Source organism: Macrosteles quadrilineatus, unplaced genomic scaffold (genome assembly GCF_028750875.1).
Source record: "Macrosteles quadrilineatus isolate MER2022 unplaced genomic scaffold, UCM_ALF_1.0 Scaffold_8__2_contigs__length_117827958, whole genome shotgun sequence".
Lineage (NCBI taxonomy): Eukaryota > Metazoa > Arthropoda > Insecta > Hemiptera > Cicadellidae > Macrosteles > Macrosteles quadrilineatus.
Window position 1 is genome coordinate 72,389,122 of NW_026542601.1, and position 111,278 is coordinate 72,500,399.

Consider the following 111,278-nt stretch of genomic DNA (forward strand, 5'->3'; position numbering starts at 1 on the left):
TGAGAGTGGATGTAGTTCACTGAAACACCCAAAGGTAGCAGCACTGCACGGATCCGTATCCAGTGTCTTTGTAATGTGGGTTGAAGAGAAAAAATCCCCGAAACCGGGACAAAAGCATTGCCAGACAGGATTTTACGGGAAATTTTAGTACCAACCTACACCAAAGTAAAGCTCGCATTCTAAGCTGGCAGGCTGGCAACGATTATAACGTCTCCGTCTGAGGCTAAGCTCACACTGACTCAATATATTTCTGTTGGTCTGGTGCCGACTTTTGTCGGCGCGCGCCACCTGGGAACGCTGGCGACGCCGACTGACGCCGACTAAAGTCGGCGCGCGCAGTCAACGTGTTAAAATACCTACTTTGTATGGTCGCCATTTCATTTAAAAGTATTAAAGTATTAAACATTATTGTACTCTATTAATTGGGAATCTAACTGAAAATTTAAAACACTCCAAGATCCAAACTTGATACAAGTTACGAAATGTGGATAAGCAATTTTAAGGTATTCAATGGCTAAAACCCAAACTTGGTAGTAGGTAATATAATTTTTTTTACAAAAAAGTTCAAATGATACTATACGTAACTAATAAAAAGTGTGTGTTATTTTTTAAGAAAGCTGTTTTAGTCAAGTTCAGCAAAGATTTTTTCTGTAATGAAATTCGTTACATTTTCCTCTCGTTTTTAAGATATCCAAATTTTTTTTGTTTTTTACTTTTGTTGATCATAATAAACTAAATATATATGATTAACTAAAATAGATAAACCGGAAAACAGAAAATATAAGTAGAATAAATTTAATAACAATAAAGTGCATAAAAAAATATCATTGACAAAAAATAAAGTAAAAGTAAGCAATGCTTTAAAACACTTTTTAAATAAAAACATCACAAGGGATTAAAACATGGTACTAAAATTAGGTAAAATATTTTTAAAAAAGCACAAAGCTATAAACAATCTAAAAATACACACTATTTAAAAAATCTAAGACAATCTTACCTATTTTCTAAACACCTTTGAGACTAGCTTGAAAAACTTTCAGTGTCTTTGGACGAATCTTTAAAGCTAATTTATTAACAGATGGACGGATGGAATCCTGTGAAGATGGCCTGAAACATTGGATACAAGCTAAGCTATAGTCTGATATTGTAAATTGAAAGAAAACCATACAAATCATTAGAACATTGAATTTTGATACCTCTTTCCCTCTTTGTTAAAAAAGACAAAGAAAAAAATGGTCTTCTCTAGTTAATTGTTGCAGTGATGAAAAATTACATTATCCTACTAATATTATAAATGAGAAAGTTTGGATGTATGGATGTATGGATGTATGTATGGATGTATGTTTGTGACAAGTGAACGCATTAACTCTTTCAATGCGGCCGTCATGTTTACTCTTGAAAATTCCACTTATCTCAATGATAAGGAATCAGTCGCCGGCGACTGACCCGCACGCAATGTGTTAACCACTGGACGGATTTTGCTGAAATTTGGCATGATGATAGCTCACATTCCCGATTAACATATAGGCATATTCTTATCTCAAAAATCCTTTCGGGCTCCGCCCCAGTGGCTCTATAGTTCCACATGTTAACCTTATGAGTATTCATATTAAAAGGGAATTAAATAATTTAGTCAGCTGTTTCAACTAAAAAGTTGATTCTATGATATGCAAAAGCATTAAAAACTTACAAGGATTACCAACAGGGTGCAGCACTATTATTTTTTTTTAAATCTATGACAACAGCTAATTTGGAACCAAAAGGTGAGTGAGCGTAGCGAACAAACTTCATCCTGGAGGCGAGTTAGCGTAGCGAACGAGCTCCATTCTAAAGGTGAGTGAGCGTAGCGAACAAACTTCAACCAGGACGTGATTGAGCCATGCGAACGAGCTCACTTATGAAGTAAAACGGGGCAAAGCCCGCGGGTACAGCTAGTATTGAATAAGTAATGTACTAATAGTTAGTTGATACATAGAAATATCTATCTATATATTAATAGGCAAGCATGTTTCTTTAAAACCTTTTTTCTCAGCTTGTCTGCATCGCAGGGAAAATCTACGCATTCTGTTGGAAAGATATTTTCCTCTAGATGTGCAGAATCCCTTTATAAATTAAAATAGGCACAAAAATAAGCACAAAAAATGAGTTTGAAAATTTTGAAAAAATTAACATGGATCTTATGGGTTGCCATGCTGGTGACGAAATAACAACGAAATATTAACAGAAAATCAAAACAAATGGAAGAAACTTCATTCACATGTTTTATTTACAGTGTGGGGTGAAAATCAAGAAGTCTGTACATTACATATTTTTGGTCGAGTTTCGACCACTGGATGACCTCTAGTTATTATTATTATAAATGCAAAATCTTGTAATCTAAAACAAGCGCATGTACGGGCAAACTTATTTTTCTGTCTGAGGATTTTAGATTTTTTTCTTAGATAAAGGGTATTTGGCCACGAGAAATCGATTGGAGTTGGTCACAACGCTGGGAAAAATCCAGTTTCCGCCCTACAGCCCTTGAAAGTTCCTATGTCAACACAACACAAAGTTATTATGTCAACACCTTTTTGTAGTTTAAGTTAACAAAAATATTTGATACAGATTGTTTTTACTGTCATCATTTTGATTTACATGTAAATAAAAATAACTGTATTGGTTAGTTTGGACTAAAAGTTTTAAAGAATAGTTATACAGTAGACCCCTCTTAACCGACCTCGTATTAACCGATAGTCGGATTATCCGCCTTTGATCGTAAAAAATTACAGTTTGTTTTAACCGACCTTGCTTTGAGAGCAGCTCGGTTTAACCGCCGCTTTCTAGGAATCTCGGCATTTCCGCTCCCCCCGCTGGGCGATGAGAACTGAACCATACGCTTATCTCCACAGGATATGACTAACAATAAGTTATTTTGTGATGATCACAAAAAATATAGCATAGCCTATTGTCAGTTTGTCATCATCGTTCGTAGCTCGAGCACATCTGATCTGATTTGTTATCTGTGCGGCAAATTTATAACATCATAAAGTGCATTACGATTTTGAGAACTGATTATCTTATCGCTGGAGTAAACAAACAACGCAACTTGTAGGGAGGGCAAAGTAAAGTTATTAAAATAGGAATTTTATTGACTCTTGCCTAGTATTATAATATATTCACTGAAAGTAGGCCTATTTGACTTAACCGTGCTTTGTGTTCATTTGTGACATTTCTATCAATATGAAAAAGGAGATAAGAGAAGTTTATTTTATAAATAATGCAAGTATGACTTCAAAATAATAATTATATAATTCCAAATGAATAGCACTTTATTATGTTATTATTTTAGGGATTGCCCGTTTTATCCGACCTTTTGAATCATCCGACCTAGGTCCGGTCCCATTAGGGTCGGTTAAGAGGGGGTCTACTGTATTCAGTTTGGTTTACATAGGTCATAGATATTATTGTTAAATGTTTTCAAGGCTAATTAAGGTAAGATTAAGAATGAAACGTGGAAGACCTCCAAAGCGAATATACATAATCCGAAAGGGAGAGAAGCTACAATTGATCGTCAGGAAACGAATTTCACCACTTCGTCTACAACCGAGCCAGTTCCAACCAGCCCATACATCTCACCAAATGTCTCAAACCTCGGTCAAGTCACGCATTGAAGAATAAAAGGAGAGAAATAATTTAAGATCTTATGGCCGTGTAAAATAATGAACAATCATCTGGATCATCTTGAGCAGGAGTGTCAACGAATCAATCGCTGCTCGACGTTCAGAAGAACGCACTGCAATTCCTCAAACCTAGTCACCATGTTAGCGGAATTTGGATGTTCATGATTGGAACCGTTTGACAAGGAATGAATGCACACAACGTGAGGCCGAACAGATGCGCGGTAAGAGGGTAGTTCTTCAACATCTAGTTTGATCCGCTATGCGAGGGGAATGGCCTCTCTCTACTCCCCTTAGCTAACAGGTAGCCTTAAACACACTATTCCGTAGCATTTCATTTCATTATTGCTGCCCATTATAAATTCAAAACGTCAACAAATTATGAGCTTTTAGTTTATATAAGTGTACAGTTATGTCCAGTGTTTAATTAATATTAAAACAAAATGTTATTATTCAAGTCACGGTACCGGTACTGCAAATAATCTAAATGCTATGATCTATGAAACGGGTGTGATTAGACACACATTACACAGTTTATATTATTTCAGTGATTAAATGTTTTTGGTTTGAATTAAAACTATTTTTGTAAATGATAAAATGTGTCTGATCAAACTGAACAAGGCTCGGTCCCCCGGTACTATTGCCTTATTTATTGGATCAGTAATCTTAAACAAACAGCAATTTTGTTGCTTTTAAATTTGTTGACTAAAATGTGTTATTTATTTCAAAATATTGAAATGAACACTAACAAAAGATTGACAGTGGAAAATTTAACAAAAATTAAATTAATTGAATGAAATTTAAAATAAAAACTCTTGTGTCACCTCCTGGTGCACCACCATTGTCACTCACCTGCTACAGCCAGCTATCCTGTATCCCTCCGGGAGTGCTAAGGGCTCGTCTCCTCTCCTCGATGGCGTGCAGTATCTTGCGCCTTGGCCCCATAGGTATACCCAGCGTGATCAGGTCTTGGTCAGAGAGCATCAACATGGCCTCCAGGTCGATCCGTTGATCCACAAACTGGTCCGTGTAGTCCGCTACGCCAGCTGACAGCAGGAACCGCTGGAGTGATGCGATAGATCCAACAATGCCTGAATTTTCCTCTGAAATATTAAGAATAGTTATTCAAAGTGTTGATGCATTTCTGTATTATTTCTATAAATCAGGTTCATTTGTTAAAGGAGGTGGGTTTAGGTGATACACTGCAGTCAAATATTCAATTTACCTAATTTTAAAACTTATTTCAATTTCTACGATATACCATCAGATTTTGAGCACTTTGCGAATACTATGCCAGAGTGCACATGCTGATGAAGTGCTGATGCGAGTGCATGAGATGATGTAAGATTTGGATAGCAAGACTCTTTGATCACACTTCTACTTATTATTTATTCTTTTTAAAGTTTTTCTTGCATTTCAACTTTTAACGTCAGACTAATCCTCATCTCACATTTATTATACTGCAAAATTTCCTTTCTTTATTTTATTTCTAATAGGCTCTATAACTATGAGTAGGAATAATAGAGCTTTTAATACTTTCTTATGAAATGGCGACCATACAAAGTAGGCATTTTAAGCAAAGTATGAATGGAGATGAGTGTAGGATGAGTGGCACGATCTTTTAGTCTTGTTAGTGACTAAGGCCGACATAGGGTATTCCTTAGAAACAGCTGTTAATTAGTAGCCCATACAGCTAACGGCAACTAAGGGACCTACAGTTTATAGTGGAATCCAAACCACATTTTTTCCTTGGTATTAACGAATTGGTCTAATTATCAGAATAGTACTGTGGATAGTCGTAGTACTCACTAGTGCGGACGTTAATCCACATCAGGAAGTATCACATCCACAGTGCATGCCTATAAATATCCACAATTCGTGACCTCCTTCTTGTAGCTGGATTACAGGACAACACCACCATCCCAGTCAATTTATTTACGACTGAGTGTTCATGAATACATTTTCTAACAAATAAAGGGGTTTTTTCAGATAGTAAACCAGATCCATTCGGTAACAACGAAAGACATTCAACAAGCTAAATTTGTCTCTAATGATAAATTGTAGTGAAGAAGAATGATAAATCCAAGTTCAACAATATTTCTCAAGTTCCAATTCCTAAAGTGCCCTTTGCTATTCACCAACTGACCGTCACTCTCCCAGCACAGTTCCCCCTGGTTCCGTTTGGCCAGGCTGCCGGCACTGCCGATGCTGCTGTTCTCCCCTCCCTCCTTCTCTCCCCCTCCACCACTCATGGTACCAGCCAGATGGTTCCTGAGGACCAGGTCATGTGTAAGTATGAGTTGAAACAACGCTCAATATCAATTTCACACAGAACTTTTCAGTTCTTATGAGTCTTTTGTTGGCATTTTAAAATTATCTTAACCCCAACATTTTTTGACTAGATATGATGGTTGACTTGGTAAAGAGAACTGAATTTGCTAATAAAAGAATACAATTTGTACAAAAATATCTAACTAGTAACATTAAGACTCCCCATCCTCCTACCCCTATCATCTGACATCTCCTCACATACAACAATTTTTGATAGTGCAATAGAGTGTCGATTATCCAAAATCTTATCATCCGAAAATTTGTTTAACGAGTAAGAAGACAGACACATAAATGGGTCAACCATAAGCTCAACAAGCGATTGCTGCTTAAGTGTTGAAATTTTTGTCTGCTATGGCAGTATTCACAATTTTTATACAGTTGCCTGTGGGTATTCATCAGTGACAGTCTATGCATTATTGTGTTGTGTTGTTTCTAATTCATGTTGGGGTCTAACCTGGATAGATATTGGTTCAGTTAAAAAATGTGCAAGTGGATGCAGTTTAGATCTGGAATATGGATTCGGAAATATGATAGTATCTATTAAAAAGAAAAGTGAGCTTTTACAAAACTTGCCTGTGTGTACTCGATAGTAAAGATGGGAGTTTATTGTGATCTGGTAAGCGAATACGGACCTCTTGTCAGGTCATTTTGAGAAAAACTATTTTGAAAATTTCAAATGCGTATAAAAACAGTTATTTTTTTTATTTAAGAAACGGTTTTGGTATCAAAAGAAAGCTTATATGTCCTCTTTGAAGGCTTGTCTTAACTCACGGTAGTTTTCATTTAAATAATTGTTTTATCGAAGCATGTTGTAAAAATCACATTTCAGAAAAGGGACCTCTTGTCGGCCCTATGTTATTTCTCCATAACATAAAAAAAGGCACCTCTTGTCGGGACCGCAAAATTTGTGAGATATTTTGTTCTCCATAAACTGAACTTGGTTGTAGTTCTCTAAATTTCCACTAGAATGCAGGACAATTCATTTTTTGGACTAGTCTTTTTATAAAGTGAATATTAGAAATGGGACCTGTTGTCGTTATGGTGAAATAACATTGAGCGACAAGAGGTACCTTTTCTCAGACCGTGCAGAGGTTAACAAAATGATTTATTTCGACCTTTTACATCTTCAATTTAATATTTTAACCAATAGTGTCCTATTTTATGTTAAATAAGGCCAATACAATTGATAAAAAACCAAATTTTTATATTTTCGCCTTAAATTACTTATATCGGCTGTACTGAAAATTTTACATAGCCGACAAGAGGTCCCTTTTCGCTTTCTACATCACAGATGGAGAAACTGTTTGGATGGCAAAACCAGTAAAATATACATGTAAAAAGTAATTTAGATGTTATTTAAGTTTGTTTAGGATAATTAACTCTCTAATGTAATTTTTTTTTATTTTAATGAGAGTTTTGTAGGCCTATTGTTGCAAACAAATAAGAAGTAACCAACCTTGGCCTAAACGCCACACTGCCGAAGCCTGGTCTGTCAAAGATGCTGGCCTGTTCATGCGTGATTACTGTGTTTAGATACTCAGGTTGTGACAGGGATCGAACCAGTTCTCCTCTGGTGTCAAACACATCAGCAATGCGACCTCGCTTTCCTGCCAAGTACAAATAATAGGTTATTATACTAGAAGAATGTGAACAAAGTTAATCTGAATGTAAAGCTTTTTTTTTAAAGAAAATTCAAGTTGTCTAAATCACACATACTTGCATATAAGTATAACCTACTGAGTCTGGTAATAACGTAAATCGGCATTCGCGATCACGTCAACATCCGTAAGTAAATATTGTGGTCCCATTAACAACACTCACGAGTATTTCGGTCTCGGCGATACCGCGATTGTCTCCCGCAATCGCGACTGCACTATGAACATCTCTTGCCGTGTCAGTAAAATTTCTGTGATGCTATCCAGTGATCGTGATTTATTTATGACAAAGTATATGAGAAACAACGTTTATAAACCCATAAATAATTATGTCAGGTAGGTCAATTATTTTGTTTTGGTCACAGTATTGTTCGCAAAAGCGTACAGAATTTTAGCTAGTCAAAAGGTTAAAGCAACAAAAAATCAGCAAGAAATGTAAAAACGTCATCAATGAGCTCTTAATTAGAAAACTTCCTCTTTGTGGGTTATTTTGAGGGGGGCTCCCCTTCTACACCGAAATGTGGCCCGCCTTTCCTCCAAAAATTGTCAATGTGGCCCTTGAGTAAAAAAGGTTGGAGACCCTTGATCTACTCAATTAAACTAAATTAAAAAGAATTATATTTATAATGTACTAGTTATCTCTCTGTAAAATATGGCTACCCCAACATTCAGACAATTCAAAAATGTATCTTGAAATTTTATTTAAATGACACTGAATAGTATTTATAAAACATGTAATGTTTTAATAATTCATCTTAAAGTCATTTACAATCCCAAAAAATAAAAGTTGCAAAAAATTACTTACCACCATTTTGAGTGTCATAGGAGTTAACGTAGATGATTTGTGAGTCGGGACGAGCCCTAACAGATCTTCCAGAGTCACTGTCACCCTGAAAAGAAATTAACAATAATCAGTTGCACAAGTCATAAAATATTGATGTGTGGCTCAAATACCCGAGGTTTTGTCTTTTAAATCTACAAAACAAATTCAAACTGAGTGACTAGAGCTAAGTTATTGCTTAAATTGAGAGATTACTGAATAAGCATTTACTGTTGGTAAAATACCTGTGTAATTTAATTAATATTGAGTGTCCGGTCGGTTAAATTAATATTCATCAATACAAAATTTACTATGGGTAGATGTCTTTTCCATGCCTTGACCTGGTCAAGACTAACAATTATATGCAGATGTGTAATTATCTTGAAAGCCTGAGGTCCTTCACGGTCACTAGTTCTTGCATCACTGAAGAGATTCTTCAGCATAAAATCCAATATATACTACTGTCCTTCTTTCATCTGTGCACTTATACTCCTATCGATAACTAATAGAGCTAGACATGTTACTGCTTTAACTTATATAAGAGTAATTAATTAACTAATTATACTATTGTATATTAACTTCACAACACATCTAACCCAGAAATTCCCAGTCACTTGACATAATTTTCAGAGAGTTAGTGTAAAAAGAAATCTGTAAAGAAAAAACTTAACCTTACCTTTATTTCTGTCTGGAAAGGACGATGATTATGGGTACCATTTTTCAGTTTCCTATCGAGGATTTTCTTTACCCCCACAGCTCCGGTTGGTTTTTTGTTTATGGTTCCTCCTACGATCTGTGTAAATGTAGGTCCTCCTACTTCTGCATTTACTGGCTTGCGAACTCTGAAATCATATATTCTTAACTCCAAAATGCTCGTCTTCAAAGAACTTGTATACGAAATATCAAACTAGGTGTGGAAAATGAAATCTTAGAGAAATCGGGGTTAAGTAAATAAAACTGTATGATTGTTTGAGATACAATTCTGTTCATACATATTAATAAGGGGTACAAAACATTATTAAATTAACATTATGTATAAATATATCATGGTTTGAAAACGACGAGAGCTGGTGTTGGAATCTTTTTATTTATTTATTTATTTATTTATTTAACATCATCACATTACATCAATTCTCTTGATAGGCGATTTGTCATAAAGTCTAATAGGTACTACAGTACATTGATAAATCTAAATAATAAAATACAAAGGAAACAAAGCAATCAATACAAACTTATTATAAGAGAAGTAATATCCAGGCAGTTAAGTAAGGCTTCTGCAATACAGTTAATGAGTTCTGGGCATAAACCAAACTGTGAATGATTTATTAGATTATAACTTTCTTAAAAAAAAATCTTTGAAAAAAAAGAAAAAAGATCAATGGGACAGTAGTTAGAGGGATCGCGGGCATCGACCTTTTTGAACAGAGGTTTAATCTAAGCAAACTTAAGCTTATCAGGAAAAACTGCCTTCTCAAGGGACTGATTTACCATCTGGCATAATGGATGTTTGATAAATTTAAAAACTCTTTTAATGACAAAAAGAGGAATTTCATCCCAACCTGAGGAGATAGTGTAACTGAGAGATACAATAAAGTTTCTTAACTCATCAATTGAAACCTTTCTAAATTTATTTAGTTTTTTAAGAGGTTGGCGGCCTCTTTTAACCTTGCATTTGCCCGTCCACATAGACTAACTGCCCATGCAAGGATTGGATCCAGCAAAGCAAGGAGTGAGCCAGTACAGTACAAAGGTGAACTGTACTGATAAAATGTTTGCGGCAGAGACCAGGATCCAAACCCACGACATCGCTTTGTTGGGCCCGAAGTCCGTGACGTTACCGACTGAGCCACCTACTCACAAATGAAATTTTTTTTACATGGATGATTTTTTATTAATAACTTAATGGCTTTCAATTTATCTGTCAATTGGTTAGCATAATAAAAACATTTATAAACAAATTATTGAATTTATTTGCTACAAATACTGCACAATTTTGATTATCTCTTTCATGTTTTAATTTAATTTCAACTGGTATATCAGATATTTGCTTATTAAGACCTGTTTCATTTACTATTACTTGTATTCCAGCCCCGAGAAGAGAAAATAACAACCAACACTTACATCACTGTAGGGATGGGCATGTCCATCTCAACTTTTGCCCCACCAAGAATTTCTTTCTCGACTTTCTTCAATCTCTTTTCTTCCTTGTCCTGCTCCTTTTTCATCCGTTCGTTGAACTTCTTCCTATTTTTCTCCACATCTTTCATTGCTTTTTCCTTTTTCACTTTCACTTCTTTCCTGAACAACAAAAAGTCATTATTTATAAGTTTCTAAACAAGATTCATTCAATAATTTTAAAAAGTATTACTACAACCAATACAAAATTCAATTTGTGTCTTTATTTTACAGTTCTATTAAAAGTGCTTAGAGATAGGCTCTTAACATTAAACCAAATAAGCTGAGACAATGATTTAAAAAAGTTGCAGAAAACTGTGTAGATCAAAGTAAGCAAGTATTAGATAGAAACAGAGTGTACAGAACAAGGTCTTGGAAGCAAATAGCCAACACACACGAACAAAAGTACAGAAAACTAACTCAACTAATACACTCATCAACTCATCAAACAAAATAAGTTAGTTATATTCAATTTTCTATTTAAGATTTTATATATTAACTAGCTGACCCGGCGAACTTCGTATCGCCTAAGTTATAGGTTTCCCCTAAGACAGACCGATGGAAAGAAAGTACCATTACGTTTAATTTTCAAGATGATCTCGTTCGCATCGCTCAATCACGTCCTGGTTGAAGTTCGTTCGCTACGCTCACTCACCTTTGGGTTGGAGCTCGTTCGCTACGCTCACTCACCTTTGGGTTGGAGCTCATTCGCTGCGCTCACTTGCCTTCAGGTTAGCTCGTTCGCTACGCTCACTCGCCTCCAGGTTGAAGTTCGTTCGCTACGATCACTCACCTTTTGGTTGCAAATTAGCTGTTGTCATAAATGTAAAAGAAATAATAGTGCTGCACCCTGTTGGTAATCCTTGTAACTTTAATGCTATTGAACATCATAGAACAGAACCAACTTGTTTAATTGAAACAGCTGTTAAGATTCATTAATTCCATTTCTCATAAGGTTAACATGGGGAACTCCAGAGCCACTGGGGCGGAGCCCTTTTAAGAATTTCGAAACGGGTAATAGTTTACGTCCGATTCGCATACCTACAGAATTTACACACCAAATTTCATAACGATCGGTGAAGTCGTTCCGGAGGAGTTTGCAGACAAACACTGTGACACGAGAATTTTATATATTAGATATTATTTTTGTTTTGGGAGTATCCAGTGAATGTTTTGTCAACACTGGTTTCTATAATAATTGCTATATCAACTTACTTGTTATGCAGTTCTTGCTTCGCCATTGTTTTGTCCAGAAATTCAACAACATCTCTCCGTCCATTGAGTCCAGCAACCTAGAAACACAAAAAAAATTTACAAAAATCCTTCTCAATTTATATCCTCCTCAAGATAATTTGGGTAAAATAATAAACTGATACAGCACATTTAAAATTAAATGTTGGACCCCATATGAATCAGAATCAGAATCAGAATACTTTATTCTTGAACATAGAGTACAGAATAGGCGTCAAACATTACAGAGATTTAATTATAAAATAGCATAAAGTTGTTGGGCTTTGAGGCGCTGTCGGTAGTGATGGTTATTACTATGAGGTATGTTTGACAGTCATAATCAAGTACCGTAGTGTCTAACAGCAATTTCTAAAACAATTGTGTCTGATATTTTTTATGTGTCATCTTCATACCAGGATCTTCTCATGACAATATTAATGTTAATCAACATTTTTTTGAAATTTCTTGATAGTTCATCAGGAATATTAGAAAGTAGTTAATTGAATGGCTAAAGAGGTAATCTACAACCAAGTTGTCTTTTTGATTCTGAGAAAAGTTTGCTAACTTAATAACAGTTCAAAACAGGACAGCTGTCATTAATTACAGGGTGTTTAATGATCTTGTTGGAAAATCATGGTCTAAGCCAGTAACAAAGGTACAAATGGAATTTAAAAAATAAGCTGTACATTTCTTTCAATCAAAACTAATCCTTTAATGAGATTTGTGTCAGGCACTTGTGTTTTCTGTTGTCTGTAAAGGAAACAGTGTGCCCGTGTTAGTAATATCCCGGTACCTGTCTCTTAGTTTTGTATAAAACAATATAATTTCATTTGAGTTTGGAATTTGATTTGGGTCTAAGACGTAATTGTGTGATGCAATGAGGAGGGCCAGGTGATTGGGGATGTTTTACCTGCAAAGCTGTGTGCAGATCCAAGTCCAGAGCCCACAGGTTGACATCAAAGCCCACAAGGAACGTGACACAGGCGAGGTGTCCCTTACTGGCTGACAGATGGAGTGCGTTCTGTCCAAAGTGGTAGTTGCACTTCTCTGGATCCCCTCTGCAAACAGAAGCAGAGCCGAGAAAACTATATTAGTTAACATAATCTAATGTTATCTGCTCAAATGCATTTGAAATGTACTTATACTGAGTTTGCCGAACTGAACTCCAAATGGTAGACTATGAAAATTGTAGCATGATCAACCAAATTAACAGAATAGTACAAAACAATATAGCAATCCCTTTAAACTTTAGATTTACTAAAACCTCTCTTAACCCTTCCTGAGCGTTGGCCGTATATATAAGTCAACGACGCTATTCAATTGCGAGCTTTGGTCGTAAATGTACGTAACTCAATCTGAAGGTCACAAGCATACGATGCATACATACGTCAAAACATGTTAATGTTATTTAGGTACTTGAAAGTTGTTTCTTGGCCGTTAACAGTTACTTAGGCCATTAATCAATATTATTGTTGCAATATTTTTTTAAATTTTTGATGGTAAATTTCTGATTGGTGGGTTCGCATTACTGATCTCGTAACATCTGTTATTCACAAAACCGGTCGGCTGAGTCATCCTCATGTTATTGTTTTGTGCAAACAGTCTTTTTAACCTGTTCTTGAGTGAAGTAAATCTAGTAAGATAAGATTAATGGAATATATTCAATGCATTATAATGTGTTGTAGCCTATTGTTTATTGAAAATTACGTTTATTGAATGATCCAAATCAATATTGTTTATTGTATTATGATTAGATAAATAAGTTTTGTCTTTTAGAAATAATAAAAAAGAAGTCATATTGTTTTTATCGTGATTCTTTTTATTTCATTAACCTTTTTAACAGTTTATTAAAAAAAGTTTTTCTTAAACAAAATTTACAAGCATTAGACGTATATATACGGCATTCAATGCATTCCTTAGCGAGCGTTAGATGTCGCAACATGGTCATAAAACTTCTAAAAAATAGTTTTGGTAAAAATGTGTCCATAATCAACTTTAACCAACAGACAGAAGTAGAAAAAAACAAAATTAAGTTTTTACCCCAAACAAAAGCCGCCGCTCGGGAAGGGTTGAGGTGGAACGTTAAATTGGTTAATAAGCTATTTTAAATTGTAGTAATTATAACCGTAAGTTAACTGATATGTTGTATCGAACAGAATATTGTGTATAGTATCCCCATAGAAAATCTAAAAAAAATCTAAATCCCATGTTGTTTTGGTGTTATCTTGACACTTGTTTTGTAATATCCAGGATAAAAAATTACAATTGCCAATAAAAAAATTACATGAAATCAATGTCATAGAACAGACTGTCGGAAATAATTAATAATCTTATATTTATTTTCTGGGACTATTTTTTTAGGACCATCTACTTTTTCTCTCATAAGTTCAATGTTTACATTTATTTGGAACTTATACTGTATTGTAAAATTCTCTTACATAAAAATATGAACATCAAACTCTACGCAGATAAATTCTCAGTTCTAATTAATTCACAACCTCGGGATCAATTATTTAAATGATAGTTCTGTAGACTACATCATGCATAGTTCTGGCCTTGTCCTGTATAGAGAAGGAAGTCATGAGTGTGATTATGGAATATCCTGTGTATCAATGTTACCGACGCCTATATTATTAGCCTATTGTTTTGAAATTACACAAAAAGGCACGGAGAAAAACATAATTAAATAGTATAATTCCTTATTGAATCTTTTTACTTCTCTTGCAATATGTACATAATTCACATAAATGGCTGTAGCAAATAAATCTCATTCATTTTAGCAAATTTCTCATATACGGAATTTAGCATTTTTCTCATATCGGGAATTTCCCATTTTATAGATAATTTAGGGAATTTCTCCTATTGGAAATAAGTTGTTGTCATAGGTCCCGTGGTAAGACCTAGCTCCTGGACCAATTCTATATTTTGTTTTGAGGCCCCCAGAGGCCAACTAACACCATCTGTTCTAGTTCATATAAATATATTTATTTATATAATTATTTGTCCGTTCAACTCGAGTAAAAACCGTCCAATTTTGATGTAATTTTAGTACAAACGTTTAAGCCTACGTTTATTCAAACAAGTTCATGGACCAACGAACTATTGTAATGGAGTTTTGTGGGGTGAAAATAGGGTTTTCCCATTTTTATAAAAAAAAATAATTTGGTATTTTGAAGTGTTGCAGTACCCTAAATGATTACAGAGAAAAGCTCAAAAACTGTACATTTAAAATTCCCATCCTATTTTTATAGAGAATAAATAAATGGTTGTAGTTTGCTTTTTTGTAGATATATTTTATTAAATTAATAATATATGAATTAATAATATATGAATTAATAATATATGTCCCGTTTTTAAGAGTATTTAAGTAACCTATGCAGTTAGTTTAAAATAGACATTAACTAAAGCCTACTTTTGCTTAGTTCTTATACTGTTCTGGGGCTAAAATATGGACTTAAATCCCATTTTTTATATTCCTAAATAGGTCTATTCATTTTTTTGTAATAACAAATTTGAATAGCCTTTGTGTCATTAAGTATGTTTTATTTACCTACTCTACAAAAGCTGCAAGTACAGTATAAATTACTTTACTTGGTAAATTATTGTTGAAATTTTAAAGGAGACTGAAAAAGCTCAAATATAAATATAACCGGGATTGCACGACCTAAAATAGAATCCCATTAACTCATTTATATCTCTCTACCAATCAATATTAATATTGGTCCTCTTCCATCGACAACTTCAGTATTAACAATGTTTACAAAATGTAAAACATAATTTTGTTTAAGGGGAGATGTACGTCCCTATCCCTGTAATGTTAAAATGATGCATACAATTGACCCATTATCTCAGAAAGTAAATGAGATACAACATTAAAATTTCTTCACATAATTATGTATACTACAATAAAGACACCCAAGTAATTTTATTAAATTTAATCCATGGTATGGCATTATTTTAATCAATTATATAATTTAAAAATATTTCCGCTTTAATTTCTGAATTTTTTTTTTTAATTATTTTTGGTTTTGAGCTAGATGACTAATTCTGCTAGGGGTTGTGTATATACAGATGTTAAATACACAGTAAAAATTTGAACCATTTTGGCCTACTATTTGCTGAGATAATGGGATCTTTATGTTTAAAAAGTAAACTTTCGGTAAATCGCAAAAACACACTCCAAACGCAGGAAAAATTGCGGACTTATACATTCCATATTCATAATCCTGTTTTTTTTTCCTTTTCAGTGTCCAGGAGATTTTTCTTATCATCCTGCTTCTTTTCCTTATTAGACTACCTAATTTAACATGTTTGTTCCCTCTAAAGCCTTTTTTTCATCCACATTTTAGTAATTGAGTATGTATGACAATACGTAGTTGTTGGTTGCTAGGTGACCATGAAAACATTTTTTCAAAAAATTATTTCTGTATTATTTTTTATTCGAGTATGCATGTATTATATATCATTTTAATCACAAAATCCTAACCAATAAAAGCAATCAGAAAACAAAATTTTTCAAAATTTTAGGTTTTTGGGCGTGCTTCTCCCCTTAAACCTTTCTACAAAAATATCCCTGAGTAACACTGAAGAACGGCCTCTGTATGAATGTCAATGGCAGCTGGGGAGGGCAGCGGACCGTGAGTCAACGCATGTTACGCGCCATGGCCACCACCACACCGCGACGTGCTGTACCGGTAGCAGGGAGCTGATGGGAGAATCGCACCACCTGGTTGGGAGACACTGCTATTGTTTCTACTTCGATCATTAGAGGTTTAAAAAAAACCTTGAACCTAGGATGTACAAGATCTATAACGTTACTTAGAACATCATTAATGGCCATTAAAAATACCAAATTGTTAAAGGTTACTTTAGTTTTATTGGTAATATTTTGACAATAAATAAAACTAGAAATTCTATTTATATGTGAAAGTTGTTACTCCCTTAATTAGTTTTCAAAGACTGCACAACATGTTATTTCTTGCTAGAGAAAAATCACTATTGACGTCCGAATTATCGATGTTCTAATGTACACTTATAAGTGTAACTCAAAGGAACTGAATATCAATAGGGAAGAATATAGTAGTAGTGAGGGGTGTTGGATGCTAACCGGCAGCACAGAATAACGAGAGAGGTCTAATTAATTACTTTGGATGACTCTCTTTATTCTGAACTACTAAGTGGTTATTTTGTTTGAACGACAAGTTGACAAAACTTTTTTAAGTTTTTGAAATAAAAAAGAATGATTTTTGTGTGTATTTTAAAATAACAGTGTTTTTTTTACATATTTTTGTACTTTCAGGTAATTTAATAACACGATGCCGATCAAGAAGTTATCTCTAATATAACTTGTCATCCTTTACATGTGTCTTGCATTTACCTTATTTAAAAAAATGTGTTGCAATCTTATCACTTTGATAAACACTGTGTTTATTTACCTACTCATTCAGTTACTATTTGTTAATTGTTACACTCTACCCTAATGCAACAAATTATTTGTGTATGGCTAATTAAAAAAAACAATATTAATCTAACGTAACATTGTGCTATTGTTGAAATGTGTGACATTTCCCCAGCAATAGATAAATTAATGGTATTTCACCCCCCTCCCCTCCTGCCGCCTCTATTGTCATTCACTCACCACCTGGACAGGAAGGTCTACCTACATGTGTGAGGTCAGCAGACCGTGAACATCTGAGGTCAATGGCAGATGTGTTATCTTTGTGGCTCCACTCCACACATCATATCACATTGGTTTTGTTTCCTCAACTCATCCCAGCCCTCTACAGTCTCTTTATTTTCAATTTAGTGATTTAAATAGACGCGTTTCCCTTAGATCAACCTAATCTTTAAGTTAAGAATTGTTTAGCTCTTTATTATTTGACTGACTAATTCATAAATTGTGTTTCTTACTAAAAAACTAAATGATAAAACAGCCCTGCTGCAGCAATCTAATTTAATTTTAAAACTGGTGACAACTTTAACATGGGGATGGAATGTCTAGTTGTAAGACAATGGTACAGGCTTCTCCATTTTCACCCCAAGCTGTAAATAAAACATGTGATTGGAATTGCTTCCATTTGTTTTGATTTTATGTTTACATTCCATTGTTATTTCGTCACCAGCATGGCAACCCCATAAGACCCATGTTAATTTTTTTTAATTTCGGATTCAATTTTTGTGCTTATTTTTTAGCCTATTTTAATTTATAAAGGGATTCTGCACACCTACCGAAAAATATATCTCTAACAGTGTGCGTAGATTTTCCCTACGATGCACACGAGCTGAGAAAAAAGGTTTTAAAGAAACATGTTTGCCTATTAATATATAGATTAGTTTACGAGTATTTAGGTTTGCTGCAACAGGGAGGGTAAAAAAGTGTTTTTGTTATAAAATGTTAATACTTTAGTTTAGTAAGAAATGAATGTATTTTCCAAATTTGATCAAAATATGTTCATAAACAAGCAAACTACAACAGTTTACTTATTCTCCATAAGAATAACATGGGAATTTTACATTTATAATTTTTTGGAATTTTCTCCGTAACCATTAGGCGCATGATAACGGTTCAATATACTAAATTTTTTTTTTTAAGCTCTACAAAAAGGTTTGGAAAGAAATTGTGAAATTTTGTGTTTTTAGGGTCAAAAATGGGAAAACCCTATTTTTAAGTTACCCCATAAGCCCCCGTTCCCATAGTCCGATCATGCTGGTTTGCGAACTCATTCGAATTCGAGCAATAGGTGCAATAGGTGAAGATAATAATTGTAAATCAGCTAATAACTAGTAGTACGCTTATTATGCGCGTAACGGGATGAGTGAACATGAGCGCAATAATGAAAGAGTCCACCCACACCTAGCCTACTTACCGGTGTCACTAGTGAACACAATGTTATTTGTATGGGCAAATCAACCAAATCTCAGTCAACAACAATCCTAACTTCTTGTCTATTAATTAACCAAAGTCATTGGTAATATACGTAATGGATTTCCAACAGTTATCGATAGGAGGTAAATCCATCGTTCCTGTACAAAACGTCTTTTGATTAAATGAAGCTTATTTCCTTATTTGTTATGAGGCCTATCATAAACAAAACTAAGCCAAACTGAACTAATCTAACTTAACTTAATTGCCAAAGCACGGTGTAAGGAGTCTCCTTAAAAATATCGTATGGCTTACAATGATGATTTATAACAACGAAAGCGCTATTATATCACCTAAAAATTATTAAATATCCAATATATGTTCATCTAACTAATTTCGTTTTAAATCTTACACCTATTTATTCTCTCCACATATTTATAAATTATTTTCTGCTTTTTAGTTCATTTAAAATCGTGGTATTTTGAAAAGCTTTTTTTATTTATTAATTATTTTATTAAAAGAACTGAGCCTATGCTGGGTTGAATTTAAATTGTTCTTGTATGTCTAGTATTATGGGAATGAATACTATCTATTGAAGTACTTAGGTATGCTGCTACAGGGAAGGTATGTTTTTAGGTTATAAAGTATGTTTTTACTAAAATACTAAAATGGTAATAGTAAGTAAGTATAAAATAAATAAATTTGCTAAATTGTTTCTAAATATATCTACAAACAAACAAACTACAACAGTTTACCTTTTCTCCATTAGTATAACAAGGGAATTTAAAATGTGCAGTTTTTGGAAGTATATCAGAAACCATTAGGCATACAAAAATGCTTTAACATACTAAATCATTTGGATTTTTAAAGCTGTGAAAAATTCACTTTTTACGCTCCTTTCACACTATACGATTTCTCTCGTACAAGTGTTAATCGAACGGGCAGATAATCGTGAGTCTGTTGCTTTCACACTATACGATTTGTAATATTACGATTAAATCTTAACCCCTACTCCAGCAGAACAGAGTTCATTGACACTTCAGTTGAAAGTGTTAAGTAGTATGGATCATGAGCAAATTATTGCTGCTTTGATAATTTACCGGCGGAGAAAAATAAAGAAACGCGACCGTGTCCACTGGGTGCATCCAATAAATTTGAGACGTGAGGAAGTGGGAATGTTTAAAACATTATTTCAAGACCTGAGAAATGACGAAGGAAAGCTTTAGGGTCAATCAAATCCATAATTTTAACTACCTATATAAACAAAACTGTAATTGATAACAAAAACTGAATAATATAATACAGTATGCACAGGTAATTCAATAATTAAACAACTATACTGTAAAAACAAAATATCTGAAAACTATACGCAAGAAACTGCACTTGGGGAGGGCTCCCGTACGACTAAAAGTCGTGTAGTGTAAAAGGGGCCAAAAGCTCCATTGGTCGACAACAAATACAATTAATAACCGCACGAGCAAAATCATATAGTGTGAAAGGAGCGTTACACTTCTCAGTCCTTAAGCACACCACTAGAAAGTTTGGTCGCTAAAAACTTATCTTTAACAAAATATACAGTATATAAAATAACCTATATGTATTCATTCATAAGTTAATATTGCAATGCTAAGACATTTTAAAAAGATGATTTAAACCCAATTGAGTCATTCATACGGAAAAATTAATTTTAAAGACACTTAAGTCAATCATTGTTATTCTCTCCCAGATAATTTTCACTATACCAAACAGTAACCTAATTTTATACTGCAAAAAACACCGAGGAAAATCATACAGGATACCCAAGTGAATTACAGTATACCATAACGGAACAGGAAGCCCCAGTCTGCAGGGGTGCCAACTACGCCATTAGTCACAGATACGCGACATCCATCCATCCATCAGCTGATGTCATATAATCAGTTGTTGCCACTTTCACTACCATAACTCCAGCCCCTTACTGGACTATAATGGACTACCGTACAAGCCTTGGTCACAACAAGTTTTAATCAGCTGATTGAAACTCAGGCTTTCTCATTTTCTATTACAGACTGGGATAATGGCAGAGCAGATTGTTTACTATGAGAACACGTTGCACAATGACAGAGAAAATGAACATAGACTTGTGATAAATCTAACTTGTACAGGTATAATGTGGCAGTTGATGTTTTAAATTATTACGTTAAAGAGTTTTGATATCTGTCAATTAAAATTTACAGAATAATAAGCAAAGCAATGTAAATTAATGTTTGCACTGGGCATTTCATCTTATGTATGTGACATATCCCAATTAATTTGGGGTAGAAAAAATTGAAGCAAAACACTTTTTAGTGCTATGTACCAACTAAAATTTTTCTTAAAGACAATAAAAAGATTCCCTTCACAAAGCTTAATAAACCACAGTGCAACTCAGGACAACTAATATAACAATGTTTATGTGTGAGAGTTTAACTAGTGTGTAGTTTAGAGTTGGTGTGGCACCTTCAGCATATAGGCCTACTATGACAATACCTCCCACTATTAACGGCTGTTTGGTTGACTTTTGACTATCCTTAATAAATTTAAATTTTTTTTATTAACTGCAGATGAGCCATCTTTCGTATTAATCCACATTTTCTAGTCTACTTAACTAGCTTATTCTACGGGTGGCTGATTTAAATATGATCTCTTAGAACCGACTAGGTACACTTTAAAATTTTTTTAAGTTAGAAGTAAATATTGTTATAAACATAAGGAAGCTAAGTCACTCACCCACGCCCCACTAGCAGCCGCAGGACGTCCAGATGACCGTGAAAAGCTGCCCAGAGTGTCGGGGTCATTCCGTCCTCATCCTTCAAGTTGCAGTCTCGCTTGGTGGCCTCCCTCAGGATGTCCAGCATCCCATCCTGGGCGGCTCTGGAGCAACAAAGAGAATATGTTAATTAATTAAACAGAATAAGTACAACGCTTATTATTCACAACACACTTAACATACCCATTAGTTTGACATATGTGAATAGCCTCTATCATTAACTAAAAATATTTTATGTTAAGACATTAATAGGATGGCCACGATTAGACGTATTGCCATATATCATTAATTTATATAATATTTATATATGTAATAATTAATTTGACCCTTCAGTCCCAAAGATTGATCTATCAGATGACATGAATAACATAAACAAATATTCACTTTTATAACTAATTAGCCTATTATGTGAGCGTTAACTTTACATAAACAGCTTAAAACTGTAGTTTAGAATTGTACAAGCTTAGAACTACCAATAAATAGAAACCCTTTAAGAAGCAAAATGCCATTGTAAAACATTCAGTCTGGAAATATTTGAATTTTCGATAGTTCCTGCAGCGGCCGCTTGGTAGACTATCACCAGACTATCACGAGCGTGCGGCCAAGTCAGCTGAGTGAGTGAGAGAGAATGAGACAGAGAATTTGCATAGAGAGAGAGAGAGATAGAGTAGTGCGGCTGCCGCACCAGCGATCGTAGCGGCGGCCACGCAAAGCTCATTTCGGTGGAAAAATTCCAGTCTGACATTTCTCAATAAGCATTTCAATTTTAAAGGGTTTGTAGTCATTGGAACTGCCTACAGTACTTTGCAAAGGCTCTGGGTTAACCAGTACTATAAATTATTTTGATTTTTAGCAAATTTCCCATATAGAGAATAAGTTCGTTTTGAGGTCCCTAGAAGCCAAAACACAATCCGTTCAAATTTGTATATATATCTAATATATAAAATTCTCGTGTCACAGTGTTTGTCTGCAAACTCCTCCGGAACGACTTCACCGATCGTTATGAAATTTGGTGTGTAAATTCTGTAGGTATGCGAATCGGACGTAAACTATTTCCCGTTTCGAAATTCTTAAAAGGGCTCCGCCCCAGTGGCTCTGGAGTTTCCCATGTTAACCTTATGAGAAATGGAATTAATGAATCTTAACAGCTGTTTCAATTAAAGAAGTTGGTTCTGATCTATGATGTTCAATAGCATTAAAGTTACAAGGATTACCAACAGGGTGCAGCACTATTATTTCTTTTACATTTATGACAACAGCTAATTTGCAACCAAAAGGTGAGTGAGCGTAGCGAACGAACTTCAACCTGGAGGCGAGTGAGCGTAGCGAACGAGCTAACCTGAAGGCAAGTGAGCGCAGCGAACGAGCTCCAACCTAAAGGTGAGTGAGCGTAGCGAACGAGCTCCAACCCAAAGGTGAGTGAGCGTAGCGAACGAACTTCAACCAGGACGTGATTGAGCGATGCGAACGAGATCATCTTGAAAATTAAACGTAACGGTACTTTCTTTCCATCGGTCTGTCTTAGGGGAAACCTATAACTTAGGCGATACGAAGTTCGCCGGATCAGCTAGTATATATATATATATGTCCTTTAGCACAATAACTCGAGCAAAAATTATTCGATTTTGATGAAATTCGGTATAAACATGTAAACCTACATTTATTCGAACGAGTTTGCGAACCACCATGATCGGACCATGGGAACGGAGGTTTATGGTGGTTTTATGGGGTAAAAATGGGTTTTTTTTTCCCATTTTTGACTCTATAAACCAAAGATTTTGCAATTTCTTAACCATTTTGTAGCTAGCTTAAAAAAAGAAATAATTTAGTAAATTGAAGCGCTCTTGTATGCCTAACAGTTACGGAGAATATAAAAAGTGTTATTTAAATTACAGTTTTTTTTAGCTAGAAGCAGTTAAGGTGTGGTGGAATATCTTTGAAGATGAACCTATTTTGCTGTAGTGCGATCATGTGTTCATATGTGTCAAATTTTGAGGTTAAATCAAAACAAACAAACTGGCATGTTGTCAATTAGGCATAGGGGCCGTGTTGTATTACTTTTGAAATAAATGTCCAATTAATATAAAATGAATTAATTTAGTATGTTTCATTGTCTAATTTATTAGAAAACTTTCAGTATTTAGGCTACTGCATTTTATAAACAAAACTCGAATCTTGCTTCCTTGGCCTATCGTATAATGTTACCTATCCTGTTTAAGTACGTGGTGAACTTTTCTGTCTCCATTAATGCATTATCATCAATACTACAATTAGCTGTTAATTAAAATTTAAATGTGTCAAAACGTTAGTCTTTAAAGGTTTATCTCTTCATCTCAAGAATTTTCAAAGCAACCATCACTTATTTTTTTGGAGACAAAAATTAAATAACAACTTATTCATTAATTGATTTGGAATTAGGAATCACGTCTCTATTTCACAGTATATATTCTCTAAATTGCCAAATACTTTTATACAAGTAGGCTGGAGTAAGTTTAAAGTATATTTAACTATCGTCAACTCCAATATGCTAGTTTGTTTGTTTTGATTTAACCTCAAAATTTGACACAAATGAACACATGATCGCACTACAGCAAAATAGGTTCATCTTCAAAGATATTCAACCACACCTTAACTGTTTCTAGCTAAAAAAATCCAACTGTACAATGTTATTCTTATGGAGATAATGAAAACTGTTGCAGTTTACTTGTTTATGGATTTATGTTGATAAAATTTGGCAAATTTATTTATTTCATCCTATACTATTGACACATGCTCAAAAACAATTTTTACCTTCCCCGTAGCAGAAAACCTAAGCACTCGTTAAATCTAATGATGTTATTTAAATTGGGAATAATATTTTATTTATGGAAACATTTTAGTAAAAATGTAATAAGACAGGTTGAAATTCGATTAGTCTACAGGTTTGCTCCGGCGGGGGTTAGAAAAATTGATTTTTAAAAATTTTCTCTTTACATTCTAAAATATTATAATCAAAGTCTACATTTGTAATAGTGGAAGTATTAAACAGGTGTTTTTACAAAAAAACTGTTTCACAAGAGTAAACACTTCCATTTTTGTTGCCATCGTTTTACAGATTCAATAGTTAAGTGTGTAACTAGTAGGCGAAGTGGCACTTTGCTGCACACAAGATAAATGTTAAGGCACGAGCTGTAGGCGAGTGTGGAAAGTTTCTCGAGTGCAGCAAAGGCAGTTTGCACTCGTGTTACACATTATATTTTTCCTACAATTAATGTAAATCATATACCGTAAATAATTAGTCTTTCAAACACTGTACAACACATTTTTAGGTTAGGTTAAATCAAAACATTGAACGAAATGAGAAACGCTGCACCAGCTGATCGTAGTCGTAGTATCTTTAAGTGTTGCCAACTTATTTTTATGTGAACACAAATTAGGACGTGCATAATAAAAGCACGCTGTTTTGGGTTGTTTGGTTTGAATACTAGTGTGCGCCAAAGTAAAAACTGTGCGCCAAAGTAAAAACCGTGTGCCAAAGTAAGGCTTTCTCCTATAATCTGTGCAAGGAAGTCCACTTTGTCGGGTGACTGTAGGAAAAACTAATTTTCAGTTCCAAGTTCATGAATTGAAAGATGTAAGTTAATCAAAAAATGTAACCCCAAAATGTTATGAAAATGTTTAATCAAACCTTTACACACAATACCACTACCTAAATGAATTGCATAGAATACATATTATCTTACTAATATTATAAATGTGAAAGTTTGTGTGTTTGTTTGTTTGTTTGAAGTTCAATCACGCTTTAACTATTTGACGGGTTGGACTGAAATTTTGCATGTTGATAGTTCACATTCCCGATTAACATATAGGCATATTCTTATTCCAAAAATCCTTTTGGGCTCCGCCCCAGTGGCTCTGTAGTTCCCCATGTTAACCTTATGAGTATTCATATTTAAAGGGAATTAAAGAATTTAGTCAGCTGTTTCAACCAAAAAAGTTGGTTCTATGATATGAAAAGCATTAAAAAGTTATAAGATTTACCAACAGGGTACAGCACTATTATTCTTTTGCATTTATGAAAACAGCTAATTTGAACTAAACGCAGCAACAAAAAACTGTGATACGCAATGAGAACTGTCAAAGTAGGATTGTTTACAGTTATGTTTATGTTTTTGGTTTCCTAAAAATTAGTGATATTTTGCGAATTTTTGATAATTTATTTTTCTCTATTGTTTAGGTGAATTTCTAGAACAATATGGCTATGGTAGATATGTGTAATACGAATAGTATACTGTAAATTTACAGAAGCAAATTTGATCAAACTGTGTTCTCCCCTATTGCAAACGCAAAGCTTGAGTATAACTGCAATAAGCATTTTATACTTATATGCCAGCCCCGTACGAATAACGGGTACTCTGCTAGTATTCAAATATTTGTAAAGAAAACACATCTTAAGTCTTGTATTTATGTCTTGTATTTAAGTCTAGATATAATTTTGGGAGGGGATATAAACATTGATGTTTTAAAAAATAACCCTAATCATAAATTACTAAAAAGAACACTAAAAGTTCATCAAATGAGGTATCTGGTCAATTTCCCAACCAGAGTTACTGAGGAATCTGAATCAGCAATTGATAACTTTATAATTAAAAATTGTCATGATTGCAAGGTGACTGTTGAGGGAATTGTAACTTGTCTATCAGATCATGATGGGCAATTGCTCCTTATAAAAAATAAAAACCTAAATAATACAAAAGAGGTTCAATCAACTATAAAACGTACAACTCGTAACTTCAATATTCAAAATTTGAATTTATTTAAAAACCTCTTGGAAACTGAGATTTGGGAGAGTGTTTACATGGCTCCTGTTGAAAGAAAATATGATGAATTTTATAGTACATTTAAGCACTTTTTTGACATTTCGTTTCCCAAAATTACTGTAACTGAAAAGAAACGCAAAAAAATTGGATCTCAGAAGACCTGAAAAATGAAAAAAAGAACTACTACAATTGGCCTTAAAACTTAGTAGGAACAAAAATCCTGCCTTGAAATACGAGTTAAAACAAAACAAACTGAAATATAGGGCAAAATTAGTCAGAGCTAAAACAAATTATTTTGAAAATAAAATAAAAAAATCAGCCAATATACAAAAAACAGTATGGCAGATTATAAATTCTGAAGTTGGGAAAGGAAATGGAACAAAAAATAAAAATATTACTTTGAAAGAGGGAAATTGTAGCTTAAGTGATCCTAGAACTATTGCCAACATGTTCAACAATTATTTTACTAATGTTGATCAGGATGTCAGTGGCAACCAATGTGAGAGCAAGATTGAAAATCAAAGTCTTATTGAAAATGAGCAATGTATTAAAAGAGGTTTTGATTTTAAATTTATTGATGCGGGGGAGGTGGAAAAAGTAATTAACTCTTTAAAAAACAAACATTCTGTTGGACACGATGATGTCCCTATTAAAGTTATAAAGCATGCCAAAAAATGCCTGAGCCATATTTTAAGTCATTTAATAAATTCATCTTTTGTATCAGGAATTTTTCCAAATCAATTAAAAAAATCTAAAATAATACCAATTTATAAGAAAGACGACCTAGAAACTGTGTCAAATTACCGTCCTGTTTCTCTCCTACCAGTAATATCAAAAATTTATGAAAAAATTGTTAACTGTCAGTTATTAAATTATTTAGAAGAATTTAAACTATTAAACAATACTCAGCATGGATTTAGGCCTGGAAAATCTGTAATTACAGCAGCAGTGTCATTCATAGAATCTATAATTGAATCGGTTGATAAAGGGGAGTTCACAATTGGAATTTTCATGGACCTAACTAAGGCATTTGATAGTGTCAACCACACCCAACTGATAGATAAATTACTCATTTTAGGGGTTACAAAAAAATCAATAAAATGGTTTCAGTCATACCTAAATAATCGTTGTCAGTTTGTAGAAATCACACATAATCATGATAACAGAATTACAGCATTTTCTTCTGAAACTGAAAGGGTTAAATGTGGTGTACCCCAGGGGTCAATCCTTGGCCCCCTGTTGTTTTTATGTTATATAAATGATGCTGGTGGTGCACTCTCATGTTTACCTCAGAACAATCTTTGTTTTTATGCAGACGATACAAATCTCAAAGTATCGGCTGAGTCAGTGCACCAAGTTGAAATTTTAAGTTTTGTTGAATTGGCAAACATTGGAAACTTTCTAGAGCAAAATCAATTGAAGCTTAATCCTAAAAAAACTAATTTTTTAACTTTTAAAACAAATCAAAATAAAAAGTTAATTAAACCAAATATCATGTATAATGTAGAAGAAATTGAACATAAACACAGTACACAGTTTCTAGGTCTAACTGTGGACCAAAATTTAAACTGGGATGAACATGTTGATAAACTCCTTTCAAAATTATGTTCAGGACTATATTCACTCTCTAGAATGTCTTATTTTTGTAACCATAAAACATTAAAAAACATATATTATGCTAATGTCCATTCGCATTTATCCTATGGTTTGTGCCTTTATGCTTCAACTACAATAGCAAATTTGGATAGGATACTTAAACTTCAAAAAATAGCAATAAGAATAATTTTGAAATTAGAACACAATGAAACAACCAAAAACAAATTCAAAGAACTGAAAATTTTAACGGTATATGGCCAATATATTTACGACACAATTATTCTAGTAAAAAACTGCTTGAGCACCTCTGAGACAAATTATCACCCATACAACACTCGGCATAAAAAATTCCTTATTTCAAGTAAACATAAATTAAAATTCTATGAAAAAAAACCATCCTATATAGGATTAAAATTTTTTAAGCATCTTCCTAATGAAATCAGAAATGAACAAAACAGGAAGAATTTCATGAGAAAGCTAAAACTATATTTAGTAGAGAAAGCATTCTATTCCCTGGAAGAGTATTTTTCCACCTCCCCTCTTAGCGTTAGTACATAATTGATTCAGTTTTGATTATTTCCATTTCCTGATTCTTGGTTTTTTATTTCCAAGATATGCAAATCTGTAAATTATTAATTTAAGATAGATTTAGTTGACACCATTCAATGTACAACACTGTACTTTATGAATAAAGCATATTTGATTTGATTTGATGTAAGTAACAATTGATTGACAGATCTTATAAAAATCTTAGAATGAGGATGAAATAAAATAAAAGAATTGAAAAACGGTTTTATAACTTTTATCACCCTCGGGATCCATCATAATTTTGTCACGGGTTTGTGTTTATCAGATAATTAACCACACCACCGCTCTGCCACACCCATATCAAGGTCACAGCACCATTGTCTGCAGGCAGGTAATTGCCCCCTTTCTTTTCCCACATTAGCCCTCCGATCTTCCCACTTTCCCCAGATCGCAGTTAAATAATAAAATTGTATCGTTCTTCACACTTTCCCGCTGCCTATTGTCACCGAGACACTAGAATTTGTGGTGCCCAACAGTTGGGACTTATAACTCCTATCTTTCCAAAACCAGTGCTAAATAATATTCACGGAAAGTAAATGAGAACACAACTAATAATAGCACTTGAAACACATATTTACACTTCATACTCTTTACTCAAAATATGGTAAATACTGCACGTATAAAAGAAGGTGAATGGTGATAAATATTGATTGGAGTTTCTATTTATAAGATATCATCTTGTGACATTTTTTACCCAGTTGTTTTTTATAGCTCAAATTTGCAGCATTGTATTTTACTAGTAGGCTAAAGAACTTTGATGTGATGTGCATATCAACCTATGCTTAAGATTTTCTTGTGACTCCAAGCGGTCTGTCCTTTTGAGGAGGTAGCGTATCACTGAATACGGTAATGAGTTTTAAATTATTTTAATGCCAAGTAACCTTGTACCAAGATTTGTAGCTCTATCTTTATTATTATTTCAACTAACTCAATTAACCCAAATGAGGGATGGCTTGCGTGGTTTGACGGAAGGCAAAAGTTAAAAGAATCTAAATGACACAGCCTTAAAGTCAATTTGTTGTTAGTCCTTAAACGTTTTGTAAGGTTAGGGTATTTAAGTTTTGACATTCCAATTTACTCTGTTACTGTATAAAATTCTAAGTTCAAGACACTAAGTTCAAGTTGGTTCTTTTCCTCTGAAAATTAGCTGTCTAACATTTTATGTAGTCTATAAATAATTTGTGACTATCAAATGTCTTATGAAAAAGTCAATGAATATTAGGGCATAGCATTTCTAAACAAAGTTTGATTAAGAATAACCTTAATACATTGCAAACTCGCCAAATAGAAGATGCAATTAACAAACATGAACTGTTTGGTTTTAAACTGATATAATTTTTTGTACGTACCACATAACACATTTTTGTATATACTCACACACTACAAACAGTTTTAGGGATTGTTTTGGGTTTAACTTCTCGTATGAGCTAAATCTACAACGTTCAGCGGACCACACAAACCGTGACTAACAGGCAATCTTGTGACTATCGTTAACAATTTAACCGCAATTACCCGAGTATACAGAGTGTGGCTAATGAAAACCCGAGGGAGAAAACACAGACAACTTGTCATAGTCATGTAGGAGAAAATTATATAAACAACAACAATGGACCGAGGTGGCTTATGGGGACATTTCATAGCATCTAGGGAAGTACTCATGTTGCCCTATATTTCATATTTACCTTATTTAAATAACATAAGGTATTACTAAGAACTAAACTAAACTAAGAAACAAATTGCTGGATTATTTGAACAATTCAGAAATGAAGTTAACCCTAAAACCTAAGGGAGTTATGTTTTATCTACCGGTATCATAGACTAAGCAACACAAGTAGACTCCTCATCCCATTGTAAATTTTGAAGCTTGTTTTTTGTGTCTAGTTCATGTACGTCCACACTAATCGCTAGTGTAGACAACATTTTTTTTCTATTATTTTAGGGTTATTTTCATGATTTGTGCTTTACTATTTGGTTATATAACTAGGATACCAGTTATTGCTTATGATTATATCGTTTTAAAAGGTTAAACGAGGTTTTAAATGACTGCAATAACAAGAAACAAATTGTAAACAAAACATAACCTCTATAGTTGGACGTACAGAACTAACAATAAAATTGGCTTCAGCTGTTCCATTAGGATGACTAATCTACTAAGGGAGTTATGTTTTATCTACCGGTATGCTAAAACTCACCAGTGTCACAGAAAAGATTAAGACATATTTTACTGATCAGTAGGCCTATATTCAATTTAAATGTTATAATTTTATTACTGACTTAAATTAACTAAAAAAATCACAATATGCAGAACTCTATTTTGCTGAGTACCTATATATACAGTAGAGTCCCGCAAACTCGGCACTCGATAACCCGGCAGTCTGGATAACTCGGCCATCACCTGGCTCAGAAAATTAGTGATTTTTTGAGTCTGAGTTAAACATGGACTCAAGTCAGCTCAAGTCAAATCATTCTCAGCTTGTACAAATGGTTTTTTGTACTATATCTGATGACTTGATACTAACTTGCAATAAAAATATAAATAAAAGAGGTAGTTAATAAGCTTAAAAATGGTATTGTTCTTGTTTTTAACCCTAGTTCCCCATAACCCGGCATTTCACAAACTCGACACCCTTCCAGTCCACATTACGCCGAGTTTGCGGGACTCTACTGTATTACAGAAAAAGCCAATTTGGAGAGAAAAAACCCTTTTAAAAAAGGTCAAACTCATGAGGAAATTTGACATTTGTCAGTGAGACAGCCCAGTCACTTTTGATTGGTCACACTCTAGTTGGTTGTCATCGTTGTCAAACAATGCCGACACCTCCATCCAGCAATTTTGTACTGTTCCATTAGGGTTTTGATTTTACTCATACTGACATTCTATTAGGCCTAGTCATTTTGTTTAAGATTTGTTTTTGGTCTTTTTCCTATTCCAGTTCATTTTCAGAGGCAAAATAAGTACAGTACCTATGTCACAAATACAATGGGATATTGACAGTGTAACCTACTATCTGTCGCAAGTGTGGGGTTTTTAAATAGCAGATACAGAAATTACGAAACTATAAGTTTGTGACCCACATATTTTTACCAGGGAAAAATATACCTAAAGTCAAAGTCATCTTTATTGTCACATAACGTTTCTTTAAATGCTCTGGCACAGCCAGACAAAACAGTTGACATTGTCAAACCATACTAAAATAAACTAGCTTATAGGTAAAATAAATACATAGTAACAAAATAAACAATTCACATTGATTTGTCTTCGAGAAACTGATCTATACTATAATAATTCTTTTCCAACAAAAATTCAACAATTTTTTCTTTAAAAGATACTAATCCTTATTGATTTGTAATTAACGTCCGCACTAGTGAGTACTACGACTATCCGCAGTACTATCCTGATAATTAGACCAATTCGTAATTACCAAGGCAAAAATGTGGTTCGGATTCCACTATAAACTGTAGGTCCCTTAGTTGCCATTAGCTGTATGGGCTATTAATTAACAGCTGTGTCTAAGAAATGCCGACCTTAGTCACTAACAAGACTACAAGATCGCGCCACTCATCCTTCTTTTACCCATATAAGAAGGTGTCCTTTCCAAAAGATTTAATCTGTGTTTAGGATATTGAAAACCTGTATGAAATCTAGTGTTATAATTGTGCCCTGGGCCTATGTTAAATGAATTATAGGGTGTAAGTTATGCAAACTCCTCAAAAGATTTTAACTTAATTGTACCATATTTACCATAGGTCTATAGGGAATAAGCTATTACTACCATAAACTAATATATCAACTTTTAAAATGCAATGATTTTTGTAGCAAATTTCCCTATAGACCTAGGGAAGTAGGAGGTGGCACGGTAAGACCTAGGCCCGAGACCGATTTACTTTTTCATTTTGATGTCCCCAGAGGCCAAAAACACCATTCGTTCAAATTGTTATATATATTTATATAGATATATATATATATATATATCCTATGTTCCTACACCCTGTAAGTCAATAATTTTTGCTGAGGACTCAACTTTTTTTGTAATAATGTCAATATTGAAACTATTAAGGGTCAGATGGAAAATTGCATTTCTGAATGTAATATATGGTTTAAAAGTAATGGTTTGTTGTTAAATAGTAGCAAAACCCAGTCTATTTTGTTTAGCTTAAGAAACAGGAATCTTAGCTTATCTTATGTGAATGAGAATGTAAAACTGTTAGGAATACATTTAGACTCAAAACTCAATTGGAATTCCCACATAAATAATGTTACAAGTAAACTATCAAGAGTAGTTCATCTTCTTCGAAAACTAAAAACTTGTATACCAAAATCCTACTTGAGAATGGCTTACTTTGCTTTTTTCAATAGCATTATAAGCTATGGTATACTACTTTGGGGCTGTGGCCATGGCATTAAAAGAGTCTTGTCAAAGCAAAAGGAAGCTATTAGAATAATTACAAGTTCTAGTTACCATGCACATTGTAAACCACTTTTTGTCCGTGAAAAAATTTTAACTGTTTATAGCTTGTTTATTTTTAAGTGTTTGTTACATGTAAAAGCAAATCTAGGTTCCATAGCTTTAAGAGGTGAAACTCATGTCCATTTAACCAGGAGGAGACATTACTTAGATTTACCTCAGGCAAGGCTTGCAAAAACACAAGAATCCTTTTCTTATCTTGGTATTAAATTGTTTAACAGGCTACCTCTTGAGTCACACCATGTTAGCATGAAGTCCTTTAAATCTAGTCTAATGGCCTGGCTGCTTGAAAACCCGTTTTATAGCTTGGAAGAATATTTTAAATGTTCCAGAATTAATTTAAGTTTTAGTAATTAATTATTGACATTGACTAGTCTTGCTCTGTTATGTTTACATTTTGTTACCTTGTTTATAGTTATATAGATGGCATTGTTGATCTTTAGATATATATATATATATATATATATATTCACTCTTGTTAATTTATTAGTCTTAGTATCTTTACGTCACCTGTACAAGTGTGCAATCTTGTTTCTTGTTGAAATAAATCTTTGAATCATTGAATCTTTATAACATTGAACTTGTAAACAAAGCAAAAAATCATTAAATACCTACACATTCAAAATTTATCTTTTGACATCAAGGACATGTATACCAACATTCCCCCAAAAGAAACTTTGAAGATATTAAAACATGATTTAGAAAAGCGCAACATCCTTTCCGAACAAGAAATTAAAGAAATCACAAAACTGACAGAAACACACAGCTAAACCAAAATTATTTTACATTTAATCGAAAATTCTTCAAACAAAGTGAAAGTTTGGCAATGGGGTCACCTTTATCTGGTTTGATAGCTGATATATACATAATTTAGAAGAAAACAAAATTAACAATGATTAAAATCCATTTCATTCAAAAAAATAAATATTTGTAGGCCTACAGATATGTTGATGATGTAATGCCTTTTTGAAGGAAATAAAGAGGAAAGTAATGATTTTTTTAAATATTTGAACACATTGTCCAAGAAAATAAAAATTACCCAAGAAATTAACGATTATGAAATAAACTATCTCGAACTAACTATTTCAAAAACATAAACAAACATGATTTCAAAATTTACATAATACAAACTCAATCAGACCTAATGATACCATCAAATTCTAACCATCCTTGGAAATACAAACTAACTGCTCTCAGAGGGTCGCCGGAATTTTATCCCCCTGGAATTTTACCCCCTGGGCAAAGCTGACGTCACTATGACGTAGTAACCTGAGTGGCCAAAAGTTTGTTCGCGGCCGGAATTTTACCCCCGCGGATTTGGAAGTCTAATGAAAATAGTCAGAGCGTGATTAATTAGATTAGCGATAAAAGCCGGAATTTTACCCCCTGTCCATATAACTAGCGTTTAGGCAACTGAAGATGTACGGGCCGGATTTTTACCCCCGGAATTTTACCCCCTGGCTGATTTTATAAATTGAATGATTGATTTTATTATTTCTGTTTTTAATTAATTGTAAACATTTCATTATTTAGTAGCCTATCTTTATTTATTTATTTTGTAATCTCAACTAAGTAAACAGAATTCGCTGTTTTATTTTGATCATATTAAGGGCGCGCTTTACCCCTGACGCGCAACCGAATGCAAGGGTTTGCAAGATTTCTCTTTTCACCTGCTACATTGAAGATAGAATCAAATTTAAGGTCTCATATTAAAGAGGATGAAATTTTCTATAGTTCTGCGTTTCTATATTTCAATTATCTTTATTACACACCTTATAAACTTGAGTTTTATTACAAGAAAAAAGGGCCTTTTCGACTAGCCGTAACTTATTTAAAAAACGTTATTTGAAAATTTTAAAAACGCAGAACTATAGATTGGTCTTTTTACTACTATAATCCGTTTAGAGTGCGTAGCTATCATTATTGGTTAATTCGAAAAGAGTAATCTTGGAAACCTCTGCAAATTAAAAATTACCACTGTGCGGTGCCGGCGTCTAGCGGCAGCTCGGGGAAGCTCGCCGGAAATCCCCCTCTCAGCACCGCTTCTCACCCCTCCAATGCTTGATCCACGTGTTTCCATCTGTCAAACCCGGCGCTACTCTACCTCTGTGTTTAATGCCTGCAGTACACTATCGCCGAATGTAGGCGAACTAGGCGGACGCATTACATAAACGCGGACTGCGTCATTGAAATTCTTGGGGGGGGGGGCTAAAAAAATTCAAATGGGGGGGGGCTAAAGCTAATCGCAACAGTGTTCAACGTGACAACAATCCAAAATATATTACGAAGTCGCCGTAATAGTTATATTATTTAATTAAATTAGTTAAAATAGGATTTTAGGATAGTTTAGGATTCGTGTAGAAAGTTATTATTTAAGATTAGCAAGTCGTGAGATCTAAGAGAAAGGGCACGGAATGGCTCAACTGCTGCGATAGATAATAGATAACACGTGGTACAGACACGTCCAGCTACACCGCGAGTTAGCACAAACCGCTTTGTTGACATAAAGCTCGTTAAAATACAATCAAGTAGCAAGTAGCATAGGTTACAATACTTTGAACTTATCTGTAGATACTCGATTACCTGAGTTAATAGGGAGAGAGGGGGGTAATGAAAAATACGGTTAATCCAATATAGTATAAAAACAGATGACAAACTCATTAAAACGCTGTAAACAGCCATTAACGTCACGATTTGCATTTTTATAAACGAAATTCAATGTTGCACAATCATTATTATTGTATATAAAAAATAAAATAGTAATCAAGATACTGTAATAATATAAATTAACAAAATTGAAATACTGTTTGTTTGTAGTTTGGACACCTCATGGTTTGTCAGTGGAGAAGATCATGAGAGACAATGAGTTCTGGAGGAAGAATATGGAAAATCCACTAACTGACTTCTATTTCAAATGCATTCTGCCAGAACTTATTGATCCCAGATACCCAAGAGGGCTACCCATCAGAGATAGGATATAAATTCTATTAGGGTCTATATCCGAGATTTAATTCATCAAATCATCAAAATCTATAATCCATAATCAACTCAATCATCAAATCCTTATTAATAAATATATTTTCAAATAATTTTATAATCCTACCGAGTTTTTAAATAGTTGCCATGTAATCCAGGATGTGGACTAGGGTCATGTTGGAAAATAAAATAATATTAGGTACCCTTTATGTATTTGTTGTGTATACTTTGCATATAGTGAAGGACAAATTATAATGTGTATTTGTACGTCATGTACACAAATTTCCTTTTTTTACTGCCAATGTCCATAATTTTAAGATGTCTAATGGTGTAGAAAAAAAGTAATAATTTTGAATAACAAACATAGCTTACTTCGCTACATTCTACCATAGATGAAACAAACTTGTTGCTTAGTCTATGATTATACTGTACGCGACATCGGAGCGCTTACACCCAGTAGTAGCCTAGTTTGAGTTGTGTGGTTGTGTTGATGCGACGAGGCAAGGCTACCGAAAAGCGCTGGTCTACTGTGGCCGTGGCTGGCAGTGAGTGGTGCGCGGGCGGGCGCGACTGCGCGTGCGAGAGCCATCTCAGTCTCAAGCGCTGTGCAGCCCGGAGTTCGTTGCTTGCCAGTTGCGGCCATCTTGCCATTTCTCCTCTCGCCGCATCGCTCCTAGCGCTCCCAACTCATAACGGCGTAACTGGCGTTAGCAACAACGATTGCAGGATTTCTACTGCGGGTAAAGCGCGCCCTTAACCAACAGTTGGCTTCAAAGATCGAATCCTGACACTCGAATCTCAAAATCTATCTATCCATCTATCTATATATTAATAGGCAAGCATGTTTCTTTAAAACCTTTTTTCTCAGCTTGTGTGCATCATGGGGTAAATCTGCGCATACCGTGAGAAAGCAATTATCCTGTAGGTGTGCAGAATCCCTTTGTAAATTTAAATAGGCTCAAAGATAAGCACAAAAAATGAGTTTAAAAATTTGAAAAAATTAACATGGATCTTATGCGTTGCCATGCTGGTGACGAAATAACAACGAAATATAAACAGAAAATCAAAACAAATGGAAGAAACTCCAATCACATGTTTGATTTACAGTGTGGGGTGAAAATAGAGAAGTGAGTACATTACATAATTTTGGTCGAGTTTCGACCACTGGACGACCTCTCGTACTTATTTAATACGCAAGCAGGTTTTTTGTGACAATTACTCCTCCGAAACTACTGAACCGATTGACATGTTTTTGGTGTCATTGGAAAGAACGTAACGTGAAGTTGTGCAGGAAACTTTCTTTTTAGGGAAATAATTAGAGAGTGAGGCCTGGGTGCCCTTTAAAGTTTCGTATTTCTCCATAAGATTAACATGGGAAACAAACATTGTTATGAAACTCCAGCTGTTGTTGGAAATGCTGTTCTGCTATTTAATTTGATTTGTTTACAAGGAGATTAGTTTCTTGGTGCCATGTGGTCAATGAATTATACTTTTGCATCGGACCTATATTTTAAATGCTATACACTATATACAATGATAGTACTGTAATTCATTGAGCAGATATCTTAATTTAAATAATCAATAAGCAGGATTGATGCTTTGCCTATGTTTCCTGGTAAGTGTATTGTAACTGTTTATCATAGTATATTATAGTATCTTAAAAAGTAAAACCTAAATATTCTTTTCTGCATTCTCTCCCCGTAGCGAAGCACGGGCAGAGCAACTAGTATTTATTTAATACGCAAGCAAGTTTTTTGTGACAATTACTCCTCCGAAACTACTGAACCGATTGGCATGATTTTGGTGTCATTGGAAAGAGCGTAACGTGAAGTTGTGCAGGAAACTTTCTTTTTAGTTAAATAATTAAAGAATGAGGCCCTGGGGCCCTTTAAAGTTTCGTATTTCTCCATAAGATTAACATGGGAAACAAACATTGTTATGAAACTCCAGCTGTTGTCAGAAATGCTGTTCTGCTATTTAATTTAATTTGTTTACAAGGAGAATTGTTTCTTGGTGCCATGTGGTTAATGAATTATACTTTAGCATACACTATATGAAATGATAGTATTGTAATATATTGAGAGATCTTCATTTGAATAATCAATAGCCTAAGCACGATTGAGCCTTTGCCTATATGTTTCCTGGTAAGTGTGTTGTAACTGTTTCTTATAGTATATTATAGTATCTCAAAGTAAAACCGAATTATTCTTTTCTGTATTCTAGAGCAACTAGTACTTATTTAATACGCAAGCACGATTTTTGTGACAATTACTCCTCCGAAACTACTGAACCGATTGACATGTTTTTGGTGTCATTGGAAAGAGCGTAACGTGAAGTTGTGCAGGAAACTTTCTTTTTAGGTAAATAATTAGAGAGAGTAGCCTACACCTTATTGTGTACAAATTGGCTAAATAACTTAGGTACGGTACATTATAAAAGCTGACAGCCTTTTTACGCTGACTTAAATTGTAAGCTTACCTTTTCCCGTACATGTGCAGATTGATTGTTAAAAATTCACCCTTTAAACTGGAATAGGACTGTCATGTAAATTGTGAGCATTTCCTTTTGTTAATAATATTTTAGTTGACTCTTTTAAAATCATCAGAAATTATGACTGTTATTAGTTTTTAAACAAGTTATTTGTTTATAAATAACTCCTGTACTTCTTTGCAAATGCTCGATTTCGAGCAACATGTACCGTAGGCCTACACTAGTTAATATTAAAACCCTGTTCGATTAGTTAGTGTTAAGATATAAATTAAGATAGGCTACTTAATAATAAAATGTTTACCATTAAATTAAAACTGAATGACGATAATTAATCATTCTCACTAATTTAATATCTGGCCAGGGGGTAAAATTCCGGGGGTAAAAATCCGGGCCGTACATTCTAGGTTTTTATAATTTGATGTGTTCTGATTAAACTCACAACCGTGAAACTATATGTTTAATTCCGCGTTTAATCCATCGAGCTGATGTCGCGAAACTCAAAAGTTCCCCCTCTCACCCCCTCTCAGATCCATGCTAAATCGTCTTTGGACATTCTAATGAAAAAGGAAAATTACAAAATAGGATTTAACAACATTAAATTCTTAACTTGAAAAACATCATCTACAATATATAGGCCTATTTGGTAATTAAAAACATCAAAAGAAATAATCTAAATCAAGAACACAACAAATAAAGAAAGAAGAAAGAAAAATTCATTAGTATCCTATTCAATACAACTCTTAACAGGACTACAAGAAAAACTTTTCAAAATTCTGAATACAAAATTGGCTTTAAAACAAGAAATCGCACTTTTAAATATAACATTATTACAAATAAAGAACATCAAGATATCTACGGTTCAACAAATCTGGCATACAGTATACAAAATTAACTGCACTGATTGTGAACACTTCTATATCGGTCAGACAGGACGTTCTTTTAAATCTAGATTCAAAGAACACATTCAAGCTCTGAGTAAAACAGACACCAAGATTCAACCACATAAATTTAGTAGGTATCCGACTCTTTAGAATTTGCCCAAAAAATACGGAAAAAATATTATTATGAACAAAATTCTACCGCTTTAGACAGTAAATTGCCTCCATCCTTATTGAAATTCAAAGGAACATTCTTGGGAACCTGATCAATTACCTCCTGATCATCCAATCGAACAATTTATCAATGTAGTAACATCAAATTTATCAGATCCTTCATTTCCCGACAGTTACCCAAAAACAAAAAACTTACAAATCAAGAGTTCAAAGCGATCAGATCCTTACAGAATAGCAAAAATATTGCAGTACTTCCTGCTGAGAAAGGAAACAGCATAGTTATTTTAAACAAAACTGATTAGGCTATATTAATGAATGTGAACGGCAATTATAAGATTCTTCAACATATAACTTGTCAGTGTTGAATCCATGTTTACAATTTTGAAAAGTCTGCGTATGTTTGAAGGAAATATAAAAAAGTACTTCTCATCCCTTGATATTTCAACATGAATATCAAAATTATATCTTGTATCTATTTTTTTCTGTAAGTATAGGCCTACCGTAGTCTTCACTGTGCCATCTAAATGACCTTTGTATCTATTTGATTTTTTTGTTTATGCCTTATTTGTTAGGCTATGTACTGTAATTTATCTTTGACTTGTGTTTTGCAGCATGTATTCAACTTTATTGACGTATCCAAATGCATGTACATGTCTAATGGAATAAAATATTGATTCTTGATTCTTGAATGAAACAATCGATCAATCGATATATTGATCAATATTTTCATTCGAATGAGTGTAGGACCTAAAGTAAAGTGCAGCCAGGCCTACTGTAAGGCCTACTAGGCTATATATGTAATCAGAGAAAAATTAGCCTAGGCTTACTTACTTATGAAATCTGGTAGTTGTCATGTTCTAAATAGGCTAGGCCTACATAAGTTGTTAATGAAAACTTCACATCCAAAACAAGTTTAAACTGGTCACTTCACATTTGTTAGGCTAAATTAAATTTCATACTAAACACTGAGTTTAACCAACTTACTAGACCTACTAAACACACTGACACAACGTAACCAAACCAAACAAAACAAACAACAATGCAAACTCAAAGCAAGATGCAATGCAAATGCAATACAAGCAGTGAAGCAGAAGGCAAGGGAAGCAAGGAGCAAGAGCAAGTGATGGTGATGGTGATTACTGATCGCCGATTGGTGAAGAAGAGCCTCCCTCTTTCAGGCAAAAGAGAATTGGATTGAATTGAATAGTCACATGGAGGCAACTGGAACTGGAAACTGGAACTGGACTGAACACGAAGTACTGAACCATTGACTATATAACAGTAAGATAGTTTTTGATCCATTTTAAGCTGCGCGCGCGCACTACGGCGGCACGGCACGGACGGGCGGGCGGCACGGCAATTTTTAAAAGTTAATAACATTGAATGTCATATGAGTGCGCCCACTACGGCGGTACGGCCGGCAACGGACGTTCGGCAGCTTCCGCCGTTTGTTAAAAAGTCCGGGAGACAGAACTCCAGGACATTTCCGAGCTGCCGTGACGCCCGTACCGCCCGTACCGACCGGGAGCACTGGACACCGAGCGGGCAGGCGGCACGGGGCATCCGCCATTTCGTATGTTGTAAACATAGATGTTAGTAAGTTGATTTTTCTCGTTGAGAAATAACCAGAACTGTACAACATGCGACATCCGGAATATTTTAATAACGTCCAACGTGACAATATAAGGGCAGAAATATGATATATTATTAAACAATCAGGTAAGTTTTACACATAATCCTTCTACAAGATCAGGAAACAAGGTGTGGAACCCTCCAAAACTTAGTCTTTTCCTGTTTATATGGTGTATCTAAAATCTTTGCTAGCACCTTCTTGTCCCCTCTTCCTCTGCTAAAATTAAACCTACTATCACCACTTTATCTACATCCATATTTACTCACAATTTTTAGCTCGCAGACTGTCAACTGTATGTGCGGATGTCCCGTCCATTTCCATTTCCATTCCATTTCCATTTCGTTTTGTCATGAGAGCCGAAGCCCCCTGACTACATACCCGGTACCTATCCTTTAGGACATACCCGGGCCCCATGATGTAGGCCGAAGCTTACGCATCAACCTTTAGCACAAAAAATACGGATGTCCCGTCCCGTCCGTCCGTGCCGTGCCGCCCTAGTGCGCGCGTAGCTTTAGGGCTTGATTTTGAATTTTGTATTTTTCTAATTTTCGTATAGATACTTTCCAGTCTAAGGAGTCAAATTCTTTTTGGAGGTCGATGAATATGCCAGTGGCCGTTAGCTTCTCTTCCCAGATTTCCGCAGTTTTGTTACAAAGGTCTGCTATGGCGGTTGTGGTACTAAGTTTTTTTCTGAATCCATGTTGGCATGACGTGATTATGTTATATGTTTCTAGGTGTGCAATAATTTGATTGTGTATAGCACTTTCATCATTCATCATTCTTTAATCTTGATCATTTGAGCTTGAGAGAGTGGGTAAGTTTATGGGCCTGTAGTTTCCTGTGTTCATTTTGTCACCTGCTTTAAATTTAGGAATGATCTTGGCTACTTTGAGTTTGGAGGGGATTTCTGCTTGCAAGATTGATGTGTTTATTAAGTGTAAGAGTGGGGTTTTTTTTTATTTCGTCAGTACAATATTTTACTATTTTCCCCGATATGTCGTCAAAGCCTGCAGAGTTTGTTGAGTTGAGCTGGAAAAGAATTTTTTCGAGTTCAGGGGTTGTAATTGTATTGAAACTGTCCAGAAAGGAGTGATGTCAAGATCTGTTGATCTGTTGGGTCTTCAGCTGTGTGATTTAGACTTTGTTGAGATTTCATAGGTCCTAGAAACGTGGTATTAAAATTGTTGCTTATATGATACGGATCAGTGACTATATTTTATTGTTATGAAGTAGTTTGTAGTTCTCTTGTGGTGTATCTTCTATTTTATTCCTCTTTTCATTTATTGTGTTCCATACCATTTTTACTTTGTTGACGGCTTCTTGTATTCTTTGTAATGTTTGTAGTTTCTTTTTGTTCTTTGTATCCGTGTCGTATTCTTTCATTAGTCTTGAGAATAATTTTACCAACATCCAAGAGAGAAAACTTTGTTGTTTAACTGATTATAACATTAATGAATATGTAAACATTTTTACAAGGTAAATAACATTTCAAAATAACAAAGAAATAAGTGTGCATGTTTTTTGCACTTTTTGTTTCAATAAATTTTTTTGTGAAAAAATTTGGTAATCTCACCTTCCTTCTACACCAGTTGAAAAATTATTGCCACTTTAAAATTTACGTTACTTATTATTCAGTTTTTGACCACGGCCGCCTTTTCGCGGCCTTCAAAGTGGAAACGTCGCAAGTGGTGTTGAAACAGCTGTTTTGTTTGGAAGCAGCTAATGGTATTTGTGTATTTTTTTATAACATGAAAGCTTGTTTACTGGGCTATGAAATGAAGTCACTTTCAACAGTGTTTATTCCTAAACAAATTGACATTGAAAGTTGAAAGCACTATTGTAATTTCCTTTATTTTGTTAAAAGAATTTCACTCTAAGAGTGAGAGTGATCATCGACAAAAAGATTATGAAGGGATTCGAGTTACTTATAAAAAAGCAAACATTTTAAAATAACATTCTGCAGTGTTTTCTACAGTGTTTCAATTGTACAAAAACAGTCTGGAGGTAACATGAACTAACAATTAAGTTAATTATGACCTGAACTTTAACCTAACACAAAATAGCCCCAAACTCTTACTAAGCCTGAGCTACCATCCTGAAATGCCTAAATAAGGCAACCTTCTTTAAAAGAGCTTACCAACTTCTGCTCGTCAGAGGAGCATGTGCATGTTTGATTTATTTTTAATTTAACTTTTCGTTAGGATTGTAGTGTTGGGGCCGTCGACTCCCCTTACTTCCGAGCCAGTGAGTGCATGTGGATGATGCATGAATGGGACGGGTGGCGTCGTCCTGTAATCCAACTACTAGGAGATCACGAATAGTGGATATTTATAGGCATGCACTGTGGATGTGATACTCCCTAGTGACAGTGTGGATTAACGTCCGCACGAGTGAGTACTACGGACTATCCGCAGTACTATCCTGATAATTAGACCAATTTGTATATACCAAGGAAAAAATGTGGTTCGGATTCCACTATAAACTGTAGGTCCCTTAAAAGTTCCATTAGCTGTATGGGCTATTAATTAACAGCTGTGTCTAAGGAATGTCGGCCTTATAGTCACTAACAAGACTACAAGATCGCGCTACTCATCCTACTTATACTTATACTTTATACTTTCTTACACTCATCTCCATTCATACTTGGCTTAAAATACCTACTATGTATGTAAGTTTTTTTCACCTGAGGACGGGATCAGATTCCAGATCCCAAAACGTTGTGTATTGTTTTTTTTTTTTTACAATCGTGATGGAAAATGTCCGCAATAAACCTTTGAACAATACTATGTATGGTCGCCATTTCATCGAACAGTAACAGTAGTATTAACAGTATTAACAAACTGTGTCTAAGGAATACGTCGGCCTTAGTCACTAACAAGACTACAAGCTCGCACCACTCATTCTACACTCGTCTCCATTCATGCTTGGATTAAAATACCTACTTTGTATGGTCGCCATTTTAATGAAAAGTATTAAAGTAAAAAATACAACATTAAATAATAAACATAGTTTTAAATACTTTGTTACGTTAGTATATTATTGTCATACAGTATTGTCTTTATTTTTCTCTAGTTAGCTTGGGAAAGGTAAAAAGCAACTTTTTTTATTTGGATGTCTCTGGTCGGATTTGTTTGTAAATTGTGATTTGTAACCATACCATACACAACCTTTCCATAACATAACCACATGAATGTTTGTCCAATCTTGGGTTTCTTCATCCAAGGCCCACCTTTTTCGGGTTAGGACATTGCCTGATCGGCCCAGGCAGGGAAGACTAAACCTTTTCCCTCCCTCCCAGATACCCATCTACATCAATTTTCCTTAAAGAGATCCTTTCTTTATTATTAACAAAAATATCAGAACAAATCATAGCTCATTGTCAACATTTATGTATGTAAATAACAAAATTAAAGTGTCAACACCATTCTCCTGAGTAATATCAAATAAACTAAGAAAAAGACGGATAACCACAAAAAGTGAACATTGGTGCCTCATGAATTTTAATCAAGGCCATCACATTTGTGACATTTAGAAGAAAAAATAAAAAAAAAAACATAACCAATGTTATCGTCTGCTTCTGCAAGGTTTAGGCATTGTTTTAGTCAGTGTTGCCAGGTGTACGATAATTATCGTATTTGTACGATTATTTTGCTCCTTCCCCATAAAAAATAATTTTGAAAAATTGTACGATAATTTTGACGTTGTGTACGATTTTTTGTCATAATGTACGATTATTTTTTGGGGGCTGGAAAATTAACTATTTCATATTGATTATTATACATTTAAACACGTTTCCCACTTTTAATATATGGAAAAACAGTAACATCACTTCGTTGCTGTTCGATCTGGCAACCTTGCAAAGCCATCAGCTGTGTTAGAGAGGGCCCATTGGCTACCAACTTAAGTGTTTATAGGAGAATTTTGAGAGAAGTTGGCCGCCATTTGTACTAGGGGTAGATTACGTTGTACCTTCAATTAATTATTGAACTCAGTCAGTACATTGGCAGTAGGGGAATGAAATAATGCAATGAGCTGGTTGATTTTTCCAGTTGAGAACGGAACGAAAATACCATCATTTTACAGCGTTTCAATTTTTTTCTAGCAGAGATGCAGATTCCGTGTGACGTGTGTGTGTGATAAGTGTGCTGCCTCCGGTAGAATTTATATTTTTCATTTTTCTAGCTCAGTGGTAGACATAGTAGAGCAAAAACGGTGGGTGGCAGAGACAAATAGAGTAAAATTTCGGCCATTCCATCATCGACTTGCTTGTTTTACATTATAATAATATTATTATAAAAGAAAATTGTGTGTACGATAATTTTGCCCCAAAAACGATAATTTTGGCCTGCTTGTACGATAATTTTCGCCGGCAAATCTGGCAACACTGGTTTTAGTTTAGTAATGTTTACTGATTAATAATTTCCGATCATGAAATAATGTTTACAGTTACAGTTATTCGCTTTTGAAATCGCATTTTACATTACAGCTACTATTAGTTGCCTTCTTTACCTAATGGATAAACGTATCTAATTTTACTATCAATATTTAAAACAACTAGGGTACCAGGTTTGTGTGGTTGGTGTGTACCCGTTATAACCTCAAATAAATTATTATCAAAACATTAGGGGTAGGCCTTATGAGTTTTATATTATTTTACTCTTATTTATAATAAAAATGTTAGTTCGTTCGGTCATTAAGTGTTTCTGTAAATGTCATCCAAGCTTTGTAAGGTGTTACACTAATAGAAACATATTGTTCCTTCGTGAAAGAGGAATGTTTGAAGATATTTTTCCAGATAATGGAGCGTAAGTATCAATGTAGTGAGTTATACTTTATTAACCTCTATTTAAAATATACTCCAATGGATTAAATTACCTTGTAAATTTATTGATAAATAATACAACAATTAGATGCTCAAGATGTGCGTAGTAAATTTCTGTAAAGGTATAAGTACCTGAATACCCCCTCTTCATCGTTGACCAGCCTGGGCCGGATAGATAGTGTCAAAATCCTTACAAAACTACTATTTACAAATAAATAAACATATATTTAATATATACTGACTGCGCATTGGTGGTGGATGCTTATTCTAGCGACAGTGTTGTCGAGTTTTAAAAAAATCCATCAATTGAATAAAATGGCTTTGCTAGGAGAAGTTCTTTTAAGTTCTTGGTAAAAACCTTATCTTCCATGTCCACTAAACGTTTCGGCAGGGCATTGAACATCTTAACAGCAACCTGCGGGAAACTATCCCTCGTCATTGCTAGCCTACATCTAGTTGTGTTGAGTTTGTGTGCTCCCCTTATGTTGTGATCATGCTGTTCCCCTCTGTTTTCATGAAGATGCAAGTTGGATTTTATATGAAGAAGGCAACTGAATTATATATTGGTTGTATACTGTCAATATGTTAAGTTGTTTGAAGATGGGTTTACATGGCTGCGATCTTTTACTTCCAGTTACAATTCTTATTGCTTGTTTTTGTAGCTTCAGTATACGGATACACCCTGATGAGTGGCCCCAGAGTAAGATTCCATAATTTATATGACTATGGAATAGTGAGAAGTATATTGTCATGAGGTACTTCTGTGTGATTTGATGTTTGAGTTTTCTAAGAAGAAAAATTACACGCCTAAGCCTAAGGCACACAGCATCAACGCGGGAGTCCCATTGTAACTTGGGATCCAAGACAAACCCTAGTAGTTTTACTGGCTCGTCTTGAGATGGAGAGGTTTTGCTGAGCGTTAGTAGAAGGTTCTGGGTTTTGGCTTCATTTAGCTTAAGGCCATTGTGCCCAAACCAGCTACTTGCATTATTGAACAGTTCATCTGATTTCGCTGTCGCTTCAAGAAGGTGTTGTCCCCTGCCACAGAGAGTTGTGTCATCGGCGTATAGGAGGGTTTCATCATCCTTACCGAGGTCATTCATTAGGATCAAGAACAATGAAGGCCCCAATATCGATCCCTGCGAGACACCATGGTCCATCTTAGCTGGAGCAGAGAGAGCCCCCTGTATAGCCACCATCTGGCTCCTCTCACAAAGATAGGAGTCTAGTGTTTTGAGCACAGTCCCACCTAACCCATATCGAGCCAGCTTCGGAAGAAGAATACTGTGGGAGACAACGTCAAACGCCTTTGACAGATCACATAGGACAATGGACATGGAATGCTTGTCCTCAAAAGCATTTTGTATTCCTTTCACTAGGGAGATGAGAGCAGTAGCGGTTGATTTTCCTTTACGGAAGCCATGTTGTGAATTTGAGAAAAGATGGTTAGTCTCAAAATAGTCTACAATTTGGTTTTGCATTATTTTTTCAAGTATTTTTGCCAAACAGGGAATGATGGATATTGGTCTATAGCTTGATGCAGCGTTTACATCTCCTTTCTTGTAGATAGGAACAGTTCTTGAAATTTTAAGGCAGTCAGGAAAAATACCCGTTGACAGACAGCCATTTATAGCCTTACAGAGGGGTTGAGCAACAGCTTCTATAATATGCTTCAAGATGTGAGGTGTAAGACCATATATATCTGGACTGTAAGAGTTTGAAAAGCTCTTAGTAATTCTAATAATTTTTTGCTGAAGTTGTGGGTCTCCATTTCACAAGATTATGTTGTGCCACAGGCACCGCTAGAGCAGCAACAGAACTGTCAGATTGCATGTCATTAACAATGTCATCTACAGTGCTTACAAAGTAGGAATTAAATTCATCAGAGTTTATTTGACTACTAATGGTTGCTCTTGACTTTCTTGATTCATTTATGACACACCAAGCTGCTTTACACTTGTTATTGGAGCGCTCAATTTTATGTACAGTATGCAGCTTTTTAGCAGCATCTACTTCAGCCTGATAATTACGCTTTGCCTTCAAGTATAATGCATATAACCTATCTCTTCGCTCTACGGACGCTTCAGCCTTATACTTATCAATTAATTAAGTTAGCCTAGTATCAATTTATTCATTTATTGTAGTTGATATTTTTACCCGTGTTTTACATTCTTAGGCAGGGTGCACACTGGAGAAATCCGTTTCAGGAAACCGATTTCATGAAACGAGAAACTTTAGTTGCTCGCAACAGATGGATTAGTTTAACACAGGGCAGTGCACACTGCGTTGCATGAAACTGTAATTTCATTTGTTTCTTGCAACTGGTTTACATGAAATCCAAAAAACAGATTTCGTATAGGCTTCAGTTTCACGTTTCTATTGGCTTTATTGACTTCTCAGTGTATTGTTATTTTCCCTCAGCACTCAGAGCTAACCTCCGGTTGGTGTCCTTCTTTGTTATTAGTGGACTAAGTAATTCCACCAAACATTCAAAAAAGAGGCTTTGGCATTATAAAAATAAAATAAAATTACAAGATCACTGCATAATTAATTAGCTACAATGTACGTACTGTGTTGACCACCCCTAACCAACGGGTGGACGGTGGACCCAATACTTCCTTCTTTTCGTTTTCTTTAGCCACTCACCACCAATATAGTACCATAATCATCATCCGAATTCATATCACGAAACTGATGGAATACCGTTTCTTCTGTGTGCATTTGTTAAAGAAATGGGTTACTTGAAACCAATTTGACGAAACCAGTTTCCTGAAACGGGTTTCTCCAGTGTGCATCCTGCCTTACATAGATCCTCTTCAGTATAATCCATATAGATCCTCTTCAGTACAATCGTAGAGATGGGTGAATTGTCAAGTTCAATGATGAGGGTAGTAGTGTTTGTAAGTGTGTGTGTGTGAAAGTGTAGGCCTATTGTTCATCATAAATTTGGGTAGCCATGTTCTTCGAAAAATTCTTTAAGTTGTAGCAAGGTCTTAATGTTAAGTATTCTTTTAGCGAATTATTAAATTTGTTGTTATTTCATAAGTTATAGGCCTAAATTACAAAACCCAGACATTCAAAAAGTTTAAGTTAATTCAGACTAAAAATAACTTATCTATACTTAATAATCAGTTTTATTTTACTAAGTTAGCACTACAGTATAGTCTATCAAAAGTCATACTTTGCCAGAAGTTAGTTCAGAATTAATTGTATTGTAATTTGTTCCAGAAGTTCAATGACGGATATATTAAATGCTAAGCCCCAGTGTGTTTATGCTGGCTTTGATCCAACAGCCAAGAGTCTCCATGTTGGAAACCTACTTGTTCTCCTTAACCTTCTCCATTGGCAAAGAGGCGGACATCAAGTTATTGCTTTGGTAAAGATGTAGTCTCGTTAGTTGACGATAAAGCCTAATTTGAATTAACCCAGTCATTAGTCTACACATCAGTGATACCATACTATATTTCAATAGTATGATATTAAGTTTATATAAACTTAACTATTATGATATTATAATTACGAGCTGTTGGCCTGTCCTACGTACGGGAATCGAGCAGTCCATTAAAACTTTATATAGTTATATCAATAAGTCTACTCCTAATTAATGCTTAGTTTAAGCAGTTCAAAATTAATTGTAAAGTAAAAGCTGACAAGATTAATTAAAACTTAATTTCTAAAAAACTGAAACCCTAAACTAAAATTGTGGCTTCGACATTCCCTAGTTCTCAAAATTATCTTTCTTTCAACAAAGAAATTATGAAAATCCGTCAAGTGCTTGATTCAGAATCGTGAAATAAAAAAACCGTGTTTAATATATATGATTAGTAGGATATTATATAATCCTATTTTATACAGGGAGCGGCAGAAATATCTGACGGTTTTCAAGCGTGTACAGTCCTGCAGCCGAGTGGAGGGGGGTGGTAGGGAGCGGCTCATTCTCAAGGCCAAGTGACCCCATTTCAGTCGCCATGGAGCAGTGGACCGGTATACATCGCGCGTTTGTCGTTGAGGCGTATTTTAAAAGTGGTGATTCTGTTGTTGATACGCAACGTAAGTTTCGTAGGCATTTTAATGTGGCTCGTGGGGAACACCTATACCATCCCGAAACACCATCAAATTTTGGGTGGACCTTTAGATCCACAGGATCAACTATTCGACCAATACCTAAAATTCTGTTTGTTTACATAGCCATCTAGGTGAAAATGGGCCTCAACACTCATTACAAGAATTTTTTCGTCATCCATCAAATCAATCATTTGTTCTGAAAATGTTTGACGATTAGCGTGGTCGTGAGGCTGAAGTTTTTGGACGATTGCTATTTTATATGGGTGAAAGTGAAGGTCTGAGTGCAAAATTCGTTGAATAGAGCGATCAGACATGCCAAGAGCAGCAGCTTGTCTACGCGCCTGGCGATACGGGCTCGTTAGCACAGCTTGTCGCACTCGCTCCACGTTCTCCGGCGTCCTCACTGACCATGGACGGCCTGTAGGCCTACGTTTTGCTGTGGATCTAAAGGTATCCACCCACAATTTTATTGTGTTTCGGGATGGGATAGGTTCCCCACGAGCCACATTAAAATGCCTACGAAACTTACGTTGTATATCAACAACAGAATCGCCACTTTTAAAATACGCCTCAACGACAAACGCGCGATGAATACCGGTCCACTGCTCCATGGCGACTGAAATGGGGTCACTTGGCCTTGAGAATGAGCCGCTCCCCACCACCCCCCTCCACTCGGCTGCCGGACTGTACTCGCTTGAAAACCGTCAGATATTTCTGCCGCTCCCTTTATATAATATTTAACTTAAGCCAATAGGTTCTAATACTATGAAATTGCTCCAAAATGTGCATAATCCAAAAGTTAATTTAATCTTTTAATTAGGTAGTTAAATAATTGGTCCGATAACACCACAACAAGAAAAGAAGCAAGACCATGCCTTATTTTATATTATATATCTTTAGATCTTTTTTCCTTAAAATCGGAAATAATTCTAATAGGGAATAAATCTGACATTTTGTAGGATGTAGTGAAAATCCTGCATATCCTGCATATAGAAATCCACTTACTCTGTAGGTTTGCGGTGTCAGGGATATTTAGGCCTACCAATTTACTATTCATATTTAAGGTTCAACGAGCTGGTGGCCCGTCCTACGTACGGGAATCGAGTAGTCCATTAAAACTTTATATAGTGTGTCTATTACTAATTCAATCATAGTTTGAGCAGTTCAAAAATTTATTTTAAAGAAAAATCTGCCAAGATGAATCAAAACATTTGATCATTGTTATTTTCCCAACCTTTCCTCAAAAAGTAAAATAATTTGCATAAGCTTTCTTTTGAAGATTCGTGAGCTTCGATTCGTATACAGAAATGGTTATAGAATCTCGCTTATTTCCTATAATCAATGACAAAATCAGAGAGTAAATAAACTAACCTCATAGTTCTATAGAATATTTTTTTATTCAACCAGCTGTTAGTTATAACAAGTTATATTGCACTAAAACAAACTAAATATTTTAAAGACTACTCAATAAAATAAATGAGAACTTCTAGTATTTTCCTATGTATATTTATAATTAATCTCTCATCCTCTTACCGAATAAATGAACGTATAAATGATTATAGCATTGCATATAGTATAAATAAGTCAATTCTACGTATGACATTTCATTTTCATCCAAAATGCTAAATTTGTGTTAAAAACGCTGAATGTTTACAGCTGTTACATTAAGCAAATGGTATTATACCAAAAGCTAGAGTAGAACATTGAGATATAGATTATAACTGGAGTCACTACTCTCTGGTTAAACGTTAGAGAAAAACGTGCCACTGTTTTGGCTGGTTTGTGGTGTTTCTTGTTGTTAGGTTGGCCGTGTGATCGGTTGGTGGGATGCTGTCAAATAATTCCAATTCATTTGAACCTAACCATACTATTTATTTGGGGTTATGTTATCCGTTATTTCATGGACTTGTATCAAAAACTTATTTAAGTTATTGCACGTTAAAACCTCTGTATTTAAAGTTATTTTGAAACATTATAAATTGTTTTTGTTTGATAGTAAATAAATACTAACTTATTTACCTCTTTTCAAGCTATTGTGTGAAAAGAGGCTAGTCAAGTTTCCTGCTTTGGAGATATTGGTTTAGGCCAATAGCCCTATGGCATTTGATTAAATAACGACCATCGGTTTATGATCTTGTTAAAATGGGTTGCTCTTGCTCGTAAAATAAATAAATAAACTTATATTGCAATCATAATGTTGAGTTTGCAGATTTTTGTTTACTATCATCAACAAAACAGGATGACGCCATCTTGATTTTGCCTCTAATTTGACAAGTCCCACCAACCCGATCACCCGGCCAACCTAACGAAACGAAACTCTGAAACAAAACCAGCAAAAACAGTGGTACGTTTTTAAAACACAGAGTGGTTACTCCAGTTATTATTATAGCTCAGTGGAGTAGAAGTTAGAGTTAGCGTCGTCTGCTAAACTTTTTAAAAATTAAAACTTAATTTCTAAAAAACTGAAACCTAAACTAAAATTATGGCTTCGACATTCCCTAGTTTTCAAAATTATCTTTCTTTCAACACAAAAATCATGAAAATCCGTCCAGTGGTTGATTCAGAATCGTGAAATAAAAAAACCCTGTCACGTTTTAATATATATATGATGTTGTGTCCCAGGTAGGTGGAGCCACAGGACGAATTGGTGACCCGAGTGGTCGAAGTAAAGAGAGAGAAGAACAATCTAGTAATGTGATCCAAGATAACCTTGAAGCTATTACTAGAAATATCCAAAGAGTATTTAAGAATCATGAGGACATCTTCTGGAAGAAAAAAGAAGAAGAACCACTGTTGCCTGTTAAGTGAGTAGCAAAGATTATTTGTTCTAGATGGCTATGATATTTAAAAATTGAAAATGTTAGATAGGTTTAAGACCTAAAGGGGAAGGCTAGATGAAGACAACTAAAAAGAGGGAGAGTATAATAGTATGACTAAGATATAACTATTGTTATGCTCTTTGAAAAGAGAGTTGTAGCCTACCATCTGCATTTATAAAATATATTTAATCTAGTAGGTCTTCAAATGTTACTTGGAAGATCATTTATAGAAATTAAAAACATAAGAGGTCTATCGTAAGAGGGTAGGGACCCCTGAGGCACTCCTCAATCCACTATAACCTCGGTAGACATCTTACCGTTAACAGAGACAATCTGTCTTCCATTACTGAGGTAAGATTTTAGAAACTGAAGAGCGGTATCCTTCGAAAGTGGATGAATGAACAATGAGGTGAAGTGGAATGTGGAAAAGAAAAGAGTGAGATGGCAGATGGTGCTTTGATGGGTAGGAAAAAAGCTAGTATCTTAGTCGACGCCTAAAGCCAGACTTAAGTGGAAGGGATATGTGTGTATTTATTTTAAAATATGTATCACAAATTGTTTTTAATGCTAATATTCACAATTATTTAATCAATAGAGTCAATGACCTTTAAGTTTTATTTTCCAGAGTTGTCAATAATGAGACGTGGTACAAGGACCTCAATTCATTAGACTTTATCTGCGGAATAGGCCGTCACTTTAGAATGGGAATAATGCTTAACAGAACTGCCGTCGCGACTAGACTTAAGTCAGATGTCGGCCTGAGCTACACAGAGTTCTCCTATCAGATATTCCAGGCATATGATTGGTACCAGCTCTTCAACAAATATGATTGTAGATTTCAGGTTAGTTGTAACATCTTGATTTAATAATAAATGAACAATGATCATTTCCAGATGTATTTAATTGGTACTATAATAACTTATATTGGAGATATTGGCAATTAATAATGAAATGTATAATTAAACTAGCAAAGTACCGTCCTTCGTACGGGGTTGGAATATAAGTATAAAATGCTTATTGCAGTTATACTCAAGCTTTGCGTTAGCAATAAGGAAGGACACAGTTTGATAAAATTTGCTTTTTTAAATTTACAGTATTTTATAGTATTACACATCTACCATAGCCATAATGTTCTACCACTTAACCCTCCCAGTGTTACTTGACGAAAATTCGACAAGCAGCACACTTTGTGTAGTGTTACTTGTCGATTTTTCGACACGCAGACATCGTTTACGGCGAAGGCTCTATGACTGACTGAATCGTATTGAACTGGATCGAGTTAGGTATCGTTCTTTCCGTAATATTCTAAGCTTTCTCCAGAGGTCTGTCTCTAAGCGCTATTCATTTTAGTTCCGAAAATATTGTAGCAGACAGCTGACGTGCGTGTATTTGTAAACAGCTAGGTTCCCCCGGACCGATGACTGATGTGTTTTATTACGTTTATCATTGTTTTAGTGTTAAAAATCAAAAATAGTGATATACGTGGTGCATTATAAGAAGATTTAAGTGGTTTTGAAGTGCTGGTTGATGATCCTGAAGAAGTAGGTAGTGATATTGATGTAAATTATCAGCCAGATTCCTAGCTATGGTAAGGCTATGCATTCTTAGCTAAACGCTATGTACTGAAATCAGTTTTTTGCCCATAACTTATTTATTTGTAAATATACTTCCTTATATTATTATATATTTGTAATCCTCATAAAATTTAGAACAAAGTGGCTATTTCCAAATATTTATAGGCCTATAATTTATACAATTTCATTGAGCGCGAACTTTTTTTTTTTTTTGAAAATTTTCAAAATTATATTTTTTTTACCTAAAAATTTTTTTTTTGAAAAAATTTTCCTTATGTTTTATATATAATATTGAAGCCCATGATTTTCCAAACAAAATGGTATATAGAACATTAGAATTAACATTGTTTTAAGCTTCTCAGATCCGTTTTAATAAAACCTTGCAAATGCGCCAAAAATAGGTGGACATTAAGGCCTAAACTATGGACACTTGGAGGGTTAACCTAAACAATAGAGTAAATAAATTATCAACAATTCGCAAAATATCACAGATTATTCATGAAATGAAAAACATAAACATAACTGTAAACAATCCTACTTTGACAGTTCTCATTGCGAATCACAGTTTTTTGTTGCTGCTTAGTTCAAATTAGCTGTTTTCATAAATGCAAAAAAATATAGTGCTGCACCCTGTTGGTAAATCTTATGACTTTTTAATGCTTTTCCATATCATAGAACCAACTTTTTTAGTTGAAACAGCTGACTAAATTCTTTAATTCCCTTTAAATATGAATACTCATAAGGTTAACATGGGGAATTACAGAGCCACTGGGGCGGAGCCCGAAAGGATTTTTGAGATAAGAATATGCCTATATGTTAATCGGGAATGTAAGCTATCATCATGCAAAATTTCAGCCCAATCCGTCCAGTGGTTTATGCGTGATTGAACTTTAAACACACAAACAAACAAACACACAAACTTTCACATTTATAATATTAGTAAGATTTACAAGCTCAACATGGCCAATATATAATAATTGAGCGAAGCTCACTTTCCCTCACTTTGTAACTTCTTTGTAAGAGCATCAGAATGTAATGGCTCTGACCAATTGATATGAAATTTGGCCAACAGCGGCAACAGCTAAAGAATACTGAGCACAATGTTTAGGTAAAAAATATTTGACGTCGTAATATTGGTCGTGTGATATGGATCGCAGGTCGAGGTTCGTTAAATGATAAGCATGTTAACGTTGGCATGGGTTTATTCAAAGTGACCGAGCACTCAATCTAGGTCTAACGGTACAGTTCAAACTCAGTACAGTCCAAGTACAACAACAAGAGTACAGTCTGGTCGAATGATATAAAACTAACATGATATATATAAAAGAACATATTATGACATCTCCCTCTTTTAAAAAGAAAAAATTACATTTTTTTTTTACAAATAAAATATTCAATCTTTTTTTTCAAAATTAAAAATTACTTTTACATACCAACAGTTTATTATTATTTTTTTTTTTATTTGATTTTCATAACAAATTAAACTAAGCCTAACACATCTGAACAGCAATATAATCATCAAAGTGAATTTACAATAGTCATAAAATTACCAAATATAAATTTACAATACAAAATCACAATATAAATTTACGATACAATTAATTATCAAAATATGAATTTTATAAGGCATAGTTACTAGCCTAAATGAAATCAATAGAGCGCAAATTTCAAAGTATTAAAACTAAACAAGGTTACTGGAAACAACAATTAATCATTAAAAATATACAGAGTTTGAAAGTTACCATAAGAATTATAGACACGTTAGGCTAAGTACAATAAAAGAAACATAAACATGGATATTACAATAAAAAATTAAAACACTTCAAGTTAGGCCTACCTATACAATAAATCATTTGGGGCCTACAAATTCATTTTGTCGACAGGTTTTATCATACGGCCAGAACGGGTCGTGTAGTGATTGTGGTCAGCGGGAAAGTGTACATGTCTAGGACTGTTAGGCCTTTCAGGAGAGGTTACTTCTTTGGCAGGAGACAAAGTTGGTCTCAAAGGAGATTGGCTATGCCGTAGGCTATGGGAAGGAGACTTGATTGGGGATCTGGTCTTTACAGGCGATTTCGGGTTAACACCAGGTACATCATTACTACTGACAAAATAAGGCTTACATGATACATTGAATGGACGGAGATCCCGTCTGTTTCTAACATAAGTCTTGTCTGAACGTTCACTTTGTACAATATAAGACCTAGGCTCATCTCTCTTTCCAACAATTTGACCTTTTACCCATTTGTTTTTGTATTTCATCAAGGCATGTTCATTTACCTGCAAAGGCCTTAAGGGCTTACCTCTATCATAATACCTTTTTTGAGAGTCCTGTCTTAAAATTAAGTTTTTTCTAACATTTTTCTGTACTCTAGGCCTAAGCATTTTTTCTTGACATGGCAAAATACCATTAAGTTTCCTACTGAAAAGAATTTCAGCTGGAGAAGGCAGATTACAACTGATTGGTGTATTTCTTAATTCTAAGAGAGCCAAATACAAATCAGTTTTTTCAAGGACAGACTTTTTTATCAAATTTTTAACACTTTGAACAGCTCTTTCTACCATCCCATTTGATTGCGAATATTGAGGACTTGTGCGTACATGTTTGAATTCCCAACACTTTGAGAAATTTTCAAACTCACTACTGTTAAAACTAGTATCAAAACCAGAAATCACAACTCTAGGAATACCATGTCTGCTAAATACAGATTTCAAACTATTTACAACATAAACACTGGTCATATTTTGCAAGATCACAACTTCAACATATTTAGGAAGATAATCGACAACTAGTAAAAACTTTTTATCTTCAAAAAAGAAAATATCAATGCCTACCTTGTCCCAAGGTAGCTTTGGTACCTTGTGTGGCATCAGAGGTTCCTTTACATTGCTGTTTGCATTCAAAATACATGTTTCACACTTTGATATAACATCTGAGATTTGGGAGTTCATTTGCGGCCAATACATTACATTTTTTGCCCTTAGCTGAGTTTTGGTTACCCCTAGATGTGGATAATGTAACCTTTTGAGCATTTCATTTCTGATTCCCCTCGGAATCACTATGCACGGTCCCTTAAACAACAAACCATTACAATAGGTTAAGTCATCTTTAACAGACCAATATTGTCGCACAGATTCTGGAAGCTTACTTTTGTGGTTAGGCCACACATTACCTTTAACAAACTTAAGCAATGTAACAAGTTCACTATCATTAGCAGTATACTATTTTAACTTAGACATGTTAATAGGATCAACATTCAGGTTTTGAGTTACATAATTAACATGAGCTTCTATGTCATCAGTGTCCAAGTTGAGTTCACTAGTATTGGAGCCATCAAAAGAACGGGACAAAGTATCCGCTATGAAAAGTTCTTTGCCACGTTTATACACTAAATTAATGTCATACTGCTGCAATTTTATTAACATCCGCTGTAGCCTAGGGGGACACGAATCAAGATTCTTCTTGAAAATTGCTACCAGTGGTTTATGGTCCGTTTCCACAGTGATGGTTGATCCAAATATGTACTGATGAAAACGTTCGCAGCCAAACACCACGGCTAAGAGTTCCTTTTCAATTTGGGAGTAACGTCTCTGCGTTTCATTTAACGCTTTGCTGGCATAGGCTACAGGCAGATTGTCTTGTAGCAGTGCACTACCTAAACCATTTTGAGAGCTATCTACAGTCAGTACAATAGGTTTGTTTACATCAAAGAACTGTAAAACAGGTCTGTTTGTTAACAATGATTTAAGTTTTTCAAAAGCGTTTTGTTGTTCATGTTGCCAACTAAAAATACAATCTTTTTTTAAAATAGAACGTAGAGGTGTTGTGTGCTCGGATAGGTTAGGTATGTACCTATTTACATATGTTACAAGACCTAAAAATCGTTCCAAAGACTTGCGGTCTGTTGGAGGTTCCATACAGGTTATTGCTCTGATTTTACTTTCATCAATGTCAATGCCATTTTGTGTAAATTTATGCCCAAGATACTTAATTTCTGTTGTGCCTATTTTACATTTTTCTTTATTTAGCTTAATATTTTCCACTCTCATTTTGTCTAACACTAACTTTAGTCTCGCATCGTGTTCCGCTTTTGTACGACCCCACAAAATAATATCATCAACGTAAACCTCGACCCCTTCAAATTCATCAAAGATTTGTCTCATTTTTTGCTGGAACACTTCACTAGCAGAGCATATACCGTATGGCAACCTCAGAAATTTGTAGCGACCAAAGGGGGTATTGAATGTGCATAGATCCGAAGACTTGGCGGTTAACTTCACATGCCAAAACCCATTTTTACTGTCAAGGGTACTAAAAAACTTAGCTCCAGCCATTTTGGCGGAAATTTCTTCAAAAGACGGAATTTGGAAATGAGGCCGCATTATTGCAGCGTTAAGATCTTTCGGATCTAGGCACAGTCGCATATCTCCATTGTTCTTAGCAACTATGACTAACGATTGAACCCATTCTGTAGGCTTAACTACTTTCTCAATTATTTCATGTTTGACCAAATTGTCTAGTTTCTTTTTTAATTTAGGTTTTAATGCAAGTGGAACTTTTCTACATGCATGAATAACTGGAAGAGCACCTTCCTTTAGCTGAATTTCATGTTCACCTTTTATACATCCCACACCAGACATCAAGTCTGGGTATTCATCAAGAATACAATGAGAAGACTCAGGACCTTCATTTGAGCCTTTATTACCTTTTACATTGTCAACCCTTTTTATGAGGTTCAGTTTGACACAATCGGACAACCCCAAAATGCAAGGTGATTTACTATTTACAACAAAAAACTCTACACTATGTACTTCATCTTTGTGTTTAACATCAAGGGAGCATTTACCTACAGTGTCTAAGCCTTGACCTGTGTAAGAGGTTAGCCTAGCTTTGGTTGGCTGAAGTTGTACATTTAGGTTAAGATCATCAAAAACTTTCTTACTTAATATGGAAATATCAGCACCTGAATCAAGCTTAAAACTAACATTTTTATCATTGATCAACAAATCTGAATGCCACTGGCACTTACCATATTTATTTTTGTTAGAGACAACATGTATCTCCCCTACAAACAAATTATCATCATCTTCACTGGAATCATTAATAACATTACACATATTTACATTCTTATTTTTGCATTTAGTAGCAAAATGATTCAAAACACCACACTTAGCACATTTTTTACCAAATGCAGGGCATTTACCATATGCATGATTGTAACCACAGCGGGAACACACAAACTGAAACTTCTGCTTGTTGATGAAGCCCTTTTTTAGATGAGTCTGCGTCGTCTGCGAGTGCAGCCGTTCTGCTGAAGTCGGTCTGCTACGATTGCGTATGAAGCTGTTTGATCGGGACGTCACATGTTGCCCTTTCTTGCAATCCTTGCTTGCAATTTTGTGCACGTCTATACTTGCCGATCTAGTGTCTGAGCAAATATCTCCTAATTGTTTGCTAGCAGTTTCTGAAGCCCTACATATTTCCAAAGCTTTATTTAAATCTAGGTCTTTAGTTTGCAAAAGTCGGTCTTTCAATGTTCTATTTCTAATACCCAAAATGAGTTTGTCTTTGATTAAACTGTCTGTTAACTGACCAAATTCACATGAGCTAGACAAATCCCTAAGATCAGTTACAAAAGAGTCTATATTTTCATCAAGGTTTTGCTCACGCAAAAAGAAAATATGACGTTCATAAGTTACATTTTTAGTGGGTATAAAATAATTATCAAACTTAGATATTACAGTCTCTAACTTGTGCTTGTCTTCTCCTGTTGAATACTGAAAATTGTTGTAGATTTTCAGAGCACGATCACCAATGACTGACAGTAAAAGAGCGATTTGATAATCACTAGTCTCTTTTTCACTTTTGCTAGCAACCATGTAGATTTTAAATTTTTGTTTGAAAAACGACCAATTTTCTGACATATTACCTGACCATGTCAATTCTGATGGTGGGCGTATTGAAGGTGTAGTCGAACTTTGCACGACGATGGACATTTTTTCCTCCTCTTCTGCTTTCGGCATGATTATAAAGCTTCAACGTCTTGTCTCAATAATTAAAAATAACTGTATTAAATTCAAACATACTTTTAAGACTCACATAATTAAATTTTACCGACTGCGCCATGTGATATGGATCGCAGGTCGAGGTTCGTTAAATGATAAGCATGTTAACGTTGGCATGGGTTTATTCAAAGTGACCGAGCACTCAATCTAGGTCTAACGGTACAGTTCAAACTCAGTACAGTCCAAGTACAACAACAAGAGTACAGTCTGGTCGAATGATATAAAACTAACATGGGATATATAAAAGAACATATTATGACAGGTCGTCGCACCAATAATGTAAATATTGTAAGAGAGTGGCGTTGTGAACAAGAAGAACCAGATGAAGCAGTGGCGGAAGAAGCTGATAATGATAGGCAGTTAGCTAATCAATTCCAACATGAATTAGATGCACTAAAATTTTACACTTGCACTAACTGTCATCGCCAACAACTAACAGCTTCAAACCAATCACCGTTTTGTTCGCGTTGTCGTTCAAATGCAACTAAATTCACGACGTTAAATAATATGGATGTGTCAAGTGTTCCGAACGAATTAACTGACCTGACGATTGTAGAACAAATGTTGATTGCACGAGTACATCTTGCTATGCCCATTTACAAAGTACAAGCAAATGGCCAGGCTTTTATCAATTCTTATTCTTATTCTTAACTAAATAAATAAACTATTAGATAAATTTGTCATTCTTTAGAACTTAAATAATATCGGGCAAACAAACGGTGAATATGTTGAAAGGGAACATATTGTAGGTTGTTAGCTGCTTTAGCCATTGACAATCTTTAAATAATGCTTCGCTCATTTATGCGTCTAAAGTGTAACGGCAGTTCACCCTAGTTTTATTTTATTCAATAGCGCTTTCAACAAAAAGAATAAGAACAACACTGTAATATCAAAAAATTCAAAAGATTATTTTTCTAATATTAATTTTTACATATTTTTCCAATGTCCTTTACATCTGTTTTACTTTTAACTTTGAATTATTTTATTATTAAGTAAATATTTACTTTTTGTACCAGTGTACTAGTGCCTGAAGATGGAAACCTAGTTTCTGAAAGCGCTAGTGAATAAAATAAAATTATTATATATTGGCCTTGTTGAACTTGTAAATTTAATTGGTACTGTTTGACTTTGAGCAACTTTAGGCATTCCAACTGTAAGTGAGCATTCCATCAAATTATGTTAGCTTTTAGGGAGAACTGAACCAGAGACAGCTTTTCCAGTTTAAAAATGATCAATATTTCGACAGATATGATGGAGTATTATGTGTTTAATGTTCCACTCTTTAGACAAGCATTTTCATTTAACTATTAACTAGCTGTTAGCATTTCCTATGGACGGAGATGTAGTAGTCAGTTGAAACTGTATTTTATAGCAGTTGTGAATTAAATACACAGGATTACAGATTAAAGCTAGTGTGTGCCTAGCTTAAGTTAGATTTTTCAAGATCTGTAAACAAAAACAACCTTCACAAAAGCAAATTCTGGTAGTTAGAATTTTTTAAATCACCTTGTTAACAATTAATTGTCTTGTGGCCATCTATGTTTTCATCTAATTATAAACAATATGCATTTTAAGTCCAATAACTTTATAATTAAACAGCATCTTTCTCTTTGTGAAAAGCCTTGAAGTGAGATTGAGGGCTGATTTCCTCTCTAGTTATTAGTTGCTAAGGTTACATACCTTCCATTGCATACTATTTCCATATATATCCATTTGCTATATCCATTTGCATACTTACCGTACGTACTTTATCTTACCTCTGTAGTCACCGAAACCTCAAGAGGTTTCTGGCCTCGCCGACAACAACAACACGCCTCCACTTTCTTCTATCACCTAAACTCTTCTAATGTACACCAATCTGAAAATTTCTTGATTTTTATCAATGTCATTCTTGGTATTCCAAGTGGTCTTCTATCTTGTTGTTCTCCTCGGAATACACTGTTAACAGTTTTAGTATCTTCTCTCCCGCCACGCAAGGCCAACCCATCTTAGCCTTTTGGATATTGCCACTTTAATACATAAGCGTTTATATGTATTTCTCTTAGCATATTGTTCCTTCCTCTTCTCCAGCTTTGTTATCTTGTATTGGTCCATATATTTTTCTCAGCACTCTATTCTCAAACACAACAAAAGATTTGATTCAGATTCCTTGGTCAGTGCCCAAGTTTCTAAACCATACACTACTACTGGAATAGTTATGGTAGCATATAAATTGATTTGAGTTTCTACTGACAGCCATTTGGACTTCCTACAGTTTTCTAGAGATCAAATGATATTGTACCACCATTTTCATTACATGCCGACAGACAGGACCGACAGTCGACCATAAAGGAAAACAACTACTAACACGTAAACCACTTATAACTTAAACAAATAAACAATAGTTTACTAAATAAATATTTTCCTAACATAAGTTTAAATTTTCATGGCACAAACTTATATTCACACAGATTGTATCAACGAAATAACCTGGTTATTCACAATTTTAGAGATTTATTTACGAACTACACATTTCATGAAAACAAAAGTTCTTTGCCATAGGAAAAAAACTCAATTTAGTGTGATGATAAAAATATGTAATAACGATGATCAATATTTTTGTAAAAAAATTGTAACATTAACATTCCAGTCATTTAACAGCAGATGTTAGATAAACCAAATTATATTGCACTAAAAATAACAACTTAAAAATGATGTTCCTCTTCCTCCCTTCCCTTCCTCTCAAAATTATCTTTCAACAGAAGAATAATGGAAATCTGTCAAGTGGTTGATTTCCCAATCTGCGAATAAAAAAGTCCTCCTACGTTTTAACGTAGGTCTATAAGAAAGATTACGAATCATTCTTTAGTACTAACCAGTAGGTTATTGGTTTGGATGGTGTTATGCTGTGCATAGAGCAGAGTTTTTACAATCCAAAGATGGCTAGTTTCTTGTTTAAAACATTTAAATTGTTTTCAACAGGTTTATAAAAAAAATAACCACTTTTTTAGGTTGTGTTCACAAATAAGTTTAAAATGAAATGTTTAAAACTTTTACTGTAAACTCTGATGTACCTGCCAAAAGTATCCACACAGTAAATCGGTTTTGGATTTTATATTGTTTTTTTTTATACATAAACTCACAGATTCCCATTTTTCAGATTGGAGGCAGCGATCAGATGGGAAACATCCATTCAGGTCATGATTACATTGGCAAGTTTTCAAAGAAGGACGTTTTTGGTAAGGCAATATTATTACATTGTTACATCATATTGTTACATCAATATTGATTTTATTTTCTAACCAAGTTCTTAGTATCTTATCTAACAACTTAACATTTTCCACAATGAGAAATAACAAGTACACAAACAACGTAAAGACATTAATTTGGTATTTCAGTGCTAGTGTCTCAAAGTATTGCTTGTAGTAGTTACTGTCCTAGTGTCAAACTGTCGTTAGAAAGCATCATTTGTTAGCCCAATGACAAATTTCTTCTGGGTTCTCAATCAATTCAGCCACCTACAGAATGGCAAGCTTATAATAAATTGACTGCCCAGTCATCCAATTGTAATGTTAAACTTGAAATTTTCAGGTTTAACCCTTCCTCTCATAACGACAGAAAAAGGTGAAAAGTTTGGAAAGTCAGCTGGAAACGCTATATGGCTGGACCCTGAACTGACGTCACCATTTGAGCTGTATCAGTTCTTCATTCGAACAGCTGACGCAGATGTGGAGAAACTTTTGAAACTGTTTACGTTTAGAAGTGTACCCAGCATTCAAGATCTGTGTAAAAAACATATGGCAAGTTTACTCCAATTTTAAAGTTAGGCCTACAGTATCAAAAGTGTTGTCACAATTTGACTCTTTTTTGCATAAGTAAAAGCTTAGTTTTATTATTATTCTTGGGAAATTTTGTATTGTTATTGCTTGTTTTTAATCCTAACATTGCTGGTTTGATCCTGAGAAGAATTGGTTGGATCCACCATTTGGACTTTTTTGGGCTAAATAAGACTAGGGGCTCTATATAAACTGGAATTACTGGTTAAATAGGTAGTAAAATTATAAGGTTTGGATTGTTCTCTAACAAAATCACAAAACAATTGCACAGGTGTTATCATTTTAAAATTTAAACGTAAACAAATTTTAAAACATTTTTTAGTACCTTCATTTTTTTTATTTATTGGTCATAGCCTCCTCTAATACAAGGCTGCGGCGAGACAAACCTGGCAACACTGCTGTCCCGGCAAACCCAAACAGCTGATGTACAGCTGTTGATAATGGAGCATATAGACATTGCTTAGGTTTACACATTTTGTTATTACCGTGGCAATAAGCATTCCGGTGCAACTTTGCCACACACCAACAGCTTTGTATTAGAGGATGATTGATTGATAAAAAGGGATGGACTCTAGGTCCAGACACGTCAGTCATAGCTAATGTAAATGTGCCACAGGATCCATGGTATTGGCATGGCATTTCATATGAATGAACAATAAACACATGGGGGGGGGGAAGTTTTAAAAATCCTCCAAATGTCTAGGGATTCAACTTTAAATGGTTTGAATGTTTCCAGAACAAACCAGAACTAAGACAAGCCCAGAAAATTCTTGCAGAAGATGTTACTCTGCTTGTACATGGAGGTTTGTACAACTTTATTCCCACCATTCTCATGAAGATACTCGTATTTAGTTTACAGTTTTTTCACATTGGTTGTGTTATGTATCTTACACAGGGTGAGGCAGTGAAAGCAGAACGATATTGAAAAATCACAAATAATTTGTTCATAGAAAAAGGATAGTTGTTCTAACATAAATCTTAAGTACATGAGTGAAAATTAATGTTTTACTTTATAAAAATGTTTACAGTGTCAGTAAGGTGGCGTTTTTTGTTTTGCAAACATTGTTAAAATCTGAAATGAAATCCGGCCATGATGTTACGTAGCATCTGCAAAACGTCTGAAATTGTTTTGTAGCACTTTGTCATGCTAGCAGTGGCGTCAAAGCTATTCACCCAAAGGAGGGTAGCTTTTCTTAATGGAACGGGAAGCTGTGGCGGTAAACTGAACTTACGATGGAAAGCGCGCTGAGCACAAACCAGACTATCTCTCTGTACACTCTTCTGACGCTCCATACTACTGAAATTTCCACTTTTAGACGCTCAAGGTTTCCCCCGTGCTCTCATAACCCAACCCCCGTCATCTGGAGGCAGAATTGTGACATTTCACTGCCTCACCTTGTACCATGAACAATATAACTTGATACCTATAATACTAGGTTGATAATACTAGGTAATAATGCTTGCTAGTAATCAGTTTTTTTCCAGATTTTCCAGATCTTATAATGGTTGTTTGTTTATAGTAATTGTGCTTTGGGTGATATTTCAGGAAATTTTTGCACCCAATTCATTATAGTCCTCCTAATTCACTGCTTAAATTTTGGAAAACTAAAGGTAAAAATAATAGAAAAATTAAACTAAACTTCCTAATTTTCCTTGTCACTTTTTCTTAGCAGCTCAGTCTTGTGGGTGTGCTATCAAATCTCCTACTCTCTTTATGCAAAACAGTAACTACCTCTAAAACTTAATATTGACTTTAATTGAGCTGCCTACGTATGAGCAGTAGCCCTATCAGATAAAGAAACGTTTCAATTATGTTTACAGAGGCAGGTCTAGAGAGCGCCAAGACGACAACAGCTGCATTGTACGACTCCAGTATAGAACAGCTGGGTAAGCTGACTGCGCAAGATATGGTGAAGCTGTTCAAAGGAGCGAGAGTCCTAGACTTGATACTACGAGCAGACCTCACCATACAAGATCTGGCCATGGAGGCAAAGTGTTTTGGGACTACAGGTTTGTGGCTGGGATACAGAATGTTAAGGTTGTTTGTATTGAAATTTGGAAAACTTGTTTAAGCTTTACAACATATTTTTAGGAAACTCTGTGAAATTTAACTTTTTAAGTAAACTAATTTTTGCATACTCATATGAAAAATAGTTGGTATATTTTACATAACTTGACCAAATTTAATATAAATGGAATCATTTTTACTCAAGTTATCACACTTACTAGCTTTTTGGCCTACAACCGTGTTTAGATGATGCTGAGGAACACCACAATTATCTACTAGATGATGTATACTGGTAATTAATCTAGGACTGTGTAAATCAAGGTGGACAAAGCTCTGCCAACGTCACAGGGACTAAATACTATATAAAATTACTTATTTCGTTAAATTACTTTATTAGGGATAACTATGGCATTGCCACCATATGACTATACGAGTCCCATCATATATCATGAAAATATTTTATTTTTAAAGGATTCTAACTCTTTCTCATAATGTGACTTATCAGTTATGCCAATATTGAGCATGGTTTTAGCCGTTAAGCCACCAAGACAGTCATCACCCTGATCTTTGCTACACCAGAATACCTTCTTCCCCTTCTTTAGAGCTTAAAATTATACTTTTTTGATGAAGTTGGCTGTTGTGTAGGTATCGCTCAGACCATCATCTCAGCAGGTGGGTTCTACATCAACCAAAAACGTGTGACAAACCCGAGTGAGATGGTGAGCAAGTCTGTGCACATTCTGCCCAACAACATCTCTCTCCTTAGAGTTGGTGAGTGGAACACTTGACACTTGCTGTCGGTGAGTCTGTCAGACATTGGGTGGTTATCTGTACTTTAATGACAAAGAGATCGTCAGTTGACCATGATCAAGACTACGATGACTAAGACTAATGACTAAGATCAGCTGTTTCATTAGTCATGATATTTTATTTAGATCCCAATGATCAGAAACAGCTGGGTTCAGTTTTGAACCATCAAAAAGCTACTGACTTTTCTTAGGATAGAACCGGTGACCTTTTGATTGTTAGACAAGCACTATAATAACCACTCGGCTACGGTACCCAGTTGTTATCTAACATTCACTCACATACACATTCATGCAACCATACTGTTCTTCATTTAGATGTACAGTAGAACCTCGCTAATCTGACCTAGGATGGTCCGACTCCTCGCTTGGTCCGACCGTGCCGCTGACATAATAGGCTTCCGCTAACATAACCTTACCCTTATTGTCCAAGACAAATACCCAGAAAGTTTTATAAAATGTGTTTCTTTATTCTAATGTGTTGAAATTTGTTGTATATTTAACTATTTCTGCCCATCTATATCTATAAAAGAGGAAGTATGATTGTATGTACCCTATGGACTCCGAAACCGCTCACAGATTGTAATGAAACTTTCAGGCATTATTAAGCATTATTCAAGGATGGTTTGTGTGGAGTTTGGTGCAGATCCGTCAAAAGGGCTCCGCCCCAGAGGGTTTTAAGGGGTCCAATGTCATACTTTTAGAACTACAATGTTTACAAATAAATATAAGTACCTGGGGACCGAGCTTTGCTCGGAGAAAATCATTAGTTTACTCTGAAAGCAGTTTAGTATTGCAGATACATTAATACATTCCCGAACTCCACACTAATTGCCTTTACTACTTCCTTCACCACTCCCTACGTCGTGGACCTGTTTGCCTTCCTTCCCTATACTATTTTAGAATTGCAGATACATAATTGCCACAGACAGTTCCCACACTCTGCACTGCTAGCCTTACTACTTCCTTCACCATTTCATACTTCATGGACCTGATTCCTTCCCTTCTCATAGCATTTTAGGATGGAAGATACATTAATCTAACTGCCACACACGGTTTCCACACTCTGCAGATACCTTAATCTAATTGTTATGAACAGTTCCCACACTCCGGACTACTCGCCTTTACTACTTCCTACGTCGTGGACCTGTTTTCATCTCTTTCCATAGCATTTTAGTATTTTAGATACCGTACATTATTATAATTACCACAAACATTCCCCACACTCCGCACTGCTAGCCGTTTCCTTCTTCTATTAGCATTTCAGTATTGCAGATATATTAATCTAACTGCTTAACCTTTACTACTTCCTTGACCACTCTTCCTACGTCTCGGACCTGTTTCCCTCCCTTCCCACGGCATTTTAAGATCACAGATACCATGATCTAATCGTCATAAACAGTTCCCACACTCCGCACTGCTTGCCTTTACTACTTCCTTCACCACTTCCTACATCGCGGACTTGTTTCCCTCCCTTCCCATAGCATTTTAGGATTGCAGATACCTTAATCTAATCGTCATAAACAGTTCCCACACTCCGGGCTGCTTGCCTTTACTACTTCCTTCACCACTTCGTTCGTCGCAGACCTGTTTCCCTCCCTTCACATAGCACTTTAGGATTGCAGATACCTTAATCTAATCGTTATAAACAGTTCCCACACTCTGGACTGCTCATAAACTGCATAATCTCTCACCTTAAGATGCCTTTACTTCTGTCACCACTTCCTATGTCGCGGACCTGTTTCCCTCCCTTCCCATAGCATTTTAGGATTACAGATACCTTAGTCTAATCGTCATAAACAGTTCCCACACTCCAGACTGCTCGCCTTTACTATTTCCTTCACCACTTACTATGTCACGGGCCTGTTTCCCTCCCTTCCCATAGCATTTTAGGATTGCAGATACCTTAATCTAATCGTCATAAACAGTTCCCACACTCCGGACTGCTGGCCTTTACTACTTCCTTCACCACTTCCTACGTCGCGGACCTGTTTCCCTCCCTTCCCATAGCATTTTAGGATTGCAGATACCTTAATCTAATTGTCATAAACAGTTCCCACACTCCGGACTACTCGTCTTTACTACTTCCCTCACCACTTCCTACGTCGCGGACCTGTTTCCCTCCCTTCCCATAGCATTTTAGGATTTGTAGATACCTTAATCTAATCGTCATAAACAGATCCCACACTCCACACTGCTAGACTTTACTACTATGTATCGATTAATCTTAAATATAATCTTTGCTCAATAGTAACAACTGATGTTTTCCCTTTTGTACTGTATTTTGTAATTTGCTAATATACTGTGGATAGACAACTTACAAGTCTTTGGTTACTTTTTCCTTGTTATTTAATTCTGCTAAGATGGTTACTTAGCAACCCCTAAGACTAATGTTCAAAAAATGTGAGTTTCATTTTTCTACGTAATTAGATTTTTGTTGGCAGTTTTAACTGCAGTAAATGCGTTTTAGGCCAGAAATAAACTATTTACAACATTTGAAGAAAATCGTCTAAGCCGTTTTCAAGATCTTTGTGCAAGCAAGCAAGCAAGCATACATACAAGCAAACATTGTTCATATTAGAGTATAGGATTTAAAAACAGACGTGCACTCAACAACGTTAAAATTCTCCACTATTAGAATAGAATAGAATAGAAATAGAATAGAAACAACTTTTATTTGAAGCGGTTTTCAGTACAAAAATACACTGCTTTTCAAAACAACTCAGTCAGGTAAATAAGTATCTCAGGTTATTAAATATCTAAACATTATAAGTAAAACCTTTATCAAAGTATTATAAACAATAAAAGGGATTGCAATGCCTTAATATTTTTATCTTTTGTTCTATACCCACACAATCTAACATAAATTATTAAGTGAATAATAATCGTGTGTGCTATCTTAGGTATTCAAATGCCTCTCAATTTGTCATAAACCCACCACATTACTGTCATTAAAAGAAGGAACTCCAATAATACTAATGCGAAAGTTAAATACACCCAAGCTGTGCAACGGGACCAGACCGACGGTTTAAAAAAATGACACCGAACTTGATCTAAGCAACAATCATCAGTGGTAAGTTTAAAGGAGGAATAGTCTTAATCCTAAGAATACCGATGATTTCATCCGAATATTCTATTTTTTTTTTTGGTATATACATTTTCATTAATTATCTTAAAGAACAAATTACCATTTAAAAGAATAGTTGTTCCTAACTGCTAGTTATTTATACATATGCAGTAGGCTCCCACAATATTGTTTTTGAAATTATAGTTTTTGTTCATCTGTCAAAAATAAAATGGAAGCAAAACAAAGAAATGCCGAACAAAGCTTCAAGGTCAAGCTATCCCTTCAATGAATGGACAGATAATGAGAAACTCAAGAAAGAATAGAAGAACAAAGAGAAAGAATAAGCAATGTTTTTATGTCATTGTTATTTAATGTTTTTATTTATAATATTCGTCTGTCCTGAAACAGCGTAGCAGTAGCCTATGACTAGCAGTAGTTTACTAGATTTTCTATTGTTCTGTGCTTTATTTTGCTGTACAATGTTTGGCAATTTGTTTGTTTGAGTAAAAATTTGAGAAAGCTGTGATTTTAAACGTTACAGTTTTTATTACTGAACCAAGATCAATGACTTAACAGAATTATCATGAATGTGCAATAGCCTACTAATTGTATTTTGATGATGTAATAATATTTGCGTATTTTGCAATTTATCACATTGAAGTCCATTTATGCAATATAAGGCATCGTTTATGAGTTAGAAATTACTGTTTTATGTCATGTTGGATTAACCGTGGATTTCAGTTATCCGTGGTCTGTTAAAAATACAGTTTTACTATGTGTTTATTTCAATAAAAGTGTTCCTCTAATAATCCAACCTTTTTGCTGTTCCAACGATGCTCCCGGTCCCGTAGGTGACGGATTAGCAAGGTTCTACTGTAATACGCACGCACCGTTCTGCCAAGAGAGAGCCATCCAGTGTGTTTTGTACTGTTCATGTAGACAATTATACATAGATTAATTTGGTCTATAGTTATCATGAAGTTCTTTTATTTTCAACCACTACAGTATTTATTAATTTCAACACATTTTTCAGGTAAGAAAAGTTACTTCATCATCAGGTGGGCGACATAGAATAATCTCTTAGTATTTAGTATATAATTTGTATAAAATAAAGTATTCCACCATCATACTGACAAATATTTAACCCCCTACCAGAGGACTTCTTCCAATTCTCATCTCAGTTTTGTATGATCTCAGATTTAACTTCTTTGCAGACTTGTTCATCCCCAAAAGAGGCTATTGCGGTTGTAGCATGATCGGAAACACCATAAAGATTGCTAACAAATGCAGCAGAGTTAAGGTTAATCCTCATTTGCCTACCAGAGAACTTCTCTTTTGGAAGTTCACGTAAACATTCTTGGTTGCTGTCAATACAATCGTCAATTTTAGTTGGTGAGCACAGAGGTACATTATCATCACCACCTTGTTGTTCAATTTAAGAAACTTTAATTCGGAATCATATGTCGTCGTTTGGGTCACTGACCTGATAGTGCCTTGCTCAAGTGAATTTGTATTGATATGCGCAACCAGAAGGTCAATTTTGATTTTGTCCGTTTTTTTAAGTTACTATCTGAATGTGGACAAGCAGATTTTCAGTATTCTATTTTGATATCGATAATTATTTTTCAGATAATAAGTCTAGTAAAAAAGGAAGTTTTTCTAGGTTTTTGGCAAAATTTACAGCCGATGCGCGACCGGAAGATCTTAATATACCACACTATACTATTATTTAAATTATAAATGGTACAATGTTACCTGGATCTGCCAAAGTAATCGAAAGGTTGTCTGTCGACTACGCGTTTTGAAGCAATATTAGCTTCATCATCAGGTCCTCAAGAACACGTTTGGTTGATTCCCGTAGATGGTACCAACATCTACAAATGTTCCAAATCTGTAAATGTTACTACAGCGTGTAGATTTACTAGCATTTATTTGATTTACTAGAGTTGCCAAACCAGTACCTCCAGTTGTATTTCTAGCTCAGACAGAAAACTTTTTGTCTAAACGTTATTCGGTTATTTGTTGTTTATAGTGAGATGTTTATAGTGTGTTGTCATTGACTAGACTACCCAATTTTGCTATCCCTTTATTTTCTACTCACTAGTGGAGGCCACAAGCAAAAATCTCCTCTTCTTTACACAGTATTGTATGGCAACCCTACCTTCCTGGTTACAATTATTTTTTAGAAAGGCACTTAAACATTTGACTTGCGAATTTGTTATGACTATATCAATGTCCTTTTTTAACAAATTTCAAACTTATATAAATTGGGTTTTTGGTCTCTGGTCATCATTCAAAAGGAAAAAGTTATTTCAGTCTCGTATCTAGGAAATGTCATTCCACTCACGGTAATAGCTTCTTTCCTTTAGAGAAATTCTCCAAAACCATATTTTAGACTTAACATAAGACATGGCTGCTTATCAACCAAGGCCTTTGACACAGTAACCTGTTATCAACAGTCACCAACGACCTTCACTATTCTACAGTTATCAATGCCCTGATTGACTTTGTGATTATGTGCACGAACACCTAGCAAGATTGTAAACTACCTGTGTCAAAGTCAAAACTGAGTTGTATTGATTTCACCCACTGTTGCATTTTGTATGACTAAGCCTGGTTTGATTGATTTTTACCTCTATACAATGAAAATTTAAAGCTTTGTAGCCTGTATCTTAAGCTCTTGTAAAAAGTCCACTGAAAAAATATTTTTAACTGTAGGCAAACTTGTATATTCTATGATTATGCCAATCTATATAAATTTGAGTTAAGTTTTTTATTAGATGGTTTCTTTAGAAAAAAGAATTTTCATAACCAGCAGAAATAGTGTGTGAACTTATTAGTCTTTGGTGTACTTTCAAATTTTTTTTACTTGCCATATTGAAACATGTAGAAAGACAAGTCCCACATAATAAATAACTAGGTTGCACTTGTTTACGTGAGGACTAAACAAACCGTTATTCAAATCCAGGATAGTGCAAAACTAAGCACAAACAATTATGGCAAGGAGATAGTGTATGAGTTACTGTAATTTCTAATTTTTTTTTTTTTTGTCTATTCTAGTAACATTTATTCAATATTATGTAGGTACACCAAAGTAATACTAGAGTAAAAAGTACTTAGTTCATGTCTACATCTGAGAAAAGCAAACACAAGCCGATATGAAAATGGTAATATGGTAAGCTCTAAAACAAAGGTCCTCTCAGCCTTTTCCCTAACAGCACTGTAACCTTGAGTTTTAGGAGATGGTTCTAAAATAAATGTTTACTGAAAGTTTGACAAAATTCTGATCTTGACTCATACCTTTGCTCATACTGACATCTCTGCAATTAACATTCAAGTATTCTGGACAGTTTTACCATTTGGTAAGGAATTTAATATGTTGAAAAGGAATAAAGCTTGACTCGTCACAGCACTAAATAACATGTTGTCACACTGTAAATTTGTCTAGGTGAAAAAACAACTACAAAATAACATTGTAGATAGTACTTTATTGACCCACTAAAATAAAACCGAAACAGCTAGCCTGCAAAGGGGGACAGTTTGAAAAAGTAAATACATTGGATGCAAAACTTTGGGTCATAATCTCACCATTCCTGGAGACAAAAGCTTTAAACCTTTTGTATAATTTGATGCAACACTAGACTGTCTCAAGAAGTAGCGAGATTGAGCTGTCTAAAGGTGAATAGGACTAACACAGAGAATGAACACGTACTTACTATGTACGCAATAAGTTTATTGCTTGACTGCAGCTTGCGTAGTCATTAATAACACCTAAAACTGTCAAAGAACATTGTGGATTGACAAATTCACTTCTGAAAATACCTTCTAAAGGTTGACCAACATCTAAAGAGCTTTTAATAGCAATTTAAAGAGAAAGCAATTAAAATAAACTTAGATGATTGAATTTCACAGGGTTTAGAGTAGGTCTAAGTAATTTTAATCAGAATGTTTGCAATCCAACTCCTTCACATTATTTGTGAAAAGAATTCTCATCTCAGTTTTGTATGATCTCAGATTCCATTTCTTTGCAGACTTGTTCATCACCAAAACTATAAAAACTCTTTATATCAAAACATTCTTTTAACATAAAACAAATGAAAATATTTTTGACTAGGTTTTTATTTTTTGAATTGAATATTACTAAACAAAGAAAATCAGTTCATAAGGGCAAACACTAATTACTTACTCTCTTCAGTTGAATCTAAGAACAATTTATTAATTATTTGGGAAACAAAAACTTATACTTGCAACTTGTTCCTTCTAAGAAAATGGTTATATCATTATCTTCAAAAATGATCTGGTCATGCCACAAACACAAATTGTACAAGTTATTTGGTAACTTTATCCATAGTTAATATGCTAAAAAACGTTTAATATAATACTAACCCAAATTCAAACTACAATAAATTAAATCAATTATAAAGAGCACTTCTGATACACTTTACAACATTTAAGATAGATTGTGATCCAAGAATAATTGAAATCTTAAACTATGCATTAAAAATTCATCTTGTTATAATAAGCTAATTTCAAATACAAAAAAATTCTTATGGACTCTATGTTATGGGATCAAATTAAACTCTTAATTCTACACTAAATTTATGTTGCATTATTTTAAGTACTCAATTTACACAGACGAATGGAAGTCTGTACCGTATTTACTATTGTCATGATCTGAAAAATTCTAGAAAATGGTAAACCAGCTGACTGACCACAGTTCATTGATAAAACAGCTGATTATTGAAATAACTGTTTAATAAGAAGCTAACTCGGCAAAGGAGCAGCTTGGAATGCAGTAAACTAAACTATTTTTAAGCTAGCGGTGAGTTAACGGTAGGAATGTATTTTAGAGAAAAAAAGCATAAATGCGAAAGCTTTCACAAAACACGATCTTTCCTGTACTCTAACAAAAATAATTAACAAATTATAACATTTCAGCGTTTAATGAACAAAATTTCCTAACTGGTTGACCTTTATACATACGTACCAGCCACAGTTAGGATTTTTAGGAAAATTTAATTATTTTATTTAACATTGTACAGTTAGAGCTGTATTAAGATTTGTTAACAATATCTTATTATAGAACAATATACACATATACACGTATACAGGGAAAACATGGAAATGGCAAAAAAATAACTCTCGCAAAATACTCTTCTTAAACTTTACTTAAGCTAACTTTTTACAAACGACCCCATTAAATGATGCCTACTTCTTACCATGAAACAATTTAGAGAGAATTTATTGTGGAAGACAAATAAAACTGAAATAAAATACCTATACATCAATTAACAGTACGATTACGATGTGTAATTGAATATAAATTATATTCAACATTTATGGAGTGTGAGCATACAAAAATTTAAGAGATACTATTGCTATAAAAATATATTAAATTATAAACAAAATACTATAGGTGTGTATATAGATAAGAGGCACAAACCTTAGTTGGCAGAAGAAAATGAGTTTCAAAGGAAACAGAATCTTTAAACAAATAATTAAAACAATAAAAAGAGAGGCAACAAGTTTAGAAATACAGGTAGTATAAAGAGAGAGGTTCAATATAGTGTGCTCTCAGCTTATGATTCATCTGATTATAATTCTGATTCAAAGCGTGTCAATGAGTCAGATAGGTGTGGTAATGAAGTCATTCTGACGTGTAATGTCCATTCTCACTTTCCAGTAGAAAGATGCAGAGCTGCCAATGAAAGAACTTATACAAATGTACAATAAAAGAACTTATACAAATGTATTACTTTGATGGCACCAAACTTTACTAAATTTAAGCCATTTAACCTTTTTAATAGCAACAGCTGATAAAAGGTCACAAATGGATGGATAAAACTATATAGCACTGTCCAAATCAGTAAATCTAGATAATCAGTGATAAATAATCAAATGATGCTGTATCTCTTTAGTGGCGCTTTCTATCAGCTGTTTTTGTTCCACACTTGGCGCACACTGAGGGAGCAAGTTCTATGCATTTCCTAATTTTAGACTGTAGCCAATAAGAATGTACAGTGGTGTAAACTATATGATTGCGTAAAACGCTTTGCTTGCTCAGTTTTTGCACAGTTTTTACAGAAAAAAAGAAGTAAAAAAATAATCTTTTCCACCCTGTCATAAAAATAAAATAACATAACTTTTGGTTGTGGAACAAAATAAAAAAATAAATTTAAAATTGTTACCGTAGTAAGTTTTAAAGTTTCTCAATGTGATAAAGCTTCATAGAAATAATAAAATATATAAAAAAATGAAACCTAAGTTTAACAGAAACTAAACAAATTAAAAATAAATTATTATTTTAGGCCTTTCTGGCAGAATTGTTAATTAATACACTCCTAAAACAGACAGAAAGTAAATTAAAGACCAACACTCGAGACATCCAAATGGGATTGGTGTCCACAAACAAGCTGAGATTGAATTTTAAAAATCAACTTAAAAGAGTTCATTGAATATTCACAGTAAAAACTAGGCCTACACAGTCACTCAAAACATGCGGCTAAACCCTGAATTCACCTAACCTAACCCTTGTTTGATTCACAGTACACAACTATCGTAACACGACTATAATAAATACTTCTAACTCGTAACAGATGCTATGTACACTAATCTGAACTCTACGAAAACATTTAACGTTCGTTAATTACAGATTTACGCACCATTTAGGACCATTAACAATGGCTATGTACATGTTAAAGCTCCATTAATGGACTGTAAACATTTACGAATGTGCCATGTCTGACACAATATTTACAGCTGATAAAGAATTTAAAGGTTTTACGAGAAAATTACATTGAAGAATTACCACATGATTTTAAGTCGTGTGTAACAGTTGAGAGGAAATTATTCCTAAAAGGTAAACAAACAAATATATTTTACTCAAAACAATATTGACTTATAAAATTATAAAACACATTCGCAATAGTATCTAACTAAAAACACCCAACCACTAATTTGAAATAAACATCTTACAAATATAGCAAAAAATATACATTTACAGCATTTCTGTAATACTGAAACACAAGTTTCGAAGACGGTAAAATATGTAAATGTGAAACTTTACAAGTTTTGTTATACCTACATGGGATGCTGAATGCCTTGCACCAGTTTAAATGAATATGACCAAATAAGAGAGGATTATTTGGCAAGGTACATACTTCAAAGAGAATTCTTCAACAAATAGTTTTACATTTATTAACAAAATTTCTAAATGAACTTAAAAGACAACTATATTGTGTACTACAATTCTATTGTAAGTAAACTTGCAGCTTCCATCTAAATTCCATTGCCGTTTCAAAGCGTTTAGCTGCCCCATATCATAAACTAAAAATACTTTTTTAAGTTGCAAATATGTAAGCGGTATGCAAGAAATTAGAAAGAAAATCATAGCAGTTTTAAAAATTAGGGACAAAACAGCAAACAATTAGTTTGTAGTTGTACATAATAAAATTTCATTTTCTCAAACCACAAAAAGTATGTTCCACAGAAGAGGTAGAGAGACCTTTTGCAGTACAGTTTTGGTTGCTTTTAACAGCCAGAATATAAAATATGTACCAAGCATATAACCTAACTTGCAATATTAAAGAGCCAAGTCTCATTGTATTCCCTACAAGAGCATGATAGTTGAACTATTTTTTAAATAAATGTTGAATTTTTACTTTACAGAGAACACAAGACATTCAAAGTACAAGGCTAACCGGTTTTGTGTCACAACTTGACATTTTACGACCCCAAAGCACTGGTCCAAAAGGGAAAAACAACATGTTAGTATTGAGTATCCAAGCATTTTCTGTATGACAAGCAAGGCTTGTAACCCATTCTTTAAATCAATCTCGTTAACCACTTCTCTAAATTGACCTGGCTGAGGCAAAACATATAACATCCCAATTACATAATTTTGCACAGTTTCACATTATGTTACATTACGAAGGAGGGAAGGAGAGTTTAGTCGGTGTCTGCCTTCATCCCCCGGACCTCGCCTTGCTTCCTCTGACGGTCCAACTCCTCCTTCGTCTTCTCCTCGAGTGCTCGGATGTCCTCCATTGTCAGCCCGTGCCAGCGGTCCATCCAGCAGAACAGTTGTCTGGAAACGTTCACATGATTAGTATTAACACACAACAATGGATTAAAAAGTAACCTTTTAACAAATTTAAAGTAAAACCTTAAATCTCTATTTCTGTTAGTATCTGTTATCTTAAAGCAATTATGATTGAATAAAACAAAACTCAAATTCGTAATTTTAAATTACCACTAATTAGTACATCTTTTGAGGGTGGGTTTGCGGCATTGTGTTCTCCTAATAGAGGCCTATAACTTAATGCAGGCCTACTACTCAACAAATGCTGTCATTTAAGATCTCCTTCCAACTCCTTGGGGACCTTCACCGGTATGATGGTAAATTTGATACTTGCTGCAAAAAGTGGTGTTTTAGGTGAAGTTTTAAGTGTAAAGCTGGAATGCATTATCTGCCTTGTTAAAAAAATTAGATGCCGTTTCCAGACATTTTGAGAGCCCAGTATAGACCAAGTTTTCCCATTTCTCTATATTTGTTGCTAAAACCCTGACGAGAGACACAATAACAAACAGACCCTGGATCCATATGAACCAATGTTTGCCAACATTTTCATAAGTATGTAATATTCTAATACATCTAATTTCATTTTTAACGTGAAAGAAAATAAGCAATAAAGCCAGGTTTGATTTTCTAAAACCAAATTTAAGACATTTTACGTTATTACTAAAAAACAGCAACACTCAACTCACCGATGGAAGACGGTGAACAACCTGCGTTCACTCTTCTGTATGAAGTTCTCCACTCTGGTCTGTAAGCCGAACCACTTGAACTCGCAAGTGACCAGCTTGTAGCAGGTCATGACCGGGTCCACAGCGTCCACCCAGCAGCCCGTTAGCGGACCTCGACCCGTCTTCTCTGACTTAAACTTGGTCGGGTCTTCACTCGGTTTGTAGTCCCCGCTCGACACCGGGTCATTGGCGATGTCGATCTTGACAACCTGAAAGTATTGTTTTAACCAATTCACAAAAAGGTTGGATTGAGAATTTACAAACTGAGGAGTTGGAAATCTGAAGCTAGAGATTTATTTTTCAAATAATTTTCATCTTTTGGTTAATTGTTGCAGGAAGTTTAAAAATAAATTAAAATTGAGTTAATTTACTGGCACAATAACTGAAAATGGTTTAAAAAACGTATGTAAACAAAGTTATTATAAGCTAAAGCAAGGTGTCCTAAAAAAATTAGTAGAGTCCCGCGAACTTGGCTCTCGATAACCCGGCATTCTGGTTAGCTCGGCCATCACCTGGCTCAGAAAATTAGTGACTTTTTGAGTCTGAGTTAATCATAGTAATCATGGACTCAAGCCATCTTAAGTCAAATTATTCGCAACTGGTACTAAGGATTGTTTGTACTATATCTCTGATGACTTAATACTGACTTGTAATATAAATAAAAAAACTGTTAAAAAACTTAAAAAATGTATTGTTTATATTTATAACCCTAGTTCCCGATATCCCGGCATTTCATAAACTCAGCACCCTTCCAGTCCACATTACGCCGAGTTTGCGGGACTCTACTGTAGTAGCAACTAGCAAGAAAAAACTGGTTACATAATTTTTAAGTAAATCTTATATTATACTTTTAAAAGAGGAGTTTCTTAAATTAGTAGTAGTATTTCAGCGATTGGCACTCAATAAATTATCCAGTTGACTGTTGAATTAAATGTGACACATCCAAATCTTTACTAACTGATAGGCATAATTAGCCTTCTTTTCAAATTTCATCTTACTGATTCGCTAGAAACAAGTAAATGATGTGTTTAAAAAAATACCCTGTCTGCAGGAAAAAAAATATAAATTAGTGTAATAATTAAAAAAAATTCAAAACATTTACTGAAACACAATATTAGACGCTAGGGCAGTGTTTACACGAGGCCAGTAGGCAGACACTCTAGTGTATTCTAAGTAACTTGAGGCAAGTATCCTGCCCACTAACGGCTTTGTGGAAACACAGCTTTAGTTAGTATATTATTAAGTTTTTGCTTATGCCCAAAGTCTTGGCTATGGATACTAAACATTGTGGAAAACCTGTAGAAGTATAAAGATACTTTTCTTAATCTTATTGCCTAGATGTCACTCAACAAACCTCTCTAATTTTGAGCTTGTCGGCTGGTAGTTCATGGACATTTTCCTTATCACCTCTGTCCCCGATGTGATAGGACTCTATGACGATCATAAAGTTCTCCTTCATGTAGCCAGGGTTGGTAATGACCGTCTTGCAGTAAGGATAAGCGTTCCATGCCTCCTCATGTATCTCCAGCGAGCCCTTGGGAGCGATCAACTTGATGAACCCAGGTACCTGCACAAACAACCAAAATAGCCAATTATTGAGGGGAAAATTCCAAAAATGTGAGTCAGAAATACAAGGTTGCGTGGTACCATACCGTTTACATACATTTTTAATGTTATAGGCTAGCATTAGTCAATTATAGCTTCAGTAGTGGTACTGATCTTGAAATATTTGTTGAGCCTCTCAACATTCACAGTTGTTTTATTTAAAAAAATAATTAATTAAACCTTCAATCAAGCCACTAACCTTACTCTGAAGGTGGTATATCTTGTAGGTGTACTGCCCCTTGTTGTATTTGCCACCCAGGAGAGGGTAGTTGTCAAAGGGTTCATTCTTTAACACCTCTATTCCCTCTCCGCCTCCAGTCTCGTTCTTACTTGCCTCCGCTACAGAATACAACTGAGCGACCTGAGGATAACAGGTTTTTAAGAGATAACAAACAAAACACTTTTAGGTCTTAGAGACATACTGCCAATTACATGTAATACATGTTATTACGATTTTTAACATTTATGAAAGACACATTAATACAAAGTTCATTTTGAATTCAAAGTTACTAATCAGGTTCTTGGCATTCCAAAATCTAAATCGTGAAAAATATAGTTCTTTGAGTAACAAAACAAAGATTAATATCAGGCCTACTAACACTAGTCACAAGCCTACACTTGAGCTAAGGCCAACTCCCACAGCAGGGGCCCTATTTAATAAGAATCAAAAGGTTAACTAAAGCCAGGTTTTCTTGGGCAAGGAAGCGGAGCGCCGACTTCTCTTGTCTTAGGTAATTTAATAGTAGGTACTGTTTTCCTAGAAACGGAGTGAAACGCTATGTTAATCGCTTTTCAGCACCCCCCCCCTTTTCGGTATGTTTACCCCTCAGAAAAAGGGTTTCTCAATAACTAATATTTATCGAGAAAGTTTAACATCAATACTGGAGTTTAAGATTCAATTATGCGGTTGATAGATGTGTGGCTTACAGTTTCTCAAAAGTTTCTGATCCCTATTGGCTTTACATATAGATAATGATGACACAATTTATCTCATCATATAATACAACTTTTTGTAAGAGATCAGTTGAATGACCCGAATACTTTTAAAAGTTTGAGATAGTCTATTCAATGTCTAACTAAACATTTGACATGTGTTTTGTGAGGTTGAGAGGTTATAAATATACGAGTATGTAAATTACCACAGTTCTAAAAGAATCAATTGGAGTTGTACCTGGTATTCCTCAACAGTAAGTGGTAACGTGACTCGAAATTCTTTGATCAACATTGCTACCAACTACGACGGACGACACAAAAGAGACGAACACTAACTGTGACTGGCTTGTCTGATGAATTTAATGCATCAGTTGATGCAAAGTCTTCAGTCAAAACTGTAACAAAAGTTCTCAGTAAGTACTATCCGATGATTATTTTGGTTACAAATAAATTAACTTAATAGGCTATCGATAGGGAAACAAATTGTTTTAGTGATGGGGCATTCCATTGCAACTCAAATGTATTCAAAATATTCGATAAAATAAGATCTCATTAGAGTATAAATTCTAAAATGCTCATTCAAATTTCTCTACTAACCCAGGTTTGAGTGACCTAAGACAACATTGTCCAAAAGCAAACGACTGAATTTTACTGTACATCACATCAATACGTAGTTTTGCAATATTACAAGTTATAAGTTTCCAAAACAATTTGTCCAAAATCTGCCTAGAAGTTAACAGGTCTAGAACAAATGTTGAACCTATTTCCTTGCAATCAATTTTGGTAGAGATTGTGAAACAATTTACTTAAACTTGTTATTTATAACAAAACTTTATAAATGACATAGACCTATCTACAACTATGAAATAACAGAAAATTTCCATAATCCAACTGTTCAATTTCAATATTTTCAATGGCAGATCCATCAACATTTAGACTAGGCCTTTGTTTCTCTCTTAATTTTCAAATCAATTTTTTAACCCATTGCAAAAGTTTATGCATAGTACGCTTTGATTTCCTTAATGACTATTATCGATGCTATTAATAAAAATGTAAAACATGCAAAAGTTATTATTAGCTATAACTTCTGTTATTCTCATATTCAAAAATATTTCCGAATTTTTTGAAACTATATATAGGCCTACTTATTTATTTTAGTTCCAATAATACAATCTTTAGTCCCAGCTACACTTGATCGAGATTATTATTAGTTATTTTTACCTAATCCATTAACTAAAGGTAGGTATTAAAAGAATCACTATATAGTAATTGTATTAACCACAGACAATAAAAGATACAAGAATAAGAATGCAGTACCAACTTCAAACAACATTTGTCACGTGGTAAAATACACCTAATTGGACAGGCTCATCAACACTTTAGAACGGGTCTATTTGCGGCAAAATAAACTGGAAACAATAAACACCACTGATGTAAACAGTGCACTAAATCTGTAACATCTGCACAAAAAGAGCTTTTCAGCCAACACTTGGGTGTTAAAACTTGTGAGAAATTCATTTATACAAAGCCTCGGCTTATGTAGGAGTAATTTGGAATGAAAAAAAAACAACTAATAAAATAGCAAAACAGTAATGAGAAATTACTTAAATATATTTATATAAAATTATCTAACTACAGCATTTTGAATTGACTAGAGTCAAAAAGAATCACGTCCACACTGATTCTACATCCTTGTTATACTCAAAGGTGTTTGAATAAAAGTATTTGAACTCAGGGGAAGCTACAAATTAACTGAATTTGATTCTTTAAAGTATTCAAACCTCCCATCATTAGATTACATCATCAATAATATGATTTTTCCCAGCAAGGATTAGATGTTTTGGATTAATGTATGAAAAAATATCACTATTTTAGAAAATCAGTAAGTAAATAATAGTAGTAGGTATAGTAGGCTTAGGCATTCTTTGGGTCAAAAGTCTTATTCAATTTATAACCTATTATTAAGATAAGAAACATCTTATCTAAGTTGACATAAAACGGAAACTGTCAAAGTAGCTTTATCTTAATCTTTATTGAGTTAGTAGACACATCCAGTTCAAAATAACAAAGGTAAAAATAGAAAATATGATATGTACTGTATAACAAAAATGGCTAATCAACATTACTTTAATATAAACTCAATTACATATAACTATTAGATCTACAACAAACATTATCATGATTGAAATAAAATATGGACTTTTTCGCTCGAAATAACCATAACAATTTTTAGAATGACATTAAAAGTTAATGCTAAGATTTTTATTTATTATAATTTTTAAACTACTTTGAAACCATTTATAAGAGTTGGTAATTTAATTGTGTTTGTAATTTAATAGTCTACTAGCAGAATACCCGTCCTTCGTACGGGGTTGGCATATAAGTATAAAATTCTTATTGCAGTTATACTCATGATTTGTGTTTGCAATGGAAGAGGACACGGTTTGATAAAATTTGGTTCTTTTAAGTTACGGAAGCTATAGTATTACACATCTACCATAGCCATAATGTTCTACCACTATAAATAAATAATAAAAAAGTAAATTATCGAATATTCGCACAATATGAAATCATTATTCATAAATTAAGAACATAAACTTAACTGTAAACAATCCTAAATGACAATTGTAAATGGCATTGCCGTTGAAAATAAAAATAAAATAAAATAATCCTACTTTAACAGTTCTCACTGCGCATCACAGCTTTTTGTTGCGGCTTGGTTCAATTTAGCTATGTTGTCATAAATTACAAAAAAAATTAATAGTGCTGCACCCTGTTGGTGAACCTTAAAACTTTTAATAGTATTGAATATCATAGAACAACTTGTATAATTGAAACAGCTGACTAAATTCTTTAATCCCTTTTAAATATGAATACTCATAAGGTTAACATGGTAAACTCCAGATCCACTGGGGCAGAGCCCGAAAGGATTTTTGAGATAAGAATATGTCTATATGTTAATCGGGAATGTGAGCTATCATCATACCAAATTTCAGCCCAATACGACCAGTAGTTAAAGCGTGATTGAACATCAAACAAACAAACAAATAAACAAACAAACACACACACAAACTTTCACATTTATAATATTAGTAAGATAAGATTGCAGTAGTTTAAAGTTACATCAATATAAAAAAATTGCACTTTTCTAATGTTTTTTTGATTTTAGAACACATATATTAAAATATCTTATTTAACCTTCTCAATGAATGTTTTGTATTGAATTAATATTAATTAGTATGACATTTTATCATTGTGTAAATTTGAAACTTTACAAATACAAATAGTTACAGTAGGACTTTTAATGAATTCTAATTTTCAAGTCATTATGATGAGTTGGTTTATAAAATGTTAAAACCTACTTTTACACTATTCAAAATTATTAGATTACAAGAAGCAGGACCACAGTTTGTATGTGGCATTCTATGGGCCCGAGAGATATTGGTGCTCTTCTCCCCCCTTCCTTCTGGGGAATTTTTTTCTTTACAAACCTCCCCAAAAAACCTAAAACCGCTTCTGCTCTTGGGCCCAGGCCAACCAGGCCCATTTACTAAAGCGGGCCTGACAAGAAGCCTTTACCAGCTAATGTGTGAAGTACTTTAAGATCATAAACTAGTAAAATACAAAAAAAATTGTAAAATATAAACAATTTTATCTAAATTTTTTCCTATAACTTCGATAAAACCTACTACAAAACAACAACTTCTGTGCCCAATATGTAAATAACATAACCACAGAAAGTTAATCATCGACTGTTGATTTCTTAATCAGTGAAGGTCATTTTCATAATTGGTGTAGTTCCGGTTTCATAATTTTAATCTTTCGAGTATATATTCTACTGATATCAAACTTTCCTATAAATGTGAGCAAGTCTTTCGTACCAATTATTAACACACTTTTCATTTGATAAATTGTATACAGTAAGTAACAAATGCTATAATTTAACACTAAGTAAATAAAGCAATGTAGTTATTAGTAATGTAAAATTATAATTGAGCGGAGCGAATCAAAGCTCTTTGGGATCAACTCCCAAAAAAAAAAAAAACTTCAAATGTTAAACTTGATGAAATAGTTGTAGTTGTATTATATCTATAAACATTTTATTTATTTATTGCTTTATTAAAAACCATTAAATGTGATCGCTCCGCTCAACTAGCTTTCATTGCTATGAAAGCAATCCTAGTTTATACTAAAGCTTGAAAGTACCCCTAAAACGGTCTGACACAACATTGTAGGTACTTACTTTTGTGCGAAGAACTATATACAGATTTATTGAACATTTAAATATATCATTAATTTATTTGGTATCATAGAGGATTTAATATTTTCCAATGGAAGAAAACTTATCAATCATTAAGTGGAAATTAACAAGAGGCTGAAAACATAACTTGGCTGTTCTTCAATCTCAGTTTAAAATCGATGAAGACAAAATCAAGCATTGTGAAACAGCTGAATATCCCTTGTCCTTGAATGGGTCTGAATCATAAAAACAGCTGACCTAGGCCATGACAGGTGTTTATTTTTAATCTACAAGGCACTTTCTCTAATGTGAGGGAAATGTTGTAATTTGTTTTCAAGATATTAGATAGAATAAGGAGATTACTTTGTGGAAAACACAAAATGATATGATTTAATAGTGGGTTTTTTTTTTTTTTTTTTTTTTTTTTTTTTAAGGGAGAGGAGGTAAAAATGCTTTTACGCACACAGGTAGCCAGCCTGTAGTGTGAGACTCCTGAATCTATCGCAGACTACTCACTAAAAAACCCCCTCTACTCTGTTGGACACAGACCTGGAATTGTTTGTCACATTACTTCAAGTCAGGCCAACATGTTACCTAAGCCCTCAGGGCTCTCACCGTTTATGGCATTTGGATACTTTAAGACCTACACCGCATCCCGGTCAAGGTCGAGCTTCTTGGCGCGGAGAATACCCTGGATGTAATGTGACACACAGGTCCAATTGTCCTCACCCTCCGTCATCATCGGTATGACCGTGTCCACCGACAGCAGTCCTACTAACTGTTGAGCCTCCAGGCGGGGCCTTTCCCAACGCTGGCAGTGGAAAAATGTATGTTCCACGTCATCGGGAATGCCTGGGCAGTATATGCAATCGGGTGACACGGCTTTGCCCATCCTGAACAGGTACGACCGGAAAAAGCCGTGACCCGTCAGAAATTGGGTGAGGTAGAAGTCCACCTCTCCGCACCGCCGATTAACCCAAGGTTGGACTTGCTTTATCAGTCGCCTGGTCCAGCGTCCCCGAGTCTCCTGTTCCCAGCTCTCTTGCCACAGCTGGTAGGTGCGGGTGCGTTCCTCTGTTCGTGCCTGGTCCTCCCCACGGCGCTGATAAATTGCTTTTCTCTCCGCCGCCAAAAGTTTGACGGGGATGACTCCAGCAACCACCAGGACGGCGGGTTCGGACACTGTTCGGTAGGCGGATGCAACTCTTAGTGCTGCCTGACGCTGCACTCGGGCAAGCCGCATCCTATATACCTCCTTATTTAGAGCGTCTGCCCACACCTCAGCACCGTACAAGAGTACGGACTGGACAGAAGACATTAACAGCCTTCTACGGCTGGACCGAGGCCCTCCGACATTGGCCATCAACCGGCTAAGAGAGGAGACCACCCTAGCGGCCTTGTCCGCCGTACGGAAAATCTGATCCCGCCAGCTAAGCTTGCTGTCCACCATAATCCCAAGGTACTTGGCAGAACGAACGGTCTGGACTTCAACGGCCCCTACCCTCAACGGCACGATGGTGTCAATCCGTTTTTTTGTTAATATCACGATCTCAGTTTTGCTCAAAGCAAGCGAGAGACCGTGGTCTGTCATCCATGCGTTTATAGTACGCATAACTCGGTTCAGCTTTAGCTGAGCCAGCTCAACGCTACGTGCAGCTATCAAAACTGCAACGTCGTCCGCGTACCCAACCAAAACAGTTTCCTCAGGCATTTCAGACCTCAGGAGGCTGTCATACGCGACATTCCAGAGGTCCGGGCCGAGTATGGAACCTTGGGCAGCACCGGAAGTGACACTCATCGTCCGTGGGCCCTCTGTAGTGTCATACAAGAGGAGGCGGAACCGGAGATAATCCTCTATGATACGCATGAGGTATGCCGGGACGTGAAAGGTGTTCTCCAGAGCATCCAGCATATCGCACCACCTCGCCGAATTAAATGCGTTTCGCACATCGAGAGTGACGAGCAGCACAACCCTTCGAGAGTAGTGGTTAAAATCCTCAGCTCTCATCACGGCTTGCTTCACCTCTTCAACAGCGTCAACCGTAGATCGCCCCATCCTAAATCCATACTGCCGAGGGGACAGGTCCCCCGCAGCGACTACGGCTGAATTCAGTCGGGAACGTATCAACTTCTCGAGGACTTTTCCAGCCGTATCCAACATACACAGAGGTCTGTAAGAGGATGGCAGGTCTGGATCTCCCTTCCCCTTCCCAACAAGCACAAGCCTAGCTGTTTTCCAGCACGAAGGGAAAACTCCTTCGACTAGGCAGGCATTGTACATGCGTAAAAGGATCAAGGGGTTAATAGTCAAAACCTTTTTGAGAACTTCGCCGGGTACCCCATCGGGTCCAGGAGCCTTATTGTTCTTCAGGGATAGGACGGCCGCCTCCACCTCTCCAAGACTGAAAAGTGGTACGTCATCCACCCTTCCGAAATCCCGCAGTGGGCGCAACGTGTGAGCCGGGAAAAGGGACTCGACTATCCTCTCCATAGTGGCCCCATCCATGACGGAAGGTGGAGAGCGGGTGCCAAGTTTCTTGGTTACCAGTTTGTAACCCAAGCCCCACGGATTGGAATCGATATCGTCCCTTAATGTCTCCCAGCAACTACGTTTACTCCGGTTGATGGCTCGACGAAGAGACCTCCTAGCCACTCTGTAAGCATCCGACTTACGACGTCTGTCTACAGGTTCTCTGGCCCTGGTAGCAAGTCTTCTGGCTCTCAATGCTGACCGACGCAATTCCGCAATCTCGGCAGTCCACCAGTACACAGGTCGCTTATTGCACCGGGATCTTCCGCGAGGCATAGACTCATCGCAAGCGGAGACGATTAGTCCCATCATGGATGTAACTAACACCTCTGCATGAGCCACACTAGTTGCGGGGGGAACCACCGGGGTTCCTCGTAAGATGGCTTCATTGAATTTTGCCACGTCCAATTTTTTAATATTCCATCGAACGGGCACTTGACGAAACGCGGCTACTTGTCTCTGATGACCATCCAGGACATCAAAAATAATGTACTGGTGGTCACTGCCCGTGTAATCCTCCAGAACTCTCCAGGCTCTGATCCTTGGCAAAAGGGACTCAGATGCAAGGGTTATGTCTGGGATCGTTCCCCGCATCCCGGGGCGCCGGAAAGTTGGCGTGTTTCCCTCGTTGACGACAACGAGTCCGGCTCTGGCAGCAAAGTCCAGAATGTACTTGCCCCGGGAATTGGTGAGGGTCATTCCCCACTCGACAGCCCTAGCATTAAAATCCCCACCCACGACGACGTGTCCTGTGGTATTGCGCACGCTCTCTTCCAGGCGGTCTATCTTCTCACGAAATTCACGGATGGCCTCGTTGGGAGTGAGGTAGACACTAAAGTAAGTGACATCCCGGCACCGAACCCAAACGAAACCTCGGCCCTTCGCGTGACCCCGTACTTGTACTTTCGCTGCATTACGCGCCCAGAATGCAGCAGTACCAAGACTATCAGGGAACCAAAAAGATGGGTCCCTATCACGGTACTGGTACTGTTCGCTGACTAAGAGCGCGTCGACATCGTGTTCTAGGGCAAGCTGACATAGAAGTGCGTCAGCCGACCTAGATCGCTCAAGATTGCACTGAAGGATTCTTATCTTCGTGAAAGGACTTTCGCTTGCTGTAGTGCAGATTTGAATACACTACACTGTCCAGACCCAGCTATATGCTTCAAGTGTTTGTCAGCGAGCCCATTTTCTTTGCAAAGGAAACAGGACTCGACTTGGCAGTCCTTACGGACGTGACCGACCTCCCCGCACCGAAGGCAGTTCTTGCTTCGGTCGGGTCCCTTGCAGTTTCGGGAGGAATGGCCGAAACAGAGGCATTTAAAACACCTCTTCACTTCCACTCTCCGTCTGAGCCTGCAGTTGACCCAGCCGACTCTCAGATGCTGGAGTCCCAGCACTTTCGTGGCATGTGCGTCTGCCATTTCGGCGACCGCCATCCGCTGCTGACTCCTGTTCGGTTTTGTGAGCCACACCTTAAATAAAGCCGTTTGCCCGCCAAGCTCGGGGACAGCTTTCTTCAGGGCCTCAACAACATCAACCTCCGTCGACACACAATCAATGTCTCGAACCTCGACTGATGTCTTTGGTTCAAGAGCACGGACGGTGCCCTGGCCTTCAACAGCTGCCTTCAGTTCGGCAGTAAAGGCTGCTTTGTCTTTCGACTTACCCAGTTCAAGGAGAACGTCCCCGTCCCGGGTTCGTCTAATCGACCGTACAACCGTATCGGTCTGCTCTGGCTTAGCCTTGGCCTTAATTGCACCCAAGACCTCGGCGAAAGATCTCCCCCCTGAGGGCTTATAGTGTACCCCCAAGAGGTGTATACCCTCTTGAATAGTGGGTTTATTGAATTAACTCTTAACAATGACTCTTGATACAACATTATTTTATTTTTTACACCTCATTCCAGTAATATAAGTAATCTAAACTAAATTCTCAAATATTATATTGTATCCTTATTTTTATGGTTTTCAACGATACCTGTTGTAGGTTACAGATTATTATAACTCTATAATACAAAATCAATATAGTTCTAATTTAAGACTAACAACATTATTTTCAGAATTTAAGATATTGAAAATGTCTCTTATAAACTTACGTTAATACAAAATAAGTTGTAGAACAATAGGATGGTTAAAATAATATTACAATGGATTATTCGTAGAATTATTTAAAACTAATTAATACTTTTAAACAGGAGCATCTACTTTATAAACAACAAATTAATATCAAGCTTCAATTAAATGTATATTACTCAATATCAGAGCCAAAAAGTTTTTGAATCTTGAACTCTATTCCTTTTGTTTAATTTCATTTAAAAGTTTCAATGTTTCTTGGAAAGTCCTTTTCAAATTATTTTGTTCCTTTGATCAACTTCATAATTTCAAATAACGATTCACTGCCATCTTGAATGATTTCAATGAAAGTGTTCACATCATATCATAAAAATGTTAAAAACTTATTTAATATTTTTTCTGTTGCAGATTTATTATTATTTGATACAAAATCTTAATTACATGTGAATTAAAGGTTATTTTACATACTTATTTAGTTGTATTTATTATTTTGCTAGTTTATTTAAATGGTTACCTTATTGAAAAGTATATTTTAGACTATTTTTCCTTTCTCCCCCTATACATAGTAGGCTATATGGAGAAAGTATTGTTTTCGTAAAAATTTTCGAGTTAGAGTTTTGAGTGGATATATCCGATTTGGTTTTCGAAGTAATGTTGGTGTGTGTGTCTGTATGTGACAGATGTGTACAGAGCTACAGGACCACACCTGTAGTCCGATTTTGATGAAATTTGGTGTGTAGGTACTTGTTAGAAGTACTCTATGTATACTCTCAACTGCCTGCCATTTGAGGATAAAATCATATGTTTTATTAATTGTTATGATCTATTTACTTACTTGTTTACTTTTTATCAGTTTTGTTCTCAACCATGTTAATAAACCATCAATTGTTTTTCATCTCTTTTATTTAGTAAAATCTAATCAATCATACTATCTATCATTAACAGTACTAATCCATGGTATCTCCAGTTTTTTTTTCAATTTTTTGGAAATTATGAATTTTAAGGGGGATTTCCCCATAAAAGCCCATAGAAGGAATAATAAGATTTTCTAAAAAATTGGCCTGAACAATTCTTATAAAAACTTTGCAGTATGTTATAGTCCTTTAGATTCTGAACAAAACGGTACAATTCCCATTTCCGTAAAAATTACAGTTCAAAAGTTATTGTAACCTATGCTATTTTCCCATAAAGAATCTCATACAATACAATTACAAAAAATCGGATTTTGGAAAAAACCTGGTTTTGATTCAAATTAATGTGTTATGGTCCTTAAAATTCTAAACCAAATAATGCAACTCTCACCTCACCGCTTACCCATGAAAAAGGTTGTTGACAAGCTTATGGGAGAAAGTATGTGTCAGATTGCTGATACCGTTTATTTACCTATTATAGTCTAAATGGAAAATTAAGAACAACAAAATGTGTCATCAGGATTTTAATAACAGTATGGTATCGTCTATATTATCCTATAAAAAAATTAATATACATTGCTTGTTTGTAGTTTGCATTAAAATGTTCAATGAGACTCTAGAGATTTGCTTAGTACACACGTTTGCTGCATCCGGGGCATTTTGTTTTAGATTCTAAATCCAACAATATTTTGAAAATGGAAAAAATCTGTTATTTGGAAATACTGAGTAATTCTCTAAAAAAAGGCCATTAATAAATTAAATTTAAATTATATATCAGCCAAGAACTTTCCTGTTACCTTGATTTATAAAACTCACTCTTAAAAAAATATTTATTTGCTTAAAATGTTGTATTCACTCTGAAACTAACTAATAGTTTAAAATAGACGTGTAATAGACTTCCAATTTCTTAGATGTAAAAATTATCTTGAAAAATCAAAGGCATTTAAAGAAATAAAAAATATTGTTAACTTTTAAGCCAGGTTTACACAATCTGTTCCTGACCGCCCGATCCCGTTCCTGGTCGCCGGCTAAATTGTGACCAAGAGGATGGGTTTACACGATCGGATATCAGGGTGGACGTCGATCGGGCCCGATTTACAAAAGAGTGTGATAAAAATGTGATTGACAAGAGTATATGTCACAAGGCCCAGTCATCCATAAACTATCTGCAATTGAAAAGATTGCACAAAGCAAAACCATGCACATTATTTTACAGTTCTTGGGGCACCAAAAACATATTACGTTAAACATTCTAAATATTTTCTAAGGGGTGAAGTACCAATTCCTAAAAAATAAACTTGGAATTGGTAAAGTCTTTGATAATTATATATTCTAAATACAGAATGCAAACTGTTAATTTTTGTAAAATAATTTTACTTGAGATCTAGTAGGCACTAGTACATTTTAAGAATTTTAAGTGAATTATTTCTTCTAACTGAAACAACATTCTGCACAACTGTAACAAAACCAATTGTCGGCAGACATAATTGAATAGTGGCAGAAGCATAAGTAGTCTAATCAAAAAAGTGTACAGTAGATACTAGCAGCCGGTGTCACTTCGTGACTTCAAAATCAGTGATATATTCAAATTAATTTATAATTTTCTATTGCTCTGAGACATAGATGATTGATGAGATAGACGATTATTTCTCATCATATCCCTATTATTTTCATTGCGTGTCCAATCTCTTCGAGGCACCTTAGAAGAATTGCAAATACTGATGAAACAATACCTACTATGAAAACACAAAATCTAATGCAAGTAATTTTCTTCCTTACATTTTATACAAATAACATTACAATATTTTACTTGAATTCACTAAAACATCACCAACTGTAACGATAAGCCAATTTTTGTGTGAAAAAATGGTATCATGACAATCTGTTTTGATGTAACTAAAATGTTAACATGAAAAAGTTCAGATGATTGACAACAGAATTCAGCACAATCTCTGAAATTTTAAAAGCTGAAAGGGCTTTCACAGGATTTCATCCAAACCCACAAAAGGCACATCTAGAAGATAAGAGCTTTAAATGCCTATACAAATTTATATTTAGGGGTCAATTTGCTGAATACAAAAAACCAACAAATTCTTTTAATAATATAGATATGAAATACATTGTTCTGGCAGTACTGTATACCTTACCCATGTTTTAATAGGGAAAGGAGTTCATTACAACCAATTAGTTAATTTATAAAAATAAATAAAAAGGCAATCAAATAATTCTGAAAAACTAGAACTAGCCATGGCCATTAAGTGTAGCATTTCAAATTTCCTTATAACGCACCCAAGGAAAAATGAAACCCCCAATTTAGTTTACAATCTACTAATCTAGGGCTAATAGTCTTGATTTGTCCATTTCATTATTGGATAAAAGATAAGATGATAAGAAAATGAAATGCCCAGATGATGTTTATAAAACTATTTTTTGTTAGTTATTTTGATTCAGATCTTGAAATGAATTATACATTGTGATTAACATAAGCAAATTAATTGACCAAATCACTAAATACATGTTAGATTGACTTAAAAAAAAAACACTTTCCAAGATCAAACTTGGCACCTCGAGATGAAAATCATTGGTATCTTTAATTCTAATTAACAACTCATGACTTCTGAACGGAGTTGGTACAACCATTGAGTACAAACGAACCATTAAATCCCTGTTTTCCCTAATTAGCTGTTGTAACGACTTCAATAACGATGTAAAGGTCATTTCGGTAATTAGTTGCTGGGAAGAATCCAAGCACTTATAATCATGATGTCTCCATTTGACCAATGCACATTTTATAAACTAAACTACCAGATAAGAGATTAAACTAAAAGAAAATAATATCTATTTTAGAAGTTATCACCAAAAAACCACTTTTAAAATTATCAATAAGAAAAATTGACAAACTAATAAAAAAAATTATCAAGGACGCCATAAGATCTTTTGTTGAAGGTAAACATTGAATTCAATCCTTTGTTTTCAACGCCAAGCAAAATCCAACTGACTTTGTACTATTAAAGTTTTATTTGTATGGCCTACTAAAATTTGAATTGGACTTTTGTGTTTTCTTCTGTTTCATAAGAATGAAAAATATTGAAATTTATCTGGTGAATATTTGTGTAACATTAGATAGCATGGAGCTTTAAGAAAACTTAATTTACCGTATTCAACCGTTATATTTAGTTACAACTGTTCCTCTCAGTCAAGGAGTAACGTTATATTGTATTTATTATTGGGTTTTTAACGAGTAACATAAATTCCTCGTAGAAGTATTCTTCCACAAATGTAGCACTAAGTAAAAATCCAATACTGTAGGCTTGCTAAGTAAAATGATTTGAAAGTAACTCTTACTTAATACTACGACCTAATTCAATCAGAAAACTACAATTCAGTAATGTCCCGACTGTGCGATTTTCAGTTTCTCACCCTTACTGCGGACAATCAAGTTTTTGCAAAAAATATTTTTCCGGCCAAAGAATTTAAAGTTGATTTACTATAGAAAAATAGTTAAATCCTATCATATTGTTTAGTAACCAAATACTAGGTAGCTGTTTTGTAGCAGCATAATTTATAAGAGAATAAATTTAGGTATAGATATAAAAACTGGTTACGCTATAAAAAACTGTTACCATTTAGCCCTGCCTGCTTTTATGCTCAAATATAAAGAATCACCAATTACTTTCTGTAGAATTAAAAACTGTTTTCTTTGAAGGCCAGGCTGAACAGTTTGGCTCAAGGTCATGAAAATTAAAAGTCATACACCATCATTGGGTGACAGGAGACAAACTACATATCATAGGAGAAAATATTAAATTTAATGGTGACATTTTAAAGTGAATTAATACAATTTGCTTTGTAGTGTAAATTTGTAAAAAGATTGGTATTTTTTTTGTCAATATTTTAAACAAAATTTCAGTCCTGTTGCTTATTTTTGCTAAGGCTGAACAGAAAATCGATTGATGTAAATTGAGTTGGTTGTAAGTAGGCTTATAGAAAAACAAGTTTTCACATCTATGAAAAAAATATTATTTTGTTTGTTAATCAAACATTCAACTTAAATGTTGAATGGACCTTAGGCCCGGTTCACACGAGCGACTTATCTAGCTGACTAGGCTGTGACTAGGTAAGCCCGACTGGATAGCGGACCACAGGATCAAATGGAGCCGTTCAGTGCCGGATTTAGGGTACTTGCGGCCCTAGGCCAAATTACTTGAGCGGCCCTCCCCCTGTGGTGAAAATTCCTTGCGATCGCGGAAGTAATAGTGACTATCTCCTATACATCAAGGGGACATCATCATCGACACCCGTGATCCTGGATGAAATCGTGGACATCTCTCCTAAACCAAGTAAAAGCCATCATAGTTATCCGGGACCGCAGTAAAATCGTGAACATCTCCCGCGGGCCGCAATCACGGGGACATCATCATCGAAACTTGCGATCGCGGCAAAGTCGTGTTAAAAACCTCTCCCGTGGACTGCGATCATGACGACTTCATCATTGTCACCCACGGCCGTGCCGAAATCGTAAACATTCCACTCGGGAAGCCATCACGGGAACGTCCTCATTGACACCCCAGCCGCGGCGAAATCGTTAACATCTCCCGTGAACCGCGATCACGGGGACATCATCATCAACACTCACAGCCGCGGTGAAATCATGAACATATGCCGCGGGCCGCAATCACGGGGATGCATCACCAACACTCGCGGCCGTGGGGAAATCATGAACATCTGCCGCGGACCGCAATCACGGGGACATCATCATTGACAACTCGATACAGCATCTACTTGTGAACGTCTCCTGTGGGCTGCGATCATAAGGACACATCCCCGTCACCCGCGGCCGCGGCTAAATCATGAACGTCTCCCGCGGGCTGCAATCACGGGACATCATCACAGGCACCCGAGGCCGCGGCAAAATCGTGAACATCTCCCTCGGTCCACGGAGACATCATCATTGACAACTCGATACAGCATCTACTTGTGAACGTCTCCTGTGGGCTGCGATCATAAGGACACATCCCCGTCACCCGCGGCCGCGGCTAAATCATGAACGTCTCCCGCGGGCTGCAATCACGGGACATCATCACAGGCACCCGAGGCCGCGGCAAAATCGTGAACATCTCCCTCGGTCCACGGAGACATCATTATGGTCACCTGTGATCGTGGCAAACTGGTGGTTTAAAATAAATTATTTTTTTTTATGTTATATAAAAATTGTTTTTCCCAATCCTCTGCGGCCCCCTTTTGTTTGCGGCCCTAGGCCGCGGCCTAATCGGCCTAGTGGTAAATACGGCACTGGAGCCGTTCACACGAGCATAGGGCGACGACTAGCAAACCGTGTTCGAGCTTGGTGTCCCAAACCATAGTCAGGCCCCGCTTCCCAGTCACCCGCTCTAGCTGCGTAGCAGTACACATAGCCTTATGGGAGCGTTTACACGAGCGATCAGTCGTCGCGCTGCAACTCGCATTCTTCCCTTTGTTCTCATTGTGCGCCAGTGATGGATCCGAGTGGCATTGATATTGATATTTTTATCAAATCAGTGAAGCAACGACCCTGTCTTTGGAACACTTCTCTTTTGGAATATCACGATAAAGTATAAATAAAATAATAAGAATAATGAAAATAATCATGATGGCATAATGATAAAAAATAATCTTTTAGTTTCAATTATTATTTTGTTTGGTTTCCGTCATTGTAAAATTGGGTTATTGATTGACAGAAAATTAGCAACGTTCTGAATGACATAAAACTTGTTTGGTAACTGTATTACAAGTCCAAAAATACGAATAAACAAAATATAAATTTGTAACCGACTAAGAGGTTTATAAAATAATTTTATATTGGCCCTATATGCTCTAAACAATGATGTTTGTTAAACCAAACTTTATAATAGTTTAAATGATAGTTTGTTAGGTGAATTTAATTATTCTAATGCAAATTTAGTTTTGAAAAACTTTTATAATGTTACTTAAAACATCGTTATTGTCCAAAACATCAATGTACGAAAAGATTCACTTAGTTACCATTTACGCAAAAACATCAAATATTTCTAGAAATACATCAACGTATAAAAAAAATTGATGTATAAAAAAAATCAATGTATGGAAAACATTGATTTATCGAAAACATCGTTTATCGATGCACATTCATTTATGTCACACCTGCGACCTAGTCCGTGGACATGTCGCTCGTGTGAACCGGTGTATCCTGTGATCCGCTACCCAGCCGGGCTTACGTAGTCACAGCCTAGTCAGCTAGATAAGTCGCTCGTGTGAACCGGGCCTTATGGACTTAAAATACACTAGCACATTTACTACATGGGCCTTTCTCTTAGTATCTCCTCATCATCCCAATAAGTTACCTTTTATCATAGGATGTAAAGGTGCATGTATTGTATGTATTGTATTGTGAGAGGGTTGGACTCGTGGTCCAAGCACGTCAACCGAAGCTTATTGTGCATCCCACTTGCTGCTAACTGGGTATGCCTATCCCCGTGTCTTTGACTAGGTGTAGGAGCTTTTGCCCAATGTTAGCGTCTGGTTCATCACCTGGCTGCTTTAGATCAAACAGAGCCCTTCTCCTAGCCCCAAGTCCATTCCAATCCAAAATAATGTGTTTTCAGTCTCATCGGACTGGTTGCAAAGTCAACACTCCTGATTGTCATTGACAATTCCTAGAGTGTGGAGGTGTTCCCTGAAATGGCCAAGTACCAAGTTTATCCTGGTTCAATGATAAGAGCAAGTACCTGCTTGACCTGCCCTCTCCCCAGCTTTGTCAGCCTGCTAGCTAGGTTCTGAGAACAATTTCTTGCCAAGTGATTGTCCACGATAATTACGCCAAAGCTCTAGGTGTTGTCCCCTGGCTGATTGCATGTTTAGCGGTAGCTTTGCTGATACCACAGAATGGCTCCGGTCCAAAGAATGGCATGCTCGCACCTTTTTTTGCCAGTTTATCTGCACTTTAAGCTTTAAGAGCAACCTGACAATTAGACAAAATCACTATCATTTTGTCTTGGTAGCATCTGGCTAGTCCTAGGTTGGCACAAGCCAAGATACCATAGATTTCTGCCTGGAAGATGGTACAGTATCGTCCCAGACTGGCAGAAAGTTATTTTCTAGGCGATCGACTGTACACTCCAAAGCCAGATTTTGCATCGATTAGGGAGCCGTCTGTGTACCGGACATAGCTCTCTGTTTCTTGTGGAATGCCTTCTTGGTATTTCCAACCATCCCTGGAGCGGAATTCAACAGTGAAGGGTTTTGTGAAAACTGCTTCTGTGCTTAGGAATTCTGAGGTCATGTCAAACACAGGACATGCAGCCACAGTTTTGGCAATGGCACAGTGGCCTGCCCCTGACAGGCCCTCCCTGCACAGATGTGCAACCTTCAAACGGTAAGCTGCCTTGAGGGCTTCAGCTTTGAAAAAGATGTCCAGAGGTAGCATCCCAAGAGCGACATCTAGAGTAGCTGATGGACCTGAAGGCACCAATGGCTTTTAGCGTACCAAGCCTTTGCAGGCTTTCTACTTTGGCTATGACAGTTACCTGATTCACCTTTGTCCACCAGATTAGCGAACCATAGGTAGTTTGAGGCCTAACCACAGCCACTTATAGCCAGAGTGCTATGTGGGGTTTAATTCCCCAAGTTGTTCCTGCAAATCTCCTGACGTCATGATCGTCCATTGCATAGCATTGATCAAGTGGTTGTTCCACGTCAGATTTGAGTCAAGTGCCAATCCTAAATACTTGACTGTACCCCCAGCTGAGTAGTGCAAATTTTCAGCCTGGAAAGAGAGTCTAAGTTTTTTTTTTTTTTTTTCTGGTGAAAGGGACTACGACTGTCTGACTAAGAATGGGGGGGGATTTATGTTGAGTCCCTCTCTGAGACACCATGCTTTAACATATTGCAGGTTACAAAGTTTGTGAATTTTCCTTGTACCATGAGGACTACCTCATCTGCGTAGGTAGCCCTGGACAATGATTCTCTTGCTGGTGAGTTCACATAAAAGATAGTCCACCACAAGAATCCACAGTAAGGGTGAAAGTACACCGCCCTGTGGACATCAATTTTTGCGTCTTGAGTAAAGCATATTCTCTGTCCATCTGCACAAAGATGCATGGACAGTTCCTTATTTAAATAATTACTTTCTTTTCACTATCATTAACTACTGTAATACACATTTGTTCAAGAGGTTTAACAAAAAAACTTGTTTAAAATACTTGTTAGCTTCCACTAGGACACCTCCACGGATAGGGTTTTGAATAAAACTGACCAAACCTAAATAAAATAATCACCACAAAAAGTTAGCTACGGTACCGTAACTACAGACTTGGAACCTGTAACACGCCCAATATTTTCTACAAATGTTCCTGTAATTTTTATCTTAATTAGTCTATAATCAAGTTCAGTTACACAGACAACTAGGTCGAGTTAGACAATGTCTGTTTATCAGTAGAGGTCGTGGGTAGTCAAGGGCTCGACCTAATGATTGTAGCACTAGGAGATAAACACACTTGAGGTTAACTGGACTCGGCTGATAAAGACAGTAAATAAACAAACTTATAATGTAGGGTCTACAACTCTTTGATCTCGTGTTGTACTAATGATCACTCATGATCTTTAGTAAACGGCTGACATGAAATTGGTTGCTCTGTATTAGTAGAAGTGATCAAGATTAATAAATAAAGTAATAAAAATAACTTAGCGTCAGACTGAGGAAATAACCAATTCAATAGTTTCTTTTTACAATAGCATTAATCAATGAAATATAATTCACCGCTTACTAATTATTCAAATATGTTCCATATTATTATTTTTTTTTCATAATATTCTAATAGCAGAACCAAAACACTTTAATATAATAAGTTATAGTACAATTTTGACATGGAAAAATAATAAAAAATTTGCTATTTAAATTAATAAAAATGTTTCATATAATTACTGTATTTGAATAGCCTAGTCTATTATAAACACCTTTTGTAGGGGGCAATAGTTAATTTTGCATTGTTTTCTCTTTTCTTATTAACAGAGTAATTTAAAAAAATTGTAGAATCAGATCTTAGAGATTATAGAGTTCATTTGATGTATTTTTAGCAATATTTAAAAAAGGATCTAGTAATAAGTTGAATCCGAATCACGATTTCGTAGGCCTACTTAAAGCAAAATGGAATGTAAAGCTGATGAGGAAGTTTCTTACACATACATATATAAAGCGGTCTATATAGACTAAATTAATAGTTGGAATATTAGAGAAAGTAAATTCAAGAAATTTATTTCACAAGAGTAGTGTTTATTTCCAGCCTGTACAACATAAAGCTAATTAGGCTTAACAAGAGTTCTTGAGTTGTAGGGTCCGAGATAGCGAGGGGACAACGGAATTCCGGCCACTTCATATAACAGTTGTTTTACTATTTTAATGAATTTTCTATTGGAAAAACTATTACTGCGCTTCATGGTAAGGCAGTGTCAGTGTACTTTAAGTGAATTCTATCTAACCACAAACAATTTGTATACATGCAAGTAGTTACTAGTATGTTATTAGGCTACATGGAAATTTTTTGTAGGCTATCTCTCAATCTTTTAACAAAGGTAAAAACAATTGTTGTGGATCTCTTCAAACCAAAATGGTCTTTAAATGTTCAAAATGCTGTAGCTAAAGATCTAAACTCAGTATATACAAGTTCTTAACCCCTTACAATCGGCCTTGAAGCCATCAAACAATCATTTGAACAATAATTCTCTACTTCGAGTCATATAAAATGTTGAGACTTCAGCCTGAATTATGTTGCTTTGGTAGCCTAAGTATTGATTTTAAAATCTTGGTTTTTATATAGGCCTAATAGGTAATTAATTTGTTCATAAAATATTGTACATTACCCCCCACGATCATGATCAAATCATGAGCATCTGCTGTGATTTGCAGCTAAATCGTGACATCATCAGTGGTCACAGCAAAATTGTGAAGATATTCAACAGGGACACATCCATCGTCTCCCGCCTTTGCAAGCCATTATATAAACATCTTGCACAGTCATGGAAATATCATCATTGTCTCCCGCAATCGCGACGATATCACGAACAATTCCTTCGTTCGGGGAAACGTCATTATCGTCTCTAATAATTACGACAAAATAAAGATTTTTCAATCACACAAACTTCGTAGATGCTTTTGATTCCGAGTGTGTGCTGCAGCTTATTTTAAACTCCTCTGATCTTTTTACAAGCCTCTTATTCATTCTGCAACAATTTTGCACTGTTGTCTGGTGTTCTGCTTTAGGAACTTCAACCTACAATTGGTTGGCCTAGGGAAATATTTAATCAACTTAAATCATTCACAAAAATTTCAGGTTTTATTTGTCTCAATAGCCAAACATTTTGATACTGGTGTTGTGCCTGGTTTTCACCCAAATGTTGGTAGCAGATAATCTTTGTGGTGGAGAATAGGTTTGAAATTTGTCTCAATAGTCAAGCATTTTGTCTCAATAGCCAAACATTTTGGTAGTGATGTTGTCCCCTAGTCTTCACCCAAATGTTAGTAGCCACAGATCATCTTGTGGCGGGGAATATGTTTGAAGTAAAAGTTCCTCACTGATGTTTGTAACTGACCATTGCTACAATGTTTTAATTTTTCAGATGTCTTTATGGTCTGGATCCGTGTAGGCCTACCTCGTAGAAAAGCTTGGACTCTGAAATCAGGTGTGGACTCTTCATACCACAAAATAATCTGGACTTGTAAACCACATAAGAGGTTTTCACAAAGCTCAGACTCTAACATTATAGCTTTAGGTGGATTCAAAACTTAAGATAACCTGCATTAGTGAGCCTTGAAGAATGCAACAGCTAACTTTATGTAGGTTCTATCGTAGGTTGTTTTTTTTTTAAGAGGTACTTACTAACTTACTTACTCCTTCTTCATCTTTTACCCAAAAAAAGGGATAAATTGCGTCTCGAAAAAAAAAAAACATTTCTTTTACACGCACAAAAGAAAAATCAGTCCACAACGAGTAAAACCGTTTAGAAATAAAAAATTAATATATATATACATATATACAAGTTAAAAATGACTTCCAGGTTTGATGGAAAAGATGGCTACCGCATGTTTGATATTTCCTTATCATTCATGAACTCAAAGATGCTGTAGTAGGCTCTCTCTTTAATTAGCGACATTAGCTTGTCCTTGAGATAACCCCTTTTCCAGCCCCTAATGGCCATTGGCAGTTTGTTAAAGAACTTAAGCCCCTGAATTTGGTATGTAACAGCTGTCTTGGAGAGCCTAACGCGGGGAACATCCAGCATGTTTCTCTGCCTGGTGTTGTAGGGATGGACCATGGCACGGGACGTAAGGTCTCTATGTTTATCCCAAACATGAAGAAGGCACAGGAGAACGTAATGACCGAAGATAGTAGGTATTCCTAGTCTCACAAAAAGGGGCCTACTATGAGCCCGTCTGTCACTAAAGGTGATGATTCTTAAGGCCCTTTTCTGAATCTTGAGAATCTCCACTGTGCTTAGCTTAGGCTTACCTTTTTTGGTATCGAAATTTGACAGAATAAGTTAACTTACTCTCCACGTATAAGTATTTTGTTTTGTTTCCACAAATTTCACAATTTTGATTAATAGGTAGGTAGGCCGAAGTTTAAAGTTTTATTCGGCGTACCGTAAGTCATTTCTTTGACTTAAAAATTAAATAAAGGAAAAAAAACACATTACTAAACTGAACCCATTTTTACAGTTAAATATTTAAAATTCACAAGATTAGAATCATGTTTTACTTCCATTTTTATTTAGCCTACAAGGGTAATTTCCTGTTAAAGTGAACATTCATTATCGATGATTTCTTTTCGATATATCGATAAGTATTTTATTTTTCTATCCGATATATTGATAATAACAAATTGAGACATCATATCAGCTGACAACTACAATAAGGATACAGTAAATAAATATTGTTCAGTATCAACAAACAATAAAAAAAAATATATTAGGCCTATATTGATATGAAACTGTTCTAAACTAACCTAACCAACCAAACATGCTTTAACATTTTAAAATTCCATTTGATAGCCTATTCCCCACATGCTTTTTCAAAAGGAATTTTGAAACGGTAACTTAGCCTACAGCAAGTTTGGTTAGTTATGTTAGGTTAATTTAGAATAGTTTCATTTCCTAATCCAATATAGGCTATTATTTTTTGCCTAAACAAGGTCCTTATTGCCGATGACTCAACCTTGGTAAACAGAGGATTAAGGGTTGAAGACGTTCTGTCAGATTCCAATGAAACCTTCACCTCTGCTAAAAACTGGTTTCAGAGCAATAAGTTAAAACTTAACGAAGATAAGACTCAAAGAATATTATTGTCTCTAAAAAGAGAAATTCCAGCGGGGAACAATGAACCAGTCAAGATTCTAGGCTTCTGGCTAGATAACAGGCTTGATTGGAACTTTCATGTGGCCAAGGTCTGTTCAAAATTATCAAGAGTAATTTGCCTTCTAAGGATATTGACAAAGGCGTTAACTGTGGATCACCTTCTAGGAATTTATCATGCCTTGTTCCACAGTCATGTGAACTATGGTCTTCTGTTGTGGGGACACTCGGCTGCCTGCAGTGATGCTCTTATGCAGTGATGTTGATTTGTGTAACCCAAACAGGAAACACATTATCTTAAATGAAACTCTTGCTATGCACAACATCCAGAGACTACAGCTTCCACCTACGAGAATAACAAATCTAACACAAACCTCCATTGACTGGATATGTACAAATATGGACACAAACCAACTCACTCCAGAAATCATCAATGCAGGACTTTCGGATCATACTGCTCAACTCTGTACTGTAAACTTCAACTCACACATCAACTCAAGTTATCCTGCCCAAATTGGACGCTGTCTAAAAAATAAAAACCTGCAAGACCTCAAGTATCTTCTCAGTCAAGAAAACTGGCTTAGTGTTACCTCAATAAACAATGCCGAAGAAGCTTTTAAAACTTTTAGTAACATAGTGAGAGTAGCTATGGATGCAGCCTGCCCCCAAAAGAAGATAAAAATACAAAGAAAACATAAACTAAAATTCTCCATGGACCCAGAAGCAGTGAGACTTAAAGCCGAATTTCTTAAAGCTCTAAGAAAGTTTGAGGTGACGGGAAATCCAGATGACAGAAGGGTTTCTATTGAAAATAAAAAGAACTATGACCTGTACTTGAAAACGATGCGGAAAAAGGTTAACTCTGACCAGTTGATGAAAGCTGAAAATAAATCTAAAGCTATCTGGGAAACAATAAACACAGTGTGGTCCAAAAAGGAAACATCCCTAAATGAAATAACCCTTCAAGTAGATGGCCAACTCATAAGTAATGTGACCCATGTTGCAGAGCATCTGAATACATTTTTTTACACAAGTAGGAGGAAAAACAGTAGAGAAACAAAAACACCTAAAGACCACAGCTCAAACTCCTGACGTAACTCAAACAGGTCCACTGTTTTCCTCCTTTCAAAGCACAGACGAGAAGGAAGTTAAAATGATTATAAACAAACTTAAAGCAAAAAACTCGTCTGGAATTGATGAAATCTCGTCAAAAATACTTAAGCATTGCTGCAATGAACTAGCACTACCATTGGCTGATTTGATAAATAAGTCCCTAAAACAAGGCATCTTTCCTTCACTACTTAAAATAACTAAAGTATACCCGAAATTTAAAAAAGGTAGCACATTAGAAGCAAGCAACTACAGACCAATTTCCCTCGTTTCCACCTTCTCCAAAATATACGAAAAAGTTGTTTTAAAAAGACTTTTAGACCACTGCACAAATCACAACCTACTAAACAACCTTCAACATGGATTTACAAAAGGGAAATCCACAACAACAGCAATTATTCAGATGGTTGAGTCCCTGATTGACAGCCTAGATGAAGGAAATCTAACAACAGGAATCTTTCTTGATTTCAGTAAGGCATTTGACTGCCTTGACCACCAGCTAATCATTAAAAAGCTGGATTCCCTGGGGGTATCAGGGATAGTAAGAGAATGGTTTCAAAGCTACCTTACAGACAGGAGTCAGTTTGTAGAACTAAGGCACAGAGATAACAGCCTAATAAGAAAAACAAGATCAAATTTTCAACCAATAAATCGAGGAGTTCCCCAAGGTTCAGTTATGGGTCCGGTACTGTTTATTCTTTTTACCAACGATTTGCCGCAACAAATAGGAGACGCCTGCCTTACTCTTATGTATGCTGATGACACAACCTTAGTGTTTAATGAACCACTAGCTGAAAATCTAGAAGTAAAATCCTATGTGTCACTCAGTATGGCCTACCAATACTGCTATAACAATGATCTCGCAGTAAACACGTCTAAAACAACTCAAATAGCTTTTGGCCGTAAATCTCAAGAAGTGCCACGACTCCCAGATGTAGAAGTGGAAGATGAAGCTAAGTTTTTGGGCATCACACTCGACAAGAATTTAACCTGGACCCCTCATGTGGACAATATATGTAAAAAATTAAGTTCAACCATCTATGCTCTTAAACATATAAAAAATGCAACAGATGACATGACAACAAAAGTAGCATACTTTGCACTTTTCGAGTCGCATATGAGATATGGACTTGTAGCATGGGGTGGAACCTCTGCCACTAACATGCAAAGAGTTCTCAGAAAACAAAAAAAGGCAGTCAGAATAACTGCAGGACTCCACAGACTCGACAGCTGCAGGGAAGCATTCAGGTCACTCAAAGTACTTACCCTTGTAGCACTCTACATCCAGGAAGTTGTGTTATTTGCAGTAAGAAATAACCCTACAAGGCGTGGCGAAATGCACCAACACAACCTGAGAAACACCATGCAGTACAACCTTCCACAACATCGCACGGCACAGTTTGAAAAGAAACCTTCATACGCAGGAATGAAAATCTACAACAGGCTACCTCCAGATCTAAGAAGCAAGTCAGAAGATGACCTCAAACCAGCTTTGCATCAATGGCTCATTAATCGACCTTTCTATTCCTTAGAAGAATACCATCAACAGGTCTTTGACCAAACAACACCTCAACCAAACATTTAGAAAAAATTGTAAATTGACGCTACTACTATTCTTAATGAATGTGTAAATAAAGATTATTTGTCTATTGTCTATTGTCTATTATTCTGCAGAAGAAGGTGCTAAGAGTTATGGCTTCAGCTCAGGACCTTGAACACTGTAAACCTCTTTTTAAAGAATTTAGAATCCTCACAGTATATAACCAGTATATTTTCAACTCTCTCAACTACATCAAACAGAATATGAATCTTTTTAATGACAGAACTACCATACACCTCAACATCGAACTCGTAAAGCTCCAAATCTGGAAGTCCAAAGATGCAGGCTGAGCAAAACACAAAAATCCTTTCCAATTGCAGCCATAAAACTATTCAACAGCCTCCCAGCCGACGTGAAAAGCCTCACAACCTCAAATTTCAAGAACCACATCAAACATGAACTTTTAGAATGGCCAGTACCTATACAACCTGAACGATGCAGAAGGAATCCCACTATTCAAGGGAAAGAAATAGCCGAAAGGCATTTGACGCAGTCAATCCCACAAGCTGGGTCAAAGACGAAGACATCAAGTATCAAGTAAGTAAGTTAGTTAGTTCTTAATTTGTAATTTAAATGCGTTTGAAGATATTAAAACTGAAGGAATACGGATCGTGAAGTAAAAGAAAAATATCGGTACCGGTATATCGTAAAGAAATCATTGATAATAATGAATGTTCCCTATAACAGGAAAGTACCGTACCCTTAGGAAGACTGCACTTTAGTTTACGTCCTACATTTACTCACATACTGCAGTTTGGTTTTCAAGGTTAGGTTTTGTACAGTTCCATTTTATAATCAGCTGGTAGTTAATGTATAGCTTAATAGTAAATGTATGACATAAACTAAAATGCAACCAAAAGGAAATAAACAAATTTAAAATTTGGTAAAACATGAAATAAAAAACCTAGGCCTAGGCCTACTGTAAAACCCAACAGTTTTCTGAATTGATAGCCTAAAAGGCCCATAGCCGACCCAGTGCTAGCTTAACCTGGTCCAAAATAATGTCTAGATCGACTAATCGACTGTAACTTAACTTATTGACTTGAGTTAACCGCTTAGCGTTTAAGCCAGTAAGGTTTAACTCAACTTAAGTAAATCATCAAAATTATAATGTTGTCAAAATTAGAATCTTGTATAAGTTAAGTACATTTTATGGAAACATCACTTCCGTAGCTGTGAAAGGATTGTATAGGATGCTCAAAACATTTTAAGATTTTTTAATAATTTGTTTAAGGCTTGGGACTATTTTGAAGTTAAAAATTTACTTAAATGAAAATATAACTGAATTCAGTCTTGGCTTTAATTTTAACCTATTTAAATTAACTTTTTTTAGGCTATGTCCTGTAAAGTGGCTCATAAAACGTAACTTTTATTCTAAGCTAACATAAAATTGAATAACAAAATGTTTGAAACGGGTTTTAGTTATAAGAAATAGCCTGTAAGCACATTTTAAATTTCCATAATGAATAATGCAGTGTCATTTAAACATCTCAAGTCAGCAGTTTTGAAATGATCTCTTACACTATCAATAGGACTAATTATCGAAGCCTATTATACCTATATCTCTCCTTAAAAATAGTGTAAATTAATCACAAACATCTCAAAGAATCTAGATCAATAGCAAGATGAAATTAAAACATAGCTTCCTCGGCCTTATAACAAGGCTAACCTCTACATCAGTTAACCTTGTAACCAATATAAAATTAATGAATAAACTCACCTATTTACAGAAGACAGTCTTTGGTATGAATCTAAACTAAATCACTGTTCATTAAATGAATAAAATTACAACTATTTAAAGCTAAGCCCGGTTTAATACCGAATTTGAGTGGTATTACTCCCACTGCACACCACAGCAGCAGAAGAGAAAATCTAAGAGCTGAGCTGAAATGAAGTGAAGTGGGGTTGCTGCTGACGGATCAATGCATTTCGTCACTATCCAGGCAGCCATGGCCACATGAGAAAATTATATATATAATAATAACACTTACACTATGATTGATTATTAGAGAAGATTTTTGTTTGCTGCCGTTATCGAACCAAAGAAAATACGATAGTGTATGATACAAAACATAGTGATTTAGATGTTGTGCTCACAATTAAAATAAACTAATGTCTAGGATATAAATGCAAACTATTTTGTTTAGAATACCTACATTCGTAGGCCTATGGTTATGGTTGCCATTTCAGATTTAAGTATTTAAATTATTAAATATAGCATCCCTCATCAATCTTTATATTGCATCACTAGTTTAGTTACTTATCCTAGCTGGATCCTTTGTGTGCCCTATTCATATCAGTATAGCACATAAGGTATATTTCCCAAGAGCTTCAAATGTATGCCATGTAGTTCCCCTTAACAAAACTGTTAACCCTTCCCAGGTCAAAAAGTACAGACACATCTTTCCATCTTTCTATTGTCCTGAGTTGGTCAACTACTGGTCACTGGAAAAGTTTTTCTTTTTAGGATTTGTTTGGTGAATTCGGTGAGAGCAAAGAGTTCACTCTAATGTCTGGAGTACCTCAAAAGGCTTCTGGGTCCCTTAACCCTTTCATCAATATTTTTCATCATTTAAATATGTGTACACCCTTATAATATTATTTTCTGATGATGTTGTTAAATTAAATTCACGGAAATAGCCACAAACCTCTGTTCCTCTACAGTCCAGCCTTGCCTCAATTCTTGACTGATGCAAAAGGAACGTAGCGTGAAGCTCAATGTCCAAATGTTCAATAACGACCTTTCACAAACTGGAAACCCGTGCCCCCCCCCCCCATCTTATTGTAGACCCATAACTGACCTTCAGCCTTGAGAGGGTTACAACAACGGTGGATCCTGGATGTGACTTTCTCTACACCAACATTTCCATTGACGATCACACTGATAAGCTGTTGAAGAGCCATTACAATGCTGGGATTTATAACAAGCACAACTCGAGGATTCAGTAACTCTACAACTCTGATAACACTAATTGTTATATAGTGAAATTTGTTTTAGAAATTTTTCTTCAGCTCTTTGGGGGTATGCCCTGGAACCACCCTCAGCCCCTGGAACTCCGTGCTCGTGCAACAAGTTGTCTTGCTGATGCCATCCTGATCTGTACAGACTCCTCAATGGACTCGTAGACTGTCTGATCTCCTGGGTTAAGTGGGTATCCCAATATCATTAATAATTCACTCTCAGGATATTATACACCATACAAGACTCTATTCTTTTACAATCCGCTGGCACATATTCCTTCGGCTTATGGGGGATAATGTTTGCAAACAAATAGATTTCTTTCACAGCAGTCTTCAGTTTATTAGGAAAAGCTCTGAAACACGTGTTCTTTGTTCTCTTGAAAATAAGTTTTTTCCCCATCCAGCTTAATTTATTGTTATAAAATATTTATTGTATTAATTAAAATTGGAAGAGTACGGTACCCATAGGTTTGCTGCTGCAGAGGGAAGGCAATAGTGTACCTATGTTTTTTCAAACATTAGGTTATATAATGAAATAAATAAATTTGCCAAATTTGATCAATATATAAATCATAAACAAGCAAACTACAATTTATTTTCCCTCCATATAAGAATAAAATGGGAATTTAAAATTTACAGTTTTTTTCAGTAATTATAGACGTAGAAAAATGCATAAGCATACTAAATCTTAGTTATTTAAGCTAATCAAAATGGATTATAGAAGAATTGGAAAATTTTATTTTTTGAGGGTAAAAAATTAGAAAAAACATATTCTTACCCCTTGAACTCCCATTCTATTAGTCCGATCATGCTACTTCGCAAGCGATGGAATAAATATAGGTTTACACGTTCGTACCAAATTTCATCAAATGAGTGGCATTTGCAGAGGAGAGAAGATGAGAGTTATCCAAACACTTTATAGGAAGTGGTCCAAACCATCAAACCCATATGTTTTGTGGATGTGCCAGGGATCGATGAATCCATCCCAACCTCCACCAAAGTTTGAGACGCTATTCTACTGTATAATGGTTACCAAACCTGGGGAAAATAAACTAAGAACTATTAAAAATTCATGTATTGAAAAAATTCTTTCACATATTATGTTTTATGAGTACAGTAAACCCTCACTAATCAGGACCTAATCTAATATCTAGGCAGACACTTAATCCAGGCACCCTTTTTGACAGAGCTTAGTTTAAAAACACAACTGAAGTTAATGATTACCAGTACGGTACGCCATTTGTGAACTATACAGTTATGGTTACTGTCAACATTACCAAAATGTGCATTTAAATGTCAAATTATAATTGAGTTTATTGTCCTGCGTACATAACAAGTAGTCCAGGTTTTCATTATTTTCCACAAGTAGTGTACAACTCAGATGACTCCAGATTATATAGGGCTTACTTAGTATTTACAATCAATGTTATGATCTCATAGAGAGATCCTTTCCTTCCATGGAATCATTTGCATGTTCTTCAATCTTTTTCCGTAGAAAGTGATAAGCCTTTGCCACATAGCTCAGTACCCACAACGCTGCATCTTCCATGGCTTTCTGGTTTACATGTTCCTTAAAATTGTGAACAAGCTGTTTCTTTTTTAGGATAACACAATCTTTGATCCTGTACAAATATCGCATTAAGGCAGCTGGCTTTTTGTGAACTAGAGAACTGTTTGGTTTTTTAATTACTTCACTAGTTTCATTAGATCTTGGGCTAGCCTCAGTGCTGGTTTGTTGAATATTTTGTTTCCTTGTGAATTTATTTTCTTTTTCTAGATTACTTTGTTCAGTTTCAACAAAATCATCATCACTTCTCTTTACATCTCGTTTACCTCTTTCCACAAGTTGTTCCTAAAAAATAATATTCAATAAAACAGGGACAATGCATATAATTCCAAATTAACATTCATTATGTGTACCAAGTCAATTATACAGCTTTTGATCTTTAGAAGTGTATACCAGGTTTATTTACTCCTACTTGTTATATT

At 35.3% G+C, this 111,278-nt stretch overlaps 3 protein-coding genes across 5 annotated transcripts; 1 reads left to right on the forward strand and 2 right to left on the reverse strand.

Moving 5' to 3' along the window:
* Positions 1-359: 359 nt before the first annotated feature.
* Positions 360-40,571, reverse strand: LOC129001539 (pre-mRNA splicing regulator USH1G-like). The gene is made up of 11 exons (XM_054428865.1): positions 40,316-40,571; positions 21,478-21,621; positions 12,778-12,925; positions 11,853-11,929; positions 10,584-10,760; positions 9,139-9,304; positions 8,448-8,532; positions 7,444-7,594; positions 5,803-5,927; positions 4,509-4,759; positions 360-1,107 (listed from the first exon to the last, which is right to left on the reverse strand). Exons 1-10 carry the CDS (start codon positions 40,336-40,338, stop codon positions 4,512-4,514), a joined length of 1,344 nt encoding a protein of 447 aa, XP_054284840.1. The 5' UTR covers positions 40,339-40,571; the 3' UTR covers positions 360-1,107; positions 4,509-4,511.
* Positions 40,572-45,510: 4,939 nt separating this feature from the next.
* Positions 45,511-71,286, forward strand: LOC129001724 (tyrosine--tRNA ligase, mitochondrial-like). 3 transcript variants are annotated; one of them, XM_054429129.1, is made up of 10 exons: positions 45,511-45,922; positions 49,168-49,315; positions 52,627-52,808; positions 53,449-53,665; positions 63,603-63,681; positions 64,034-64,242; positions 65,015-65,081; positions 66,100-66,288; positions 66,932-67,057; positions 71,193-71,286. In XM_054429129.1, exons 1-10 carry the CDS (start codon positions 45,792-45,794, stop codon positions 71,228-71,230), a joined length of 1,386 nt encoding a protein of 461 aa, XP_054285104.1. In that variant the 5' UTR covers positions 45,511-45,791; the 3' UTR covers positions 71,231-71,286. The 3 variants fall into 3 exon arrangements, with proteins under 3 accessions (XP_054285104.1, XP_054285105.1, XP_054285106.1); XM_054429130.1 differs by having other exon boundaries at positions 49,171-49,315; XM_054429131.1 differs by having other exon boundaries at positions 45,511-45,676.
* Positions 71,287-73,627: 2,341 nt separating this feature from the next.
* LOC128999328 (phosphatidylinositol transfer protein alpha isoform-like) lies at positions 73,628-108,206 on the reverse strand. The gene is made up of 6 exons (XM_054425761.1): positions 108,049-108,206; positions 81,741-81,897; positions 80,769-80,930; positions 80,319-80,531; positions 78,926-79,173; positions 73,628-78,245 (listed from the first exon to the last, which is right to left on the reverse strand). Exons 2-6 carry the CDS (start codon positions 81,792-81,794, stop codon positions 78,107-78,109), a joined length of 816 nt encoding a protein of 271 aa, XP_054281736.1. The 5' UTR covers positions 81,795-81,897; positions 108,049-108,206; the 3' UTR covers positions 73,628-78,106.
* Between the last annotated feature and the right edge of the window lie 3,072 nt (positions 108,207-111,278).

Coding starts and splice junctions, on each gene's coding strand:
- LOC129001539 (XM_054428865.1), bottom strand. CDS start 40,338: ATGACAACTACCAGATTTCATAA. Junction 21,622..40,315: donor ACAACTACCAGATTTCATAA/GTAAGTAAGCCT, acceptor TTGTTGCTCCAG/AGCCGCCCAGGATGGGATGC. Junction 7,595..8,447: donor CTATGACACTCAAAATGGTG/GTAAGTAATTTT, acceptor TGTACTTGGCAG/GAAAGCGAGGTCGCATTGCT.
- LOC129001724 (XM_054429129.1), top strand. CDS start 45,792: ATGTTAGTTCGTTCGGTCATTAAGTGTTTCTGTAAATGTCATCCAAGC. Junction 52,809..53,448: donor GAACCACTGTTGCCTGTTAA/GTGAGTAGCAAA, acceptor TTTATTTTCCAG/AGTTGTCAATAATGAGACGT. Junction 64,243..65,014: donor ATCTGTGTAAAAAACATATG/GCAAGTTTACTC, acceptor GAATGTTTCCAG/AACAAACCAGAACTAAGACA.
- LOC128999328 (XM_054425761.1), bottom strand. CDS start 81,794: ATGTTGATCAAAGAATTTCGAGTCACGTTACCACTTACTGTTGAGGAA. Junction 80,532..80,768: donor TATACCACCTTCAGAGTAAG/GTTAGTGGCTTG, acceptor TTGTTTGTGCAG/GTACCTGGGTTCATCAAGTT. Junction 79,174..80,318: donor ACAAGCTCAAAATTAGAGAG/GTTTGTTGAGTG, acceptor CAATACTTTCAG/GTTGTCAAGATCGACATCGC.